General features: G+C 52.4%; 1 long non-coding RNA gene across 1 annotated transcript; it reads right to left on the reverse strand.

Annotated features, from left to right (window-relative positions):
• Positions 1–2,506: 2,506 nt before the first annotated feature.
• LOC142070129 (uncharacterized) lies at positions 2,507–63,361 on the reverse strand. The gene is made up of 3 exons (XR_012666099.1): positions 63,321–63,361; positions 62,921–62,949; positions 2,507–2,532 (listed from the first exon to the last, which is right to left on the reverse strand). It is a non-coding gene; the product is annotated as an uncharacterized LOC142070129 (long non-coding RNA).
• Between the last annotated feature and the right edge of the window lie 40,998 nt (positions 63,362–104,359).

Genomic DNA, 104,359 nt, shown 5'->3' on the forward strand with positions numbered 1-104,359 from the left:
TATCCACATCCTTCTTGAAGTGTGGGGCCCAAAACTGGACACAGTACTCCAGATGAGGCCTCACCAATGTCGAATAGAGGGGAACGATCACGTCCCTCCATCTGCTCGCTATGCCCCTACTTATACATCCCAAAATGCCATTGGCCTTCTTGGCAACAAGGGCACACTGCTGACTCATATCCAGCTTCTCGTCCACTGTCACCCCTAGGTCCTTTTCCGCAGAACTGCTGCCTAGCCATTCGGTCCCTAGTCTGTAGCTGTGCATTGGGTTCTTTCGTCCTAAGTGCAGGACCCTGCACTTATCCTTATTGAACCTCATCAGATTTCTTTTGGCCCAATCCTCCAATTTGTCTAGGTCCTTCTGTATCCTATCCCTCCCCTCCAGCGTATCTACCACTCCTCCCAGTTTAGTAGAGCCAGAGGCACTGGGCAGAGAGGAAGGAAGGCTCAGTCGTTAGACCTCTAGCTCGGGACTTGGGAGACCCAGGTACAATTCCACGCTCCACCACGAACTCCCCATGGCACATCACTGGGGATTAATAGCCCTGCCCTACAGTGCTCACATATTCTGATGATGGGCGTTGGATAAGTACTGCACATATATAGGGTAGATTAAGTGACTTACTCAGATGTGGGAATTAAACTGAGGTCTTCTGAGTGCCAGGCAATGCTCTTCCCACTAGACCATTGTTCCGACTTAGATTACCTTGAATAGCCTTCCTCCTGGAAGAGGCATTCCCAATGCTCTTTAATTCCATGCTATTATTCCGGACAGTCCATAAATGATACCTCTGAACCCAGGGCAGAAGGAGTTCCAGTAGCCAAGCCACTGGCAAATTGGGTGCTAACATGACTCGTGTCTGCTCTGCCAAAGTGTCATGGCCATACAATTTTAATGCGCTGCCTTGAATTATTCATGGCATTGCTGAAGCAAACCTGAACATTGCACAAAATGGCCTGAATATTTCATGAATTATTTCACTTTTGAATTTTTGCCAAAGCTCCCTTTGGCATGTGCAGATTGTGGCAGGGAGGGGGAAGGACCAATTGGACAGTATTCGGCTTGGCTTAAAAATGTGGCCCAGTATACTAGTCCTACCTCCACTCAATAGGGACTGGCTCCCGGAACGAAGGGCCCAAGGTGAAGCTAAGTAACGTCTTCCAGGTTTCCCTTCCCATCAGATGAAGACAGGAAAGACATCCACTGAGGCCTGATCCAATGCCCATTTATTGTGGTCTGAGGAGCACCTACTGGTAGTCCAGGAGAGCCAGCTGGTCACCAGAGCCTGCTGGTTCCTTGACAACATGAGCTTTCCCAGTCCTCTGCGTTTTCCATACGGTTTCCCTGGGGACGTGACGTGCTCATGAATGGGAGGGGAGGTGGTCAGAATGACCCACAGTCCACAGTTGGATAGAGTCCAGGGACCCCCGATCCTTCTCCTTCGGCTGATCAGACAGTGTGAACCGCTGGACATAGGCACCTCTTCGGCTGTCGCGTTTGGAGGCTGGGGCCAGTGTGATACGAAAGGCCACTTGGCCTCTCTTGGTAGTGATGTTTGGGGTCCGATCCTGGTCTCATTTGTGCTGGTGTAATCCAGAGTCACTCCATTGGAGCCCAGATCCTCCTGGCTCCAAATCCAAGGCCTAATCATTTAGGCTAAAGGAGAATCTCTGTCAGACTGTAAACATGTTGGGGCAGGAACTGGCATTTACTATGTGTTTGTACAGCACCTAGCACAATGACACACCACCTGGTGGTGGCCTTTAGGCATTACCGCTATGTAAATGTTAAATAATAATTATATTATCAGTATAGGGCTTATGACACACAGCTGAGCTGTTCTGATTCCATCCACTAGAGGGCACCGATGCCAAATCCTCCCTAGTCAGCTCTTATGATATTACTGTATTATGAATGCCACAGGACCCCACAATGATGTCAGCCTAAGATCCTGGAATGCAGCATCCTCTGTCTGGCTTGTTCTCCAGCCTGCCACCCCCTCTAACCCTGCTCGCTCTTGCGTGCTATCCTCATGAGGGTCATGCTGATATTTACAAAGACAGAGCAGCACTTGCAATTAGCATGATTCCCCTTCCCTTCCTGCCTGGGGCATTAGCCTGCCTATTGGATAGTTCCTCGCTGCAGCGGAAATCATTACACCCTCCCAACATAGCAGGGGGAGCTCCTGGCTGTGGAAAAGACAGCGATCTGTCAGGGAACACAGTCGGCTTGGGATACCTGCTTTGCTGCGGCAGGTGGACCCCAAAAAGATTTCGCTCAGACCCAGAGCCACACTTTCCCTGAGGTCTGGAGTGTTCAGAGATGAGATGTACCCCAGTCTCCTTGCTGAAATGTCCCACACCATCGTGTTTATGCACAGACACACACACACACAGCCTACCTGCTCATTGATGCTGTGAATATATAGGGCCGGATCCTGAGATCCTTAGGGAACAAACCATGGCCGTGTGCATCAGGTCACCGCCTCGGTCAGAAGAGGTCAAGCCCAGTGCCAAAAGCGCACACTCCCACTGGCAGAATTAACAGAGCCATTTCTTCATCAGTAGCAGGTTATTATAGCAGCTGGGTCAGCCCCCCACCACAGACACTACACTAGTTTATGGCGTGTAATCAGGGAAACTCCCACTTGGCTGGACCCTGTGGTGTTACATTTATACGTAGTTCTTAGGCAGGCAAATTCCCGTTGACTTTAATTGGAATGCGATTTAACCAGGAGGCCAGGAATTATTGCTATTATTTGTATTATAGCAGCACTTAGAAGGCTCCACCCAGATTGGGACCCCATTGTGTTAGGCACTGCACAACCACGGAAGAAGAGACAGTCCCTGCCCCAAAGAGCTTCCAAGCTAAACAGACCAAAGATGGCAGGAGAAAGAGAGGCATGAAGGGACTTGGCCAAGGTTGCCCAGCAGCAGAGCCAGGAATAGGACGCAGGTTTCCTGCCTTTCCATTGTAGGTCTGACACTCACAATGCTGACATCAGGGCTGGTCAAGAAACCCCAAGCGCCCACGCACAACTTATCCATCTGAAAAACAAGAAATGAATAAAAGCCAACCCCCAAACCTGCTTTTTACCCTGAAAAGGGAGATGAGCCAGAGACTCCATGAAGTTCACTAGGGACTTCACTATCGCTCTTGATTTGATACAGAAGGTGTCCAGATACTCCAGGGATGGGCAGCAGGATAAAACCCTAGGATGGATAGATAGGCAGATTAGCACTTACAAATGCTTTGGGATGACAAATTCTACACAAATAGATCCATTCTGTTGCCCCCGTTGCATTCCCAGAACATTTCGGATCCGCCCACAATCCCCTCCATCGCTCCTGTCCCCTTGCTTGCTAATGGATTTCCAGTGATATGCATTTTACTCTCCCATCTCCTGACAGTTCATTCAATCTCTCTCCACCCTTTGGCTCCTCCCGGCCAACCCTTGCTGTCTCCCAACTCCTGCCCTTGCTTAACAAGAAGCAATTTATTTTTCAGTATGTTCAATTACGCCATGAAAATTATTAGAGACATGGGCAGCATGTTCGCTTCAGGCACGTGCACTGCTGAGACTACAGATCAATCGTCCCGACAAGATCAACTGAATTTTCGCTTTGGCTGGCATTTTTGAAGGAGTTTAGGGGAATCAGGAGCCCAAATCACACTGAAATGGGTACCTAAATCCAGGCTTCTATTTTTATTTTCTTTTGCCTTTTAATTTTCCCTTTTCTTCTTAAAAAAAAGAAAAGGAAATCCCATGAAAACAACTAGGTCAGGCTAAACAAAATTGCAAAAAAATTCAAAATGGTTTCCATTTTACTTAGCTCTTTGGTGCAGGGCTCTCTTTTTGTCTGAGTGCAGTGGGGTCCTGGCCCATGCCTGGCTTTCACAATACAGCTAATCATAATTTTTAAAGTTCAACATGTATCAATTTTTTTAAATCCCCCCCCCCCCCGGTATTTACTGGAGACATTTTGAATGTTTAATTTCCATGGCTGCTTGACTTTTTTTTTTTTTTGCCACTGATTGTTATAAAATTCATGATGCTTTAATTTCCCCCTTTTCCATATTTCTTTTGCTACTCTGTAACTTCTCAAAACCTTTCCAACTCCCAAATCACCGAGTGGCAGAGTTACAGGGTCACTGATTTTAAAATACTGCTTTGGGACTTGTTCCAAAGTTGAGGAAGTCTTGAAAAGCTGCAGTGTGACAAAATGAAAAATAACAGGGGGAAAAAAGTCTAGATATGGTTCAATCTTGAAGGGCCAATCATTGGGATCATCTTGCCTGACCTCCTGTATAACGCAGGCCATCTTGCCTGACCTCCTGTATAACGCAGGCCAGCAAACTGCCCCGCAATAATTCCTAGAGCAGATCTTTTAGGGGAAAAAAATCCAATTGATTTAAAAATTGTCTCTGACGGAGTATCCACCATGACTCTTGGTAAATTATTCTAATGGTGAATTACTCTCACTGTTAAAAATGTATGCCTTATTTCCAGTCTGAATTTGTCTAGCTTTAACCTCCAGTCATTGGATCATGTTAGACCTTTCCCTGCTAGATTGAAGAGCCTGTTATTAAATATTTGTCCCCTGTGTAGGTACTTATTGACTGTGATCAAGTCACCCCTTAACCATCTCTTTGTTACGCTAAATAGATTGAGCTCCGTGAGACCTGCTCGACACTAAAAAGTGAGGTTGTTTCAACTACGTTGGTGGTGGGGGGGGGCACATTTACCTCCCTGAGCAGCGTAGTTAAAATGACCTAATCCCAAGTGTAGAATTCTTCCATCAGTCTAGCAATTGCCTGTCAGGGGAACGGATTCCCTACGCCAATGGAAGAACCCTCCCTGGTGGTGGTGATAATGTCAGCAATGCAGCTACAGCCATGCTGCTGAAGCATTTCAAATGTAGACAAGCCCTCAGTCTATCACAAAAAGGCAGGTTTTCTAACCCTTCGATCATTCTCGTGGCTCTTCTCTGAACCCTCGCCAAGTTATCACCATTCTATCCCATTCCGTGGCAAAAAGGAGGAGAAAGGAGCCGGTTTTGTTCAATATATTCATAAATGATCTGGAGGATGGCATGGATTGCATCCTCAGCAAGTCTGCAGATGACACTAAACTGGGAGGAGAGGTATATACGCTGGAGGGTAGCGATAGGGTCCAGAGTGACCTAGACAAATTAGAGGATTGGGCTAAAAGAAATCTGATCAGGTTCAACAAGGACAAGTGCAGAGTCCTGCACTTAGGATGGAAGAATCCAATGCACCGCTACAGACTAGGGACCGAATGGCTCGGCAGCAGTTCTGCAGAAAAGGACCTAGGGGTGACAGTGGACGAGAAGCTGGATATGAGTCAACAGTGTGCCCTTGTTGCCAAGAAGGCCAATGGCATTTTGGGATGTATAAGTAGGGGCATTGCCCGCAGATCGAGGGACGTGATCGTTCCCCTCTATTCGGCATTGGTGAGGCCTCATCTGGAGTACTGTGTCCAGTTTTGGGCCCCACACTACAAGAAGGATGTGGAAAAATTGGACAGAGTCCAGCGGAGGGCAACAAAAATGATTAGGGGACTGGAACACATGACTTATGAGGAGAGGCTGAGGGAACTGGGATTGTTTAGTCTGCGGAAGAGACGGATGAGGGGGGATTTGACAGCTGCTTTCAACTACCTGAAAGGGGGTTCCAAAGAGGATGGATCTAGACTGTTCTCAATGGTAGCAGATGACAGAACAAGGAGTAATGGTCTCAAGTTGCAGTGGGGGAGGGCTAGGTTGGATATTAGGAAAAACTTTTTCACTAGGAGGGTGGTGAAGCACTGGAATGCGTTACCTAGGGAGGTGGTAGAATCTCCTTCCGTTGAGGTTTTTAAGGTCAGGCTTGACAAAGCCCTGGCTGGGATGATTTAGTTGGGGATTGGTCCTGCTTTGAGCAGGGGGTTGGACTAGATGACCTCCTCAGGTCCCTTCCAACCCCAATAGTCTATGATTCTATGAAAGGGGAGGGGAATGTCCATGATCAGAACATTTAAACACTGTGAAAGATTTTAGTTTTGGCAAAAATAAATAAACAGAAAATTATAGAAAAGAAAGGTGTTTTGAGAAAGATTCTGCCTTTTTAAAAAAAAAAAAAAAAAAAAAGGTCTTTTTTTTTTGGCCAAAATAAGTTTTGAACTAAGAATTTTGACCAACTGTACAAACAAGGACATTGAGGGTAAGATGTGCTCGAAGTCAGGGAATTTGATTGTTCAGGTTCCCGCAGCAAGGTTCACTTAGACACGTTACATTCTGCCTACAGGTCAGTCAAACACCGTGCTCCACATCATAAATGGCAACGTGCATGTGCACTGTTAAAGAGCTGTTACATTTCATCCCAGAGGTGGCTGCATTTCAAAGGTGCATGCTTATTTCAGTGAAAGTTTTCAGACCCCTTTAGGATGAAAGGCAACAATATTATCAGCATTGCCCTTTTGTTTACACCACAAACCAGAGTACGCGGATCCTAGATAGCTGCAACAGGGCTAAGTGAACACTGGGGGAACCAAAGTGTTGGAATCTCCTGGGTTTCTGCATTTATGGTCTCAGCTTTAGCAGGGCATTAAAGTAGCTTCTTGCATCTCTACAGTGTGAAGCTTTGGCGGTAGGCTGTAAGCTCTTTGCGGCAGGGACTCACATTGTATTACAGCCTCTGGCTCAGTGGGGACCTGAGCTCACCATAATAATAAAAAACAGTAACAAAACCTGAAGGCAGATGTGAAGTGCCTAGGTAGACTCAGGCTGTGGCCATATCCCCACCCCACGTTCTCCTCCCACAAGCCACTCGGTCCTCAGCCCCTTGGCAACCCCTTGGCCCAGTCCCTCTGCTCTCCCAGGACCCCCATGGGCCTTAGCCTGAGCTTGCATCGATGCCTGGTCGTCACTTTGGGATGGTGCTCATCTAGTTGGCATGGGGGAGCACCTGCCTGGAAAGAGATTGCCCCTTCCGTCCCACCAACCACCTCACTACGGAGCTGACCCAGAGCCCATGGACCTCCAGTGCCTTTGGATCAGGCCCGACAATATCAGGCCAAGCTGTTCCCAGTGTCTGAGGACAGAGCCGCCATCCAGCCGTAAGCCGTCATTGTCCAGAGAGGCATCACCTACATGAGACTCACCTCTCTTCAGGTGACACTGAGCTAACAGCCTGGCCCCTGGGAGCTGGTCAGAGGTCTCCACTCTGGGATAACTGTGTCCCATGGTCTCACTGAGCCCAGGTCCGGTGGCCTTCAGGGCCCATCGGGCTGGAGTCATGGGAGGGGGGTTTCATGGGCGAATTGCGGTGACGGTGGAGGCTGTGGCTGACGCGCTGTGTGTACTTCTAGAGATGGGCCTGAGCCCCCATTCTGGTTCCTCCTAAGGCAGGACCTGATCCAAAGCCATTGCAGCCAATGGGAATCTTTCCATTAATGTCACTGGTGGCTGGATCTGGCCCATAGGAGAGCTCGGACAGCCCACCTGGCCTTGGGCCCACCAGGGTGCAGAGTGAGAATGGATGCTTCTGGCCAAGGGGCATTAATCAGTGGTGCTGGATTGCAGGGGAGAGTTGGGGGATGGGCAGCAGCTGCCCAGGGGAGACCTGGGATCAACAGCAGGAGGTGCTGCAGCTTGGGATTGAGCTGCCATTAGCTAAAGTCCAGGGGGAACCGGGTGGGCAGCACAGGGCAGGGAGTAGCAATCAGAGTCGGTTGCCTGAGAGGAGCTTGTGGGTGTGTGACACTCACCTTGAGCAGTGCAAGACAAGATATTCCTGAGATACAGAGCTGGGAGCTGGGGGGGGGGATCTGGCTGGTGCTTTTCTCTGTGTGATTCATGAGTGGCTCCGGGAGCATTCATGCAATCCAGCTGGCTGTTGTGCTGAGTGATCACAGCGCCTGGAGGGGTTTGCTGCTTGTCACTAGCAAAGCATTGTGAGAGACAGCCCAGGCTGGAGAGTTAAGGGGGCACAGAGATCCCACAATACCAGGCTGCACCCTGGGGATCTCATCACAGGGGGGTCTAGGACTGGATTAGCAGGGATGTAGGTCAAAGGCAAGAGACACTGGCAGAGCTGATGCAGGGGAGAAAGCCCAGGGCTGGACCGGACTTCTCAGCCGAGCTATGTGAGGGGACTTCTACACTGCAAAGAAAAACCCGGGTACCATCTCAGAGCCTGGGTTCATTGACTCAGGCCATGAGGCTAAAACTTGCAGTGCAGACGTTTGGGCTTGGGCTGGAGCCCAGGCCTTGAGACCCACCCCCCTCACGGGGTTTCAGATCCCAGGCTCCCAGCCCAAGCCGGAATGTCTACACTGCGTTTTTTAGCCCCACCACCTGAGCCTCAAGATCCCCCATCAGCTGACCCGGGCCAGCTGCAGCCGTGGTGTGGGTCTTTTATTGCAGTGTAGACGTACCCTTAGGGTCCTTGGGCTGGAATAGCAGGGGGCTGTCATCAGGACTGAGGTCATTGGCAGAGCTGAGTGGGGAGCCCAGGGCTGGAATAACAGGGGGCTGTAGGAAAGGACTGAGGCCACGGGCAGAGCTGTGCAGACGTGGAGTTCAAAGTCTCGCCCTGGCGCTCTGCACAGACCTCGGGAGGGCGAAGAAGCAGTTCTCGCCCCGTCGAAGTGGCAAAAAGCATTTGCAAACAAGGTTTTTAGCTGTCGTCGGCGTTTCCGAGCCAATCGCTGGGAGAAAGGGGGAGGCCAAAGTCTCATCTTTTGATATTTTTTTAATAGCATCTTGTCCATAGAATCATAGAACCATAGAATCTCAGGGTTGGAAGGGACCTCAGGAGGTCATCTAATCCAACTCCCTGCTCAAAGCAGGACCAATCCCCAACTAAATCATCCCAGCCAGGGCTTTGTCAAGCCTGACCTTAAAAACTTCCAAGGAAGGAGATTCCACCACCTCCCTAGGTAACCCATTCCAGTGCTTCACCACCCTCCTAGTGAAAAAGTTTTTCCTAATATCTAACCTAGGCCTCCCCCACTGCAACTTGAGACCATTACTCCTTGTTCTGTCATCTGCTACCCCTGAGAACAGTCTAGAGCCATCCTCTTTGGAACCCCCTTTCAGGTAGTTGAAAGCAGCTACCAAATCCCCCCTCATTCTTCTCTTCCGCAGACTAAACAATCCCAGTTCCCTCAGCCTCTCCTCATAAGTCATGTGTTCCAGTCCCCTAATCATTTTTGTTGCCCTCCGCTGGACGCTTTCCAATTTTTCCACATCCTTCTTGTAGTGTCGGGCCCAAAACTGGACACAGTACTCCAGATGAGGCCTCAGCAATGTCGAATAGAGGGGAACGATCACGTCCCTCGATCTGCTGGCAATGCCCCTACTTATACAGCCCAAAATGCCATTGGCCTTCTTGGCAACAAGGGCACAGTGCTGACTCACATCCAGCTTCTCGTCCACTGTAACCCCTAGGTCCTTTTCTGCAGAACTGCTGCCTAGCCATTCGGTCCCTAGTCTGTAGCGGTGCATGGGATTCTTCCGTCCTAAGTGCATGACTCTGCACTTGTCCTTGTTGAACCTCATCAGATTTCTTTTGGCCCAATCCCCTAATTTGTCTAGGTCCCTCTGTATCCTATCCCTACCCTCCAGCATATCTACCTCTCCTCCCAGTTTAGTGTCATCTGCAAACTTGCTTATCGTGCAATCCACGCCATCCTCCAGATCATTAATGAAGATATTGAACAAAACCGGCCCCAGGACTGACCCTTGGGGCACTCCCTTGATACCGCCTGCCAGTTAGACATGGAGCCATTGATCACTACCTGTTGAGCCCGATTATCTAGCCAGCTTTCTATCCACCTTATAGTCCATTCATCCAGCTCATACTTCTTTAACTTGCTAGCAAGAATACTGTGGGAGACCATATCAAAAGCTTTGATAAAGTCAAGATATATCCCGTCCACCCCTACCCCCATATCCACAGAGCCAGTTATCTCGTCATAGAAAGAGGAAAAGGTGAAACAGTTTCCAGGAACGAATGGGATGTAGCAGAAGGTGCCTTTGGCTGCCTCTCTTCTCCCCAGCCAAGGCAGGATTGGTCCCTGGGCTCCCTGGGTTAACCATGAGGCCACACTTTAATTTACTTGGTGCTTTACAAAGAGCCTCTCAAGGTATTGGGAGTTGCGGGCGCTTTGTGTGACCCACTGGCCGGCGTGGGGTCCCCACCCCTGTCTGTACCCAATGTTACAGCCCCACCTATAGAACGCCAGCTCCGGCAAGTCAGGGTCTCTGCACTGGAGGTCCCTGGCTTCAGCCAAGATGGAGGCTCTTACCTCAGAGGATCAGGCCCTACAAAGGTAGGGGGCTGTCCCAATGATTATGGAAGTCTGTAGGAATCTTTCCACTGACTTCACTGGGCTTGGGCTGGGTTCAGGCCTCATGCAAGCTTCTTAAGAAGCAGATTGCATGCACCATAGTTATGCTGGGGGGTTCAGCAGTCACACCCCCTCATTGCAGCTGTTGCGTGTGATAACTGCCTTCCATTCAGAAACAATTAATTGCCCCTTTGTTTAGTGAGAGGTGATACAATGGAAAACCACCACCCAAGGACTAAACCGCATGCAAGGCTGGGCAATGGCTGATCCATGGGGTTTCCCAGGACATCTGATTGCAAACACTGAGACAGAGTGTTGTTTGGATTGCAGCTGTGTGACTAAGGCCATGTCTACACTTCAGGTGCTATACTGGTACAGCTAGGGCGCTGTGGTTATGCCACCATCGTGCTGCTGTTTATATGTTTCGTACCACAACAGAAGGGCTTTTTCCATTGCTGTAGGTAATCCAACTCTTTGAGAAGTGGTAGCTATGTCAACAGAAGCATTCTTGTATTGATCTAGCCACATCTTATCTCAGAGGTGAGGTCAGCATAGCTACAGCACTCAGAGGTATGAATTTTTCACAAATGACATACCTATGTTGATCTACATTTTAAGTATGGACCACGTCTGTGTGAGAGAGAAGCAGCAGAAACACCACAGAATCAGACAGAGATCGCAGCAAAGAAGCCAAGACACAACCAGAGAGACATGTGTGACATGACCCTGAGAAAAACTAAGAGAGAGCTTTTGGGCAGAGTACTGTCCAGAAAGAGACTTGGGACTGTGAGCAAAAATAAAAGGACTCCTGCAGCTTGATTCCTCCTGTGTTTAGCAAAACCGGACTTTGCACTCATCCTTTGTAAATAAACAGGATTGCATCAAAGTCATACTCTGTAATCAATTTCTCCTCTTAATGGGAAATAACTCAGAAGACCCTAAAAATTAAGTAACCTCCCAAGCCAAAATGGGGTAACAGTAGTAAAACTGCAAGATAAAAATCCCTTCCCTCCAACGGAGCTACTTAGCTCTTGCTGAGATGAGGACCAGGATGCAGGGGAGGTCAGGCCTAGATGCTGCATAAAGAAGGACAGATTAATTTCCTGCTTCTTTCCCTTCAAAATCCACATGCCTTAGGAGCCATTTTCCCAGAGATGCCCCATTCTCTTTGAAGCACAGTTGTTAGCCACACACAAGCCATGCCCAGTGGGACCAGGGAAGGGAGGGAGGCAGGAGAGAGAGATGCTTATGGTTTATTCAACACAGCGTCAGAAACTAGAAGAGGATCACACAGCTACAACAACGCTGCGCAGAAGAGGATTGGCAGAGGAGATACCCCACCTTCCTCCTGAATTGACAGCTGTCCAATGAAGCCAGAGCCAGCCAAGGTCTCGGGTCTCCTCGGGCGAGTGCTGGGAACAGCAGCGCAAAACAAACTCATGCCAGGATTCTTTTTTAAGATACAAACATATTTCTCTCCAGCGGCTACAGATTTTCAGCCAGCTCTGGGCTTTGCAAGTTAAAGATAAAAACAAGGAGACAGAGCTCAGGTTCCTAGTCAGCAATTCCCTTCAACATGTGCTTCAGGGCGTGGCTGAATCAGGCCCAAGATAAGCATGTTCCTAAGGTCCAAGACCCAAAGAAGGAGCGGGTGGAGGTTCTGGAAGCAGCTGAACTCAGCTGCCCCGGCCCTGCCTTCTGAACTGGACTGGTTCCCTGGCTCTGATCACTGCCTTTTGATCATCCTGCCTGGTTCCACAGACTGTGCAAGAGGCACCCGACTGGCTTCTTGGGTTCGCTCCGGTGTCCAGGGCTGATCCTGATCTGTTCCTGACAGAGATGGAATCAAAACGTCCCTGCTGAAGCCAGAAACATTGGGGGTATCCAGAATCCAAACCCAGGGGAGCCACAAGAGAGGCGGGGGGAGTGGAATCAAACCCAGAGCCTCGTCAAAATGTCACCTTTTGCCTCGCAGCCAAACTCCAGGAGCCCGGAAAGCCAAAGCCAAATGCTGCAGCAGCTCAAGACCGAGTCTAGTCCCCAGATTTTGCAGCTGCCCAGTTACGCAATGAAGCATAATCGATAAATGAACGTGAGGCTGGGAGATCACTTCAAGGAGACTTTGTGCCCGGCGTTGGGCTGCCAGGCATCTGGTTTTCGACCGGAACGCCCAGTCAAAAAGGGACCCTGGCAGGTCCGGTCAGCACCGCTGCCCGGGCCGTTAAAAGTCCAATCAGCGGCGCAGTGGGGCTAAGACAGGCTCCCTGCCTGCCATGGCTCTGCACGGCTCCCAGAAGCAGGGGCATGTACCCCCCCACCCTGCACCTGCATGTAGGAGCCGAAGGGGGGCATGCCGCTGCTTCCGGGAGCTGTTGGAGGTCAGCGCTGCCTGGAGCCTGCTCTCTTCACCCGCTTCTGCGCCTCAACCCCCTGCCCTGATCCCCCTCCCGCCCTCCGAACCCCTTGATCCCAGCCCGGAGCACCCTCCTGCACCCCAAACCCCTCATCCCCAGCCCCACCCCAGAGCCCACACCCCCAGCTGGAGCCCTCACCCTCTCTCACATCCCAACCCACTGTCTCAAACTGGAGTCCCCTCCCACACCTTGAACTCTTCATTTCTGGCCCCACCCCAGAGCCCACACCCCCAGCCGGAGCCCTCACCCCCTCCCGCACCCCTAACCCCTGAGCCAGCCCGGTGAAAATAAGTAAGTGAGTGAGGCTGGGGAGAGTGAGCGAGGGGGGGAGGTGGAGTGAGGGGGGGCCCTCAGAGAAGGGGCAGGGCCTCAGAGGGGGCAGGGCAGGGGGCAGGGCAAGGGTGTTTGGTTTTGTGCGAGTAGAAAGTTGGCAACCCCAGCCCAAAGCCCGAGCGTCAGACGCTCCTTAGCTGAAAGGCCATCGGGGGACGTGCCGGCTAGGAGCAGGCTAAGACAATGAAGTTTGAAGGGTTTTCTAGCACTGAGCGTGGACATGTATCTAACACAGCCCTGCTGCTTCTGGGCTGCTTTGACATCAGCCTCCCGCTTGCTGCTGTACATGAGCATCCTGCACTGGGCAACAGGTGCAGCTATTTGAAAGAACTAATGCGATCCTGGGAGGCACAAACAGGGGAATCGCCAATAGGGGCAGAGAGGCGATTTTACCTCTGGAATTGACCCTGGTGCGACTGCTTCTGGAATAATGTGTCCTGCTCAGCTGCCTGCGAGGCACAAAGGACGGTGATAAATCAGGGAGGGTTCAGAGAAGAGCCTCAGGAATGATTACGGGTTAGAAAACCGGCCTTGTAGTGACAGACTCAAGGAGCTCCATCTATTTAGCTTGACAAAGAGCAGGTTAAGGGGTCACTTGATCACAGTCTATAAGTTATGTGCCAGCAGTGCCCCTCTGCCACGCACATTGGCCAGACTGGACGGTCTCTACGCAAAAGAATAAATGGACACAAATCTGACGTCAAGAATTGTAACATTCAAAAACCAGTTGGAGAACACTTCAATCTCTCTGGTCATTGGATTACAGACCTAAAAGTGGCAATTCTTCAACAAAAAAACTTCAAAAACAGACTCCAACAAGAGACTGCTGAATTGGAATTAATTTGCAAACTGGATACAATTAACTTAGGCTTGAATAAAGACTGGGAGTGGATGGGTCATTACACAAAGTAAAACTATTTCCCCTTGTTTCTTTTCCCTCCTACTGTCCTTGTAAAGTGCTGGAAACGGCCCACCTTGATTATCAGTACAAAAGGTTCCCTGCCCTCCCTTCTCCTGCTGATAATAGCTCACCTTACCTGATCACTCTCATTACAGTGTTTATGGTAACACCCATTGTTTCATGTTCTCTGTGTATATAAAATCTCCCCACTGTATTTTCCATTGTATGCATCCGATGAAGTGAGCTGTAGCTCACGAAAGCTTATGCTCTAATAAATTTGTTAGTCTCTAAGATGCCACAAGTCCTCCTTTTCTTTTTACGGATACAGACTAACACGACTGCTATTCTGAAACCAGTCTATAAGTACTTACACAGGGCGGAAAATATTTAATAATGGGCTCGTCAATCAAGCAAAGAAAGGTCTAACACGGTCCAATGGCTGGAAGTTGAAGCTAGACAAACTCAGACCTGAAATACGACGTAAATTTTTTAGCAGTGAGAGTAATTAACAACTGGAACTTCCCCTGGGTCACGGTGAAGTCTCCATCAGAGACAACGTTTAGCTTGAGACTGGATGTGCTCCTAGAAGATCTGCTCTAGGAAGGATTTAGGGCAGGTCTCTGGTCTGTGTGATACAGGAGGTCAGACCGCGGATCACAGTGGTCCCTTCCGGCCTTGGAATCTATGAATCCTGGGGGAAGGCGAGTGGAGCCCACCAGACCGAAGGTCCTGCCCCCTCAGATAAGGGTGGGGCCACAGAGCTGAGGAGTCCCTGTTATTTGCTGTGGAGAGTGGAGTCTTATCCATAGAGCAGGTACCACAAGGGTGAGTTTCTCCCACCACCAGCATGCCCCGTGCCCTGCAGTGGAAGAACGCTGGTGATAAGATGGGACCAGAAGGATCTGGGAATGGGGGAGCAGAGGCCAGGGCAGGAAAGCTCAGGAGTGGATTGAAGTGGCTGCGCGGGGAGGCGATGGAAATCGCCATGCCTAGAGATCTTCAGGAGAAGATGGGCCCACGATGTCAGTGACTTGGGCTGCCTCCGTCGGCTAGCAGTGTGGCTAGAGGAAAGGTGGCTGGCGCTTTGCGGGCTAGTCTGGGGCTTGGCCGATCCAGATTCAAATCCTGGCTCTGCCACGGGCTCCTTGGGAAACCGCTTTGTCTCTGTCTCGGGTCCCCATCTGTACGACGCGGAGCGTAGCACTGCCCTGCCTCACAGGCTGTGCGGTGATCAGACACTAGGGGGATGGTGGGGGGCAGGTAAATGCTGTACCTAAGAGAGATGCTCGATAAAGACCCCTTTCCTACAGCTTTGTGACATCATTCATTGTTAACGGCACCAGCAGGGAGTCCTGAGTTTCTGATCCCAGCTCTGCTCCACACTCCCTGTGTAGCCTCAGGCAGGTCCCAACCCCACCTTGTGCCTCAGTTTCCCCAACTGTAGAAGGAGGAGGATGATATTCACTTGCCCCCCTCAGGAGGGGGGCTGGGAGGGTGATTCACCCACCGCCAGGGCAGTGCTAAGCATTATTATAGCAAGGACACTTTCTCCCAGTTTGAGACCTCCCCTCCCACGTCCCCACCAGGGCTGAATCCGTGTGTCCCGGCCCCCTTCCTCCCCCCCGCCCCCCAAACCAAAGCCAAAGCAAGTGGGCTTGGCTTAAAGGGACAGCAGAAGAAATTCTCCCCAGCTGTCAACAGCAGCTGCCACTGCTCCTGTGCCCCCACCCCGCCTTATGTTGCCAGACTCCAGCCTAGCTGCATGGAGGACCCAGTGCAGGACCTGACCCCTTCAAATGCCTCCCCCCACCCCCACCCCCACCCCACCCGGCCTTAGCAACTGGTCGGCTTCATGCTGCCCAGCCAGCGAGATGCTCCTGGCCAGCATAAGCTGAGGCTGGAATCCGATTTCCAAACAGCGGAGCCAATTCCCACCCTCCACCGCCAAGGGGTCAGAGCAGACAGTCTGGCTGCAGGGACATTAGCAAATGGATCGGTTCTGTTTGAATTTTCTGTCTCCATCAGCCCGATCCAGAGCAGATGAGGGCGATGCTCAGAATGAACCTGCCAGGAGCTGGTGGCATCGTTCCTCCCTCCCCATAGAATATCCCCCAATGGCTTAATATCAACAGCCCCTCTGCTATCTATCCCCATACACACCCTAATATCTATCTATCTCCATACATACCCCAATATCTATCTATCCCCATACCCCCCTCTATCTCCATACACACCCCAATATCTATCCCCATACACCCTAATATCCATCCACCCCATGCAGACCCCAATATCTATCAATCTATCCCCACACCCACCATCTATTTATCTATGTATCCCCAGACAGCCCTCTATCTATATATCCAATCCCCTATACCCCCTCTATCCATCTATCTCCATACACACCCCAATATCTATGTATCCCCACACACACCCTCTGTCTATCCACCCCCATGCACACCCCAATATCTATCTATCTATGCTATTTATATGGTCCCCATTCCTGTAGGGTCTGAGCATCTGGCTCAGGCTGCTCTCGCAAACTAGGCCCGTTCAGTGTTGCAGCCCCCCCCCCGCCAACACTCAGCTCAGCTGCTGAGGCAGTGATGGTTCACACCGTGGTTCAGTTCCCCAGCAACTCTAATTCAGCACAGAGCCAGTAGACTCAAGGGCACAACCTCACTTTACTCCAGCTGGGGATCTGGCCCAGTGACTGCAATGGAGCTGTGTCGACTTGCACCCCCTGGGGATCTGGCCCATTGACTTATTTTCACCCTCTCATGATTGGCCCCTACACGGCTGCTCCTAAACAAAAGCGCTTTGTTAAACTAGGATCCGTGTGGAAAGGGAGTTTCAGCAGTGCCATGAGAACACAGGGGTCGGGCGGGGCCCAGCTCCTCCAGGACCAGCTCCTTAATTCAATGCTTGGGCCAATGCCATCCCTGGCGTAATTCCACTGAAGTCAATGGGCCAGCTTCTCCATTGCCCTGAGTTGGGTGCCGGCATTTTCCCCAGCGCAGACGCTACCAAACCAGAGGTGTTTTACACGCATGTTGCACTGGTGTAAATCTCCAGGCAGGGGCGGCACCACGGAGAATCAGACCCAAGGCGAGCTGTTACTGATCACACTGAGATCCGGGCCCCGTTGGGCTGCACATAGAGACTGTCCCTGCCCCCGAGACCTTGCCGTATAGACTAGACAAAGGCTGGGAGGGGAAACCGAGGCACTGAGTGGGGTTAGCACCAAAGACAAATTTGGTTGGTTACTACTGAGGTGGTGTGGTTTGAATAGGAATGCTTCTTTCTGCCCTCCCCAGGGATGGGGGACAGCTGGCCCTAGAGCACAGCTCTCGGAGCCCCCAGTCTTATCCACAACCTCGTCTGTCTTACCCATAAATAACTCTGGGGGGTTATTTATGCCACCCCACTCTAGGCACAGACACACCCTGACTGGAAGTCAGATCTGCTGCCGTCTCTCCCCGAAGGGACCCTGAGCAGGGAGAGGGAGGCATTAGCCTCAGCTGCTGGAGCTCCTTCTCCCCCCCCGGCCTGCGGATTAGGGATTTATCTTCCATCTCGCCCTGGTCCTTGCTTAAAGGCTTAAAAGCTAAAATCCCCACTAGAAAGCCCCAACCATGCAGCCAGTCCCGTCCATCTGCCTCTGGCTCCCCCGCTCCCCCTCAGCCCTCCGTGTATGACACTGGCCTTCTGCCCATCCCGGCTTACTCTGCAGTGCATCAGCGACGGGGAGGGCCCAGGATGGGGGCAGCACAGATGCCGTCAGGAGGGAGTGGGGGGCAAGGTGACTAAGGGGCTATGCCCATCCTCCCCCTCCGTGGTGGATTAGCCACTGGGCCAATGGGGACTGGACCCAGGGGCCCTGGCCAACTGGGGGGCCCAGGGAAAATGGGCACCCTCACACCCCAACCTGCTCCGCCCGCCCGACGCTCCTGCTGGGGAGCAGAGTCAGGGCACAGGGGCCTGGGCAGGCGGGGGCAAGCCCTGTGCCCCAACTCCATTTCCCCATCAGGAGCACCAGGGGGGCTCCCACTTGCTCTGGCCTAGGGTCCCATATAATCCTAATCCGCCCCTGTCTTCCTCCTGTCCCCTCTTTCCCAGCTGGCAACATTTCAAGGGACCTCCCCCCTCCCAATGTTATCAGAAGGGCCCCCTGCCAGCTGTCCCCCATCCCTGGGGAGGGCAGAAAGAAGCATTCCTATTCAAACCACACCACCTCAGTAGTAACCAACCAAATTTGTCCTTGGTGCTAACCCCACTCAGTGCCTCGGTTTCCTCTCCCAGCCTTTGTCTAGTCTATACGGCAAGGTCTCGGGGGCAGGGACGGTCTCTATGTGCAGCCCAACGGGGCCCGGATCTCAGTGCGATCAGTAACAACTCGCCTTGGGTCTGATTCTCCGTGGTGTCGCCCCTGCCTGGGGATTTACACCAGTGCAACGTGCGTGTAAAACACCTCTGGTTTGGTAGCGTCTGCGCTGGGGAAAATGCCGGCACCCAACTCAGGGCAATGGAGAAGCTGGCCCATTGACTTCAGTGGAATTACGCCAGGGATGGCATTGGCCCAAGCACTGAATTAAGGAGCTGGTCCTGGAGGAGCTGGGCCCCGCCCGACCCCTGCGTTCTCATGGCACCGCTGAAACTCCCTTCACTAGCTGGCGGCCTGTCTGGCACACAGCACAGCTCCTGGTGGGTGTCAGGGGGTCAGCACTTCTTCCCACGCTTGGGTCCGGCGGGGTGAGCTGGTGTTCCTGCCTCTAACCAGGCCTGCTGGCTCGGGATCCCCCTATTCCAGGTGGGTAGCGCCTGGCTCTTCAAGGAGCCGCACTGGCATCAGTGTGGGCTGAGCAAGGTGTTACTCAGTGGGAACTGGGGCCGAGGGAGGGTCTCAAATCAGCTCTTGGTGGCGTCAGGCTAATGGTGGGGGTGGGGCTGTGAGACAGGCGGGACGTGGATGGGGCAAACCCAAATCTCAGCTCGCAAGATGTGCTCCCTTCCCCCCACCCATGCCCCCGGGGAGAACAGTACCTTTAAGAGACACTGGCAAGAGCCAGCTGGAACCTGGTGCAGAATAAAGGCCATCTCTTGCAAGCGCCGTAACCGCTGAATGCTCACTGGACATCACGTCCCCCCAGCCTCGGTGCCCCACCAGCTCCCCCCAGATGGGTCCAAGCAGCCCGAAGAGCTCGGGAGTCATATTTGCATCTACCCTGGAGCCGGAGTCAGGCAAGGTCTGGGTCCTCTCAGCATTTCAGTTCCCAAAGGCAGGCCTGGGATCATGGCATCTCAGCCCTAGAAAGGGGGTCAGGGGGTGATAAGAAAAGGGCCCCATCCTGCTGCCATGAAAAGTTAACGGCAAAAGTCCCACTGAACTTTTAGGGGTGCAGGATCGGGCCCAACCCCTGAGAGCTTCACACTGGCAAAACTTACAGGAAGTCTTTGCCTTGACAAAGACTTAAGGATTGGGCCCCAAAAATATCCCTGGCCCCACAGACCCTCCCTGGCTGTCATATTGCCAGAGGGCCAGGGACAGAATATACAACAGCCAGGCAGCAGGTCACTTGAGCCTCCTCCCTGTCAGCATGGCCTGCAGGTAGCCTCCCTGTCTCGCCCACCCCTGCCGCCGGGCCCAGCCGGTCCGGAGCGCCAGTCAGACCCGCGCCCCGCTGCTGTGTCTTTCCGCTTTGCCACTGGCAGCGTTTGCTCAACCCCCCAGTCCAGTCCAGACACCCAGCCCCCACCCCAAATATAGGTCAAAGGCAGGAGCCGGGTTGGGTTGGAGCCTGGCTCCATTAGCTTAATGAGCCCCTCGCTTTCCAAGATGTAAAGGTAATACGCGTCTCCGCAGGGAGAGGGACCGGGCTGCGGGAGGGTTGACCCTGCAGGTAGCACGGGTGGGGGCAGCAGCCCCAGCAGCTGATTGAGGTAGATGTCAGCATGGGAGGGAGATGGTGTTTAGCACAAGGCAGGGGGGTACTGGAGGGGTCTCTGAAGCCCCCGCTACAGGCAGGGCCCAGCTCAGATTTAGGTGCCTTGCAGCCAGTTCCGTCCCATGGCATCACCTTTCCCCTCCCACCCACCCCATGGGAGGCAGCAGGACTAGGGGGCCCCGGAACCTGCTCCATCCCGGGGGTTATTAGTTCCCTGGCTATTGCTGGAGATGGCACCGCCTCCCCCAGGCAAGTCCCAGGGCTGACCCCACTCTCCTCTGGACCGGTGGCGCTCCCCATTCCAGAACTGGGACCTCTTGGACAACGCCCTCCCACCCAGCCGGGCTCGGGCGAGGCCGGTTGGCTTCTCCCCTGCAGGGGTGTCACATCGGAAGTGAGACCTGGCACCTCTGGACTGCGCCTGTCTCACCCTTTCGGGTCCCTGCATGTCACTTCCCAGCACGCAGGCTGGTCCTGCCGCGGCCAGTCAATCATAGCGCCCGCAACAAACCCCCATGTGCAGTAAATGCACAGCGGCTGCCAGGCCTTACCAGGGCCTCTCCCCTTCCCCCTAGATTCCTCCACCAGCTAGAAGCCAAGGGAATCCTTAGTAGCGAGTCCTCAGAGCCTTTGCCATTATTGCATCCCCCGCCCCCCCCGGGGGCTCCCTGTGCACAGGGCTTTTCAGCGTCAGCAGCTCACCACCAGCTCTTATCCCCCACAGAGAATTAAAAAAAAATAAAAAATAAAATCTAGACAGAGCCTGGGCTGGGGAGTGTCACTTTGATGGAGTTAAATTGGAGCCAATAATTAGCGCCAGGGTAGAACATCAATACCAGCCCAGCTCCACGGGAAGGGAGTGGCTGTGGCTGGGTTTATCACTCAGGCACCAATTTCTCCTGCCACCCGCCAGGGCTCATGCCAGTCATGGATCTCCTTCTCCCCCCGCGCCTCCCCCCCCCGCAACTACTGCAAGAAACCGGCCTCTTGGATCAGCTGCTGGGAATAACATCCTTGTTTCTGGGGCCTGATTCTGCAGGGCGGGGAGTGCACCCCAAAACAAACAGAACGGGGAGCGCTTGTGATTGGACACTGTACCGCAAATGGAGCGAGAAGAGGGTGGGTGGGATGTTTCAAAGGAGCTTACCTCTTTCTCTGCTGGAGTTTTTGGTGACTGTCATTGATACTATTGTATCTGTGTTTCCCTCACTGGATGACCATTTAGGGGTTTGCGCCACATGGCCGAGGCCTGAAAGGTTGAGTTGACTGGTCTCAGCACGGCTGGGGTGTGTGGGGAGTCACTGAGCAGCCCCTTGAAAGCATAGGTAGCTGCCATCTCTGGTGCCGTACAAGCATAGGTTATGCTGGTTAGTTGCATCACTGGGACAAGGGCTCAGATGTTCAAAGGATTTCAATGGAAGCGAGGAGCCTAAATAACTGTGACAATCTCAGCCCAGGTCTTTATCTCAGGTCTGGTTATACCTCGTGCTGGTGAAACGGAGAGGAATCGAGAGCACTGGCTAGCATCAAGCACAGAGTGCAAAGACACAGCTCTGCCTACACTCCTGTAACAGGGCATACCGGCCCTTTAAAACTGGCCTCCTTGGCACCAGAGCACTCTGGGATTTGTAGTTTGCGAGGACCTGGGAGTTGTAGGCTACTCCCTAGGCATGCTGGGAAAATGTGCCTGCTATATAACTCATTCTCCCCAGAGCTCGGAATGGGGAGGGAGCAGTAGCTGCAGGGGGGAATTTTCAGAATGGACCTGGAAGGCAGGGAGGCCAATTCAGATATTTCTTGTGGAGGGCAAATTCCAGTCCCCGCCTCTGGCAGGGACCCTGTCCTGGTCCCTGCTTGTCCCCTTCTGCCACAGGGAACCTGGGTCTCCGTCAGCCAGGGAGACTGCCCTCTGTCTCACCCACACAGCACGTGAGCCGGTACCACTTGGAGTCGAGTTCTCGGCAGATTCCTGCGCTCTGCCATGCAGGAACAGACTTCCCGGTGTCAGGTCACAACGGCGGGCCGAATTTGAGTGGCATTGTGACCCCGTGTGCCAGTTTGCAATGCCACTTGCTGAAATTTGGCCCGTCCCTTCCTCCGTCTGTACAGACAGGCAGCTGGGTCAAGTTTCAGTGATGCTGTGACCATGCAGCCAGAGCGATGCTCCGGACCCCTCTGGCACTAGCTGTATTGAAAAGTGGCTGGGCCAAGGTCCCGTTCTCCGCAGGTCTGCAGCCTACGGAACTTGGAGCAAGTGCAAAAACGCTGGGGGTGGGGAAATTCATCTCTCTCACCCTCCCCTAATGGGAGGGGGCACTAAATGTGTCTTAAAGGGAAAGTGAGTAAGCCTGGGGAAGGAGAAGCCCTGGGCAGGGGGGTTCATTTAGTCTGGGGATGAGGGGGCTTGGTTTGGAGAGAGCTTTATTTCTGGGTGAAGGAAGCAACTCAGGGCATTGAAGTTTTTCCAGCATTGGGCTTTCTACACGCACACAGCTCTGTCAGCGTCCCTCAATCCTGAGCCACGGCCCCTCTGCAATTCCTGCCATTGTCCCTCCCGGTATGACGCTGTGGCCAAAAGGGCTAATGCGATCCTGGGGTGCACAAAGAGGGGAGAGGTTATTTTACCTCAGTATTTGTCACTGGTGCAACCGCTGCACGAATCCTGTGTGCCGTTCTGGTGCCCACAAAGCAAGAAGGAGGTTGATAAATTGGAGAGGATTCAGAGAAGAGCCACAAGAATGATTAAAGGATTAGAAAACCTGCCTTGTAGGGACAGACTCCAGGAGCTCAATCGATTTATTTTAACAAAGAGAAGGTTAAGGGGGGACTTCATCACAGTCTGTAAGTACCTACCTGGGAAACAAATATTGGGCTCTTCAATCTCGCAGAGAAAGGTCCAACACGATCTAGTGGCTGGAAGTTGAAGCTAGACAAACTCAGAGTGGAAATAAAGTGGACGTTTTTAGCAATTAACCATTGGGACAATTTACCCAGGGCCATGGCGGATTCTCCATCACTTACACATTTTAAATCAAGGCTGGGTGCTTTTCTAAGAGACCAGCTCTAGGAGTGATCTAGGGGCAGTTCTCTGGCCTGGGTGATACGGGGGGTCAGACTGGAGGATCACAGTGGTCCAGTCTGGCCTTGGAAATCCTTCTCCCTACTGCACCGCCCCCGGCTGCCCCAGTGTCCCCTAAACAAGGGCTGTACGTGGGACGGAAATAGGTGCTAGGAGGAGACCAGCCTAAAGCACAAGTGAGGACTGGAACTTTGCTCTCTCTAGGAAACAGACCAGTGCATTGACGCATCCCTCCCCCGCCCCCGGGGCCCTAGTCCTATCCCCCCTCTCCCGATGCTGAGATTACCAGGACTGGCACCCGCGTCCATCCCGTCCAGCCAGCGCTGGGGCCCTTGTGCTCGACAGCCTGCGATTCCTGGCAGTTTGTTTACTATGTGATATAATCCTCTTTCCTTTAGTAATGATGAAAACGGTGCCGGGGGGGTGGGCAGGAGAAAAAACCCCACAACAACCCTGAACGCTGCTGCCGAGCACCTGTCTCTTGGTGGGGGAGGCTGGCGAATTAGCCAGCGTGCCAAGCTGCCGCAGTGCTTCACTCTGACGCTGCCTTGCCGGGTGGCTCACTTGCTTTGCAACTAACAACAGTCCCCATAATCCCAGCACCTAGGGGCCGTTAGCCCCTCCCCGCAACACCCCTCCTCTCCAGTGCGATGTGTCACAGATACAAGCACCTGGGGCTCTGGATCACACAGGGGCAGTGGGCTCCCAGCTGGACAAATCCCTTCTGCTCCTGCCCATGACCCAAGTGTACACTGGGGGCTGGGGAGAACACAGGATTGGGGGCGGGGGCAGCTAGTTAATTCCTACATCAAAAAGCTCTTTGCTAATGTCTCGGCCCTAATGGAAGAGTCGTGTCAGATTCATCCAGCTGTTGCAAAAGCCCATCTGCGAGGGCCCACGCCTGCAGGCGAGCTGACTGCAGGGGGGAGCTGGGGGGAACTCATGCGGAATGGCAGATCTAGGCCACTGTGCCAATGCAGAGCGAGGGGGAAGCGGGGCTGCTCTGCAGAGCCTGGATTCAAAACGATCACGAGGGGATCATGAAAACCGGGGCTCTTTGCTGTGTGTTGAGGGCCAATCTGGGGGTGGGCACCTGGCAGGGGAGGCGCCTGGCACTGTTCTATCCCCCAATCTACCCGGCCTCACCTAGCCTGAGGAGATGGCAGATGAGTGACGGTTTCCCTCTTCCTTGAAAGCTGCTTCTCCCACCTGGGACAGCTTTTCCCCTGCGTGGTTGCCCGCGGCCTGGCTTGGATGGGGAGGTGGCAGGGTTGGGTCAAACAGAGGGAGGGGAAAGCCCCTTGGGACAGCATCTCCGTGTTCTACTGTGTGCTGGTGGTGGGCTTTTCCCCCCTCTCTACGCTATGGTCCATGCACGGCTCCTGCTCCTCAGTGCCTGGGTGAGGAATGGATTTCAGAAGCACGATGGTTATGAACTAACCGGCTTCCGTCCACGGGAGGTCAATACAGCTTGCTAATTCAATGGCAACCGGCTAAGCCAATTAACCAGGGACCACAGAAATCGATGCTAACAAACTGGGGTAGGACAAATGACAGCCCCAGCCAGGGCTCTTTGCATTCATTCTTCCTTGTTCTTTGCTGATAAATTGCCACTGAGAAGCCTCTAGACCAAACTCAAGCCAAAAGCAATGGACCTTGTGGGTGGCTCAGACACCATAAAGTGTATAAAGAAAAGGAGTACTTGTGGCACCTTAGAGACTAACAAATTTATTTGAGCATAAGCTTTCGTGAGCTACAGCTCACTTCATCGGATGCATTCAGACAGGAATTCCGATGGTGCCACAAATACTCCTTTTCTTTTTGCAAATACAGACTAACACGGCTGCTACTCTGAAACCCGTAAAGTGTATGTTACACCAAAGAGGCTTAACTGCATCTTAGTTCTTTTGGCCCAGATCGTCAAAAGGTATTTAGGTGCCCAACTCCCATTGGCACCTAAATATCTTGGAGGATCGGTGCCTGACTTACTAGAATGAACGTGTAACTGGCCTAGAGCTAGGGGAGAAATGTACTTTGTTCCCAGGAAATATTTCATTGACAATGGGACCGTCTTTTTGTGCTTGTCAAAATTTTTCTTCAAAAGTTTTGGGAATTTTGTCAAAAAACTGACTTTTTGGGGGGGAATTTTGCAACCAAAAAACTTCAGCTGAAAACAGAATTTTGGGGTTTTTTGTTTACAGGCCGAGCTTTTCGATTTTCAAAATCAGGTTTCATTTTTTGATAAAAAATCTGAATTTTTTTATTGAAATCAGACTTTTTCCTGCAGAAATTTCCATTTTGACCAGCAACAAAAAAGCCATTTTTCTATGAAAAAAACAAATGTTTCCGATGAAAAATGTTGACCGTCTCTAATCTGACCCTCGGTCTCTACCCAATCAAGTCTCTTCGTCATCTCTGCCTCAACCTCATCTCCTGCTCAGCTCCACGCAAACCCACCCCAGCTCCACCCAAACCTAGCCCAGCTCCAGCTGTCTTTGCCCTCAGTTGTCATAAGGGGGTTCCAATGCTTCTTTAAAGGACCTGGTCCCCTGATCACAATTTCTCTGCTCGGATAATTCTGTTCTCTCCCTCCCCCTTTGAGCAAGGGGGGGAAACAAGGGGACACTGGTTAGTGGCTTTTGAATGTGCTGCAGAAGGCAGGAGGGTATTGGGAAGGAGCTATGGGGATTCCCACCTTTAGGGCAGCACCTCGATTCAAGCCCCTGCTGCTAAGGATCAGAACCATATGACTCTTGTAAAGACACCCAAAACCAGGCAAAAATCCCCTTGTTGCAGTTTTGGGCTCTCAGCAAAGTGACCGTGGATGGGTGCCCTCATCCCCAACAAGCAACACCAGTCTCAGGAGAGAGGCCAAGGAGTAGCGGGTTATTGGAGACTGACCCCGGAGATGGGGCTGCTCCGGATCAGAGTTCCTAAGCAAGGCAGTCAATTGCTGCAGTGGTACAAACGCCTAGACAGACAGGGCCTGACTGGCCACTGCCGTCAGTGACACCTTTGTGTCCAGAGCTGGGCCAATGTACGCCACTGGGGATCCAGACCATGTGTCTGGTGACACACAGGCAGGGCTGGAATTCCACCAGCTCGCAGAGATGATGCTTGATCCTCCCCACTTTCTGTGCTATGTAGCTGGGATGGGGAAAAAGATGTCAGACCCAGTTTCTTGGTCCCTTTGCATGGAGTCTGATTGTTTGGGGCAGCGATTTCTCTCTGCGTTTCCAGATCCTTCGTTCGAAGCAACAAGCACAGCTGCAATCCAATAGCCAGTGGCGGGCGCGGCAGAAAGTGGGTCAAGCACATTGGACACCATGTGCTATTCCTCCCCTCGTTATCACAACCCAGAGGGGAAACAAAACCCCGTCTCCCCAGCAACGCAGCCAGCCACCATGCAGCGTTTGCAGCCAAGCTCAAGGTGTGCAACGGAGAAAGGAAAACTGGGCCAGCGGGTGCTTCAGAAACACACACACACAAATAACTGAAGCAGCAGATAGGAATGGCGACTTTGCAGCCAAGGGCATTAGGAGAGGTTCTAGCTCTTAGGGACGGCCTGGGCCGCAAGTAAACGTGCTGGGTGTTCCCTGATCATTCCCTTCTACTGCTCCCTGAGGTCCCATGGTGCTAGGCGCTGTACAGACCGGGGATGGATCACTCAATAATTGCCCTGGACTGTTCACTCCCTCTGAAGCCTCTGACACTGGCCACAGTCAGAAGCCAGGATACTGGGCTAGATGGACCATTGGTCTGAGCCAGTCTGGTTGTTCTTATGTTCTAAGAGATGAACCTCACCGTTGAGGTATGTTAAGGGTCCCTGATCCACAGAGGATATAAGTCTGTTATAACAACAATTAAGAAGTCTTAGCTCATGCACCAGCATTTAGCTCGGGAGGCAGGGGTGCCAGAACAGGGGGAGGGCCCGGGCGGCATGGCCCCCTCCACTTTTTACCGGCTGTAAGGGTGAGTGATGGGTGGGGGGGAGGTGGAGAGGAGCAAGCAGGTGGCAGGACCTCGATGGGAATGGGCTGTGCGAGGACGGGGGCTCAGGGAGAAGGGGGTGGGGCCACGGTTTGGGGACCTGTGGCCCCCCCACTTTTAGAGCACTTCCGTTGCTCCTGTCTGGAGGTCCCCACTTCAATCCCTGGTGCACCTCCCCAAGATAGTGGCCACCACAGAGCCAGGCCCTGCCCTGAGGAGTTTACGCTTCCAAGAGCTGAGAGAGCTGAAGGATTAATATCCCCTTTATACTGCTGGACAAGCGAGACACAGAGATTAACTGATTCACACAGCAGAGCTGGGAACAGTGCCCAGATCTCCCACTTTGGTGCCTTATCCACTAGTCTATACTGCCACCCTGAGAGAAGGCTGTCCCCTCCTTGCTACGATACATAGCTTCTGAACAGAGTGTGGGGCCTTTCTGTACAGGGCCATGTGTAGGAAGTTAGAGAACTCTGAATTTCAGGAGGTGCTTGATGGGAGAAGACAGAGCACATGGAGGAAGGGCTGAAGCTGGAAGGAATGCTGTCTTGGCTCTTTTTCCTTTCCTGCTCCACCACTGAACTCTCCCTGGCCGTGTGATCGCTGTCTGTGGTTGTTCGGCCGTTCAGCAATGAGGTTCACTTTGAAAAATAAAAGGCTACATTTTGTTCCTGTTTCTATTCATTTAAGCTCCTGGACTTCAGCAAGGCTACATGGGAGCATGTTTGCGCTCAAGATATGCGTCCCAGAGACTCTGTGAAAGAAAGAAAGAAAGAAAGAAAGAAAGAAAGAAAGAAAGAAAGAAAGAAAGAAAGAAAGAGAAAATTCCCTTGCTGCTTTGCTTGTTTATGCATGCCGGAGTCCTGATGCCCAATCCCCTGCTCCAACCAACAGATCAGACTGTTTCCTAGAGCCAGGACTGGAACCCAGGAGTCCTGAGTCTGTCCCCTGCTCTAACCACTATACCACACGGTCTTCCAAAAGCCAGGAATAGAACCCAGATGTTCTGTTGCTTTCTCTTTCTTTCTTTGTTTCTCCACCAGAGATGCAAGAGCGTGCTTTAAAAAAAACCAAACCTCTTTGACTTTCTACAAGCACGATACCTTTGTCCATTAGACACAAGAACTAAGACAATATTGATCTGTGTCTTGAACACGTTCCTGAAGTGGTTCTTGTGAATAAAGGTTTTTTTACAGGGCTCCAAACAGGCTGTATTTTGCTCCTCTTTTTCCCATAACAGCTCCTCATCCGTGGGTGGGTTTTTTTGTGTATTTTATAATTGTTTCTTTTCACATATTAACAAGCAACAAAAGCCGGAAAAGTCCGACTGCTGGAGCTTAGGTTGCGTTCGTGGTTATTTTAGCAGCTCACCCCTGTGGCATCTAAATCCTTCCCATGCAGTAAAAATAAATAACATCTGGGGTGTGGTTTGCTTTTCCTCTTTTTCTTTTTCACCGTCCTTTTGTCCGTAACTTTTCAAAACTTTGCCAACTTTATTGCTCCCTGGTAAAGTACTAGCCACGCATCCCTGCGCATTCACCCAACCCCATTCCTATTCAGTGTGTATCATGGGTCCCTCTAGTGGATACTCCACAGAGGATAACACCTTACTACTTCTGCCAGGAACCAGAGTGGCTTCCTTAGCTTAAGTGGCAGAGATCTGCCCTACGGCTGTGTGGTGGGGCCAAACTCTGCGGATGGGCCGTTACACATGCAAAGAGCAGGCCCTGACTTCTGAAGGATGCAGTTGCTGGGCTCACTGGAAGTTATGGGCTGGGTTGGTATTTATCCTTTACAAAATGCAGCAGTAAAGCAAAGATCACCCTGAGTCGATACATCCAGCGTGTCTAGTTACCTGATACTGCCTAGATTCTGCCTGATACCTGATACTGCCTAGATTCTCCAGTCATTGACTGGGTCTCGTATTGGATGATCGAGGAGACGTTTATTCTTTGGTTGCCCTGGAAACCAAAGGGGATCTCTCTAGGACGTGTAGGTACAGTATTCTTTCCTTCCTGTCCTAACCTCTTGCACAGTTCACATCAGAGGTAGCTGCGTATCAGTGGTGGGCAAAGTGATTCTTCTATACTGTAGAATACGCTGCATTTCTATCACTTCCTTCCTCCAAGGATCTCAAAGCCCTTTACAAGCCTCCATTAACTAAGCCTCACAATTCCCCATTGTACAGAGGAGAAACTGAGGCAAAAAGAGGGAAAGTGAATCACTCAGGAAAGGCGGCAGCACCAACAGGACCAGAGCTCACCTCTACGGCAGATGCCTCTGGCCAGAATCGACCCCCTGGGCCTCAGTGCTGCCAGCAGGGGAAGTCAGGCCATACAGACACCTTCTCAACCTGCCCAGCGTTTGCCCCGCTCATGCCACACGCTGCTAAGATTTATAGAACTGTCGCCCTGCTCTCCAGGAAGGGAATTGTTGCTCCTCTTCCAAAAGCTTCCAGGCTAAGAAGCAGCTGAGCAAAGGGCCTCCGTGGCTTGGCGCAAACCCCTTTCCCTGAGCAGCGTGTTGGGAAGCTAATTGGAACATTGAATTTCTTCATTAAGGGTAGCTCGGGGCTATTTGAGTGGAATTAGGCAGCGCGAGGCTCCCGTGGCTGGCACAGGTGTCATTCCTGTCTGTGCATATGCCAGGCTAGTTACTGTCATTAGGGGAGGTAAATGGAGCCTTATTGAATCACAGCTGCTGTTAATAACTTCCCTATTTATTAGCATCAATTACTGCCCTACCCGGGTCAAGAGTGCCACTCAGTCTATGCCAAGGGCTGTGGCATTCTAGATAACAAGCTAGGATACCGTCTCTGCCTACTTCCCCTTGCCAGGAGCAGTAGTTGGCACACAGCCTGAATGTGTCTGTCTTGAAATCTTTCCCAGGTCGAGGACAAATCTGCAAGTTCTTAGCACCCAGGAGCCCTGAGTTTCAGTCCTTTGCTCTAACCACTAGATCACACTACTTCCCAGAGCCAGGGACAGAACTCAGGAGCCTTACCCCCTGTCTCCTTCTCTAACCCCAGTCCACACTCCCCACCAAAAGCCAGCATGAGAACCCAGGAGTCCTGAGTCCCAACCCCTCTAACCCTTACCAAAAAGACAGCAACAGAACCCAGAGATCAAGAGTCCGCATTCCCTGCTCTAACCACTAGACACCACTCTAGTCTTGGAGCTCAGGATAGAAAGCAGGTGTCCTGACCCCAGTCCTGTGCTTTAGCCACTAGACACCCTCCTATCTTGGAGTTTAGAATAGGACCCAGGAGTCCTGATCCCAGTCCCCTGCTCTAACCATTCAACCACCCTCCCTCCCTTGTTAGCAGAACAGTCAGAGTGAACAGGGGTACTATGCTGACAGCAGACGAATGGGGGAGGCCTGGCAGCACGACCCCATGGCTCATTCAGAGATGGGGAACACTTACTGAACAGGACAAGCTCCCAGGCAGCCTCATCCCAATTCAGCCTCTGATCCTGACAAGAATCGGTCCAAATCAGGATAAGAGCCCAATTCAAACTCCCCCAAAGCTCGGGGGCTGTTTGGACTCCTAGTTCTGGGCCAGGCCTGTCTGTCCCAGAGGCAGACCCTACCCCATTTCCACAGCATGAGGCTGTGGGTCCAGACATTGGTGCACTCTCTGTAGTGAGCAGGACCCTTTGGCTAGAGATAACAGCTGGGGAAGGGGAAACCAGGTCTTATTTTTGGCATTGCAAATCGGTTAAAATCTCAGTATCAGCAAAGCGCTGGGGAATGTTCGAGAGCCTCGCTTGCTTTAGCTCAGCTCTGGACTGGCAACCCTGCTCTGTTTGGAGCAGGTGCAGGGGCCGGACTCAGGGTCTGATCCTCTGCACGTCGGTGAGGTTCACAGACTAATCCTACACCCACCGCAGTCTAACACAGATGGATCAAGGGTCCCGTCCTCACCCATTCATCCTCCCCACAGCCGCAGAGGGACGTGTCCCATTTAAAGATGGGGAGCACAGAGCAGCTAAGGGCAGGATGCACAAAAGCCATTAGGCGCCTCCGTCCCAATTTCAGGCACTCAAGTCCCCGTTTTGGCTCCCCTGCTGTGCACAAAACTCCCGCCGAGCCCCGGAGGCGCCCGTGCTCCTGCCTCTGGGCGTGTGGGCAGCTGCCTCCCCCTAGGTGTCTGAGCCCCCATCTCCTGCCTGAGCCCCAGAGCGATTCACAACCCAGGGGAAGACGGGTGCTCGGCCGCCCAAGTCGCATGCGGGGCCCCATCCGCGAGGCGCGCTCAGAGACCACCTGCCAGCTCAGCTCCCGTTCCAGACCCAGCCAGAGAAGCAGGGAGGCGCCCACCTTATAACTTTCAGCCCAGTGGTTAGAGCAGCTGCCTGGGCTGGGGGAGGTCCAGGTTCATTCCTCACCTCACCCCAGGCAGTGGGTGAGAAAAGATTTGAGCAGGGGCCTCCCACCTTTCCAGGGAGCTGAAACCCCAGAGCTTGGGGCTAGCCAGAAGAGCGGCTCCCTCGGTCACTCCTGTAGACGCTGCTCCATGGTGGATAAATCCTGAGGGTTGCATGGGACGTCTGCCCCTGGTTGGCGAGCACATCTCCCGGCTCAGGCCGTGCGCGCCAGAGGAGTGCCCCCCCACCCTCCAGTCTGTGAATTGCAGGCGGTGATGGCACCTCCCTGCAGCCCAGATGTAGGTGGGGCAGGGCTTAGCACACAGCTCTCACAGTCTAACTGGGCTAGACAGAGAAAAGGTAGAGGGGAAACTGAGGCACAGAGCGGCGAAGGGACTCTCTTCTCAGTTTCCCACACCTGCCCGTAGTTCCCTGGTAACTGTGGTAACCCGCCCATACCTTATTATCCAGGGCAGGCGCACCCTAGCTGCTTCGTTACCACCCAGAGGCTGTGCCAGCCCAGTGGAGCTATTGCAGTGAGTGTGGCCCAAGTTGGGGTCGGTTCTGCCTCGGGCATCACTTCGGCAGCCTCCGGCCCCCAGCCAGCGTGGCAGATCTCAGCCATGTGCTCCCCTGGGCACGACTGGGGCCCGATCCTGAGGATTTGCCGAGCCCCACAACTCTCACTGATTTCAAGGAGGGGACCGGGGCATGGGAAGAAAGGAACAAACACCAAGCCCAGAAGCGGTTTATGGCAACACCAATTTAGACACATGGGCCCACAGGTGCCGGATTCTGGAAGCAGCAGAGCACCCCCTAGTGGCAATCTAGGGCGCTCGGCACCTCTCCGGAGGCACTCGGCACCTGCAAGGAGCAGTCCCCATGCGCAGGATCGGTCCCTTCCGATTTCACCTTCCACCCAAACTGGGCGAGGAGGAGGGCGATGGGGTGGGCAGATGAGTTCTGTAAGTGAGTGCCCTACTCTGGGCTTTCTGCTTCCCTAATACTTAAGGCCTCGGTCCTGCCTCGCACATTAAGGTCACTGGGATCCTATGACAAGAACAGAGAGAGGGAAAGAATTTTTAGGGCTAAGCTGCTTGTGCCAAATTTGGATGGAATTCAGGGAACCGCTCCTCCCACAATATTATTGTGTGGAAACACCCCTGCCCCGCCCTGCCCGAAAGGGAGTGTGTGTGTGAGAGAGAGAGCGTGTGCAGCGAACAAGGTGAGAGAAAACCTGCCCCCCTCTATCTTTGAGACAAGTTCCCATGCACGTTATTCCATCACAACCCCCTGCCACCCTATGAAGGAAGGCTGGACTGGGGCTCCCACTTTACAGCCTGGGAAACTGAGGCGGGGGTGTTTACAAGGTCACCCAGTGACTCAGGGCTGGGAATAGAACCCAGGAGTCCTGCACTTGGCTGCACAAACCCTGCACCGCACGACTTTCAAATGTCAAAGCACCAAATCCAAGCACCCCTGGCAGGTTGCTGGGACGCATGGGACCCTATTTTCATGGTTCTATTAAGGTTGAGTGAATGAATGCTGGCACAAGGGTGAAGAGGGTTCGCTGGGATGCTCGGAAAGGTCCCTTCTGGCCGTCTGAGACCTGAGTCATAATCCCTTGCTTTTAATCAGTAGGTCTCCAAGCACTGTGCAAAGAAGGGCAATGTTGTTATCGCCACAGATGGGGAAACCGAGGCACGGGGTGGCAAAATGACCTGCTTAGTATCACCAGGCCTGGAACCCATGTGCTTAGAGTCCCAGAACAACGTACAGGCCACAAGCAAGCACCTAGCAGAGCTCAGGATAGATCCAAGGAGCCCGGACTCCCAGCCCCTTAGCTCTAACCACTAGATCACACTACCTCCTTATATATCCATCTAGATACACGCTCTGGGCCTGCTTTGCCTCTGTCACACCAGTGTCAATCATGTCTAACTGAGTTACAGCACCATGAAAACAGCAAGTGAAATCTCTCTCAGCCCTGCTAAACACCTGGCTCAGGAAGTGGCTAACCAAGGGCTTGACTATACATAATGTTAAGCCTCCGAGCGCTGGCTTTTTCCAGAGTGCCAGCCAAATAGGTGCTTAGAGGGCCGAGTATAGAAGTCCCCAAGCCCCAATTAGGGCGGCTCAGTGGCGCAGTGTGTTAACACACAGCCTTTCACCTCCCCAGCCCAGCTTTAAACCTTGTGAAGGTCACATAAGGAAGAGGGAAGCAATGCTGGGATGGGGGTTAACCCTTTGCTCGCCAGGGAGGGCAAGGCCCTCGTACGCTCCTACAGGCCCCCTTGCCACGTAGGATGCAAACCAGAACTGGAGAGCTGAGCGTCACCTGGAGACTTTAAGCAGAAGGCCCCAAATGCTCTGGTCCCACGTTCCCTAAAGCATCAATCCATGGGGCTATCCCAGAGCCACTGACTGCCCTGGAGTCACCTGGCCTGACCCCTCCGTCAGATGCACCCAGGTTGGATCCTGGCAGGGATGTTGCTCCAGTCACTCCCCTGGGTCTCCTATTGCCGCAGACAACTGGCCTGGCTGCTAAGAACTTCCATCCTCCCATGCAGCCAGCGAATGCCCCACACCCCCCTGGGCCTCCTTGCAATGCCACCAATTCCCGTGCCTCATTTCTGCTCTGGCCTTGAAGCGACGTGCAGATTTTGATCGCGTCCCTCCCTGTATCCAGCTCCCTAAGCATCTCCTCCCCCCACAGCCTGGCACCACCGCCCCCCTCCTCGGTGCTTTCTCGGGGCTCCTTCAATCTCTCTCCCGCGTTGCGGGGACCCAAGCGGCGTGCGCAGCTTCACCGAAGCCAGCTGTGCCGGGAGCAGGGCTGGAGCTCACTCGTTCGGAAGTGGGGGGAGGTAGCGTCCCTTCTCTGCCTGCTCAGGCCGGGCCTGAGGGAGCCCCCGTGCAGTGCAGGCTGCGAGCGGGAGAGAACCACACGATGTGCCTGGGTCCGGCAGCCTCACTCCAGAACCCCCTGCAGAGTCACTGCGGCCCAGCCCCGTCCTGGGTCTGCTGCGAGGGGGGCAGAGCCCTCCGAAGGGCACATGAACATGGCAGGCTCGTGTGGGGCCCTCCAGAGGGTCAAAGCGCTGGGACAAGCAGCAAGAAAGTCTTCTGGGGCTTGTTCTTTCCTTTAACGAGAGGAAAATGTGGAGTGCGATAAGAATGGGGGGAAGCTCATCGGGGGGGTAACAGCTTGAGTCGGGGGAGCAGGAGCATTGCAGGAAGGTGGGCGCGCAACAGGGGTGTCTGGTGGGAGAGGGCTTGAGGAAAGTGCCCTGCCAGGGGATTCTGGCATGTCATTTAAAACACACATGAACCCCCTCCCCCCCACCACACACACACTCACATGCACCTTCACAAAAACATGCATGCAAAACTACGGCTGCATAAACCCAGACGGTGCTGCTGTAAGCTGGGCTCAAACCCAGGGCCTTCTGCACCAAAACCATGCCTCTCTCCTGCTCAGTTTAAGGGGCATTTCCTCTTGCGACGAGACAGCAGTAAACTGTACAGTCGCTGGGACCCACCACTGGAGGGAGACATGCATCAAGCCAGCATATTTTACACACACACACTCACAGGTGCATTCACATGGGCACACACATGCAAAGGCGCACACACACACATGCCCGCACAGTTCTCTGTGCGTCCTCCGGCAGGTTCCCCATGGCAGACAGGAAGCCAAAGAGACGGCAAGCTGGGAGATCCAAAGATCAAAGCCCTGCGACCGTGAGGTACCATTCCCAGGAGCTTAATCTCACCCCAGCACTGAGTGAATGCCCAGCATGCCGGTCAGGGCCCAGGAGGCGATGCTCAGGCTGGCCTGTGAAGCAGGCAGTCTGGTTTAGTGGGTAGTGCATCACACTCAGACCAGACCACTGAGGTTCTGTTCCTAACTCTGCTCGCTGTGTCCCCGCTCACCCTTTTTCTATGTACGCTGCGGTCTCAAGGCAGAGCACGTCTCTCACTCAATGGCTGTGTAGCACCCAGGGGCCCTGATCTCAGTCGGTGCCACTTTAATACACACCATGACCGACAGCAGGACAGAGGGCAGCAGGGGGAGCCAGATGTTTTCTCCAAGCAAGATCACCCTGTCCCGGATCCCCACCGTGGCAGGGAGAGGCCAGTGACCCAGGCTCTATCCTCGGATCCAAAGGAACCTGTGAACATTTGCCAACAGCCAGTCCCGCCACCAGTTGCAATGCAGAATAAAAAGCGGCCAGCTTGCCTGGGGCCCGTACCTGCTTTCCCAGCAGTTCTGGCCCCCAGCCAGCCCAGGGGGGTGATGGCTGAGGGAACCCATGAACTGGAAATCGGATAAGCTCTGCTAGATCCTCAGCGAGCTTATTTCCCTCTCTCCGCATTAACGTGTTCACTTTGGCCCACAGCTTTTCCCACTGACCCAGTGATCTTTGCTATTTCAGGCCCCCGAATTAAGAGATTGAGGGGGCTAATGCCCAGTAATGTCCCTGGCTCAGAACATGCAGGTAAGACCATTGCAAGGCAGTGTACCGGGGCGGACAGGGATGTGGCGGTGGGCAGGAGGAGAAGGGAGCTGCCCACAGGGCCCAGAGTGAGCCGGGTGAGTTCAAGCCATGCCATCAAAGCAGGCAGGCACCGTCCTTCATGCAAACAGTGCCACACGCCTCCCCGGGCAGGTTTGCCATTGGCGTCAGTGAGATCAGGAGCTACAAGACATCCCTTGGCCCTGGCTGTCACCCACACCAGCTCCTCTCTGCAGCTAGATTGACGCACGGGATGGGGGGCTGGCGGGGGGAGCCAGGCCTTCCTTTATCATGAAACCTAGGCACTCCAGAGGTGCCTGGCTCTTTTGCCTCCAGGCATCGCTGGGCAGAGGACAACGGGGGGGGGGAGAGAGGAATGAGGGAGGGGCGGGGATGGAGGAAAACAACAAGCTGAGGGGTCCCATCGAAGTAACAACTGGGAGCCTCTGGGGGAATGGCTAGAGCAGCATAGCGAGGAGTTCCACAGGGCGTGGGGGTGGGGCCAGGGAGCGCCGTTCACATGAGCCACCCAACGGCCCTCAGGTGCCACTGATTTACCAGCTCCAAGAGCCTGAACCAGTCACTGTGTCCACATGCCCCCAAGCAGCCTGCTTAGCATATGGGCAGCATGGCCCAGTGGTTGGCTGCTAGCTTAGGACTCTGGAGATCTGGCTTCTAGTGCTGCTGTTGACCTGGCCTCTGTCTCTCCTCCTACCCTGGGTCAGTTGAGACTGGAAGTTCTTTGGGGCAGGGACTATCTCTCACCCTAGGCCTGGCACACCAGGGCCCCTGATCTCAGAGCGCTAGACGGTACTGGTTCCTAGCTCTAACCACTAGTCCATACTACCTTCCAAGCATCACCCTTAGTTGTGCACAGACAGCTGCTGTGAATTCATGGGTGACAGGCAACAGCCTTTTCACCCACCCAGCGTGCATGTGGAATTAGTACATTCATATTCAGCTGGAGCATCAGTGCAGCTGGGTGGGACTCAGCACTGGCTGGGCATAGAGCCCTTCACACGAGCAAGACACTAGGGAACCATCAGAAGTATCTATCTATCTGTCTATCCCCATACACCCTATCTATCTCCACCCACCCTATCTATCTATCTGTCTGTCTATCTCCACACACCCTACCATCTATCTATCTATTTATCTATCTCCACACACCCTATCATCTATCTATCTATCTATCTATCCTCATACACCTGTAGCGGGGCAGTCATCCTGCTCCTGGGCAGAAGGTATGCTGACTGAGGAAGCAGCCACAGCTGTGGCCACACCCCATCAGGCCACAGCTGGCCCTGATGTAAGGGCTCAGGGAGGAGCTGGATCAGACTCACTCCAGCCCTGGAGGGGGAAGGAGCTGGCTGCCTTGGTGCACGGAGTACCTGAAGCAGAGCAAGGGCAAGGGCAAGGGCAAGGGGAGCTCCAGCCTGGCTGAAGGCCTAGGGAGGTACTGGGGCTGCAGGGAGACAGCTGAAGGCCGAGACACGCAGGGGGGTCCAACCCCCTTGCCAGTGATGAGTGGCCATTGCAGCCTGCCCCCAGGGAAAGGGGGCTAGATGATGACTGGCAGTAGCCACTGAGGCAAGGTGGGTATAGAAGGTTGGGGGTTCTCTGGGGAGGGGAGACAGAGTGTGGGGACTGCTGTAGGGCAGAACCCCAAGAAAAGGGGCACTGGGGTTCAGGAGTGACAGGGGGCCTGAAGAAGGCGGGGCACTGGCCAGCAGGAGATACTCTGAGGCTGGAAGGAGCTAATACCTGGACTGACCAGCAGGAGGCGCTGTGGCAGTGAGTGCGCCATCTGCTACACACGCCCTCTAGCTATCCTCATGCCCGCTGTCTGCTCCTTCGATTGATTTATCCACTAATTCTTTCATCCTGGATCCTCTAAGGAAAGGGTCTAGCCAGCCTGTTGGGAGCCGCCCCAAACATTCAAACCCTCCTCAAGAGAGTGGAATATTATATAACAGTTCTTTTATAGCGTTAATATTCATTATTATCACAGGGGCTCCTAGATGTCCCAGCCAACACCAGGGCCCCATTGTGCCAGCAATTTCTCTCTCTCTCTCACACACACACACCACATTTAGCTGGCCATAGCGACATCGCCCAAGGGTGTGAAAAATTTCCCCCAGCTGAGTGCTGTAGCTAAACTGACCTAATCCCTGATGTAGACGCGGCTAGGTGGACAGAAGCGTTCTCCCATCGACCTGGCTCCTGCTGCTCGGGGAGGTGGAGTCTCTACAACCCCAGAAAAACCTCTTCCGTCACTGTGTGTGTCTACACTATGGGGTTACAGTGCAAAAGCTACAGCCCCAGAACTATGCCGTTCTATCCTCTGTCTTGGGGTAGACAAGCCCACAGTGAGAGATGGTCTCTGCCCTGAAGCTCTCTCAGTCTAACAGTCAATTAACTGTATTCTACAGATGGGGAAACTGAGGCACAGAGCGATGTCGTGGACTTGCCCAGGCCCACGCAGGGAGTCTGTGGCAGAACTGGGAATTCAACCAGGATCTCCAGTCCAGTGCCTTAGCCACAAGACCATCCTGCCTCTCGAATTATCATGTAATAATTTGCCAAGTGGATGGGACTCAGAATATCTGGGTTGTGTTCCTGGCTTTACCACCAGCCTGCTGTGTGACTTGGGCAAGTCACCCCACCAGTTTGTTCGTCAGTTTCCCCATAGCACCTCCACAAATAAATACCAGCCCGATGAAAATCCCCTTGAGCCCACTTTCTCCCTAACCCCCAAGAGAAGCCTCAAACTGTGCTTGGGGTGGGAGTGTTAACAAACCCAGGCCATTTGAAGAGCCTGTCCTGCTGAGGAAAGCAGGCAAGGGGTGGGCCCAGATGCTGTTCTGGGAGTTGCTTTAGTGAGGGTTCGTTGGCTGAGTGGACCATCAGCCCATCCAGCGGGCCAGAGACCTCCTGGGGCACTCTGCATTTACACCAACGTACCTGAGACTGGAGGCCCATCGGATCAGCACCCCACCCGGCCGCAGGCATGCGATGGCAGGATTGGCACAAGAACGTGGCCCAATAGGTTCAGGGCCTCTGCAGAGGCCCCCTCTAACTCCCTGGCAGCCCTGAATTAACAGCCACTGCTCTTTGCTGAAGCACATCGGGCTCCACCTGCCAGCAGCCAGTGCCAGGCCCTTCCTTGTTCCCCTCGCTCCACTCAGCTTGGAGCAGGGCTGGATGGCAGAGAGGAGAGCCTGAAGTTTAACTAGTCGCTTTAGATTCTTCTCGTGCCTCCGCCACCAGGGAGGTAGGCATCTCATTAGCAAGGGCTGCCTGCCTTAATGACAGCCTGGCTGGCTGGCGAGGCTGGAAATCAGTACTTAAAAGAGCCCTGTAGCAAGGAAGAGGCCAATATTTTTCACCCAGTGAGCTCAAAGCACTTTCAAGAGCTGGGCATGTATCCTGCTCAGCAGTAGCAGAGTCAGGCAGAAACCAGTTTTCCCATCCCATGAAAATCATCTGGATTTAGAACTTTTTTCCTGGGATGAAAAGTCAAAATCCCGAAAAATTTCACAAACTGGTAAAAGGGAAACATGCGTAGGGCCAATCAGCACATCTCGTTTCAATCATTTTGAACATTTCATTTCAATTTTGCCCATTTGCAATGTTCATTTTACTATCATTAGCTGAAATTTCGAAACAAACATTTGTTTTGAACTGGACTTTTTTTGCTTCAGAATGAAACATTTCAAGAACTTCAAAACTTGTTTTCTTTCCCAAATCCTTTTCGAATTGAAAAATTCATCAAAACCAACCTGTTCCCATGAAGACTTTCAGTTTGGATTAATCGACATTTTCCAATGGAAAAAAGTTTCATAAAAAACAACCAACCAACCAACCAACCAGCTCTACCCATGGGGAAACTGAGGCACAGACTTGCCCAAGGGCACATGACTTAGAACCCCGATTTCCTGCTTGTCAACCCCATGTTCTAGCCAAAGCTGGGCTCTTTATCAGCTTTCCCAATGACCTAGGTGTTCCCAGCAAATCCACAGTGTGATGGTCCATTCCAAAGGACCTGCTGGTGACTTCGGCGCTTGCAAAGAGGCAGATGTCCCCTGGCATAGCAGCTCTCAGTCAGGGGTCCGAGGCCCCCGGCGGGGGGGTGCGTGAGCAGGTTTTAAAGGGTCCGCCAAGCAGGGCCAGCGTTAGACTTACTGGAGCCCAGGGCAGAAAGCCTCGCCACCTGGGGCAGAACCTGAAGCCTGAGCCACTTAGCTACATGGGGTCCTCTGTGGCATGGGGCCCCAGGCAAGTGCCCTGCTTGCTACCCCTTAACGCCGGCCCTGGCTTTTCTATGCAGAAAACCAGTCGTTGTGGCACAGGGGGGCCGGGGAGTTTTTTAATAGCACCTTGGGGGGGCCTCAGAAAGAAAAAGTTTGACAACCCCTGCCCGGGCAGAAACAGCCAGCAGATCCCAAAAGCCTGTGAGACTCTTCTGCTGCTGCGTCCCTTGTCCCCCGCCCTCCCCCGCCGACACACAGGGTTTGCACAGACACTCATGGACATTGCACAAACAACCCCCTGCCCCCCATAGACACAGACCCCTGCGCACAGACGTGATACGTAAGCATTAGGGCCCTACCAAATTCACGGTCCATTTTGGTCAATTTCAAGATCATAGAGTTTAAAAAATTGTAAAAAAATTTTAAAAAAGTTTCATGATTTCAGCTATTTAAATCTGAAATTTCACATATTGTAATTGTAGGGGTCCTGACCCAAAAGGGAGTTGTGGGGGGGGGTCGCAAGGTTATTGTAGGGGGGGCTGCGGTTGTGACAAAGTGGGACTGTTCTTAATGTTTCCTCTGAATAGTGTGGGGGTGCCTCAGTTTCCCCTAGGCAGTTCTTAAGTATCTAGGTGGTGGGGATAAGGGTGTGTGATCACTGCAGAGCCCTAGAGGGCAGGTGTGTGCAGGGGTCTGGACACAGAGAATGGCTGACACCCTGTTTCCTGGCAACTGATGGTCTGGGCCCTTCCCCCCTGCAAGGCGAGAGCTAAAGGGTTGGAGAACAAAGGACTCAGGTGACCTCCTGGCCCGGGAAAGGGACAAAGCCCAGAGGAGGAGGGGCTGGAGGGAGTTTTCAGCTTGGGGCTGGCTGGGACATGGAGTGAAGTGCAGACAGGGTTGTCTGGCTCACTGGCCCCAAAATGGACCCAGCTGAGGGGTCCGGTTCTCTGCACCTACAAGCTCTGTGTTAGACCATGTTCCTGTCATCTAATAAACCTCTGTTTTACTGGCTGGCTGAGAGTCACGTCTGACTGCGAAGTTGGGGTGCAGGACCCTCTGGCTTCCCCAGGAGCCCGGCCTGAGCGGACTCGCTGTGGGAAGCTCATGGAGGGGCAGAGGATGCTGAATGCTCCGAGGTCAGACCCAGGAAGGTGGAAGTTGTGTTAGTTTTGTGTCCTGAAGACAGGCTGCTCACAGAAAGGAAACTTCCCCAGAGTCCTGACTGGCTTCATGGGGAGCAGTTCCAGAGCATCACCCAGGGACTCCGTGACAACTGGTGGCAGAGGTGGGATCTACTGAACCCCGTGGACGGCGCTTCCTGCAGTAAGTGACTGGGGAGCAGTAAAACGAAGGGGGATTGACGGGGACCAGGCGTGCTGAAGATTCAGAGACAGACGGTTTCAGGGGGCGGTTAACCCCTGGGGGTGTATGACTAGAGAGAAGGACTTTTGCAGTAACAGGGTCCCCGGGGGATTACAGCGAGGGGTCCCAGGGGCAGAGGAGTCTGCCGCTCGACCCTGGCAAAGAGGTGGTGACCTCGAGAAGGGCTGGCACACTAGGGGCTCTCCCTGGAAACCGTGGGGAGCTAAGAGCACACAGGCCTGTGAGTCCACAACAACTTGGGAAGAGCGGCGTGATGGCCTGTCACTGTCTCCTTAAGAAGGACATTGTAACCCTATGCAGAAAGAGAGGGTTGAGCATTGGAAAGTTCACCAAAGCAGAGTTAATCGTGCAGCTGGAGGAGGATGACCGCTCTAAGGAACAGATTCCTGACCCTAAATGGAGCTACAGCAGGATCTGGGAGCAGCTGGAGTGGTAGCCAGGCAACCCCAAGACTCCCCAAGATCAATGGCCCCATGTCTAGTTGGCAGCCGGTGTCAAGTGGAGTGCCCCAGAGGTCGGTCCTGGGGCCGGTTTTGTTCAATATCTTCATAAATGATCTGGAGGATGGTGTGGATTGCACTCTCAGCAAATTTGCGGATGATACTAAACTGGGAGGAGTGGTAGATACACTGGAGGGCAGGGATAGGCTACAGAGGGACTTAGACAAATTGGAGGATTGTGCCAAAAGAAATCTGATGAGGTTCAATAAGGATAAGTGCAGGGTCCTGCACTTAGGACGGAAGAACCCAATGCACCGCTACAGACTAGGGACCGAATGGCTAGGCAGCAGTTCTGCGGAAAAGGACCTAGGGGTGACAGTGGACGAGAAGCTGGATATGAGTCAGCAGTGTGCCCTTGATGCCAAGAAGGCCAATGGCATTTTGGGATGTATAAGTAGGGGCATTGCCAGCAGATCGAGGGATGTGGTCGTTCCCCTCTATTCGACATTGGTGAGGCCTCATCTGGAGTACTGTGTCCAGTTTTGGGCCCCACACTACAAGAAGGATGTGGATAAATTGGAGAGAGTCCAGCGAAGGGCAACAAAAATGATTAGGGGTCTGGAACACGTGACTTATGAGGAGAGGCTGAGGGAACTGGGATTGTTTAGTCTGCAGAAGAGAAGAATGAGGGCGGATTTGATAGCTGCTTTCAACTACCTGAAAGGGGGTTCCAGAGAGGATGGTTCTAGACTATTCTCAGTGGTAGAAGAGGACAGGACAAGGAGTAATGGTCTCAAGTTGCAGTGGGGGAGGTTTAGGTTGGATATTAGGAAAAACTTTTTCACTAGGAGGGTGGTGAAACACTGGAATGCGTTACCTAGGGAGGTGGTAGAATCTCCTTCCTTAAAAGTTTTTAAGGTCAGGCTTGACAAAGCCCTGGCTGGGATGATTTATTTGGGGATTTGTCCTGCTTTGAGCAGGGGGTTGGACTAGATGACCTCCTGAGGTCCCTTCCAATCCTGATATTCTATGATTCTATGATTCCTGTCCCCGACCAGACGAGGGTCTTCACGATCGGGTTCCCCATTCGGGGATCGGAGACGGACGGATTGGAGCTGAGTCCAAGAGAGCAAGAGGACTGTGAGAGACAGCGAGAGCCTGAGAAAGAGCTGCAGAAGCAGCAGCAGCATGAACTGGCGGTGGTGGGGCAGAGAGGCATAGGGGACCCCCCAGGGGTGAGTGGGGATAGACCCCGGGGGGCCAGTTCCGCAGGGAACCTCGAGACTAAATTGCTGCCCCTGGTTAAGGAGGGCGGGGGGATGTGGATGCCCACCTCACTGCCTTTGAGCAGGCTGGCGATTTGAACCAGGGGGACCCTACGGAAAAGCCCCGGTGTCTAGCGCCCTTGCTGGGTCCCAAGGCCAGAGACTCCGTCAGCCAGATGGGTGGGGAGGTGGACAGGCTCCCACTCCTGACCCCAACTTATATGTCTGTGTGGAGTTTCCTGGGGCCAGGCCCCTCGGACCTCCAGTGGGAGCGGAAGGTGATAGTCAATGGGGAGACATTCCTGGGGTGGCGAGATCCTGGAACAGAGAGAACTGGTGTCAGGCCCCGGGTGGTGCAACCCCCCAGATGCTGAGGGGCTGTGTGAGCTGGGTGAAGGTCCTAGGTAGGAAGCCCCTCGCCCTGCCTATGGCCCGGATCCCTGTGCAGACCCAGGAGGGGTGGGGCTGGCTGACCACTGGGGTGCTCCAGGACACCGGCTGCGAGACCCTGTTGTGGGGTGACTGTGTCTCTTTGGGACAGGATCCAGGCCCTGCTCCGGTAACTGCCAAGGGTTTGAATTTGAATCCAGGGAACCAATCGGTGGAGAGGGAAATGGTCAGTGAAAATGCAGATCACCTGGCTGGCAGGGGGGAGGAGCTGCCACGCTCAGGCTACCTGCCTGCTTGTAACCAGCCCCCTGGGGCTCCCCACCCCTCCTTGCACACCGGAGAGGGGCTCACGCTGGCTCTGATGCAGTGAGGAAAGCAGCGAGCTTGCTGCCTACCCCCACTGGGACAGCAAGGGCAGCGCTGAGCACAGTGGGAGCTGAGACCCCAGCTGAGTGGGGGGAGACACAGGCAGGGCAGGGGATCTGTTGGGAGTGGCAAGGTGCTTGGTAAGGAAAGTTTGGATGAGCCTAGGCAGCCTTGTGAGCTGATGGCTGTGTCTAGTCAGCAGGGTGGGAAGGCGAGGAGAGTGGAAGATGAGTGTCCCTGGACCTTACCTGTTAGCTGGGTGGAGAATTGTGACAGGGAAGGAAACCTGCCTGTGTCTGTCAGGGTATTGACTTGCCTGTGGAGGGAGCTACCCTGATCTCCAAGCAGTTGTCTGTGACCAGTCTTGCATGCTGGGACAAGGGGAATGAGATCCCAAGCTGTGTGTCTGGTAAAGGAGAAAGTGTGTCCGGCTCTTCTTTGTCTGTGGCGCAGACAGAAGGGGCCTTTCAGCCTGTGATGGTTGAGGGTCGTGCAGTTGTCTCAGAGCTGGTTCTGGATTCAGCTAAAGCTCAGGAAGGGAAGGGTCCTAAGTTTGTGTCTGCTCGGGAGAATGGCACTGTAACTAGGTCGCATCCAGTTAGTGTCTATGTAAAATCCCAGAGACCAGACAATTCTGGTGCTTGTATTTTGCCTGTTGCTAGTGTGTGGCTGGGAAAGGGTGTCGCAACTCTGTCTAATCAGGGTGAGATCCTAGCCAGGGCACAAGGAGAGCATGAAGATGATTTGATTGTCTTACCTACTGAGGGTGTGGAAACCTGTAGCAAGAAGGAAAAAGATTCCTGAACTTGTCAGAAGCATTCTCCTTCCCTTTGCCACACACCTTTTATCTAGGAAGTCTGTAAGTTTGCCTGAAAGGGGATTGTGTAGGAATCCGCATGATGGGTCAGAGGTAATTCTGGATGTAAGGGAGACCCAGAAAGCGTCTGTTGTTGCTCAGGAAAGTGTTCCTCTAGAGCAAGCCCTAGGTGAAGAGGGTAAGAGCAGAATTTCTGTGAGGGGTGAATTGTTGCATAGAAAAGCCCTAGGGAAAGGAATCCTCGTGGAGTCTTTGCAAGCAGTTTACTGCAAATGAAGGGTGTGAAAGTGATTTAATCAAGAAAGTTTCGGTTCCTAACAGCCAGAAATTTTCTGTTGTGAATGGATCCACTGACTTTCCTGTTGAAAGATCCAGTGTGGATAGCTTTGAAAAGGTCTCAGATGAAGTGAAAGCTGTTAAGAAAGTTACAGTCCTATAACCAAGTGGCTGTGTTTGGCCAGCTTGTTGGGGAGAAGACCCAATCCCAGTTTGACTCCCTGGGGTTTTGGGGTGGCCAAAGGGCACGGGCTGCATAAACCTTCCCACATGCGGCCTGCGAGTACTATCGACCACCCCCGACCTAAGGGAGGGCATGAAACTGGAAGGGCCTGGTGTAACTCCTACCAAGGAATGGGAGAGATGCTGGGGCATCCATGGGAACTTTGGTGGCTTTGAACTTCTCCAGGTCACCGGCTAAAGTGACCCTGCTCCATTTGATCTCGAAGGGGGGAGAGATGTGACGAAGTGGGACTGTTCTTAATGTTTCCTCTGAATTGTGTGGGGGTGCCTCAGTTTCCCCTAGGGAGTTCTTAAGTATCTAGGTGGTGGGATAAGGGTGTTTGATTGTTGCAGAGCCCTAGAGGGCAGGTGTGTGCAGGGGTCTGGACACAGAGAATGGCCGACACCCTGTTTCCTGGCAACTGATGGCCTGGGCCCTTCCCCCCTGCAAGGCGAGAGCTAAAGGGTTGGAGAACAAAGGAATCAGGTGACCTCCTGGCCCAGGAAAGGGACAAAGCCCAGAGGAGGAGGGGCTGGAGGGAGTTTCAGTTTGGGGCTGGCTGGGACATGGAGTGAAGGGCAGACGGGGTTGTCTGGCTCACTGCCCCCCAAAATGGACCCCGCTGAGGGGTCCGGTTCTCTGCACCTACAAGCTCTGTGTTAGACCATGTTCCTGTCGTCTAATAAACCTCTGTTTTACTGGCTGGCTGAGAGTCACGTCTGACTGCGGAGTTGGGGGGCAGGACCCTCTGGCTTCCCCAGGACCCCGCCTGAGCGGACTCGCTGGGGGAAGCGCACGGAGGGGCAGAGGAGGCTGAATGCTCCGAGGTCAGACCCGGGAAGGTGGAGCCGGGGGAGCTGTGTGTCCTGCAGACAGGCTGCTCCCCGAGAGGAGACTGCCCCAGAGTCCTGCCTGGCTTCACGGGGAGCAGCTCCAGAGCATCGCCCGGGGACTCCGGGACAGCGGTACTGCTACCCGTCCGTCTTTGCTGCTGCTGGCGGCGGCGCTGCCTTCAGAGCTGGGCAGCTGGAGAGCAGCGGCTGCTGGCTGGGAGCCCAGCCCTCAAGGCAGAGCCGCCAGCAGCAGCGCAGAAGTGAGGATGGCCTGGTACGGTCTCGCCACCCTGACTTCTGCGCTGCTCCCTGCAGAGCTGGGCCCGCAGTCCGCAGCCGCCGCTCTCCGGCCGCCCAGCTCTGAAGGCAGCAGCGCAGACGTAAGGGTGGCCTGGGATGGTCTCTGCGCTGCTACTGGAAGGGCCCGGCCTTCAGAGCCTGGTGCCCGGCAAACGACCGCCGCTCTCCGGCCAGCCAGCTCTGACGGTGGCACAGAAGTAAGGGTGGCAATACCACCACCCCCCTAAAATAACCTTGCGATCCCCCTGCAACTCCCTTTTGGGTCAGGACCCCCAGTTGGAGAAACGCTGGTCTCCCCCGTGAAACCTGTATAGTATAGGGTAAAAGCACACAAAAGATCAGATTTCACGGGGAGAGACCAGATTTCACGGTCCGTGACACGTTTTTAACAGTAGGGCCCTAATAATCACGCACAGAGCCATGTGCATTTGTTCACACATACACATGGAGGAATATAGACCTGTCAGCAGAAGAACACACCCGGGTAGAAATCCACACACACAGATAGAAACATGGACAGAGACCCTCCCTCCTCAGGGTTATGGATGAACCCTGCCCACTGACACACATACACCCTGTGGGTAAAACAATGTCCTGTTTCCTCTCAGGGAAAAAGCCAGACAACCCATTGATCATACATTTCATACGCCTGTAAATAGGCTTATAAAGGGAAGCAGCTGTTTGCATTCTTATTACTGCTCAGCGCTGGCTACGGGGCTAACAAAGCCAACTCAGAACGGCCAGTTGGAAAAATCTCATTATGCACCTTTGTGGCTGGACAGGAAACAGCTTCAAAATGTAAAGCATGGTCGGAGCATGATGGGAGGAAGGGGAAGAGTGTGAGGGTGGCTGGTCTGAGGGAGAGAAGGAAAATCAAGAGGTGACTTGATCGTGATACGTGAGCACCTCCACAGGGAGAAAATATCAGGCACTAAATGCTCTTTAATCTAGCAGAGAAAGGCAGAAAAAGAACCACCGGCTGGGAGTCAGAGCCAGCCCAACTGAACTTAGAAATAAGGCAACATTTGGAATGGTGAAGGCGATTAACCCTTGGAACAAGCTCCCCGAGGCAGTGGTGGATTCGCCGTCTCTTGCTGTCCTCAGATCAAGACAGGCTGCTGTTCTGAAAGATGCATTAGCCAAACACCAGTTACTGGGCTCCACATAGGAGTAACTGGGTGAAATTCTCTGGCCTGTGCAATGCAGGCGGTCACACAAGATGGTGTAATCATCCCTCCCGGCCTTAAACTCTATGAACCTAGGGAAGGAGAATGTGGCATGTGCAGTCCAGCTGTGCATGTTTGCACAAGTGAAACTGGTGCTTAATCATCATGACAATGCGGGGGGGTGTGTGTGCAGTGTGCGTGTCTATGGTGACCCAGCTCGCGTGCATCGGTGCCCAAACGGCCCAAGCAATTAAATCTGTGTACAGAGTTCTGTGGGTGCAAGTCAGGAACTGCCTTCGAAATTTTGCCCCAGCTGGAAGAGAATAGTGTTGTTTGACCATTAAATAACGTTTTCCCCAAAATGTGCCCTGAATCAGTGGTTCTCAACCAGGGGTACACAGAGGTCTTCCATGGGATACATCAACTCATCTAGATATTTGCCTAGTTTTACAACAAGGCACGTTAAAAGCACTAGCGAAGTCAGTAGAAACTAAAATTTCATACAAAGACGTGTTTATACTGCTCTCTGAACTATGTACTGAAAGGTAACTACAATATTTATATTACTTTGTATGGTAAAAATGAGAAAGTCAGCAATTGTTCAGTAACAGTGTGGATGTGACACTTGTGTATTTTTATGTCTGATTTTGTTAGCAAGTCGTGTTTAAGTGAGGTGAAACTTGCGGGTACACAAGCCAAATCAGACTCCCGAAAGGGGGACAGTAGCCTAGAAAGGTGGAGAGTCGCTGCCCTAAATGAAGCCCTTCTCATGGTCTGGGATATCACTAGAGAGGGGCCCAAATAAGCAACAACCAGATCTCAACAGCCCAGAACTTTGGATGCCGACCCAGACTCCACAGCCAGAGAACTGTCTATGTAACGGCCCTCGAACAGAGTAGCCAGGACTTTGCTATTGGCCCCATCCTGCTGGGGGGCTGAAACAGCCAGTTACAGGCTACTTAAATACAGTTGCTGTTAGAAATAGGCCTAGGCCCCTCTGATGTACATGCTCCTTGTACCTCTTTGAGCCACATCTGTTGATTTCGCTAACACTGCCAGAGCTATGGGAGGAAAATCTGGAGTCTCAGGGTCACCAGCTGAGTTCCAGGAGGCAGACACTTTGTTAGAAGTGGGATTCAGAAAGAGCCCACAGGGACTTCACAGCCCCATGCCCCAAATCCTGATCTCCTCATGGCAGGGAAAGGTTGGAGTAACTCAGCTGAAGTCATTGGACCCACAGGTGTCAGCAGGTGCAGATGTGAGAGCAGAATTGGGCTCATCTTCATCTGACTTGCAGAATCCAAGCTGGTGACACTCAGTGTCAATTTCTGATAAGTTCCTGGAGTATCGACCCATCAGTGGCTATTAGGCAGGATGGGCAGGAATGGTGTCCCTAGCTTCTGTTTGCCAGAAGCTGGGAATGGGTGACAGGGGATGGATCACTTGGTGATTCCCTGTTCTGTTCATTCCCTCTGGGGCACCTGGCATTGGCCACTGTCGGAAGACAGGACGCTGGGCTAGATGGACCTTTGGTCTGACCCAGTGTGGCCGTTCTTATGTTCTGGACTAAAGTCCACTGATTGCAGCTAGGCTCATTCCACATGGATACGGGTATAACTGAGAGCAGATATTGCCCCCTCTGCCAGGAACGGGCAGGCCAGCCACCACCCCGACCAGTTTTAGAACAGCGCCCCTACCAGTCCCTGAGCCACCCGAGCGCTGGTGCAATTACCCCCCTTCCCTTCTCTGCCGGGGGACACTCACGTAAACATGAGGAGTGTGAGGAGTGGAGGTCTCCCTGTGACCGTCTCGCTGGTGCGAGAGGGTTGAGAAGCCTGCAAGTCCCCAGAGCCCTAGATCCATGCTTGTTTTCCCTGGCACACATCATGGGGAGCTTGCAGGTTAGGTGATGAATAACTAGATCATTCAGCCTCTGGGATGGAATAATTCCTATTAACTACTGTACCGGCCTGGCCCAAGCAGGCCAGGATGGCATGATCCCCCTCTCTCGAGCTCACACCCATCGTTCTAGTTCTTCCGAGGCAGCTGGGGCAAGTAGGGATTAGTTTAGGTGCAACCTGCTTCTCATGTGGCTCACAGCAAACCCCTAGCAGGGTGTGGGCCACAACTGGATGGGTCGGAGCCCTGCCCCAGCATGCCTGGGCTGTCGGCTCCCCACCCTAGCTCCTTGTTCCAAACTCATCAGTCTCCCAGGCGGGGCTTGACGCAGTAGGAGTCATAGAATCATAAAATCATAGAATATCAGGATTGGAAGGGACCTCAGGAGGTCATCTAGTCCAACCCCCTGCTCAAAGGGGGACCAATCCCCGACTAAATCATCCCAGCCAGGGCTTTGTCAAGCCTGACCTTAAAAACTTCCAAGGAAGGAGATTCCACCACCTCCCTAGGTAACGCATTCCAGTGTTTCACCACTCTCATAGTGAAAAAGTTTTTCCTAATATCCAACCTAAATCTCCCCCACTGCAACTTGAGACCATTACTCCTTGTTCTGTCATCTGCTACCACAGAGAACAGTCTAGAGCCATCCTCTTTGAAACCCCCTTTTAGGTAGTTCAAAGCAGCTATCAAATCCCCCCTCCTTCTTCTCTTCTGAAGACTAAACATCTCCAGTTCCCTCAGCCTCTCCTCATAAGTCATGTGTTCCAGTCCCCTAATCATTTTTGTTGCCCTTCGCTGGACTCTCTCCAATTTCTCCACATCCTTCTTGTAGTGTGGGGCCCAAAACTGGACACAGTACTCCAGATGAGGCCTTACCAAAGTCGAATAGAGGGGAACGACCACGTCCCTTGATCTGCTGGCAATGCCCCTACTTATACAGCCCCAAAATGCCATTGGCCTTCTTGGCAACAAGGGCACACTGCTGACTCATATCCAGCTTCTCCTCCACTATAACCCCTAGGTCCTTTTCTGCAGAACTGCTGCTGAGCCATTCGGTCCCTAGTCTGTAGCAGTGCACGGGATTCTTCCGTCCTAAGTGCAGGACTCTGCACTTGTCCTTGTTGAACCTCATCAGATTTCTTTTGGCCCAATCCTCCAATTTGTCTAGGTCCCTCTGTATCCTATCCCTACCCTCCAGCGTATCTACCACTCCTCCCAGTTTAGTGTCATCTGCAAACTTGCTGAGCGTGCAATCCACACCATCCTCCAGATCATTAATGAAGATATTGAACAAAACCGGCCCCAGGACCGACCCCTGGGGCACTCCACTTGATACCGACTGCCAACTAGACATCGCTACCCGTTGAGCCCGACAATCTAGCCAGCTTTCTATCCACCTTATAGTCCATTCATCCAGCCCATACTTCTTTAACTTGCTGGCAAGAATACTGTGGGAGACCGTGTCAAAAGCTTTGCTCAAGTCAAGGAACAACACGTCCACTGCTTTCCCTTCATCCACAGAGCCAGTTATCTCATCATAGAAGGCAGTTAGATTAGTCAGGCCTTTCTTGCCCTTGGTGAATCCATGGTAACTGTTCCTGATCACTTTCCTCTCCTCTAAGTGCTTCAGAATTGATTCCTCGAGGACCTGCTCCATGATTTTTCCAGGAACTGAGGTGAGGCCTACTGACCTGTAGTTCCCAGGATCCTCCTTCATCCCTTTTTTAAAGATGGGCACTACATTAGCCTTTTTCCAGTCATCTGGAACCTCCCCCCATCGCCATGAGTTTTCAAAGATAATGGCCAATGGCTCTGCAATCACATCCGCCAACTCCTTTAGCACTCTCGGATGCAGTGCATCCGGCCCCATGGACTTGTGCTCGTCCAGCTTTTCTAAATAGTCCCGAACCACTTCTTTCTCCACAGAGGGCTGGTCACCTCCTCCCCATGCTGTGCTGCCCAGTGCAGTAGTCTGGGAGCTGACCTTGTTTGTGAAGACAGAGGCAAAAAAAACATTGAGTACATTAGCTTTTTCCACATCCTCTGTCACTAAGTTGCCTCCCTCATTCAGTAAGGGGCCCACATTTTCCTTGACTTTCTTCTTGTTGCCAACATACCTGAAGAAACCCTTCTTGTTACTCTTAACATCTCTTGCTAGCTGCAACTCTAGGTGTGATTTGGCCTTCCTGATTTCACTCCTACATGCCCGAGCAATATTTTTATACTCATCCCTGGTCATTTGTCCAATCTTCCACTTCTTGTAAGCTTCTTTTTTGTATTTAAGAGCAGCAAGGATTTCACTGTTAAGCCAAGCTGGTCGCCTGCCATATTTACTATTCTTTCTACACATCGGGATGGTTTGTCCCTGTAACCTCAATAAGGGTTCTTTAAAATATAGCCAGCTCTCCTGGACTCCTTTCCCCCTCATGTTATTCTCCCAGGGGATCTTGCCCATCAGTTCCCTGAGGGAGTCAAAGTCTGCTTTTCTGAAGTCCAGGGTCTGTATTCTGCTGCTCTCCTTTCTTCCTTGTGTTAGGATCCTGAACTCGACCATTTCATGGTCACTGCCTCCCAGGTTCCCATCCACTTTTGCTTCCCCTACTAATTCTTCTTGGTTTGTGAGCAGCAGGTCAAGAAGAGCCCCTGTCCACTCACAAGGAGTCAGGGGGGTAGCTAGTGATCAGATAGGTTAATCGTCTTTAATGTAACCATTAAATAACTTTTTTTTAACCATTCACCAGGCATGCCAGTTCCCAGCTCACATCCCTCCTCCTGCTGCAAAGGCCAATGAAACATTTGGAGGTTGCAGTTAACGCATTCTTGGTGTGCTCACTTGGGTCAGCTATGCACATCTGCCGGTGCGCACTCCCCCTGCTTTCACATACTGTACTTAATTAGCAGCAAGTAAACAGTAAAAAAAACCCTGGAGTAAAAGGGAGCATCTGAAAGCTTGCAGGCTCTCAGGACGATTAGCATGATCTGAATATCTGGCAAGAGCACCCTGGAAATTAATTTAGCAAAGATGCATAGGAAGAGAAACAGGGAAAGAAAGAAAGAAATTTATTTTGTAGATGCCTTACAACAAGCATCATCCGTTCCTCATCCTCTTACGCGAAGGGGCAAGATGGATGTCTTTGAGCGTATCAACCATGTGAGATGAGAACGGAGCGGACGGGGTTGTCAGCAAGCCCCCCAGGGTTGTGAATGAGTCTTAGGAGGGTTACACACCAAACAGGGCCCCAATGCAGAAGACAAACAAGCTGTGGCATCTCTAAACTCTCTCCCTGGGAAATCAACACGCCTGCCACGTGAGGAAGCACGAGTCATTCGCCATGGAAGGCGGGGGAGCAGGTCCTTTGCGAGAGCTGTAATTGAATGAACGCAGTCGCCGGCAAGCCATTGGCCAGGCGTCAGGACTGAACAGAGCACTTCACTAGGGGTAATTACTCCTGAGAGCAGCCGCGAAAGGCTGTGGGGCAAGCTCAAGTTGCCGGCCATGGCTCCGAGAAGCGGTGTCTCTGCAAGGCATGCCCTTGTTGTGCTGGCTCTTCCCGTGGGCCCAGGAACCTCGGGGAGTTTCTTGGCTGCAGCTGAATTCTTCACTGGAGGAAACAACGACAAAAGGGACAGGCATCCAGGACTGAGGGCTGCGGCTCTGGGTACCTGGACAACAAGTCATGTAGGCTAGACCTGCGTGAATCAGAGAAGATCAGGGTTGGAAGAGACCTCAGGAGGTCATCTAGCCCAACCCCCTGCTCAAAGCAGGACCAATCCCCAACTAAATCACGTATGGGCCCACCCCGGATGCTAGGGGTGTCTGAACCACCTCCCTTGGGACTCGCGATGGCGGCCCTTGAAGAGGACATTCGTATGTGATTCCAAAAGGAACACATGCTGTCCAGTGAGCTCCTCTTCCCTGGGGAAGGGGAGTGGGGGAGAAGGCAGAGATGGGCATGTCTGTGAGGGACAGAGGCACTAGAAACAGGACTTGGGAAGTCGCCACTTACCTTTCCGAGCCCAGCAGCTGGGAATCTGAGAAAGCACCCGACAGCTTGGGGCCTAGAACCCAGGTTTAGGCAGCTGGGAGCTGAGCAAGTTGGGATTGTTCCGATGAAACAGTTTTTCAACAGAAAATGCCGGTTCGTCGTAAGCAAAGTCTCTGGTGGGAAAGAGCTGGTTCTGACGGAAGATTTCTTGGGGAGGGGTCTGGGGGGCCAGATGGAATTTCTGGTCCAAAGGAGGCAATGAGGAAGCCAGGCTCTAGACCAGAGGTTAGTTAATTTGGGTCTAATCAAGGCTTATGAGGACTCAATCAGGAAGCCCCAGAACGAACAGAGAAGCTCCTGAGAAGAAGGGACTTCTCAGGGGAGCTGGGTAGAGAGCACACCAGCAAAGGGGACCGAGGAAAGGTGCTCCCGGAAGGAGCAGGCCCTGAAGAGTGGAGAAGCCCAGGAAGGCCCTGAAGAGTGGAGAAGCCCAGGAAGGCCCGGTCCGGTCCCAAAGTAAGCAGCAAGAGGTACAGATCCCTGGGGAACTACACACCACTCCAGAGAAGAGCTGCAACACCTGGACCTTTGAAGGGACCCTGAGTCCAGAACAGGAACCCATCCCCAGATGATGGGGGGAGACCTGGCTCCAGAAGAGGGTCCCAGGTCGAGAGGGCCTTACTATGAAGAGTCTGGATGGAGAAGGCGGATGGAGTCACCTGGGGAAAGCAGGCTAATATTAACTAACCCCTCCCCCCCAGCTAGGACACCAGGGGTTAAGACTTGCTTGCATATCGGTTGGGCCTTTGGTTAAATAAACTAGACCCCTGAAGGGGCACTGTTCACTATAGAACAGCCCCATTGAACTTGTTGAAAGCCCATTAGGGGAAACTGAGGCAGTGGTTCACCTGCCGCGCCATGCCTGGCCACAGGGGGCGTGCCCGGGTGATCACCATATCATTACGGGATGGCACTGATTGATCAGTGGAGATGTTTTCTGGGACAGATAGGGAATGTTATCTACAATCTATCACCTGCTATTTTGTGTCCTTTCCTTTTACAGGCGTATATAGGAATCAGCAGGAGCTGCCTGCATATCGCACTTAATCCCCACCCATCTGGATCGATCTCGCCAAAAGCACATGCTCCTGAGAGCTTGCTATGTGCCTGACCCCTGCTTCATCAATATCACCATCATTAGTAGCCGGGAGCCGCAAAGAACAGAGCTCCTTCCCTCACCAGATTCCTCCAGCTGCACCAAGACCCTCTGCAAAGGGAAAGAACCCTGCCTCCATCTGAAAATTGTTCACTGCAGAGAGGAAATATTCCCTATCAAACCTTGGAGCATCCACTATCCTCTGCAAAATAATCCCCCAACACAAGTGGGGCTGCACCTTTTGTTTTTACATCTTCCTGATGTAGAAACTCGGCCTGAACGTTTTTATTTCTCCTCCAAAAAGAGGGTTGGTTTGCCTCTCGCTTGATTTTTTTTAAACCTTGAAATATCAAATCTTCTCTGAGCGAGGAGTCGTTGAGGGGCTCAGCGAGAGATGATTGAAAATTTCCCAGTGAAAAATGCTGTTTTGACTCAATCAAAACGTTTCGTAAAGATTTTGTTGACATTCTGTAGGACATTATTGAAAGAGTTAGTTTCCAGAAGGTCACAGAGTCACAGAAATGTAGGCCAGGAAAAGGTCACCTAGTCCATCCCCTGTGCTGAGACAGGACAAGGTAGAGCTCAGTGCGGGGGAGAGAGAGCTCAGTAGTTTGAGCATTGGCCTGCTAAACACAGGGTTGTGAGTTCAATCCTTGAGGGGGCCATTTAGGGATCTGGGGCAAAAATTGGGGATTGGTCCTGCTTTGAGCAGGGGGTTGGACTAGATGACCTCCTGAGGTCCCTTCCAACCCTGATATTCTATGAAAACATACCTGGACCAGCCCTGGCAAATATTTGTCTATCCTGGTCTTAAAAACCTCCAAATGTTTCATTCTGGCTGTTAGTTATTATTCTATTCTATTCTATTCTATTCTATTTTTTTGAATGGGTTGAACCAAAATATTTTCAAACAATTGACCTTTTGGTCCTAATTTGGGACAAACCTAAAGTGTGAAATCTCAGAATTTCCCACGGGATGGCAGCTCTGAACTGCCACCCTCCCTAGTCCCGGAGATGTTGTCTGTGAACTCAGGGCTCATTGTACTGGTCTCTTTTAGCTCCCGAGGAGTTGTGCAGCCACATGATCAGAGAGTCACCAGCTTGTCCCTGGTTCTTCCCGGGGAACTGAACTGTGCCAACCCAACCCCCTACACCCAGATCCCTTCCTCCTCTGTGCCAGCTGAGCTACTGGCTGGGGCATATGGGGCAGAGCCAAAGTTCTGCCCACTCTGTGCCTACCTACTCCTTACCCACCTGGGCATGGTGCAAGCGGTGACAGGATAACTTGCATGGGTGAATAAGTGACAGCTTATGCCTCTTCAGGCATTTGAGTGGGTATGTAGCCGGGTCACAGTGGGGCCCAGTGTGAGGAGGGGATTGCATTGCCAGGCCGCAAATCATTAGCATTCCTTTAGGTTAATTTCAATCAGTGAAGCTGGCAGGACGTAACTGGCTGGGATGACGCCAAGTGAGAAATTCAGGGGGAGCAATGGAGTTGGCAGGTGAACTCACTGCAGGGAAACGCTCACGAAACTAGGAGCTCGCTTCCTCCTGCCGAGGCCCTGAGTACAGCGAACAATGTCCGGGAGTGGATGCTGTGGGTTGAAAATGCTTTCTAAAGTGTTCTGCGTGGGGAGCTGATGTCGAAGTGGTGGCAGGTCTGGACAAAGTGGGATGTATGCGTTCCGGGGGGGTCACTGAACATTCACTTTAAAGTGAGTTTGTCAAACCCTGGGCGACGGGGTAGCCCTGCGTTAGTCTTTCACTTCCTGGTGAAATGTGCTCAGATGGGGTGATCAGAACACTCCCCACTCTTCCTGCGAAGGATTCTGGGTCAGGAGAGTCCAACAGTTTCCTGTACTAAGAAGTACTATAATTTGAGTGAACACTAGGGGGCACTCAAGCCACCATCTGCACCTATCACAGCATTAGACGTCTCACTTTAACGTTGATGATCTCAGTTCTACACTATCTGAGCTGGAGTTTATGGGCAGAAATCCCAGCAATGGAGACTCCTCATTCAGTGGGAGGTTTTTGAAACAGCTTAATTTCATGCTGGCTTGCACATCAGCAGCAGGACTCTTAAGCTCCAAGTGTGGGTTGAATTCTCCCCTCCCTTACCCCTGTGCAGCCCCATGGACCAGTGCATGGGTGTTACAGAGGGTGGTGTTTGCTCCTACAGAGCCTTTATAACAGGTGGTGATGTGTGAGAAGGGACTGACCCAGCATGGCTCTTAGCTTGCAGAGGGAGTTTGCCGGCCCCACAGTTAGAACAAACATGTGTGTTCTTGTGAAGGGCTGCAGCATGTTTGAGTGGGGGGGTCCCTGGGAGACAATAAACCTTGAATCACTCTCCAGAGTGGAGACACACTGGTGATGCTCAGGGGACCCATACACACACCACAGTGAGGTGATGCAGGGCTCTACGCAAGCCCTTCTCCCAGCCCCCAATGTCTGGGGTGAGTCAGGGGCCTGGCCTGATTGCCCAGCACTTTAGCTATTCCCAGAGACCACAGGGGATCATGGGAAGCAGAGGGTGAGTTAGAGCAGCTCTGCACAGCCCCATAACACAGGGAGCCTCTGACCCTCTGCAGGGCCCCTCCCATTTCAGTAGGTGCCAGAAGGTAGTGGGAGAAGCAAAGCTGTTATGTGCACAGGGCTTCCGGCATAATCATGCCATGGACTGTTCATTGGCCATCTCCCCAGCTGCGTTGCAGGCTCTGCTCGGTGATGTGAGTTCGGTTATGTGATGTTTACTGTAATTTCAGTGGCGTTCTCTGCAGCGGGTCTTCTGTAACATTAGTCTCTCTCTGTGTTAGTGACAGGAAAGTCACTGGTGCTGGATAATTGTGTTTGCATTAGCAAACGCTGAAGCAAAAATAGAGAGTTAGAGAAAAGACTGCAGGAGGCCCATGGTTTTTCTCTCTTCTTTGGGGTATTTGGTATGGATGCAGCTGGCCAAGGAACCCCAATGCCAGGAATCCCTCAACACTGGAGTGGGGCAGGGGACAGAGGAAAGAGAAGAACCAGGATGTGAATTTTGCAATCGACCCCACTGTGGCAGAATACACCCCTGTACACACTCTGTTGCAATAATCTTCGTACAAAGTGTGCCTTGTAAGATATCATTTGAAAACACATAATTTGCTGGTCAGTATTGTCCTGATAAAATCTGTGTGGCAACATGGTATGTGAGGTTACAAGATTCCCCTGTATGGTGTTATTAACACACAATCCAAACCCCACAGCCCTGCCCAGACAGCAGTCAGGTCTGTCCTAAACAAGAAAGAAATGTGTGCTTGCCTTAATTTGTGTTTAAGCAGTAAACAGAGTCATCAAGCAGGAAGGGAAAACAAAGGAAGTTCAAACAGGTGGGAAAAAAACCTAGCAGGGAACATCCTTCCACACAAACTCTTTGGCTCCTGGTGCCCAGCTGGAAATGTTTTGCAAGAGGAGGACTGAAACTCTAAAAAGGAGGGACAAACATCCCAAGGCACCCCTCTCTGTCTCCCTGCCCACCTCATTCTCTGCACCTGAGAAGACAAAAGGAAACAGCCGTTGGACTCTGGGGGAGTGGTCCTGACGTGCATGTTTGCTCAGTAATCTGCTGGAGCATGTGGTGAGGAACTTTGCTTGAATCTAATACAGTTCGTTTAGTTAGGCCCTAGTGCGGCTTTGTCTACACTGGACTTTTGTTGGTAAAACTTTTGTCATTCGGGGTTGTGAAAAAAACACACACCCCCGAACAACAAAAGTTTTACCACCGAAAAGCGCCGGTGGTGGTAGTGGGATTTGTCTCAGCGGGAGAGCTCTCTCTTGCTGACAAAGAGTAGCCACACTGCGCACCTTTTAGTGGCACGGCTGTAGCAGCACAGATGTGTCGCTAAAAGATGCGTAGTGTAGACATAGCCAAAGCGTTTTATCTTGATTTTTCTTGTGACCCATTTCTGACTTTTATGCCTCATTACTTGTACTCACTTAAAATCTCTCTTTGTAGTTAATAAACTGATTGGAGTGTTTTATCTAATCCAGTATGTTTAAATTGACGTATCTGGGCAGCTAGTTAAGGTAATCAACTGGCATATTATTCTCTTGTAGGAATAACAGACTTAATATATTTGTACCATCCAGGACATACATTTCTAGGAGAAGATCCAGACTTAGGGGGCATTGGGGTCACCCTGAAATACAACCCAGGTTGGTGAGAGCCAGAGCATAAACCAGGTGTGGCTGGCTGGCTGCAATTACACTCAGACCCTCAGGGTGTGGCTTGCTCTCTGGAAAGCTATATGTGAGTAGCCAAGGTGGGAGCTACTTTAGCAAGGCATTGTGAGGCACCCAAGGGTGCCAGGCAGGGGTGACCCAGCCCCCCTTTTCTGGATTGTGCCCCGGTATGTCAGACCCACCCAGGGCCAGAACTTTCTAAAGAGCTCAGAGCGTTGGCTGCGGAGTGGTTAGAAATCTGGCCCTGAGCTCTATTGACTGTTTGTCCCTGTGGCCTAGTGGATAGAGAACTAGACTAGGACTCAGGAGACCTGGGTGCCATGTCTGGCTCCACCACAGGCGTGCTGAGTGACCTTGGGTGAGTGGCTTGCCTTTTCTGTGCCTCAGTTTCCCCACCTGTAAAATCGGGATAAGAACAGTTATAGTAGGTCAGACCAATGGTCCATCTAGCCCAGTCTCCTGTCTTCTGATAGTGGTTAGTGCCAGGTGCCCCAGAGGCAATGAACAGAACAGGTAATCATCAAGTCCCCCGGTGCTATCGAGTGCTTTGAGCTGGGGGTTGGACTAAATGACCTCCTGAGGTCTCTTCCAACCCTGATCTTCTAGGATTCTATGATCCATGCCCTGTTATCCACTCCCAGCTTCTGGCAAACAGAGACTAGGGACACTCAGAGCATGGAGTTGCATCCCTGCCCATCATGGCCAATAGCCCCTGCAGGCCCTATCCTCCAGGACGATGGTGCTGCCCTTGTTTGTGAATTGCTTTGAGATCTAGTAATGAACAACGCTATAGAAGAACTAGGGATTATTATTTCTAATCAGCCAAGCCACATCCCTGAACTTCAATACCCCAGGCTTGACCTCGGGATCCACCCTGTGCCCTCTGTCTGCGTCTCTGCTTCCTGCCCTTCTCTATCAACTCCCCTCCCCAGCTCTCAGCATCCCTCCCTGCTGAACCTTTTCCCCTTGGTCCCCCAGAGCTTCCCATCCCCAATGGACTCTTGGCCAAATTACCCCTCCCACCTCCTTTTTGCTCCCGAATGGCTCCAATTAAGGGAGCCCCTAGTTCCGTTGTAATTGAGCATTTCGGAGCCGCTGCAGGGAGTCAGCAGAGCAGCAGCCGCCCCTAAGCTTCTGGAACCAAAAGGAGATGGAGCTGCCAGAAGCGCTGGGCAAAATCCTGGCTAGCTCCCGGAGTGAGTCCTCTGCTTGTCGCAGTCAAGGGGCAATGCCACTAGCTGTTTCAAAGCAGCATTCGGCGGGCGCCTGGGAGCAGAGAGAACATCATGCAATGGCATGTGCGGTCTTCTCAGGCTTCCCAAGGGGAGCCCATAAGCTTAGGAGAAGCCCTTGTTGCCCGAGGACTGGGGGTACCGGGGAGAACCTGAGCCTTGGAGTGCGGCTACACGGCAATCAGAGCCGCAATTTCAGCTTGTGAAGAGGCACCGGGGCTAGCTCTGCCCTAGCAGTGAAGTCGGGCTAGCCGCACGAGGACGTATCCGGGGTCCCAGGCGGAGCTGTACAGCCTCTATTGCCCTCCACAGCTTCGCTACTCTGATTGGAGCTAGCTAGATCAAAGCTGGCTCAGGTATGCCGCAACCACACCCCTGCTTGCAGTGTAGACACATCCTAAGTGGGACATGGACCCACCAGCACGCAGACACCCCCACATGAGCAGGAAGAGGCTTGGTAGCTCTAAAGATGCCATCAGCTAACTTTGCTCCGAGCCCCCTGATCGGTCCTCTCAGGCAGGAGGACGCATCAGATAGAGCGTGGGGGGGGCTGCTTCCCCCACGTTGCCCAAGACGCATCCTTGCGGCCCAGCGATCATCGAATCAGAGGCTCTCTCCAACTTTGGGGCCGGGTATCCTGGTGTAGCCGGCCTTTGGGGATGTCAACAGGCCACCGGTGGTTGTTCCGGGAGCTGACCTTTGGGTAGATCAAGTGTAGTGCTTGAAGTGTGAACCACAGAATTTACAGCCACAAGGGCCCACCAGATCATCTAGTCTGACCACCTGTAGATCAGAGGCCACTAAGCCCCACCCAGCACCTGCACACCAGCCCCAACAGCCAGCATTAGACCCAAGTATTACAGCCCTCCATCAAAGCTACTGTCCTGAGTGTGCAGGGAAGGGACTAGATCTACTGGGTCTTTTCTCCAGCTGCTGCTCCCAGTGATGTAGCCAGGGATTCACCTTGGATCTGGATTCGAATCTAGATCCCCGGGGCAACCACTGGTGGCCTTTACAAGAACAAAAGGGTGTAGAAATTGGAGCACTTGCATCTGGGTTCTCTGAATGGCCCCCATCAATCCCCATGACACAACTGAGCTCTTCATCTCAAAGAATATTCTTCATCACAGATACCTTGTATGGAAGGTCTGAGTCACTGGATAATAGTGCAGTGGGGAAACATCTATTAAGAACTGAGTTATTTCGACCCTTAAAAAGACACATCTCTATTCTTTGGGGCTGTGTCATCCTTTTTGCCTCATGAATGTTCATAGCTGTAATGGAAACTAATTAATTGCCCGCAAAGAGCTTCCTCTCGACAAGATCTAGCTAGGGGTCGCTGGGTGATGGACAATTTTCCAAATCAAGAAGGAATTTGCCATTATTGCATGAAATGGTCCAAAGTAGGTGGCTGTCGAATGCGACGAGCCAAGTTCAGCCCAGGGCAATGCTAAGAGGTGATAGAGATTTATACCAGGCTAAATTTGACCTAATGTGTTAGCAGGCTAAAAAAATAAAAGCGGCCATTAAACATAACCCAGTAAGACGCATTCCCGTTATGCCGTAATCGGAGATGGGCATAGCAGGGGGTCTTTGGCCAGGGTGCATGGCAATTTTTCTGGAGTAGGGTGCCTGTCTGCATGCAGCCCTGTCTCTGTGCACAAACCCTCTTTGCTGCCAACGGATGCAGAGAAATGCTAGCCTGGAGTTTGGAACCTGCCTGGGGTCAGATTCTGGCTGAGTGTCTGGTATAGATGTGCCACCAAGGGCAAAAGACACAGGAGATGAACACATGAGCACATCAGAGCAATCTGAGAGGGGCCCCAGGAGCAACGTGTGGATCTAGAACCAAAGAATGGAGAGTGCTGGGGTTGGGTTGACCTCATCGGAGAGATGGGCCAAGCACAAAGTGTAGGTCTTAGATCTGGATTACCGCTCTTTGGTCTCCTGTAAGCTTGAACAGTGCCCAGCACAATGAGGCCTCTTGGTGCTATAGTATTAACACCGGCCTCTCTCAAATAACATCAAATGCCAGACAAGGAGCTGGTTTAGGGTTAGGGCTGATATTTCATCTTTCATCCTGGCAGCCTGCCTCTTTTGCAGCACATCCTGGAAATGAACTGACGAGGGGTGAACCTCCAGAGACCCAGAAGCTGGACGAGCGATTTGCTAGGCCCTAGAGTTGGTCTAAAATTTGCCGATGGAACGTTTTTTCCATCAGAAAATACCAATTTGACAAAATCGAAACTTTTCACGAAAAGTTGAAACTAAGCTTGGAAGGGTTCGATTTTTATTGGTAACCATCAGTAAATGTCAAGTTCACTGTACACACACACACTGACCAAAATGTAAGTTCATCAATAATAATCGAAATTTATGGATAGGCAAAGTGAGAAAAATGCTGTTGGAGAACTTCTGAGAGTTTGATTTAAGGCTATTGACTTTGCGTATTTTGACATGTGACATTGACAATGTACGTGTTAACGGTCATGCACCTTTCGCTGTTTGACGCGCAACATCAGGTACCATTAAATAATTATTGTCTGACCATAATTTCCTGCAACTGTGAAAATGTAAATCGACAAACATATTTTAAAATGCTCACAAATAACCATTGATGTTCTCCATCAAAATTATTTTTAAAAAATCAAATTTTGACATGCCTGTGCACAACACCGGCCAAAGGACTTTCCCAAAATCATTCCCAATTGAACTAGAGCAGAATATGCCGACACCTCACAGACACAGCTAGGTTCCCAGTATCCGAACTTACTAACAATATATAAATGTACTAGCGAGATACGTACCCTGCTGGTCTGTCATGTTCTGTTGGCTTCTGCAATAGAGAAGGGAGGCTATGTCAAGACTGATTCCCCACTCTGGCACTTCAAGTGCAGAAGGTGGAGGCCCGCAAGGACTCTAAAAATTAATACTGCTTGTATTAAACTCCCAAGGTTACAGCTTCACTCTGACCTTGGATGGGTAGATGCTGCCACCACCCAAGTGCAGAACCCCTTTGAGAGACCAGGAAGGGGCACTTGGGAATTCCTTCCTGTGGGGTACCCTCAAGCCCTTTCACCCCCTTCCCTCCACCCCTCCCCGGGGAAGCGCTGAGAAAGAAAAAAAAGAAATCGGCTGTTGCCACCAGCTAATTAAAAATACCATGTGCACAAACCTCTTAAGACACAGAACTCCAATTTTTCATACCTGGCCCAAAGCGTCTTACAGCACCACTGCTCTGTCCCCCTCTCCCCAAGAGAACAACCACAGTCGGACAAAGGGGAAGGTTTTTTTCAATTTTGAAAAGTTCTAGCCTTCCCATTGGCTCTTTTGGTCAGGTGCCCACTCCCTTGCTTTTACCTATGCATAGCCGTGAGACTTTTTAACCCTTTATAGGTAAAGCAAGTAGAGAACAGCTACTAAGAGGGATTTTATAGCTAACTGGCTGGCTGGGTGTCCACAACAGGGAGCTACCCCCACCCCCTTCATTTATCACAGGCTATTAGAGGGCATCCAAACTATCTAAGGGTAAGTCTACAGAACCTGGGCCAGCCTTGGGTTTTTCTTTGCTGTGTAGACGTATCCTAAACAGAGATATTACCCTAAGCCTATACATAGGTGCCGACTTCTGCTGGAGCCAGTGGGTGCTCGACCCCCTTCTGCCCCAGCCCCGCCGCAACTCCACCCCTGAGCGTGCCACATTCCCACTCCTCCCCCCTCCCTCCCAGAGCCCCTTGTTACGCGACGAAACAGCTGTTTTGCGGCAGCAAGAGCTGGGAGGTAGGCGAAGGACCGGGGATGCGGCGCGCTCAGGGAAGGAGGAGGAGGTGGAGCATGGGGTGGGAGGGAGCTTGGCTGCTGGTGGGTGCAGAGCATCCACTAATTTTTCCCTGTGGGCGCTCCAGACCCGGAGCACCCACAGAGTCGGAGCCTATGCTACTATACCCCACAGTCCTGATTTGGGATGAAATGAAATTTCCAAAGCTTGGAATTTCCTGGAGGATGAGAATTCTGTTTTCTGACCAGATCTACTAGGCCCCACTTCCTCCCTTGCAGCGGTGGTAGGGGGAATTAATCTCTGCTCCGTGCTCAGTCCCAGGGAGGGGAACATGTAGCTTTTGCCAGGAGAGATGAGGCAAGTGACTGCCATCCTCAATGCCCAGATCCCCTCCTCTCCTTGCCACCCAAGGGATCAGTTTTTCTTCTGACTCGGTGGGTGGTACATGCTTGTCCCGTATGCCATGAGTATCCTACACCGGTCTCTGCCCTCTTACACTTGGTTTTCTTGTGGGGTGCTGCAACACAAAGGAGCCTTGAGTCGGACGGATGCAAATGCCCCTGTTTCGTTCCCTCCCACGATTGCAGTTTACAGTTTGTCTTTGGGGGACTGGGATAGGATCTGGGTTGGGGGGCAGGGAAATGAGAGCATAGCAGGCAGCAGGAAGGGGAGCGGGGCAATGGAGGCAGGAACTGAGAGCTACAAAGAACAATCAACCACTCTCAGGTGGAGAGCTCCAGAATTCGCTTCCCCAGACCCGTGCAGTCATAAGAGTGGGCAGGGCTTCCTGGCTACCTCTCCCCAGACTAGTCACCCTTCTCTGCTAGCTGCTCCAGGCCTGCTGGCACAGGAAGGGAAAGAGCTCCCTGCAGATCGCTGCTCGGGACCCCATTCAGCCTCAGTTCAGGGTGAAAATGAAGAGGATAGGACTAGAAGCTGCAAAGATTCCCGCCCCAAACAAGTCGGGAGTCTCTGCTACTCTGTTCAGGGACAGCCGTGACCTGGAAGATTCAGCATAGGGCTGAGTGCCAGGCCTACTGGCTTCTAGGCCCAGCTCTGCCACTGATGTATCATGGGTAAGCCCCATCCCCGCTCTGTGCCTCAGTTTCCCTCCCCAGGTAAAACAGGAGTTGAGAATGCTTGCCCAGCTCTATGGCAGGGATCTTGATCTCTGGTCCAGCCCCTATCTGTTCCTTTGGCACCGGCACCATAAGCAGCCTGCTGGGGGAACATTCCCTAGGGGTGGGTGTTGCATTGACTTGCTGTTCACAGCCGGAGGACAAGGAGTGTAGCTGTGGTGCACGCTACCCGGCCAGTCTGGCTGGTAGCACTAGAGAGGCTGCTCTAACTTAGACCACCCCCAAGGCTGCTCTAAGTTATGCTGGGGGCCAGGCTGGCCCCTGCAGCGGCCCAGGGTCGTCATCAAGCCACCTGCGCCCACCCTCCCTCTGGAATCGGTCACTGTGGGTGAAGTCCTGGCTCCACGGAACTCAATGCCAAAAGTCCCATTGATGCCAAAGGAACTACACTGCTGTAAGCACAATTCCACCTCTGAAATTCCTCCTGTTAAAGATTTTCACGAACGATGCTGGGAGCCTTCGTTCCCACCTGATCTTGGGTACGTAGGTCTGGGGGGGTGGAGGGGCTAGGGAGGGGAAATGAGAGAGAGAGAGAAATTGAGTGAAAAGCAAATCACCTGAAGCTTGCACACGTGTGATGGTAGCTTGGAAGTTCAGAAAGAAGAAGGGGAAAGAAAAAAGGCAACACGAGAACCAAACTCTTTTGAAGGTGTCTAGAAATTAGCTCAAGGCCAAGACAGAGGCACAGAGACTTTTACAGTAAACCTCATTAACTTGCAGAGCCAGTTAGAAAAAGGTTAGAAAAAACCCTTCTAAGCAACAGGGAAAATGTTTGATTCAGCAAAAACAAGTGTGGGGGGAAAGGCCCCTCCCTCCCAGCGCCTTCTCTCCTTTTTATCTGTCTCCAGGGGATCCAGGATAAATAAGAAATCCGACCCCTTTTCTCTCTCCTGTTTCTCTCTTAATTATTACACTGGAGATTCAGCTGAACCATTCGGCATCTGGGCCAAAGGAAGATATAACAACGCCGAGAGCCACCGAGTGTCTGCAGCTCTGGGAGTTCAAGGCCAGTGAGATGGTGGGACCCCCATGAAGATATTTCCCCAGACACGAGGCATGGATTGGATTGAGTTTTGCTTTCTTAAACGGAACCTAGAAAACACCCTCCACGCCCCTCACTGGAGGCTGGAAGCAGAGGGGGACAGAGGAAGAGTTTAACGAGAGAGAGAGAGAGAGAGAGAGAGAGAGAGAGAGAGAGGAGCTGTAGGAGTGGGGGGTGCCAGGGTGCTCTTGTGATCAGACACAGGCAATCTGGATTTAAATCCCAGCTCAGCCTGGTGTGTAAGGTTGGGTAAATCATTAGGAGCCAGATTTCAAAAGAGCTTCGCTCCCATTTAGGGACTGAAATGAGCAGCCAGATTTTTAACACACTGTGTGCACACTCTTAAAAATCTGGACCTTAGTTAGATGTCTAAATAGGAGCTGAGCTCTCCAGAACCTTAGGCCTGGTCTACCCCAAGGCCAGGGAGTAGGGGGGTGAGGATGTGGGTTGCTCACACTGAGTTGACATATGCTATTTGGTGCGCTATACATAAGCCATATGAATAGCGTGCACATGGGATGGCTGTGTGGGCTCTTTCAATTTGCATCACTGAGTACGCATGGCAGGGGGTTGCTATGTACTAAGCGTGTGGCATTCTGGGACGGTGTCCCATAATCCACTGCTTCTCTGCTGAGCAGCATGCATGCTGGGATTTTTCTTGCTGTGCATTGTGGGCTGCATAGCAGAAGCTAGGTGGAAGCCAGTGGAATTTTGGGACTTGGGGTCAAATTTAAAAAAATCTCACGTTTCCTCTCTTTCTGGGCAGGCTAGTGCCATTTTCAAATCGCTGTCGGCCAGCATGCACCCAACAATGCTCCACACTGCTAACTGAATTTAGTTCGGACTAAACACCCCGTGGAGACAAGCCCTTAGAGAGGTACCTAGTAGTTAGCCCTTAAGTAGGTAACTAGCTTCCATTAATACCTTTGAGGAGCTGGGCCTAAATATCATAGATAGATAGATAGTCCAGTCCTGACTCTGAGAGCTAAATTCCTTTGAAAATCTAGCCCATACTCTCTCTGTGCCTCTGTATAAGGGGAATAATATTAATTTCCTGCTTTACAAGGGGCTGTGAGGATCAATCATTGTTTGCTGCTATGACACTGGAGGGAGGCCATCTGAACTTTTCCAGAATCGAGGTGTTGGCCCCAAGGTCCGGGTGCTTCAGATCCTCATATGCAGTCGCTGTAGTGTTCTTCACCTTTAAAGCAGTTAGCTAATCCTCTGCAAAGGAAATAATTCCCCGATCTGAAGCACAGAGAGAGGAAATGATTTGCTCAAGGCCACACGGTGAGTCAGTGGCAGAACAAAACCCATGTACTTCCCGGCTGCCAGCCCTGTAACCAGCCTCTTAATTAGTTCATCTTTCAGCTAGTGACCAAATGAACCTGAAAATGTTCCACACCCCACTCTCCAGGCACTTTCTCCAACTCTCAGAGTCTGCCGGGGCTCCCCTTAACCCCTTCATTTCCTTTTCACAGCCCCATCCTACCCCTAATGGATCCTTCCTCCCAGACCTCTTTCCCCAGCTAAGCTTGATCTTCTCCCTACATGCCTGGGAGCTCAAGGAGGCATAGGAACCCTCTGACACTGCACAGCCCAGTGCCATGCATCTAAGGTTCCTGCCTTAATAAACACCTGCAGAAGCACCTAGAGGTTTCAGTGGGGCTTAGGCCTTGAACAGGTTCTAGCTATCTCACCCTATACCCACCTTCTATCTATCCAGCCCCATACACAGCCTTCTGTCTAGGGTAATTATGTGGGCCCCTCCCCATAGCATCACTGCATTTGATAATCTTTAGTGGATTCTTCCTCCCAAGCCCCCTGTGAGGTAGGGCAGTCTATTAGCCCCATTTTACAGGTGGGCAACTGAGACCCAGAGAGACTAAGAGACTTGGCCACAGTCACACAGGGAGTCTGTGGCACAGCAGGGAATTGAAGCTGGTGAACTTCAAGCAGGAAGCTGGACACCTGAATGAGCTCCTGGACAGAGCCTCCCTTGACAAAAGCCTACCATGCGCCAGGACCTGGGGGTCGTGATATGTTATTGTATTGCTGTAGCACACAGGAGCTCCAGGCATGGCTCGAGTGCCCGGGCTGCTAGGCGCTGTACAAACACAGAACAAACGGACAGCCCAACCTCCAGGATTTGCAATTCAAGTAAAAATGGATGTGTTTGAACTCTGTATTAAGCCCTGCAGGGAATCAAACCCCCAGACCTTTATTTACCAAGCAAGCACTCTAGGAAAGTGAGCTACACTGCCTTTAAGTGAGTTTGTGTGGGGGGGGGGGGGGAGTGAGAAAACCTGGATTTGTGCTGGAAATGGCCCAACTTGATTATCATACACATTGTAAGGAGAGTGATCACTTTAGATAAGCTATTACCAGCAGGAGAGTGGGGTGGGAGGAGGTATTGTTTCATGCTTTGTGTGTATATAATAAGATCTTCTAAACTTTCCACAATATGCATCCGATGAAGTGAGCTGTAGCTCACGAAAGCTTATGCTCAAATAAATTGGTTAGTCTCTAAGGTGCCACAAGTCCTCCTTTTCTTTTTGCCTTTAAGTAGCCCATCTAACTGATGCAACCTAAGGAAACCCATCACCACGCCCCTGCTCCTTCCATTCAGCTCAGCCTCAGCCGTGTTGGGCTTCAGGTATGGATGGTGCTACAGAGGAGCTGGGCTGCCCATGTGCCCTATGCTGCAGCTAGATCAAACTAATTAGGAGACACGGCAGCTGTGTGATACTCACCATAGGGACACTCGCATCCTGTCGGAAGTAGTGCTTTATTAATGAGTCTGTTTTTAAAGGTGGCTGGTGACGTCTGAAAGCTTCAGCTAGCTCCTCTCAGAAAGGGCTAGGGTGTCTTTTGTCTCCACAGATGTGACGACAGAAATACATATCAGACATTGCCAACATACTGGGGTTCTCCCCCGCCCCCCCCATTTATCTACCCCTCTCCCCCTGATTTCACACGAGAATGATCCACAAAGAAGTCTCATTATGATTGATTAGAGATGCTCAGAAAATTGTCAGCAGAACAGGTTTTCTGTGGAAAAGGGAGTTGTGTTGAACTGCTGTGTGGGAAAATGGCAATTTCAGTGACATTTTCAGCAGAAAAATGTGGGAACAATTCAAAATCAAAAGCTTCTTATTTCATTTTCTTCTGAATTTTATCATTTTATTTGGCCTTTTAAATTTGGTAAAACTTTTAAAAACTTTTCATATTATATCAATTATGTTATATTATGTTTAATATTATAGGCTATATTATATCTGTGGTATATCTGTTTTCTCTTTCATGTTTTCTATTATATTTTAATATTTGGACATTATCAAAAGGAAATTGTTCAATGAGATCATTTAATAAAATAAAATTAAAACCGTTTACTAAGCAAACCTTTTTATTTTTAATCTCATGATTTTTTGGGGTCTGACTCGTGATTTTTGCTCTCTTGAGGCTGGGAGTGCTGCAGTTGTCACTAGAGGTCTCACTGGACGAGGGCTATGTCACAAAAGCTATGTCTACACTGCATTGTAAACCCAGGTCTTGGGACCCAGGCTTATGGACTCAGTGTTTCCACGCCCACTCTTGAGCATCCACGTTGCAATATAAACTTGGGTTTACAATTGCTGGACCCGCATCTCCCAGCCATGACCTCCTGCAGCTTGACTTGGGTTGCAGCTTGACTTGGGTTTACATCCACAATGCATACTTACAGGGCTTGGACCCAATTCCCCGTGGGACTCAAGCTCTGATCCACCTCCCTAGCAAAGTATTAGAATCCGAGACAGACTGCTTTGTGTGTGGAGGGAAGAGGGGCTTGGGCAGGCAGCCTGGGCTTAGTGTGCTGTGTAGAAACGCCCTAAGGGACCATCCCTGCCCTGAGAATTTATAATCTAAATAGACATCCATGTGAGGTACTGATATGCATAGGCATCGTCAGGGCTGGAGCAGTCACGGGGAAAAATTAGTGGGTGCTCTGCACCCACTGGCAGCCAAGCTCCCCTCACCTCCCGCCCCACCAGCTCCTCCTCCTCCTCCCCCTCCCGAGTGCGCCACGTCCCTGCTCCTCCCCCTCCCTCCCAGCGTTTCCCCCCAGCCACCACCAAACAGCTGTTTGGCGGTGTGCTGGGAGGAAGGGGGAGGAGCAGGGACATGGTGGGCTCAGGGGAGGAGGCGGGGCCGGGGCCGGGACTTTGGCGAAGGGGTTGGAATGGGAGCAGGGTAGGGGCGGGAAGAGGTAGGGCAGGGGCGGGGCCACATGGAAGGGGTGGAGGGGGCCGGGGCCGGGGGCAGAGGGGGGGTCGAACACCCAGGGGAAAGCAGGGAAGTCAGTGCCTATGCTGATATGGTCCCCGTTACCATAGTGCCCGAGTGCCTCACCATACCCCATGAGCCGGTCCGTGCTGTCGGGTGGGGACCTGGGGCCCAGAGAGGCAAAGGCCCAGACTTTGACAGTTGTGTGGGTGTCACTGCATCCAGCTTCTCAAGGCCAAACTGGGTTGGGGCCTAAATCTCATTTTCAAAAGGGATTTCGGCCCTGAGAAGAATAAATCCCATCGACCATCAATAAGGCTGTGAGTCGGTCATGGAGGTCACGGATTCCATGAGTTTCCAGGACCTCCGTGACTTCTGCAGCGGCAGGTGTGACTGACCTCAGAAGTGCTGGAGCAGCTGAGGCGGCCCCGGGGCCAGCCAAAAGGGCCCCCCTGCAACAGCGGTGGTCTCGGGCTGACCCCCTCCCCAGCAGCAGCGGCCAGCAGTGCCCCCCTTCAGCAGCGGCAGTCCTGGGCTGCCCCCTCATGGAGCACCAGCAGGTGCCTGGACCTCCCATGGAGCACTAGTGGGCGCCCTGGAGCACCAGTGGGTGCCGCGGAGGCCCCCCCCAGTTCCAGTGTGTACCCCAGAGCCCCACCAGCGGGTGCCCCAGAGCCCCCACTCCAGAGCAGCAGCTGCGCTCCCGGAGCCCCCCAGAACACCCAAGCTTTAGTCAGGGGTATATAGTACAAGTCATGGACAGGTCACAGGGCTTTGAATTTTTGTCGATTGCCCGTGACCTGTCCATGACTTTTACTAAAATTACCCATGACTAAATCTTCGCCTTAGCCATCAATGCAGCTTAGACTCCTAAGTGCCCGACCCCTTTAGGCTTCCAAGTCAGTGAGATGTTGCAACACTGAGCATTGTGACCCCTAAAGAGCTTGAAGATCGTGGGCCTAAAGGGCACGGCCAAGGTCACACAGGGCATCTGCGGCTGAGCAGGGAATTGAATGTTGGTCTCCCAGGTCCCAGTGCCCTCACCAGGGCTGACGAGAGGGAGAAAAGGGGGAGGGTTGTAGTGGGGCCCTGAGCTCATGGGGCCCCGAAATGTCTGCAAAGGCCGTATACTGGGAGTGAGGTGGGACGGGGAGGGGCCCCAGCAAAGATGATGGACCGGGGCCCCAAATTTCTCTCAACGGGCCTGTATCTCCCCGCTAGACCATCCTTCCTCCACAGGAGAGGGGAAAACACAGTCACAGAGTCTTTCTCCCGCTCGTCCGGTAGGTCAGTAGCAGAGCTGGGCCTACACCCCAGCTTTCCTGGTTCCTAGGCTCATGCCATCTCCTCTGGACCACAGCACCCTCATCCGATGGGGGACAAACCACCACCACGTAGGGCTACTTTCCACTCCTCCCTCCTGGCCCCCCCTGCCCCAGGCCGCATTTGTGGGAATGCAGGGGAGGGACCCCCCTGAACACCACTGTCAAGGCGCTAGAGCCAGTCACTGCAGCCGGGGCCAGCGTGGGGGGGTCCCACCAGTGCTGGGTAGGCAGCCACGCAGCACGAGGGAAACTCGAGTCCCAGCCCAGCATGCAATGGGCTCTGGGTAAAACCCCAGCTAGGTTCTGTGGGGGAAGAAAGGGTTGACTGCTTCACGTTCTCCAAATATAGCAACGTGGGCATGAGAGGGTTAACTGGGTTACCCAGAGTATTATGGGATGGAGCCATGGTCCTCAGCCTCTCCCCGCTTACTTCCTGTGTAGTTCCTGGGAGTTCCCACACCCACCAGGCTCTTGCTGTGAGGCAACTAAATCAAGCAACAAGTTCCCAGCCCGCAGTCCTGTGAGTAGATGGGTTTTACCCCACTTTACTACCCCAAAGTCCTGGGGAGCAATCTTGGAGGGCATTTTCCCAAGACAGGAAATTGGGGCGGGGGAATCAGGATCCCACAGTCCTATTCCCAGCTCTGCCATGGGTGAGTCATGGCCCTGCTCTGTGCCTCGGTTTCCCCATCTGTAATGGAGAAAAATAACATTTCCATGTCAGGGCTTTTTTGCAGAAAGGTAAAGACCGGGGATCCCCCCCACCCATGCTTTATTTTTCACTTTCCCAACAGAGAAGCACCCAACTGCTAAGAAGAGCAGCACTCAGAGCCATCCCTCCGGAGCATGCTAAGCACTGGCATAGGCTGGCACTACGATGCTTGCCCAAACTGGCGGGGTGTTGGAACAGCCCCTGGCCTGGCGACAGTTACTGCATGTGTTCCCACGAGGGGGGGGAATGGCTGCACCCCTCGAAAAAGGGGCAAGGGTTATTTTCTCTCTGAGGCCCATCTGGGAGCACAGACCAATGGTCTCCCTTGGGAGCCACCTTTTCCCCATGGGGATCTCTGCTGCCATAGAGGTCCCCACGAGGAACAATCCCGGCATCACTGGAAGGTCTGTGGAGCAAGCGAGTCCCAGATGGTGCCATTCCTTCCCAAGGTGCTGACAATGCAGGATACCACCTGTATGCGGTCCCTGCCCTAAGGAGCATGCGATGCCCTGGTCCAGCTCCCTTGGAAATCCCCATCCAGAGCTGGCATCACCCGGAACCAGTCCGGGCTTAAAATACAGGCCTGGCCAGGGGCTTGCTGGGAAGGGAAAGGGGGACAGGCTTGTGGGTGAGGTTAAGACATGGGACGGAGATGAGACATTTGCTCTAAGCCCTGGAAAAGTTTCTCTGAATGTCATTCCCTTAAATGTTGCTTGGTACGTAGGTGACACATAGCCAGTGCCTGGCTGGCCCGGCCCCCTTTCCAGGATGTCCTCGGCTCACCCGTGACCGAGGCAATTGCAACTGGCAGTCAACACCGTGTTGTGACAACAGAGGCTGTGGCTTAGCTGTTTTCCTCTGCACTGCACCTAAAGGGGACAGATTGTGGCGAAGGAAAGTGAGTTACATAAGCCGCTCCCTCCCTGCCAGGTGTGCGATTGAGCACCGGAGAGGCACTCTTAGACCTGGCTGGCGAGCTGAGGCTGGTGCGCGCTGGAGCTGGAGAGCTGCCTGGTGCTTGGAAGGGCCTGATTGTGGGGAATCCCTGGGGCTGGCTGGATTCCAGTCTGGGGGGCTGGTTCTAGCAAATTAATGGGAAAGGCTCGGCCTGCTGCAGCAAATGCTACAGGGAGCAGGGAAGGGGCTAAATTGCTTCTTTTGAATGTGTCTCATTTACGAGGTAAAATAATGAGGCAGGAGCGCAGCACTTCCCAGAAGGGATCTGCTTCCCCTTGGGATCTGCAGAACATCCAGCACAAGGGAAGGGAGTGAGACAAGGCTGAGAAGGTGTCGGAGTGGGAGGGATGTTATGAGGTGCTGAGGGCAATCAGAGAGGAGATCCGAGCCCCTTAGCTTGGTCATTTCCTGTTCCCACTGTCTCTGATCTTGCGTCCTTATCCACATGCATAGCCCCTTACTCGTATTAGCACTCCTATTGGCTTTGGTGAGTCAGGATTATTGACAGGAGCGAGGGGTGCAGGATTGGGACCATACAGGGCTTCTGCCTTTCTTCTGGGAGGGTGGAACCGTCCCCATCAAGGTGGGATTTGTGGCCCTTCGGGGCTCCTACAGCCCGGTATGAGTGACCAGGTGCTTCACATATGCATAGGGCCCTACCAAATTCAGGGTCTATTTTGGTCAATTTCAGGGTCATAGGCTTTTGTAAATCGTAAATTTCATGATTTCAGCTATTTAAATCTGAAATGTCAGGGTGTTGTTCTTGTAGGGCTCCTGACCCAAAGCGGAGTTGTGGGGGCGTTGCAAGGTTATTGTGCGTGGCGGTGGTGCTACCCTTACTTCTGGGCTGCTGCTGGCGGGGCCCTGCCTTCAGAGCTGGGCAGCTGGCCAACAGCCCCTGCTCTCTGGCTGTCCAGCTCAGAAGGCCGCGCAGAAGTAAGGGTGGCAATACCGCCACCCCCCTAAAATAACCTTGGGACCCCCTGCAACTCCCTCTTGGGTCAGGACCCCCAATTGGAGAAACCCTGGTCTCCCCCATGATATCTGTAGCGTATAGGGTAAAAGCACACAAAAGATCAGATTTCATGGGGGGGAGACCAGATTTCACAATCCGTGACATGTTTTTCAAAGCCGTGAAGTTGGTAGGGCCCTACGTATGTGGGGTGCGGGCTGCATTTGAAGCACCAGGTCCAATCACTTCGGGAAATGGGGCTAGGAGAACCAATGGTTCAACCCAGTGAGGGGAATCCTGCTGTTCTTGTATGTTTCCCTACAAGTGCTTTCAGAGGAATAAGACCCAAGGTTTGTGAACAAGTTCTCCAGTTATCTCTAGAGTCTTCCAAGACAGACTGGTCAAGACCTGAAGTTATAAGCCAGGCAGGAAAGAAAAAAAAACAGCCCCTTCCCACCTTTCAGGCTTCCTTGCTATCCATCATAATGAAGGGGGGGAAAAAAGGGGGTGGGGGGACAAACCCAGTTTGTTCATGAAGAGAAGGTGGATGTAAAATATGGCGTACCTATGGGTGGCAGCCTAGAAAGTGCCAGGCACTTAACAGTTAAGGATGGAATTGTCAGAATGGCTCAACCTCCACAACTAGGAGTAGATTTTCCAAAGTGCTCAGCCCCCATTATTATTAATCACACGTCTATTACAGCAGTGCCTAGAGACAGGCGCTATACAAACCCAGCAGAGCGGAGGGGCCCCGCCCTGAAGAACTTCCAATGCTCAGCTCTTGAAAATCCAACTGCAAGTGTCACACTGGGAGGTGCGGTGCGCTTTTGAAAATCAGAGCCTTTTGAGAAACCGGCCCTGCTTGCGGGTGAACTCTGGGAAATCTGGCCCCTGGGCATCAGCTCCTCCTTGGAGAGTTCATTTCGCTGCGCTCCATCTGAGCGTGCGAGTCCTGGTTCCCAGACAGGTGCAGAGGCGTGCTGGGAACAGCAAACCCAGCAGCACGGGCCTTCCCCTGGGACAGTTGCTTACAGGACTGGATACATACAAATAAAAATCTTTATCCGGGGCTGTAGGTGGGTGGCTGTTAAAGCACAGAATAAGCATGTGTAGCTAGAATTTCCCTGGAAAGCAGCTGTTGGAGAGGGCTGATAACAGTCATTGGACTTTTTATTAACATTACAGCTGTGCACAGAAGCCCTAATCAAAATCAGAGCCACGTGGTGCCGGCTGCTGCACAAACGCATGGCGAGAGACAGTCCCTGCCCTGGAAAGTTTACAGTCTAAAGAGACAAGACAGGCAATGGTGGGAGAGTAAAGAGCCTTGGCCAAAGCAGAGGTAGCAATCGAACTCAGCTGGCGTGGGGCCTAGCGCAGGGCCATAGCTCCTCGCTAGGTGTACAAAAGGGGGTGAGTGGTGGAGTTTGCTTTGAAGAAGTATTGTCTAATGGTTAGGACAGGAGCTTATGAGTGAGGACTCCTGGGTTCTATTCCTCGCTCTGTGCCTCTGTAAAATAGCCATGATATTACTCCCTCCCTGTGTCTTAGGGGTTATTGTGGGGTGTAATTCATTAATGTTTGCAAAGCCTTCTTGAGATCAGTGCTAGATTTTCAGCTCCCACTGAGGCACTAAATAAGCATAAAATGTTCAGAAGAGTACAGCACGCAGAGTTCTTCTTCACGCCTTAAGCTCGAAAGCTTGTCTCTCTCACCAACAGAAGCTGGTCCACTAAAAGAGATTGCCTCCCCTGACTTGTCTCCCTGAGATGTTTTGGTAATCTGACCCTGCATGTGTGACTACGTTACAAAGAAGCATTACAAGAAACACAGTCAAAGATCGGGGGCCCAAAATTGGACCTAGAATTGCCAAGGAAAGATTTCCACATTCCAAATATCTTAGTTCATTTGGTTTTTAGATTCTCCATTGAAAAGTGAAGAAACATTTTTAAGTAACCCAGATCCATTATTTGTGTGACCAACAAAAACCCAATATGTGAGCGCCACCTGTTGGCTCTGGCGCAGTAATTAACTAGTAATTAATTCTGATGCATGTTGGTGTTTGTATTGTGTTTTGGTGGGGCAGGAGGTGGGTTTTCATCCCAGCAGCTGTTGGTGAGTCAGGACTCCTGGGTTCCAGTACTGGCTCGGTCACTGACTTGCTGCGAGACCTTGAGGAATTCAGTTCCATTCCTGCTCCGTGCCTCAATTTCCTCATCTGTAAAATGAGGATAATTATGCTTGTGCAGTGCTTTGAAATCTATGGGTGAAAAGAGCTAATTAAGTTTTATTCTGAGTATATTCCAGGGCACTTGGCTCTGTAATTACGTTTTAATTATACTTTGTTAGGGGGCTCATTGATCTTCAGCCTCACGGCTAAAACTATTATGATTATTAATCTCATCTCCCCGCGAAGTGCTGACTTGCAGAGGGGAGGATATGGTGGGAAACAAACACTGCATATAGTTTAAAAACAAACAAACAAAACCCCTAGTGTTGTTCTTTCCAGTTCTTTTTGAAATATAGAAAGCACAAATATCTGGAGAGGGTCCTTCAGAATATGGAAGAAAAGCACCATTCAAATGAAGGACAGTAATCAGTCACCTTTGACATACTGTGGAGGGAAAACACTTAAAGAAATAGTATTTAGAACTCATCTTTCTATGCCCATACATATCTATCTATCTATCTATCTATCTATCTATCCATCTTCATACACCCCCTCTAATCTATCTATCTATCATCAATAAAACTCTTTCTTTCTTTCTCTTTACCCATACACTCCCATCTATCTACTTATCTCCCCCCAACCCTCATTACTTTAGTAGCTCTTCACCTTCTCACAATAGAAACAGCAATCACCATCTATCTCTTTCTTCCTTCCCATCCGGAAGGAGCAATAACATGATGAATTTAAAGGGTTTATTTTTATTATGTTTGTTTCGGTGCGTGAGTGGGTGCATGGTGCATCTGTGAGTGGGTTAGGGATGAAGATCTTGTGGGAAAACTACACCAGACAGCTGAGAGTTTTGTTTAGCTGTGAATGTGGGGAGGCCCGTGGTCTCTTTTTTCTTGTGGGGAGGAGTTCCGTAGTCCAGCTCCAGCTCCCACAAACCTTCTGTCTCCCTCATTCACCTGGCTCCCTCTACTGGTTAGCAGTGTCTTTGTCCAAGTGGAACATTGCTTTCGTGGGAGCTCATGGTGGCAAGGAGAGGTGGTCTCTCAGGTTGGTCCTGAGAGCTCTGTTTACACTAGCAAATTTACCCGTCACTGACAACAGGTGTCAGTGTGACGCCGCCAGACCCTGGTCCTCGGCGGGTGGGATCGAACCTGGGACCTCTGGAGTTTCGGGCGTGAGCCTCTGCCACATGAGCTAAAAGCCAGCTGGCTGTGAGCTAAGGCTGTGGAGCAGACTCATTTTCTCTCTCTCTCTAAGTGGTCTCGGTGCCACTAGATGGGACAGAACCCCACGCCCAGCAGGTGTGTGGGTGACATCAGCACCAGGCGCAGCTGGGCGTGGTTTAACAGCAGGTATGGACCAGGGCACACCGCAGTCAGCGCCGTTACAGAAACGCTGGCCAGGCTTTGCTCCGAGCACGACTCCTGGGGGCAAGGGGGAGCTTGTTTGTACCAAGCTCCCTGGAGAAACCATTCCAGCGCGGTTTATCCAGGTGACTATCCAGTCCTTGTGCTACCCCCGACAGCTGCCACACGGGCCCTCTGAGGCAGCTGGGAAATGGTTTGGTGAGGGGAAGGCCAGGGGCTGGGGTGAACCAGCCCTTCCCTTCTGCTGTACTGCTAACGTGTCATGAACTGCCCTTGAGGTGCAGCTCCTGGATGAGGATTAGGGTTCGTGCCCCCCTCCCCCCAACTGAATGCAGGAGGTGGGGCAGAGGGGTCACCAGGAGGAGAGGTGATGTTTTTGGAGTGAGAGCTGCCTAGTTACGCCAAATCCCTCGTCCAGCCCCTTCCCATTGGCTGAAGTTTGGTGATACATCCCGGCTCCCTGCCGACAGCTCCCGTCTTTCCCTGGACGGCCATGACATTTACTGCCGCGACCTTAGCACTGCCGAGGGCGGACGGCCCCGAAATAGCTGCTGTACCTGTGAAGCTGCAAAACCAATTTGCGGCTGGGGGCGAAAACACATCATCCCCCAGAAAATCAATAGGCAAAAAGCTTTCAGCGCGAGATAATTGCGAGAGGAGTCTCTTAACGAAGAGCAAGAGATGGACCAAAGCAGAATAGAGAAACCATCAATAATGTCTCTAAGATATAATATGTGAACAGGGCATACTGGGGTGAGGGGGGGCAAAAGAAGGGACTTGTATAAAACAGGACCTAAGCCCAACTGTCACCCCAAATCTCGAATCAAACATCAGACCGAATTGATGCTTCCAAACCTTATCCCTGATCCAACCCCAATCCTGACCCAGCCCCCAGGAGGAGCCTTCTTCAAATCCCAAACTGAGCCAAGCTCAGCCCCAGCCCTGAACTGAAACTTTGCTCCAGACTTTAAGCTGAATTTGTCCTCCCCCACCCAGTACTGAAGCTGCGCCCCCATACTCTCCCCCAAACCGTTCCTGCAGCTCAGAAAAGTCTGGGTAACTCCCGTGGCCCCCCGCCCCCTAGTCTCTTCACTGCTGTTTGTCTTAACCTGGCAGCGTCTGCCCTTCCTGGGCCCAGCCGAGGAACCCACCTGGTGCCTCTGTCCAGGCTGGTGCAGCTGCTCCACCGTCTTGTTTTGTCCCCGGCTCCCTCCGTGGACTCCCTTGCCCGAGCTCCCCGTAGTGCTCCTGGGGGGCGGGGGGTCTCCCTCCTGCTCTGTTCCACCAGCCTTTTACTGCAACCGCTTTTCGGAAAGCCCAGAGCTGGGATGGTGTCTGCCTCCCTGGCCAGCCCTGGATCAGGGTTCAGCCCAAGCAGCAACCACCCCGGGCCCCTCCACCTCACGCAAAATGTCCACAGCCACTCATGGCAAACTGGTCTGACCAGGCTCATCCCCAGATGGACTCTTGCCTCCCTCTTGCCCCAGTGAACCTGCTTCTCCTCCGCCTCCTGCCACTCCCACCTTTATAGCACTGCCTCCCTCTGGGTACCTTGCCTCTCTCTCCGGGCACGAGGCACCAGCCTCTCTTCGTCCAACTCCCACTCATCAAAACTCATTTCTTCCACAAGGCCAGCTCAGTGAAAACAGTGCCGTCAAACCTAGCGTGTCAATGTCTGCCTGGCCTGGCTTCGTCACCACCTGGCCGAGGGCCCAAAACACTGGAACCGTTTTTTATATCCACACACGTACTCTGGGTCACCCACTCGGTTTTGCTCAGCCCGTCTCTGTTCACTGCCAGCTCCCCTCCAGTGAGCATCCAGGACAATGGACTCAGGAATGACTGGGTGGGGTTCTCTGGCCTGTGCTAGGCAGGAGGTTGGTCTAGAAGGTGATCAGAACAGTCCCTTCTGGCCTGAAGATCGATGTATTCTTGAGAGCTAGAGATGAGCCCGGCCTGCACAATTCTCAGCTGGGTCCAGATCCAAACTTCCCCAAAGACATGTGGAACTGTGGTTTTGGTTCAGACCCGCCTCCACAGAGAGCCGCTGACCCCTTTGCTGGGAGCTGGATCAGATCCCTGGTTCTCTGTATGTGACAACACCTGAGCTCAGCCTGCTCCTGAGAAGGATCAGTCTGGCCTTGCCTAGGGTGTGTTTGAGGAAGAGGGCGGCATCCCCCACGGGGCCCCTTTGCACAGCTGCAACTGTTAGTGGGAAGATATTGCAACCCCAGGCACGATCGTTGGGTACCATGTTGGATTAAGTGTCTGTATCGCTGTGACCCAGGGATGTATGCAGTTCGGGGGAGGGGAGGTTACCGCAGCTCCTCCAGGAACCAAAAGCAGTGGGGGTGGGGGGGGTGATTAAGGGGAATTACTCAGGTTGTAAACAGCTCCAGAGATGGACCGCCCCCCAGGGAGGCTTTCACAGACTGCTTCAAACTGGGCTTTCCAGAGCCCAACAGACAAAGACGTGGCTTTTGATACCAAAAGGCTGGGTTTAAACTGACTCAGGGCTTTCGTTTTGATCCAGCCAATGGGCAGGACCTGCTGTTCAAGGGGGCTCCAACCCTTGTAGGAGGGTTGGAAAGATGTTGGCCCCTCCAGAGTCCCCTAAGCCTGATGGGTGACTCCTGGTATGTTGCAAAAAGAAAGGGAGTACTTGTGGCACCTTAGAGACCAACAAATTTATTTGAGCATGAGCTTTCGTGAGCTACAGCTCACTTCATTGGATGCATGTAGCTCACGAAAGCTTATGCTCAAATAAATTTGTTAGTCTCTAAGGTGCCACAAGTCCTCCCTTTCTTTTTGCGAAAACAGACTAACATGGCTGCTACTCTGAAACCTGTCATTATGGTATGTTGCGTGTGTGTTCAGACCTGTTGATTATATTCGCTTGGCAATGCTTTTACCTTAAGAATAAAGGTGCTTGCTTAGAAAGAGCTGGGTAGGAGTAATTGCTGGCAATACACTGCTCAGAGACGGTGGGGAGAAACCAAGGCACAGGCACTGGTCTGTTAAGCAGACGGACTAGCTGGAGATGTCACAGTGTACAGCAAGGAGCTGGGTGACTTCAAAACCCCCTGGTCAGATCCAGGTGATGGCTAGAGACCTGAGCATTCCTGGAGTGGGCCACAGACAGGTGCAGTTACCCTGCAACTATGACACTTGGCTCTCGCAGTATGCCATGCTCATCCCAGCTCCTGGATAAAGGCCTTGCTGGCCTGTTGTTATTGCTTCTGTTCTGTCCTGCTGCCCGGTTAAATTTCTCCCTGGCAGTCTATTGCAAAAGCTGCAGGCAGGAGATCAGCGTATCGGCTTTAACAAAACAACCCCTCGCTTCCTCGCTTGCGTGGCCCTCTCTCTCCCTCTCTGTTTTTATAAACATAATAGCCCTGCAGCTATGGCCATCTCCAAGCTCTTAACTATGATTATGCTCAAAGTAGGTTAGTGGGCCAGGGTGCTAGGAAACCACTGAGCATGGCATTGTCCTCCCCTCTGTTTTCACTCCCGGTGAAGCGCAGCTGGAGCTCTTCAACATCCCTCTCCTACCTCCGATCTTATCATGCCGGCCGTATATAGCCGAGAGCATGAACCGCCCGGGCCTTTGCCACCTCCTAGAAATACCAGCCGGACCCGAAAGTTGGTTTCTGGGCCTGAAAAGTTTCCGTTTTTCCAACGCAACGTCAGAAACGTCGTCGGGAAATTTCCCCCCAAAATGAGCTGTTTGTTTGTCTTCGTCAACATTTCCCATCAAAACAAAAACAAACTGGGATCCGGCTCAAATACGCCTCCCCTACAAACGAACTAGAGATGCTGGGGGATGCTCTGGAGGTCCTGGATCTGATTCTCCCATGTGCTGCACCTTGTGTCTTCTCTGTGCAAAGTGTCTGTAAAAACGCTGCCCTGTCCAAATACTCCGCTCACTGGAAGAGCTTTGTCCAGGAAATCCGACTGGAAATAAGGAGTGCATATGTAAAAGGGCGGGGAATCAACCAGTGGAACAACTTACCGATGGCTGGAGCGGATTCCCCATCACTGGCACTTTTTAAACCAAGAGAGGATGTTTTTTTTACAGGATCTGCTCTAGTTCAAACAGGAATGAAGTCAGGGAGTGGTATGGCCTGTACCAGACAGGAGTGCAGGCGAGCTGATCACAGTGGTCCCTTCCGGCCTTGGAATTGATGATTCTATGAACTTTGCACACGCGTCAATGAGGACGCAGGGTGCAAGGCAGGGCGGGATCACGCGACCCATTCGGATAAGCACTCAGAAGTTGGCCATGGGTGGGCTCTGCTGCCCTGAGTCTCCCATTGTCCTTTACACCAGTGCAAAGGGTGTGCAAAGCTTGTGGTTGAGCTAGGACATGATTTTTTATAGATATGCAATCCAGATTTTTTTGACAAACCATTCGGATTTCGGCAGTCCCGACACTGGGGGAGAGGGCGCCAATCCCTGGGGCACACTGAGCTCGCGGTTTCTGTAAGAACGGTGGCTTCTTCTGCATCAGAAGGCCCATGAATAACACCTCCAAAGGAAGCTGTAACTGGTGGGAGGCATTTCCATTTGTTGCTGGCCCTCTTCACCAGCTGATCCGTCTCCACAGGGAGAGTTGGGGAGATGAATGAGGTGCCGAGTGTGGTTTGACATGCCCCAGCCCTTCCTAATTCAGCTGGGTGCCTGCTGTTCTCCTCACCCCAGGTGCGGAACCTATTGAAGATGCCAGTGAAGTGCATTTGCTCCTTTACCGCAGGTTAAAGTCCAGGTGAGGAGGCAGGTTTAAATCACTCAAGCACTGATCAACTTCCCACAACCACCCTCACCCCACTCCACCCGTGTGCCCAGAAGGACAGACAAGTTCTCCCACTCTTCACTGGAAAAGAATCAGAGTGGTCCAGTTTGTGGCTGTGCTAAGAATTATGGGATGTGCCCTCAGAACTGCAAGTGACACAGCCGAGCACAGCCCCAGTGAGGACGCAGTAACTCGAGTGTGGCTGCTCACCCCTGGGCTAGGCTGACCTGGGTTAACCAGAGTTAACTCTGCAGTGAAGATGAAGCCTGAGTCAGGCTTGGTGCATGCTGAGGCATTACTCTGCTAACAGCGTCAGTCCATATCAGGCAGGTATGGACTAGCTAGTTAAACACTGCCCCGAAACCAGGAAGTGTCTTATTTTGCTTTTCAGTTACTGGCTTTGCTTTCCCTGTGAACCATGATTCAGAGCCAAAGGCAGGAGAGCATTTGTGTGTCCAGTTGAATGGCTATTGTTTGTGATGGTCGACCAAGGGATGAAAGGGAACAATCCTGGAATGAAACGAAGGCCAGACATTGGGGTCAGACCTTCCCCACCCTCCCTAGTCTGATTGACCAGACTTGGCAGGACCAGGGAATTCTCCCCAGCCGTCCTTGTCCCATCCCAGGCTGCTGAGCGAGAGCCAAGCTGCAGTCCTAAGACAGCAGCAGCAGGAGCCAACCATGCAGAGGACCGTGTCTGGGGTGGGGTCCATGTAGTCGGGGCATCCATCTTCCTCCCCCCTGACCTGACACCCCCATACAAAGGGAACCCCATTGAGCTGGACTCCCCAAAGCATGGGTCAGTGCACCCCCATACCTTGCACCATGGAGTCACCTCTGTTGTGCTGCAGCGGGGACTGCCCAGAGCCACAGCTCCGGGGGCGGCATTGTCCTGTAGCAACCGAGAGGAACAAGCAGGTCAGGTGGGTAAGAAACATGCAGTCAGCCCCCCTCGCTTTGCTCTGTGCGACCCACAAAGACACTCCAAGCAAATCTCCTCCCAGGTGAGGGCCTGCTGCGACCTCGCTGGCTCCCCATAGATGCAGGGCAGGATCAGGGCCCCTCTGCTTCATGACTCCGGAGCCCCTCGCGGGGGATCCACAGCTGCTAATTGCTCCTCAGCCCCCTCTGTGCTACGATCCCGGCAGCGAGAGGGACGAGTAAGTCAGGCTGCATCAAAGGCCCTGGCTAATGGTTCACACGCACTCAGTTACCTGACATTAGCTTTTCATTACGTGGCGCCAATTAGTCCGCCTTGATTGCCCTGCGGAACTGATGATGAAGGGCCAAGTGATCGTCCCCGTGGTTACAGGGCCCTTACAGAGTTGCTGCAGTGTGGCTATAACATAAGGGAAGGGCGCTGTGTGACCAGGTAGTGCAAACAAAGGGTGCTCCAGTTTTAGCTCAGAGCCCCAAGAGGAGCATATGTGGCCTTACGTAGCACAGGGAGTGTGACGGACCAGCGAGCTCCATGCTGCCTGGACTGTCTGATGCCATCTGATCTGAGTCCCTGCATCCTGGGCTCCTAAACAGGGTCTCAGCCCCGCTACCCCTGCTACAAGGAATATGCAGAGGTTGTCAGATCAGATCAGACCAACGGCTAGGGGATCTGTGTGATCCAGCTGGGATGTGAGCAATGGGATGTGAGTCAGGAGAGCTGGGTTTTGAGCCCAGATCAGCCCTCAACTTGTTGTGTGACCATGGGCACACCCCCATGCCTCAGTTTCCCCTGCCACTCCTTGTCTATTTGGACTGATACTCTTTGAGGCAGGGACCATCCATCACTGTAGGTTTTTACTGTGCTTGGTACAATACAGTCCTGGTGGCTGGAGTTTGTAGGTGCTACTATATTACAGATCATAGAAGTGTAGGACTGGAAGGGACCTCAAGAGATCATCTAATCCAGTCCCCTGCATTCAAGACAGGACTCCGTAGTAACTAGACCATCCCTGACAGGTGTTTGTCTAACCTGTTCTTAAAAACCTCCAATGAGGGAGATTCCACAACCTCCCTAGGCAATTTATTCCAGTGCTTCACCACCCTGACAGTTAGGAAGTTTTTCCTAATGTCCAACCTAAACCGCCCTTGCTGCAATTTAAGCCCATTGCTTCTTGCCCTATCCTCAGAGGTTATCGAGAACAATTTTTCTCCCTCCTCCTTGTAACAACCTTTTACATGCTTGAAAACTGTTATCATGTCCCCTCTCAGTCTTCTCTTCTCCAGACTAAACAAACCCAATGTTTTCAATCTTCCCTCATAGGTCATGTTCTCTTGACCTTTCATCATTTTTGTTGCTCTTCTCTGGACTTTCTCCAATTTGTCCACATCCTTCCTGAAATGTGGCCCCCAGAACTGGACACAATACTCCAGTTGAGGCCTAAATCAGTGTGGAGTAGAGCAGAAAAATTACTTCTCGTGCCTTGCTTACAACACTCCTGCTGATACATCCCATGTTTGCATCCCCCCTGCCCCCCTTCCCAGCATCCCTCCTATCCCCACATCATAATAATATCCTGGCAGTGGACAATGATGACCGAGGCTTCAGAGGTAGACAGAAATCCCATGCTGCCCCTGCCTAATTGGACAACACTGCAGAGAATCCGAGGAGATGCTCTTGTCAGGTTGGTTCATTGTCCATTTAACAACACAAGGCAGATGCCCCTGTATCAGTGTAAGGATGTCGGGTGTGGCTGCAGAGATGAATTGCCACCCTCCATATTGGAAGGCCGGGCTGCAGGGGACATAGCGTGGACCTGCAGCAGGTTCTGGATTCAGGGCGCTAGACTGTCGGCATAGAGGGAGATGTAATTGTTAAATGCTGGCTCTGGTTGCTTTGATACAAAGCCAGTATTGTCACCATTAAGAGATGGAAAACATGAGTCGGACCCAGAAATCAGGAGATTGGCCCCCAAAATCATAAGGTTTATTTTTAAACAATCGAATCGTGGTTTTTAGTCTGTCTTGTGACTTGTTAACTCGCCTCTGCCCATGGGCGGGTGAGAATTTCAGGTGGAAACGTCAAACTTTAATGGGCACAAAAATGCCCGTCTCTCTCTGGATGCTCTGATGGAGATGCCACAGATCCTCCTCGCCTTGCCCCTGAGAGACAGGGAGCCGCCAGCCCTGTCTATTACTGTCCTGACCCAGCATCAATGGGACTTCTCTGCCTGGGACCCAGCAGGACCACCTTCCTGCCCCGCAACCCCCACAGCTCCTGCTGCCCCAGGACCCCATCTCTCCCCCATAGAGCCGTACATGAAGGCAGGGCTCTGTGGCAGAGCAGGTCTGTGTCTCTAGCCCCAAGGCACCAGCACAGAGCTCCACCCGAGTGCCCAGCCCTGAAAATCAAGGGATCAGAGGAGCTTCTCATGTCACTGCAACAGGGCCTCCTGCAGGCACTCAAAACCCTTGGCTCAGCTCGTGAGAGTTGGTAGGGGACGCTGTGAAGGCCAAAAGTATAACTGGGTTCAAAAAAGAATTAGATAAGTTGACAGAGGTTCGGTCTATCAATGGCTATTGGCCAAGATGATCAGGGATACAACCCAATAGTCTGGATATCCCTCAGACTCTGACTGCCTGGATGATAGGGGGCGGATCACTTGATAATTGCCCTCTGATGTTCATTCCCTCTAAGGCATTTGGCACGAGCCAGTATCCTGTCAGAAGACAGGGTACTGGGCTAGATGGACCATTGGTCTGACTCAGAATGGCCGTTCTTATGTTTTGTTAAATAATAATCCCTAGTTGTTATACAGCACTTTCATTCACTAGCTCTCAAAGCTCTGTACAAAGGAAGTCAGTATCATTATCCCCATTTTACAGATGGGGAAACTGATGCAGAGAGCAGGGAAAGTGGTGCACCTAAGGTCATCCAGGAGGCCAAGCCAGGAATGGAACCTTTGTCTCCAGAGTCCCAGGCCAGTGCTCTGTCCACTAGGCCACACTGCTCTGAAGAGAAATGAGAGAATTGGGGGATTTATTGGCACAGTTAAGTACCAGTCATAGATTGGCAGAACTGGGTTCCGTACTACCAGGGCCCAAGAGATTTGAAACTGATCAGCTGCAATAACAGACAAATCATGGTGTTTCAGCTGACGTTGCCAGTTGGCAATCACAGTCAACTTCACATGGGGCATTTGCCAACTTCTGTAGTCTCGCTTCCCGGAGTAGCAGCCCAGCACTCTGAAATATAAAATCCACCCAAATGACACCTATTAACCGGCTGTATTTTCAGCTGTTCGCTAAGGGGTTCCAATGACATGTCCAACCCAGCACACTTGAGCCTCCTTTTCACCATTGATATCGCCTTCCAGACACATAAGAGCCTCGTCATTCAAGGCAGCCTGGTGGTCAGCTGTTCCATACAGCCGAGAGCTCTGGAGTCACCTGAATAAAGGTGGAGCAAGACGGGAATGGTTTGCAGGCGTCAGAGCCGGTGCCAGATTCTGCCTGTCCTACCCTGCCACTCAGTGACCCAGTCTAAGGGAACTGGAGTCTCTATCTCCCGTTGTCCCTTTTGGCTGAGCAGTTAGCCAGTATTCAGGGCCTTGCTGGTTTGTTTCTGTTAGCACAGCGGTTCTCAAACTTGCTGTGTGAAAGGTGACCCCTTTCACACAGCAAGCCTATGTGTGCGACCGCTCTTATATATTAAACCCCCTTTTTTTTATATTTAACACGATTATAAATGCTGGAGGTGAAGTGGGGTTTGGGATGGCAGCTCGCGACCCCCTCCCACGATATAACCTCGTGACTCCCTGAGGGGTCACGACCCCCAGTTTGAGAACCCCTGCTCAGCAAGAGAAATCAGTGATATGAGTCAGGTATTTCTCTGAATGCAGTAGAAACAAATGACAACGGGCAGTTTCCTTGCGCTGAAATCCCCCTGTCTGCCCCCAGTGAGCTCTGTGCCAAAGAAGCCACACTCACAACTCCCTCTCCTGGCCTTCCTGCCTCAAACCAGCACCCTAACCTTTCTGTTTGCAACCAGGAAAACCCATCAGTCCGCACGGCTCAGCTCTCATCTGGCATGTGCCTTGGGCGGTCGCCTCCATTGTCTGCAGCTGTCTCTATTCCATAAAAAGTCTTCATTGCACCTTCCATGGGGCCTGACACAGAGCACGTGGCACGCCCTTGGCTTTAACAAGGTCTGAGATTATTTTTGGATCAAAGACTCTTGAGTGTAGCCATCAGCTCCTTTCAGCAGAACACTGCCCTTTATCCACAATGCAGCATAAAGCTTCCCCCCCCCACCCCCACCATTTGATGGGGCTCATAATATGCATCTGGAGAAGCAATGGAGTCAGCCCACACAGTCCAGGTTCAGAACTGGACTTTTGGGCTGCTCAGAGCCAGATTTTGGTTTGGGCCAGTCTGTGCAGCAAAGAAATGGCCCAAATCTTCAAAGCTATTTAGGCACCTAACTCCCCTTGATTTCAGTCTGGGCCAGTGTCTGTGATCTAGGACAGCGGTTCTCAACTGGGGGTCCACGAGCCGTTTCAGATGCCCATGAGCTCTGAGCCCCCCTCCCTGTGGAGCTAAAGGTTGGAGCCCGAGCCCCAGCACCTCATGGGCAGAAGCCCCGAGCCCTGGCACCCCGGAGGGCTAAAGCCCAAGCCCTGAGCCCCAGCGACCTGCAGAGCAGAAGGTATAAGCCCCCGTGTAGCCCTGAGCCCCTCCCCGCGTTTGGTGACTGAAGCCCAGAGCTCCGCCCCCCCCCTCCTCTTATAGCTTGTTGGGGCGGGGGGCGGGGGGGCTCAGAAAGAAGAAGGTTGAGAACCCCTGATCTAGGCGACTCAAGGATGACTGCAAAATAAAAGACTGCATTCTAGCCTCTCCCACCTGGCACTGAGCAGCTGGACTACATGCCTAACGGTGCTCCACCATCCCGGGGAGGTACCACCCAAGCTCCACCTCTGCTCACCTGCCGGGCCCCAAACCCCTTGCCCAGGATGGTTGGGGCTCAGGGATCCTTGCTTTCACACTGCTCATATGCTGCTAACTAAGCCTAACAATACCCACCTCTTCATCAAAGGATCATTAGCCCCATTTTACAGATGGGACACAGAACAGGGAAGGCCGTAGTCTAAGGTCCCCCAGTGGGAGAGCTAGGAATGGAATCCAGATTCCCTAAGCACAGGGTTGGTTTGGTGCTCTATCCACTAGGCCATACTCAAGTATCAGGGGGTAGCCGTGTTAGTCTGTATCCACAAAAACAACGAGGAGTCCGGTGGCACCTTAAAGACTAACAGATTTTTTGGGGCATAAGCTTTCGTGGGTAAAAAACCCACTTCCTCAGATGCATCTTTTACTCACGAAAGCTTAGGCCATACTGTCTCCCTAGTAGCTACGCTACACAAAGAGGGGGGGTTTGTATCATGCCTTGGCCATGTTCACCAAATCCCCTGACTGCATGCCCCAAAAGCATAAGCCCCTAACGCTTGAGCAGCCCAGAGCTCTCCATTGTCTCCGGGGCCGTAGCAGTAGGCTGTTCCAGTCCCCGGGGCCAGCCACTAGGGGGAGACATGCCCACACACTGGTCCCATGTGTTGTAGCACAGGGGCTCTTGCAACAGGTGTTTTGGTGGCCTCAGAGTGCGGCCACCAACTCTTGCTGGTGGCCGCTCGGACACGTTTCCCTAAAATACTTGATTAACTTTAGGAAAAAGAAATACACACAAAGACATCCTTGTCATTTATTTAGGTAGGGTGGCTTTTGTTTGTCTGGGCTTTTGTTTTGCAGACTCAATAATACAAATATGACTGTGAAAAGTGATATTTGTATGTTAATATGGATCACTTTTCATAGGCCTCTTAGTAGCTATCTCCAAGGCTGTGAAAAGTGATACTTGCATGTTTGTCAATATCACTTGTCTCAGCAAGTCCCAGGACAAATTAAGCCCTGGATTGAAGGGTGGGGGGAGGCGGAGGCAGGGGGGGACATGGTGGGATGGATGCAGGGCCAGGGATGATGGGGAGGGGAACATAGATGCGGGGCCAAGAGAGAGGAGGGTGGGTGGTGAGCCCCACAGCTGCGTGGCTGGAGCCAGGGCTTGGTGCCCACTGCCATGTGGCTGGGGGTCAGTGCCCGGTGCCTGCGACCAGAGCCCAGAGCTGGGGGCAGGAGCTGCACAGCCAGGGAGGGGACAAGTGCCAGCACCTGGAGCAGGAGCTGCATGGCCAGGGCAGGAAGTTGGAGAGCAGGGCCAGTGCCCGCCGCCACATGGCCAGATCCCGGAGCTGGGTGTTGGAGCCGGGGTCCGTGTGGCCGGATCTGGGGCTCAGTGCCCACTGCCACTAGGCCGAAGCCAGCACCCGCTGCCACGCGCCATGTGCTCGGGTCCGGGGATCGGCGCCCGGAGCCGGCGCCTGCTGCCACGCAGCTGGGACTACAGGTTGGTGCCCCAGGTCAGCGGGCAGGACTGGGGGTCAAAGCATGAGGCTGGAGGTCGGTGCCTGGAGCCAGCGGCTGCCGCCAGGGTCGGTACCAGCAGCTGCCGCCAGGATCGGGGCCCGAGGCCAGAGACGGGGGTTGGAGCCTGCTGCTACGTGGCCAGGGGTTGGAGACTGAACTGAAGCCCCATGGCTGAAGGCCAGGGCCACATGGCCAGAGCTGGGGGTCAGCGCCCAAAACCCTGCAGCCGGAGCCGGGTGTTGGTGCCTGAAGCCCCATGGCTGATCCGGGCAGCCAGGCTCCCTAAGTCCCGTTGCTGAAGCTTGCTTCCCAAGGATCCCAGGTTTGAAGCCCCATTGCCCCCTCCCCAGGTAGAGAGCTCCCCGAGCTCCTGCAGCATGGTGCCCCACCTGTCTCCAGGGGCCATGCAGGGCTGCACATCCAGGAGGAACAGGGAGTGGGGAGTGAAGGGAGGGGCCAATGATTTACTTCCCCCTCACCCCCTACCAACGTTCAGGAAGCTCTTGCGGTGGCAGGGAACCTCCTGGTTGCCGCAGGTGTATTCTTTTTCTGTAGGGCCCTTAGCAGCCAGCATGGCCAGATGCTTTCCAGAGCCCACCAGAGACAGGGGAAAGGGAGCTGGATGGGCCCACCAGCTGCTTCACAGAGCTGCCCCCAGCGAGCGCACTGAGGCCAAATGCACCTAGCCCCTGTGCTCTGCCCTGACGAGCCCAAGGGGATCCCTGTCCACCTCCTGGCACCGGCCCACATCAGCAAAGACCCCTGCTGCCTCCCTAGCCTGCCCTTTTACTCTCCCCCACCCTGCAAGGTCTCTCCCCCCCAACCCGGTGCGCTGACAGCTTCCTTGCTTCCCACTTGCCCTACAGCATGTCTCCCCACTCTGCTACCCCGATGGCTCCTTGCTGGGTCCTTCCCCACTCTGGGCCTGACTCAGGAGGTTCTGTCCTGCTGCAGGAGGGGGGCGGCCAGGCCTGGAGTGCAGGCTATGGGGAGAGGGGATTCCCAAAGATCCACAAGGTAGACCCCTCCTGCAGACACCAGTCCTGATCAGCTCTGCCTCTCAGAGGCCAGCCGCCCTCCCTCTTTCCCACACCATACAGCACCCCCTGCTGGCTTACCAACATCCTGGAGACTAGCTCGTTCCCCACCCCCCAGAGTGGGGAATCGGCCGGCTTCCCAAGGTTAGCATGACCCATCTGGGAATGGTTTGTCTGTAGTTGCAGCAATAATGGGTCTCCTCTGGCAGGAATCCTGCAGGGAAAACCGGCCTCCTCCTGGCAATGTGGGGTGGGAGACCATCTGGACCGACCTAATCCTAGATCTGAAGAGCATTTTCCCAGCAGGGTCCTGTGACAAGGGCAACTGAGCTGCGGAAGCACAAGTGGCTTTGGAGACTGAGGAAAGCTGGCGAGAAGCAAGGGAAGCGATTTCTTTAGAGAACAACAAACTCCCTGTGTGGGACAGACCCAAGTGTGCTTCCGTTCCCGCACACTCTCTGGGATAAATGAACCTCGCTCCTCCTCCCTCTCTGGACGACAGGCCCGAGCGATGGGGTAGGTGTCTCTATATCCTTCATTCCTTGGATGCAAGCCTGGCTTGTGTCTATCTGTCTCCAGTGTGGGCTTGACAGCGAGGTGTCCTTGCTGGCAAAGGTACTTCTTTTCTACATAAAAGGATTAAGGCAAATAACATTGTTTGGAGATTAAAACTCTGCTGGGAGCTGCAGCTTTCAGCTCATGGACTGAGGAGGGAGATTTTCAATTTATCAGCGAGAAGGATAAGGGGGGACTTGACTGCAGTCCGTGAGTACCTATGTGGGGATCAAATATTTAATAATGGGCTCTTCAGTCTAGCAGAGAAAGGTCTACCGTGATCAATGGCTGGAAGTTGAAACTAGACAGATTCAGACTGGAAATAAGGCGTAAATTTGTAACAGGGGAACAATTTCCCAAGGGTCCCAGTGGATTCTCCATCACGGACAGTTTTTAAATCAAGACGGGATGTTTTTCTAATAGGTCTGCTCTAGGAATGATTCTGGGGCAGTGCTCTGGCTTGTGTGATACAGGAGGTCAGACCAGATGATCCCATTGGTCCGTTCTGGCCATGGAATCTAGATGCAGCCAGCGCCTCCCCCCGTGATGGATGATGGAGAGCAGATTAGGGGAGGTCAAGGTTGGGCTGGTGACACTTTAGAATGAGCTATAGGGTCAAGGCTTGATGGTTTTCTTAGTGCCAAAAATGTCTTGGATCCCATCCACCACCTTGAGTGGGCGGTGGGCGCCACATGGGAGGAGCCAACAGCAATATTATTAGGACGGGAACACAGGCCGTTAGGTCTTGGGTTGATCCCAGTGTCCTTGATTTGAGGTGGGATTTAAAGCCTGGTGCCAGGTTCTGAGCCATGGGGATCTATATTTAGGTGGCTTCCATAGCTACCTCTGGCTCTTGGAGATGGAGACTGCTTCCAGCTACAAGGAGCCACTGACCAATCAACAGCTCTCCTGGACCATGATCCAGGGTGGTTCAGGGGGGTGAATCCTGGCTCATCATTAACCAGACTTGGGCCCCTGTGAGAAGGTTTGGAGCTGGGTCCAGGTGTGGATGCCCCCAAAGTTCATGGAGAGGCTTGGAGGTGGTTGGCTTGGGGCCATCTCCAGTATTAGCTGGTGATTGGGCCTGAACCAGTGTTCTCTGATGCCAGTAGATGTCATTCCATTGACTTGAATGAGCTTTGGGTCAGGCCCAAAATGCCCACTGGGATGACATTTTCAGCTGCATGACAGAGGCAGTGTGGTCTAGTGGATAGGCCCCCTGCCTGGGGAGTCAGGTGACCTGGGCTCTGTTCCCAGCTCTGCCACTGAGCTCCAGAAAAGACCCCAAGAGGGGCAATGACTTGCCCACGGTCATGCAGCTCGTTAGTGCCAGCCAGGTCTAGAACACAAGTCTGCTAGCCGGTGCTGCCCTTTGCATTCAGGTGTCAGCCCACTGGGTGCTCCCAGGGCCCTAGCGGGTGTCTGTGTACTCGAGCGACAAGTGCTTTGCTTTAGCAATGCCGATAGATGAGCATAGGTATCGAACGGGGGCATGCTGAACTTCACCCAGGAAAAAAACAGGCTCTCCAGTCTATAAACCTCAGCCTCCTTAATCCTGTCCTCAGATTTGTGTTCCCATGGTGTTCTGGGTAATCCTCTTTAGCCTGGGGCACTTTTCCTGTTTCGCTCTGCCAGGGCTCCAGCATGGAGCAAGGGGAGCCCATCCAACACACCCTTGGGCTCCCCACTGGCTTTTTGGAGCCTCCACAGATGTCTCAGGTCTGGTAGATGATTCAAGAAAGAAGCAAAATAAAAAGTCTCCCTCTGTTTAAGGCATTACTAGTACGTGGGGATCTGGGTTTAAGAGGCTTCACTGCACAGTCTCCTGCAACTGATCAAAGAGGAGCCAAAGCGGTATCGGGGGAGGCATTTCCAGGAGAGAGAGGGACGGTTTCATGCCATTGGACAAGGCCCGGGTGAGACCTCATCTGGAATCCTGTGCACAGCTGTGGTCACCCACGTCAAAGAAGCTGAAGTCAGGCTGGAGCCGGTGCTGAGAAGGGCTCTCAGGATGAGCAGGGGAACGGAGGCCGATCTTACCGGAAGAGACTAAAAGAGCTGGGCTTGGTTAGCATGGCCAGACAACGGGGGAGAGGGAGGCGATGGCTGTCTATAAACACATTGGGAGGCAAACCCAGGCAGGGAGAAGAGCTATTGATGCTAAGGGCCGATGTTGGCACAAGAACAAATGGGGATCAACCAGCCAGGAATAAACACAGGCTGGAAATGAGAAGAAGATTTCTAACCGTCAGAGGAGGGAGGCCCTGGAACAGCCTCCCCCTAGGAGCTGGCAGAGGCAAACATCCTAATGAGTCTGACGATGGACCTTGACAAAGGTCAGAGTGAGCAGGTGTGAGATGACGGGGCTCCTGCAATAGGAGTGTGACCCGAGAGGTTTGACCGTGTCTGTCCAGTACGGGGCACATGCCCAGCAGAGTTGTTGCAGGAAAGGCAGAGTTGCCTTATGCCAAACGAGAGGTAAAACTGAGGTCCCCCAGGGCTGTCTTTTTGAGTGAGAAAAGGAAAGTTACCCTCTCCCTGGCCAAAGCGTGACTCATGCAACTCTATTCGGCCTCCCTAACTGGCGCTGCAGTTTCAGTCGTGGCCAGGCTTCTTCTCAGTTCCCCGCCTTCCACTATTGCTGTGTGCTGTTAAAGAGGGGCCCTGTGTGGCCCCAGAGGTGGCTGCTTTTCAATAGTGAGTGAAGGAATCGTCTTTCCTTAGAGTGAATCAGGGGAGTAAGGAAATTCCTAACTTTAAACCCAGGCTAGATGGAGACCCTGCAGGCTCACAGGGATGGTCCCAACAGAAACCAGGGCCCTCCGGTGCTGGGCGCTGCACACAGAGCCTGCCCCAAAGCACATACAATCTAAAGAGTCAAGACAGACAACGGGTAACGAGAGAGGGTCACACAGGGGGTCAATGGTAGAGCTAAGGATTGAACCCTGGTTTCCTGGACCAGGCTGTTTCTCCATGGCTAGCCTGACAGAGAGAAAGCTTCCCTCTGGCTCACCCCGAGAGCCCATCGCCAACCGCCAGGGCCATCGATTGCATAGTGACGCCATCTGCGGCTCCCAGGGGCTGGGCTTCAGCCATTAGGAATCCAGAGAGCAGGATTTCCCCTGGCCAGAGCAGCCGATGGAGCCAGCCCGGCTGGGGAAGGCTCCCCCAGGAGGAGTGCTGCAGCCAGGCTTCGGGAGGGAGTGTTCAGCCCGTGGCAGCAGAGGCTGCCCGCACACTGCCGGCCAGAGGGAGCCTCTCTTTATCTGCAGCAGAGCTCAAGGTTGGGCTAGTGACACTTCAGAATGAGCGGTAGGGTCAAGGCCCTGGTTCTGCCTCTCCTGGGGACCTTGGCACCCACCGAGCAAACCGGCCGTGGGCGCACACTGCATCGGAGTCACTTGAGTGCAGATTTCACTGAGCTGGGCTAGCCCTGGCCTGGCGAGGCCGGGAACTGGAGACTGAGACCAGCAGGTCATTTCACACAGGCCACCGCCCAGGTCTCAAAGGCTAGCAGGATGCAGCCTCTTCACACCAGGGGCTTTGGGCCAGATTTTTAAGGTACTTAGGAACCTAAAGATGCAGAGAGGTGCCCGGGTACTTCTGAAAATCTCACTAGGTGCTTAACTGCATCTTTAGTACCTAAATCCTTTTGGAAATCTGACCCTGCCAAGGCAAAGGTTCATTTCTGACCCCTCAGCCACCCCATCCCCACAGCCTGTCCATTTTAGGTATCAGTCCAGTCCTCATTACCAGAGCTTCTGAGCACCTCGTCATCTTTAATGTATTCAGTCTCACAGCCCGCCCGCCCGCCCCCCAAGAGGTAAGGAAGTGCCATTATCCCCATTGCACAGATGGGGAAACTGAGACAGAGAGTGACTAAGGCCCAGATCTTCAAAGGTATTTAGGTCAATGAGAGTTAGGCACCTCTGAATACATTGGGTGATCAATGGAAGTTAAGTGCCTAAATACCTTGGATGATCTGGGGCTAAGTGACATGCCCAAGGACCCACATGAAGCCTGTGGCAGAGAAGGGGACTGAGCCCAGTGCTAGGCTGGCACTCTGACTGCTGGACCATCCTTCCTCTGACACCTTCTCAGAAACCTGCCAGCTCACAGGACAGGAGTTCAGCAGCCACAGCATGACCTCTTGAGCCACCCGCCTACTCCAACAGCAGGCCTTTGCATGGATGGGCTGGTTTTTCTTGGTTCCAGGAGCGTCAGTAGGAGGACAGAATTAAAGAGGTTGGATCCAGAAGCTGGGATGAGCCTCATGGAAAATTCCTAATAACAGGCTTAGCTTTTTAACCTGTTCTTGGGAGGGGTCTAACAAGAGCAAACAGTTCATAATTAGCCCGACTAGCCAGGGGAGATGGCATAATACCAAGTTCCTATTACTGGGGAGAGAGACAAGGCGGGGCAGGTGATTTCTTTTATTGGACCAGCTTCTGTTGGTGGAAGGGACAATCTTTTGAGCTTACACAGAGCTCTCTGTCAGGTCACAGAGGGGATGTCAGCACTCCAATTAAACCCAGGGCTGGCCTGTGTCAGCTGACTCGGGCTCCAGGGTTCTTTAATTCCGGTGCAGACATTCAAGCTCGGGCTGGACCCCAGGCTCTGGTACCCCGAGAAGGGGCAGGGTCTCAGAGCCTGGGCTCAGGCCCACCCCCAAATGTCTGCACTCCCCATAGCCCGAGTCAGGTGACACAGGCCAGCTGCGGTGTTTAATTGCAGTGGAGACATAGCCAGAAAGCTTGTCCCTTCCCACCAGAAGAAGGTGGTCCAGTAAAAGACCTCAGCACCTTATCTCTCATATCCTGCGACCAACACTGCACACAAGATATTACTGTTGAGAACAGCCTGGGAGTTGCTTTCGAATGCCTGCACGGAATATTTCTTGGTTTGAGTAGGTACATTTACCTGCTTCCTTCTCCCACAGGTCTCCCCAGACCACAGTCTGAGGGGAAGTGTAAGTTCCAGGTGCAAGCCCCTCTAGGTCTGTATATGTTACGCACGGAGGGGCCAGGAGACAGGAGTACAGCAGACTGATTGGAGAGTGAAAGCAGCCCCTTGATCTTCACCTTCTTGCAAGCCCATTTCAGATCAGCTCCTCCAGCCTGGAGTCCGACTCTGTCGCCCACCAGTCGAAGGGGTGGCTGGGAGGGCTCCAGCCCAGGCCCGTGGCTCAGCTGCAGGGATGTGCTCCAGTGCCGAACCCCTCTCCAGGTGCTTTTCCTGCAGGAGCCCCTGACACGGGCATTCCGGGATGGGACAGAGGCACGTTGGGGTGAGAGGAGCTGTTGCTAGAATAGTCCCAGGCCCTGGCCGTCCCCAGCTGCTGCAAGCCCCCAAGGTGAAGGTAGATTGTTAAGGCCAGAAGGGTCCATCCAGGCTGCCTAGCACAGGCCAGACATCCTCCTCCAGCCATTCCTAGATAAATTCCTGGAGGCTAGGTCCATCAAGGGCTATTAGCCAGGATGGGCAGGGATGGGGTCCCTAGCCTCTGTTTGCCAGAAGCTGGGAATGGGCGACAGGGGATGGATCACTTGATGATTCCCTGCTCTGTTCATTCCCTCTGGGGCACCTGGCACTGGCTGCTGTCGGACGACAGGATACCGGGCTAGATGGACCTTTGCTCTGACCCAGTGTGGCCGTTCTTATGTTCTAGGGGCCAAGCCAGCCATGGGCAGCCTCTGGCTAGGGGAAGCTCAGGCCATCTCCCCTCAGTGCCTGTGCCCAGCCCACAGAGGGATGCATTCTCCCGACTGCACGTAACTTTCCCCACCAGGGGCCCGAGTCAGAGGTGACGCAGCTGGGTCTGGGGGTGTCTGAGCTGACATAAGGCAGGAGGTTGTTGGGGGACAGGCATGCATGACTCCAATTTAGTATGTGTGAGGGCAACAGCAGCTCTGGGGCAGAGTGGGGCTGGCGCTGGGGCAGAGGCTGGAGCTGGAGCAGTCCGGAGCTGGGTGCAATGAGCAGCTGGGAAGAGCGAGGGGGACCCTGGGCAGCGGGCCCAGCGCAGGGAGATGCCCCCAGCCAAGAGCCCTTGCAGGTGGCACTGGGAGAGGGATTGTAAGCCCAACGGGGGCAGGCAAAGGGCCCTGCCACCCAGAGCCTGAGGGCGTGTGGCCACCACCAAAGCAAGTGTCTGACCCGCAGCATCCCTGCAGCTCAGCTGGGGCCTGGGCAGGGGCCTGGGACATGTGAGGAACAGACTGTGAACTGCCCTGATGTCCCAGAGACGCAGGCTGTGACGTCCCCGGGCCACAGAGCAGGGTGACTGGTTTTCCTTTAGCCTTTCCCATTTCTCCTTATTTTTTAAAATTGATTTCTGTTTAATAAATTGTACGTGCTTTGAATTGTATGTAATGATCAGTGGGTCAGGGAAGCATCAGGTGCAGAGAGAGCACCCTGGAGTGGGGACACCCTAGCCCCTGCCCAAAGTGACCACGCCAAGGTTGGGGGTCGACTCACCCCAGAAACCTGGGCCCAGCCTTGTCAGGGTTACAAGGGCTCTGCCACATGGGAAGGAGGAAGGGGAGCCCTCGAGGTCAGGCAGCATCTGGGTAAAGGGAGTGGGAGCGAGGACTCAGATCTTTTCGCTAGCCCATTTCACCAGGGTTGTGTAAAAGCCAGGAAAGTTCCCCACACTAGCGGATCCATTCTCCCACTTACATATGCATTGTTCTCTTAAGGTTGTGCCCAGAGGCCCCAGTCAGGGACAAGACCCATGTGTGCTAGGCGCTGTCCAGGGGTGGGGGTAGCTCGCTGTCCCAGTGAGCTTAGACTGAGGCTCCCCCCCTTAGGGTTTTTTTTCCTTTGGAGGCTCTTCAGCTTGTGCCCCTCCACAGAAGCCTCTGGAGAATGGGGCAGACGCTCTGTCTCTGCTGGTGGGGTTGCACAGGTAGGGCTAAGCCAATGTAGTTTCACCTGTGCAAACCCGCAGTGCAGATGCACTACATGGGGCTTGCACTAAGTGTGATTAACGTGCAACCCCCTTTTGCACAAGCGTGTATCCATGAGAGATTTCCATCAGTGTAATTACATGGATGCAGTTACCTCAGTCCAAATTTCCTTAGTCTAGACAACCCGATTGAAGCTACTCCCTACCCCTGTTAAATGCACTTTAGACATGTGCTGTACATCCAAGACACTTTAAGATCCATCTCACTATTTGCAAATACTGTTTGTAATTCACCTGTTTGTTTGCACCCATTCTTTTAGTTTTGCAGCCAACCTGCTTCGGAGATTTATTTTAATAAAAAAGATTCTGTTAACACGCACAAAGAATAACTGAAACCCAGACAGACCTGCAGAATCCTATAGAACCTTGCAGCCAGAGCACGTCAGAAACGAAATACAAATTATGCGCAGGGGTCAGGCACTGAAATGCAACCAACTCTGGGGTGGAACAAGGGAGCTGATAAGCCCTCCACAACCGAACAGGCTAATATGTCCAACTCCTAATTAAAAGGAAAGAAAAAAAGTGTATTCAGTGGAAAATGCAAGGGGAATTTAGGTCAGCAGAATGTAATTAGCCAAGTTGGAATTTGGCCAGGAGGGCAGCTCTTGTTTTGGTTTGCTCTATTCCAACATTGTAAAGTTTTTATTTCTCTACTTCTCTGCTTCTGAATAATTACTTCCTCCCCAGCTGGGTGAGCTTGACCTCATTGCTGATTTCTAGAGCTGTCTGTTCCCTTCTGTGATATGGATCGATCCATACCCTGCTGTTGGCATTACTTGGTTATATATGATTCCCCAAATTGTCTCAAAGGACACAGCGGGTGCCCTTTCCAAGGGCAAGACATCCCGCTTGCTGCCTCACACCCACGTTCTGTCTCTCGAGGTATCCCTTCAGCATAGGCTCTGAGCGCTTGCGGAGAGAGGGTATTTGCTAGTGGGCATCTTTCTTGTTTTGACTCAGACTGGCACCCAGGAACTGCACCCCAAACACACATCAACCAAAGCCACGGTCTCTGTCAGACCCAAACAAGAAACCTCCCTCTGAATCACAGCCAGCCCCCCATGCCCCACCTGCCCCGCCAGCTCCAATCATTCAAATGATTTTCAGCGAGGTAGGGAAGTTCTGATCAATGGTTGAATTACCACATCCAGAGGGATCCACTGGGTTACATGGCTGGCAGCAGGCCAGCCAAGAACATTAATCCCTCGAAATGTTGGCAGATGACCAGCATGGGACAGAAGTTCCTGCTGGGCCCCATGGGACTGGGGGTGCCCTCATGGGACTGGGTATGCCCATGGAAACCAGAGTGGTAGCATGCCAGTTTTCCTTCAGTGTTGTTTTTAGATGGTGGACGGGACACCTCAGAGAGTGTGGGGTTGAGCAGCTGAAATATATACCAAGGGGGGAAGCCGGATTCCTTCGGCATCAGCTCCTGTGTTGTGCCTGGCAGGGACTCCCACCCAGCTCAAAAGGGGAAAGACCTGCTGGGCTTTGCTCTGACACCATTGACAATAGCCTCACTGACCATCAGTGTGTGTTTGGATTGAAATGGTTCCAGGGGCTAGTAGGGGGGTTGGAACCTTTCACGTCTAGAAAGCAAACCCTACCCCCTATGACGCCATCGTCAATCCAGAGCGGTTCCCTGGAAGCCAGTGGAGTGACTCCACATTGACACCAGTGTCACTAGGAGCAGAAGTTAGTCGTACGTCTCCCATTTCCATCCAGTCCAAGTCTGTAGGAACCAAGAACCAAGTTACCCATCTCCTTGGTGTCCAGTGGCCCAGAGGTGAAATGAGAAGGGTGGTCTCAGCTTCATAAACCCTCTTCAGAGTTGGGCAAGATACACCTGGGCGGTGGCTTGTCATCCCTCCCATGTTAACCAGAGATTGTCTGGGATAGGATCTAGGGGTGGAGGCTGTACAGGGGAAGAGCACAGGTGCTGGTTGGTGGGCTTGGTGCAGATGATATTCTTTCATTTGACCCAACACTGTCCTAGCACATCAGCACGCTCTAGGAGACACTGTCTCTGAGACATGATGGAGGCATCATCTTCAAGCCAAGCCACAATACCAACGGGCATGGTCCCTTGTGGTCATTATGGTCCTTTTAGCAGGAATCAGGTTTTTAACTCCTGTATTCCAGCCAAATCCCAGTTCTGTTCTGCCTCCTTAAAGTTCACCCCTGCTCTTTCCATTGGATACTGCAGTTGTCTCCTTTTGACAGCATTGCTGGGAGCTTCCAAGCAGTGGCCGTGTTCCACCCCAGAGGTGGCTACATTTCAGTGCTGAGTGAAGGGGTCTCTGTGTATGGTCTGTGATTTAAAAGGTACAAATCAGTACTGCTTTCTGGGCTCCAACTATACCAGGAGAGCTCTATAGCTGTACATAGGTAAGTGTAAATGACTAGATACGGTGCCAGTAGGTGATGCTCAAGAATATCCCTCATAGTTCCTGGTTTTTGTAGGATCGACATAGTTTGTTGCGCATTGTGGAATGAGGATAATCAACAGGACACAGTAATACCAGGGTACAAAATATATCGGAAGGACAGAACAGGTCGTGCAGTTGGTGGGGGAGCGGCACTATATGTGAAAGAAAGTGTGGAATCAAATGAAGTAAAAATCTTAAATGAACCAAACGGTACCATTGAATCCCTATGGATAGTAATTCCATGCTCTAATAATAAGAATATAGCAATAGGGATATATTACAGACCACCTGACCAGGATGGTGATAGTGACTGTGAAATGCTCAGAGAGATTAGAAAGGCTATAAAAACAAAACACTCCATAATAATGGGGGAGTTCATCTGTCCCCATATAGACTGTGTACACGTCACCTCAGGACAGGATTCAGAGACAAAGTTTCTTGACACCTTAAATGACTGCTTCTTGGAGCAGCTGGTCCTGGAACCCACACAAGGAAAGGCAATTCTTGGTTTAGTCCTAAGTACAGCACAGGATCTGGTCCAAGGGGTGAATATAGTGGGACGACTTGGTAATAGTGACCATAATGTAATTAAATTTAACATCCCTGTGGCGGGGAAAACACCACAGCAGCCCAACACTGTAGCATTTAATTTCAGAAATGGGGACTACCACTCAAGAAAGAGATGTTGAAGTCATTGTGGACAGTTCTCTGAAAACTCAGCTGAGGTCAGTGTGTAAATTATAAGTAATAGCAAGGAAATGCGTTAGCTTATGTTTTGTTTTAGCTTGTGAATTTTTCCCATGCTAAGAGGGAGGTTTATTCCTGGTTTTTTGTAACTTTAAAGTTTTGCCTAGAGGGGAATCCTCTGTGTTTTAAATCTTATTACCCTGTAAAATTACCTTCCATCCTGATTTTACAGAGGTGCTTTTACTTTTTTTTTTTATAATAAAGTTCTGTTTTTAAAAATCTGATTGGTTTTTAGTGTCCTAAAAACCCACGGGTCTGGTCTGTGCTCACCTGGTTTACCTATTTGGTTGGTATATGATTCTCAAGCCTCCCCAGGAAAGGGGGTGAAGGGGCTTGGGGGGATATTTTGGGGAAACAGGAACTCCAAGTGGTCCTTTTCCTGAATCTTTGTCTAGCTTACTTGGTGGTGGCAGTGGTACCATCCAAGGACAAGGAAGGATTTGTGCCTTGGGGAAGTTTTCAACCTAAGCTGGTAGAAATAAGCTTAGGGGGTCTTTCATGCAGGTCCCCACATCTGTACTCAGAGTTCAGAGTGGGGAGGGAACCCTGACAATAAGACTGGGACTTTTCAGCTTGGAAAAGAGATGACTAAGGGGGGATATGATTGAGGTCTATAAAATCATGACTGGTGTGGAGAAAGTAAATAAGGAAGTGTTATTTACTCCTCACAACACAAGAACTGGAAGTCACCAAATGAAGTTAATAGGCAGCAGGTTTAAAACAAACAAAAGGAAGTGGAACTCCTTACCAGAGGATGTTGTGAAGGCCAAGACTATGAGAGGGTTCAAAAAAGAACTAGAGAAGTTCCTGGTCCATCAATGGCTATTAGCCTGGATGGGCAGGAAGGGTGTCCCTAACCTCTGTTTGCCAGAAGCTGGGAATGGGTGACAGGGGATGGATCACTTGATGATTACCAGTTCTGTTCATTCCCTCTGGGGTACCTGGCATTGACCACTGTCAGAAGATAGGATATTGGGCTAGATGGACCTTTGGTCTGACCCACTATGGCCGTTCTTATGTTCTTACTGCAAGTGGCTTCCTCAGTGTGGTGCTCTTAATACCAATGGGGTGCAGTGTGCTATAGAAATTTCAGTTCCGGGTCACCATGCAATGGCTTACCGGTAATAGGCATTTTTAATTACAAGTGTGTCGTGTTTAGTTATGTAACCCTCATGCTTTTGTTTTCCGTCTACAGCACCTTTACATCTCTAAAGCTTGGCACAATGAGGTCTAGGTTAGTGATTGAGGCTCTTAGGTGCCACCCTAATAATAATTAACAATAATCATGGTCTAGTGGATAAACCACTGGTCTAAGAGAGCTGAGGTCTATTCCTGGCTCTGGCACTGGCCTACTTAGGCAAGCCACTTCCCCGCTCTGGGCCTCAGTTTGCCCATCTGTACAATGGGGATAAATGATACGGACCTCCTTGGTAAAGCCCTTTGAGTGCTACAGCTGGACAGCACTATGTAAGAGCTAGGTGTAATTAAGGACTCTGCTGTCTGTGGCCACTTTGTGCTAAGGCAAACACACTGTGCTCTCTCTTATGGAGACTGCTTTGGTTCCTTGTAGTTCTCTTAGACTCTCCTGTTGTTTGTTCTCAGAACAGAGGCGAAGATCATCACCTGCTTTTTCTCAGGGTGGGTTGGGAGTTTAAAAAGCTCTCAGCACTGCTTTTCCATGGCGGGAATGCCCCTCTCTCTGAGCTGCCAGGACTACCTTGCCAGAATCACGAGACACGCTCTCAGGACTCTGGTGGAAGCATAGTCTATAAATACCGAGCGGATGTGTCAGCCTCCATCTACGTCTGTGTCTATCCATGCGGAGAAGGCTCCGAGGAGGAGGCGAAAGGGAGGGAGGAAAAGAGCGAATTCGAACAGCGTTAGAAATTAATCGGATCCTATTTGCCCTCAGCAAAATCATAGGCAGCAGCATCTGAGGACAGCAGGGCTCGATGCCCCTCCCTCCACTGTGCTGGCTCTGCTTCTTTGGGAGCGCCTGTGTACTCCACTCACCCAGGGCAGCACAACTTCCATTACTTTGTGTTTCACTTCCTGTCCTGGAAACCCTCGGGGGCCGGTGGGGAGTCAGGGGATAGTTAATTGCCCATATGTGTTTACATGGGTGTCTGAGGGCTGCCGGGGGCCTGATTCTGCAAAGAACGTGGACCATTTTAGTGGTAATACTGCCTAGCTCTTTTCTTCGGGCGATCTCAATGCACTGTACAAAGGGAGGTCAGTATCATCACCCCCGTTTCACAGAAGGGGAAACTGAGGCACGGAGCCAGGCAGTGACTAGCTCCATGTCACCCAGCTGACAAACCAGGACTGGGGGCTCCTGAGTCCTAATCTAGGCCACACTGCTTGCCCTCGAATAGTCCCATCCTGTGCTCACTCAGGACAGATTAACTTGAAGCACGTGCTCTGCTGAATCAGGACCATAGTCCTCACCACGAGCAGCTGTCAAACTGAGCGTGGGAAGGGGGCTGTTTGCTGTTTGAGGTCCATGCACCAAACTCACCTTGTGACCTAGACCAACATTCGAACCCAGGTCTAAGCCTGTACCACCTATGCACCTACCACATCCCTCTGTCTCCCCCC

This window comes from Caretta caretta, chromosome 25 (genome assembly GCF_965140235.1).
Source record: "Caretta caretta isolate rCarCar2 chromosome 25, rCarCar1.hap1, whole genome shotgun sequence".
NCBI classification, from domain to species: Eukaryota; Metazoa; Chordata; order Testudines; family Cheloniidae; genus Caretta; species Caretta caretta.